The sequence below is a fragment of the Alosa alosa genome, chromosome 13 (genome assembly GCF_017589495.1).
Source record: "Alosa alosa isolate M-15738 ecotype Scorff River chromosome 13, AALO_Geno_1.1, whole genome shotgun sequence".
Lineage (NCBI taxonomy): Eukaryota > Metazoa > Chordata > Actinopteri > Clupeiformes > Clupeidae > Alosa > Alosa alosa.
The window spans coordinates 31,740,332-31,884,510 of NC_063201.1; the positions used below are offsets into that span (position 1 = coordinate 31,740,332).

Here is a 144,179-nt window from a genome sequence, read left to right on the forward strand (position 1 = left end):
CACCAAAAACCCAGGAACCAATGACAACCACTTATCCAGCAGAGGGTGGGCTTTATAGGATGACAGACAGAGGAGTACAGTTAGCAGTGGTTTTGAACACTTCCAATGGCTCTCCTGATGCTGTAAAATGTGTTTTTCTTTTGAATTGAGTGAACAACTGCATTGTAAAATCTTTGTTTACTCTTGAAAGATGTGTAGCAAATCCACCTACTTCATTAAACCAGAAATGTGTCTGGTTTTCATCTTTCTTTCATTCTGTTTACATTATAACTTAGTGCAGTCTCAGCAGGCTAACTATGTTTCAACTTATATTTCTTTTGAAATGTTGAGAAATGCTAGCCTGGCTAGCGCCACCACTTCTCAATGAGACGTGGTCTGGAAACCAAACATTCATTTTCTCGTATTTGAAAAAAATGCCCAGATCCGTTTATTGGGTGCCACGGATGTCTATTAAATGCATCTGTGCATAGCTCATCATCGTCTTGCTTTCCCACCTGTTCTGTGATTGGTTCCCTATCTCAGGCGAAAATTTGCTCCATGGTCTCCAGGCTGCCTTAGCAGCATGAATCAAATCGCGCGCAAGGCAGCATGGGAACACCCAGGCTAGAGAAATGCACTCAATATGGATATTCTATATAATATATGACTGACAGAAAAATATAAAAAAAAATGCTTTTACATGGCTTAGGATACGTCGAGTGCTGTCTACCGCCACATTAAAATCAATGCAAAATAGAAAACTGGATTTCTGAATAGCTTACTGAGGTGTCATGGCGACATGGCTGTAGATCCTCACTTGAGATCCTGAGAGTTGGAATGGTTCTGAAATGGCATAAACATCTTTAAAACATCAAGATTTAGGTTGCTTACTGTAATGAAAAAGATGATGTTTATGGTTGCTACTGTAATGCATGCCCTTTTTGTACTTTTTATCCTTATTCCCTCTTCTGCATAGGGAAGCCTAATCTAAGACTAAGAGCACATCTCAAGGTTATTCTTGCAAAAATATGAAATGGCCAATGACCTGTTTCAAATATCACTTCTTCACTTAATTCAGAAAGCAGATTGAAATCTGATTTAGTTCTAATTCATCTAAATCCTGATTTAGGTTGGTAATGTACAGTTTTCATGTTCATGTTATCATAGGTCTCTTGTAAAATTAATATTTCCAGTCCTTGATTATGATCACCTAATTCACATTCAACTGTTGTGAAATTCTTTACAGTCACACAGCTGTGATCGCATAACATCAGTGAAAACTGTGTGGTTTATGGCAACCACTGAACAATAAGATTTGCTTTGAAGACAAACACAAGCTTTGCAGAAGAAAGTTATCGATAAATTGTTGCAATTTTTGTTGCTGTGTGTTAATGCAGTAACCTTCTAAATAAACAATATTTTTCTTAGGGTTTTTGATTCTTGCCACACCACACAAAATCACAGAATAATATAATTATAAATGTAAAAAAATATTAAAGGTTGTATCAGCGATGGCCTCCCTCCCATACAATTGAAACTCTCCTGAACGCGCATCTCGTTGGCAACACGTGTTGATAGCAATTGTTTTTGTGTGCAGATCCCAGAGCCTAGGCTGCCTACAGAGACACGTTTTTTTGACGGCCTGCTTATGGGGCGGGCGGCTAGCGGGTCGTTAGGAAAGATTAGATGAATGTGATAATTTATGGTTGGACCCTTTTTGGGCCTGCAATCGCTGATACAACCTTTAAAATATTAAAATTAATATATAAAACCCTGTTCAGACTCTAACATGATATGGTTATGGTTATGGGATTTGGCTGATGCTTTTGCCCAAAGCTACATACAAATAACAACAACACAATAGTTAAATTTAACATTAAACAATTTAAAAAGTTGACAAGACTACATTAAGGAGAATAGCAATAATAAACAACAATGTCAATTCAATCAAAAGCCTATTGAAAATAAACAAATACTATAATATACAAACCATAACGCATAAGAAACGCTTAATAAACTAAGTGCATGTTGAACAGATATGCCTTTAGACCCCTCTTGAAAGACCCAAAACTATCACAGGAACGGAGAGCACTGGGCAACTCATTTCACCAACATGGAACCACTGAAGAAAAGAGTCTTTGACCTAGCGTTTATGGCTGGTTGACACAGCAGACTGATCAGAAAGCTGTAGTGGGCGGTTGGGGATGTACATCTTCATTAATTGATCATTACATCTTCATTAATTGATCATTAATTTAGATAGCAGGGAGCAGATCCAGTGTCCTATAGGCCAAAGTGAGAGAATGTAATTCTGGCCACTATAGGGAGCCAGTGGAGAGTAACTAGGAGAGAAGTTACATGTGTCCTCTTTGGCTGATTGAAGACCAGGTGGGCTTGCAGCATTCTGAATCAGTTGCAATGATCTTACTACACAAGCAGGTCAGCTAACAGTGAATTACAATAGTCCAGCTTGGAGATAACCATGGCCTGTACAAGAAGTTGTGTGGGAAACATATGTATTGTATGTTAACATACTTCTTATTGGAGCAACGTTTTCTTGTTGGTCTGTCATTGATTTGAAGATGTCACAAAAAGTTCTTACCTAAAAAAAACTAGTTAAGAGGGTGGGAATGAATTTTATTTTAGTGTAATGTAAAACAGAAGGCAAAGGAGACATACAAAAAGAATAACATGAAGTTTTCATACTGCCTATGACACCTCGTCAAAGAAAGATGAATAGCAGGATATGGTAACTTCACTTGGATTGTCCACTCACGTTACAGATGGTTTTTAAGAAGTTCAATCTTTGAAATTGTTGTTTAACAATTACTGAACACCACCTTAACCCTAAACCACCTAAACCCTTAACTCTATCCTTAGCCATAAATTGTTGTTAACAGTCAACATATGGATAATATGAGCCTGTGTAGATAGTCTATAGGAGACCATCAAAATAAAGTATGACCAAGGAGACTAATACAGAAATGTTGAAATGTATAATATGCAGACTTAAAACATACTCTGTACATATGACATCATGGTCAGCTGGAGGAAGGATGACATTGCGGTGCATTTACATCATTGTGATGAGTGGACAAACTGAACAAATTGCCTACTTTTCCCCTCTCTTGTGTGAAAACTCCTCCTTTAGGTTGTGGGGTAGAAGGATTCTCACAACAGTTTGGACAGGACACATAATCAGTATGGTTTCACCTGTCAACCTAAGGAGAACATCATCTAAGCAAAAATCGCATGATTTTTAAAAATGACTACTGCAGGTACAGATGAAAATATGTACTACTTTTACATTGAGACATTAAGACATGTTACATGATAATCATTGTTCAAGTTATTACAAACACTTGTGTTTATAAGAACTGAAAGAGACAGGCAGAAATACCATACGTTACATATTCTAAAGCTGCCATGTATCTCTCATCTTTAAATGATGACACATTTATTCACAGGACAGATTTCAAACAAAGAAAGTCGCCTTGAAGGAACAAGTTATTAACATTGTTTTCACAGTATGTACATAACATCAAAATGTTGTTTAAATTCCATTAGCTCACGGAAAAGAGAAGTCCAGGGTGGGGGTGAACATACAGGGGCCATGTTTTCTAGCTGCACCCGCTCTCTACAGAGGCCTTAGTTGATGGCTCGGATGACCAACCTCCCTTTCACTTGTGGCTGATAGGTAGAGACTTGTCTGGTGGAATCTCCTCATCAATGTCGGTAGGCTCTTGTTTGACGTTGATGACTTCATGGATTGGGGCAGGGTTAGGGTTGCCACGAGAGTCTGTTAGTTGTGGATCTGTGGAGCTGTGGAGGTGTGTGCCGTTTGAGGTGCTGTGTTTTCGGATGACACCACCAGAGGGCGATCTCTCCTGTGGCATGGACTGCTCCCTTGGCTGCTCATCCTCTGACTCTACCAACTGATTGCAGGGTTGTCTTGACTGCTCAATGGATTGAGACAGCAGCTGCATTAAACAGAGGATGAAGAGACAGGACATGAAAAATGAAAGCAACAATATAACCATGGTATTTGTTGTGTGGTATAAAGAAACAATATATTTCACAGTATAACAACAGTATATACAACAGTATATTTTAAGGGTGGAGATTATGCCAACTGCGAACAGATGTGTTTCTGATTATATTAAGCAGTTGGTCTGAATGAGGTAGGACCCTATTTTCATTGGGAGTTATCTTAGGTGTAGTGTCAATGTTGTTAGGACAGTGTTAATGTAAAGATCAGTCAGCAAAAGACGGATTTTGCAGACCGTAAAGGAGATTTGTCTTGGTGGTGAGGTACCATACAATACACAATGACCATACAACAGATATCATTTCCTCAGGTTGACCTCAATTCAAGAGCTTTTTATAACTGACCCTGAACATTAATGATGGATTTTAACAGACTTGTGAGACTGTGTCTTAAGTGAGACCGATTATCCTGGATTATCAAACTGTTATAGCCTACATTCTCAGAAGCCTTTTTCCACACTCCTAGCCAACAGGTGTCAAGGTAAAGGAATCAGCTGTCTGCAGTTGCATGTAGACAATTACCAGCTCATTCAAATACCCCCCCGACACACACACACATACACACACACATATGAGAGGCCGTCTAGGCCTTAATTCATACTTGGTCTTACACACACTATCATAATCTTGCACATACACCACTATACTCATGCACACTCACTATTATAGTCATTTTACATGTATGTATGAGAGGGTATAGTCGTGTATGTGAGAGAGTATAGTAGTGTATGTGAAGGAGTATAGTAGTAAATGTGAGAGTATAGTAGTGGATGTGAGAGAGTAAAGAGTATAGTAGTGTATGTGAGAGAGTATAGTAGTGTATGTGAGAGAGTTTAGTAGTATATGTGAGAGAATATAGTAGTGTATGTGAGAGACTATAGTAGTGTATGTGAGACTATAGTAGTGTATGTGAGAGAGTATAGTCGTATATGTGAGAGACTATAGTAGTGTATGTGAGAGAGTATAGTAGTGTATATGAGAGAGTTTGATAGTGTATGTGAGAGATTAGTGTATATGAGAGAGAGTTTAGAAGTGTATGCGAGAGAGTATACTAGTGTATGCAAGAGAGTATAGTAGTGTATGCAGAGAGTTTAGTAGTGTATGCGAGAGAGTTTAGTAGTGTATGTGAGAAGGTATAGTAGTGAATGCAAGAGAGTATAGTAGTGAGAGAGTATAGTGGTGTATGTGAGAGAGTATAGTGGTGTGTGTGAGAGAGTTTGCATGAAACGGAAGGAGTTTGATTTCACAGTTCCTGATTGGTTTGTCAATGTCACTTCGCTCTAGCTAGCCAATTAAAATCAAGGAAGGGGCGGGACCTACACTGTCAACAATGTTCGTGTAGACCTAGCTTTCTTTTACTGTGTCTATGAGACCTAGAGCTAGTGGTCGAGGAAAAAATCAGCCAAGTCCTATGTGGCTACTGCAAACCGAATGCAAATTAGGCTACAAAGACATGAGGGGTGCCTATTCTATTGTAATTGATAGGCTACGAGCTGCTTTTGTCTGGCAAAGTCATATTTTAGTGAACTGAGTCCTGAAAAATTGCTGCGGGACCTAGCATTTACACTGTCAACACAGTTCGTATAACGTTAGTGGTGGAGGAAAAAATCAGCCAAGTCATATAATGTGATTAAATATTAAACTACTACTGCAAACCGAATGCAAATTACAAAGACACAAGGGGTGACATATTCTATTAGCCTGGCTAGCGCCACCACTTCTCAATGAGACGTGGTCTGGGAAGCAAACGTTCATTTTCTCGTATTTGAAAAAAATGCCCAGATCCGTTTATTGGGTGCCACGGATGTCTATCAAATGCGTCTGTGCATAGCTCATCATCGTCTTGCTTTCCCACCTGTTCTGTGATTGGTTCCCTATCTCAGGCTTAAAATTTGCTCCATGGTCTCCAGGCTGCCTTAGCAGCGTGAATCAAATCAGCATAAGGCAGCATGGGAACACCAATACAGGCTAATATTCTATTGTAATTTTAGTGAACTGAGTCCTGAAAGATTGCCATTTCAGTTAGCTAGTTAGTTAGCATGCTGCTGGTAGATAGTTTGGTAACATAGCAACAATAAACACTTGACCCGAAGCACTCTAAAAGGGGCGCTGTCTGGAGCTCTGTTCTAGCATCTTTGGCTGTCAGTGCAAAAATAGCCATGTGGACACAGGCTCACGAGTCACTGGCAACAGCAGACAAGGTTACCAAAACGTCTGCCAGCCAAACTGTAATGCATGTCCTTTTTGGAATGTTGCTGGAATGCTAGCTAACTAGCTAACTGCAAAGACAGTAATCTTTCAAATCTCAGTTCACTAAAATATGACTTCACCAGACAAAAGGAGCTGGTAGCCTAGGCTATTACAATAGAATAGGCACCGCTTATGTCTTTGTAGCCTAATTTGCATTCGGTTTGCAGTAGTAGTTTAATGTTTAGTCACATAGGACTTGGCTGATTTTTTCCTCGACCACTAGTCTACACGAACATTGTTGACAGTGTAGGTCCCGCCTCTTCCTTGATTTTAATTGGCTAGCTAGAGAGAAGTGACATTGACAAACCAATCAGGAACTGAGAAATCAAACTCCTTCCGTTTCATGCAAACTCTCTCACACACACCACTACACTCTCTCACATATACTACTATACTCTCTCGCATACACCACTATACTCTCTCACATTCACTACTATACTCTCTTGCATTCACTACTATACCTTCTCGCATACACTACTATACTCTCTTGCATACACTAGTATACTCTCTCGCATACACTTCTAAACTCTCTCTCACATACACTACTATACTCTCTCACATACACTACCAAACTCTCTCACATACACTACTATACTCTCTCACATACACTACTATAGTCTCTCACATATACGACTATACTCTCTCACATACAGTCTCTCACATACACTACTATAGTCTCTCACATTCACTACTATATTCTCTCACATATACTACTAAACTCTCTCACATACACTACTATACTCTCTCTCACATACACTACTATACTCTCTCACATACACTACCAAACTCTCTCACATACACTACTATACTCTCTCACATACACTACTATAGTCTCTCACATACACGACTATACCCTCTCATACATACATGTAAAATGACTATAATAGTGAGTGTGCATGAGTATAGTGGTGTATGTGCAAGATTATGATAGTGTGTGTAAGACCAAGTATGAATTAAGGTCTAGACGGCCCCTCATCACACACACACACACACACACACACAATCCACCCTAATGTATATTTCTAGGAATGTGAGTAAGTCTTTTACAAAAAGCTTTCACAACAAATGGTGAATTCCAAATGAGATAGGGTTATGCTCATCCTGAAGCAGCTGGTCAATGCACACTAGCAACGTACCTTGCTGAAGGAGACCTGCTGTTGGTAATTTTTCTGTTTGTCCAGAAAGTGCTGCTGTTGAATCACAAGCTGGGCCAACGTGCTTTGGGGCAGTGGTGCAGACTGTGTGCGCTTGAGGGGACGATGGCGGGGCAGCTTGGACCGTCCACTACACAGAGATCGCTCCTTTGTGGCAAGAGGCGACAGGGACTGTGGAGACACAGGGGACTGACCTGTGCACAAAAAATGACAGAAAAGATATTAGACGCATATGAGGATGACATACAGAAAGAAGAAAAAAGCGTAGATGAAACAGCGGAAGTATAATGACAAATATATATTTATTTATTTTTTTAAACGGCATGACGGCACACACCTGAGGAGATGATCCTCTGCTGGCGGATCTGCTCTTTCTGCAGGAGGTGCTGAAGGAGAGCTTGTTGACTGCTGCTTGCTTTGCTCTCCTGGCTGAGAGGCAGAGGTACAGGGCCCAGCAGCTGGGTGGGCAGACCGTGCCGAACCACGGCCCCACCACCACCTGGGGCAGCCTGCTTGAGAGAAATGCAACTTAAAGGTTAGGCAAAGATTAATTGTAAAAAGCTACAAAAACACCTGACACCTGAAAATAATCCCTAGAAGACATCCCAAAACCATAATTTTACCCTGTAAACATCACTGAACCCCAGCTATTCTGAGACTAAGAGCTCTCGAGCAGCTGAATCAAAAGAGAGATGTGCACTTACGCTAATTGGAGAAGAGGATGCTGCCAGGCCCAGAGTGATGTTGGGAAGTGAAGGAGATGTGTACAGACTCAGCACAGACACAGGTCCGTCAGGCCCCACTAACCTCGGCTGGGAGGGCCAACGCTAAGAGACAAGAGACCAAGAGGAGAGAAACCTTCAAAGTTCTGCTAGATGCAAACACAACAAAAGTGGGGTTTTTCGGTGAGATGGGATAGATCATGAATAAAAGCTTCCACCAAACTGATATGAAAACTGATGTAACCCAACCATTATGGATGAGATTAGGCCAACGTTATGTACTCCCATTGACTTAGACGGGGGTCAAACTGTTCCTTCTTCCACCTTACGTAAGACAACTTCCTGCTTTTCAAAATGAATGTAAGTGAATTATGTTGTTACACAGGTTTCACCTCCTGCAATTTCTGCCCTTTGATGTAAATGAGTTTTGCTCAAAGGCAATAGGAAATAGGAAATACAACATTTTAAAATAATATCAGCCTTTTTCAAATGAATGAAATTGCAACTAAGTTCAACTATACGAGATTTGTTCGTCTCTCCAGGTGCATCTTGACAGTAAGTTGGCCGGAATTACTGTTCAGTAAATCTTTAACAAACATACACAGCCACACTTCAGTTCTCTTAAACATGCCAAAAGGTAAGATGTAAAAGGGCATAGCCCTTTCAGAACAGCCATGTTGATCACCTGGGAGTACAGGGTAGTTGCCTAATGTCATATAATTCAAGGATGACTTATTGTCAGTCGATTTTATTAAATCTCACAGTAGTAGTGAAGTTAGTCTGGGGAAGCAGGTTAGCATGGAGTGTTCTGGCAGTTACTACCACTGAATTATGACAGAGGAGGACAGTCCGAACAAAGAGAAGAGATAGCTAGAAGTTTAAGGCAATAATAGTGCAACAGTGTTATTGCAAAGCATTTTTTTCTCAGAATACATGCATTCCTGAGATACTGCCACTACTTTTCACATGTGGTCAAAAACAAATATAAAAATTGCAACAGCAGTGCACTGTGAAAACATTCCATGATATGGCAATGGAGATAGACCACTGTAAACTTCTAGGAGGAATGGTGTGACAGAGAATACATTCTTACCTCAGTACGCGTGGTGGTTGGGAGTGATGAAGGCCCATTTTCAGCTCCTATTGCACTGGAAGCCCCCTTGGGTGAGCTGGGACCAGATTCAGAAGAATTTATCTCTGTTGACTCTGTAAATCATAGATAGCAACAAGACGAGTCAGGTGACTGTAGACCCTTGCACCTATTGGTCAGTGAAGAAAGTAAAAAAAGCATGGAAAGCAGATTGGCTCAAAACGTTTTCGGTAACACTTTATAATAACTACACACAATTCATCATTTATTAAGCCTTTGTTACTTAGTTAATGGTTTGTTCATCATTAGTAATTTCTTGTTCATACATAATTTATCATCAGTAAAGCATTTGTTCACACAATTATAAATGGTTTGTTCATAGTATTAAGCCTATCCCAAAAATATGTTTGTAAGTACATGATTTATACTTAATAAGTAATAAAACAACCACTTATAATGAAATCATTTTCTTATTATAAACCAGTTGTATCATCCATCAATGTGGCCTTGCCCTTTAATTTCATTGACATGTGTAAGTCGCTTTGGGTGAAATGTTGGCTAAATGAATAAATGCAAGTGTAAACTTTATAACTCATTTGTAAATGTGTTGCAAGGCATACAACGTCCTCACTTTAGATGAGCTCACAAAATATCATTGACTAACCACTTGTAACTCCTAAGTTAATTATTAATTATAGTATTAGGAAGTGGTTTATAAAATATGTATCCTCACCCTAACTAATCATAAGTACATGTGTATGTAACAACTGTTAAATAATGGAAATATTACTTAATCAAAACCATATTATTGCATCATTTATTAAGTATTAACAATAATGTATAAACATATTTTAGATATAGGCTTTTTTACTTTGAACAAACTATTTATAGGTGTGTGAAAAAATGCTTTACTGATGATAAATTAGAAATGACTAATGATGAACAAACCATTAACTAATAAGTAACAAAGGCTTAATAAATGATGAATTGTGTGTAGTTATTATAAAGTGTTACCAAGTTTTCTTCAACTTTCGTGGTAACCAACCACAATTTTACGTCTTAACATGTTGAACATCTTAAAGATTAAAGATTTAACAAATAGAAATCCTGCAACCGGATTCTGATCTGGGTAATCATGTAGAAGGAGCGACATGATTGACCCTCAACCCTGCATGAACATTTGAAGGAAACTGGAGACTAGTACTATGTTTATGTTTACTAGTTTATGTTTTGTTAGCAGACACACACACACACACACACACACACACACAGGGAGTTGAAGATAAAAATCAGCCTATACTGCCTTAATGCTGAGTCATGAGCCAGCAGTGTTCACAGAGCTATAAAGCGAGAGGTTAGGGATGTCCATCAATTGCCAGGCGATGCAAGCCATACCTAGGAGCTCCAGGGCTCTCTTCTTAAATGGAGCTGTAATGGTTCCTTCATTCCTCTTCAGCAAGGGGCTACTCCTCCTCTCAACAACCTTCTGTTTCAGCCGAGAGCGTATCTTCAAGTTGGGCTCTGATGCTGTATAACAATATAACATAACAGTTGGTTAAAAGAGTGCAATTGTTTACACAGAAATCCCTGTAATTGTAATGACAGAGGCAAAAACTATGTGTTGTATAATAGCGTAAAGTAAAACTGAATAATTAAGTACATTTAAACACATCTTTGACACATTAAAAGACCTCTGTCAGCAGGCAGACACAGACTCATATCAACGACCATAAAAGGCCTGATCTCAGGATGGACCTCTGTAGGACCTCATAAGACACAAAAGCAGACAATGAGAAGAACTGGCCCAAAAACACTGAGAATGTCCTATGCTTAAGATATGAGTTGAACCGTAGTAGAGCCGTACTCTTAATGCCAACACACTGTTCAAGGCATACTGAGAGAGTTGTGATGAACAGTATCACAGGCAACGTTAAGCAGTGAAGATTAGACATACATGAACGTTAGACATACATGACATTAGACATTCATGACATTTCATCATATTTCCAATCGAGGGCGCTGTGGCGCAACAGGCTATAGCGCCCATACCATGTACGGGTCCAAGTGCCCACGGGGACCCAGGTTCGAGTCCGGCCTGTGGTCATGTCCCGATCCCACCCCATCTCTCTCTCCCATTCCATCCTGTCTATCTTCACTGTCCTATCCGAATAAAGGCAAAAATCCCCAAAAAAATCATATTTCCATTCTGCACACAGCGCTTCATCCATCTCCACATCAGTTACTCTTGGCGGTATATCTCACAAACGCTTCACTCATCCCATAGCAAACTATACATCAAAATAATCTGCAGACCTACCGGACTTTGGGCTGTAATTCTAATGTAATAGCAGCCAAAAATAACAAACTTGCTTTCCATATCATCAAAGAATCAAAACTTGATCATGGCATGCACAGATCAACTGTGGTTTTGAATAGACATCTCTACCAGCATGCTTCAGGTTACATGAATGCAAAACAATCATGGGACCAAGCGGCAACATTCTAATCTGAACAATGAAGCCAACCCGGAAGTTTGAAAAACTGCAATATATCAAAAATCTGCTAGGGGCAGGTCCCAAAAGCGTGCTAATGTCCATAGACCCCCATGTTAAAATGTTGTTTTCACAACGTAAATTCATGTTTTTACAGATTGGTCGGCGTGGTTAACTTGATTGACAGCTGACATCAAGCATACGGCTGCAGGACAGCTGACATTGACTGACAGCTGACAAAATACACTGTTCATTAAATAGGCCGCCATAGTGTACTTTGTGCAGCAAAGGCTCTCTGCAAGCATATTTCTCTTGTTTGGACTATTTTTGTCAACCTCATTCTGTTTTATGTGCAACTACAAGATATTTAGAAACAGACAGGACTGTAAACCACTGCTTCTGGCTTATTGATTATGTCTGCACATATACCTAATGAATAAACAAGGCAAAAGTTTGGGATTACATGACATGTTACCTGAGAGCAATATGTTAATGAGCATGGTCAGGAGAGTGAGAAAGCTCTATTGCACACACCTGTCTTACGCAGAGGGAAGTCATCTTTGCTGTCTTGAGAGAAGGGGAGGATGAACTTGGAGGGAGGTAAGGTGTCTCCAAGAGGAGGGGAGCTCTGATCCAGAGATGTATGATGAGACGCGCTGAAGACAAAAGTTACAGGTGAATACAAATGGAGTAAACATAATAATCACTGAGCTATCAATTGGAACTTTACAATAACACTTACATATACCACTGTTTCGGACTGAGGCCTAGTGAATTGTGGGATCCACTGGAGAGGGCATCCTTTGTAGTTTTGCTCAACAGAAACTCTTGGAGTTTTTGTTTCACCTGAGTGCTGGCAACTGCACCTGCTATAAAAAAAAAGCCATAAGAAGAGATTTTTATATTCGTTAATTTTAGCGGCACACACACACACACACACACACACACACACACACACACACATATGTATGCAAGCACGCTAAATCATTAAATTAAATAAATAATTGCTGGAATCACACATATTTCAAATCATGTTATTCTGAGCTTGGAATGATGAAACTGTTTTGTCCATTTGACTCATTTATAATTTGCCAGGATGCAATGCTATGGTGTATTTTAGAAGCAACATTAGAGATAATAGAGATCAGGGTTCAGGTTTGGAAAATGAGGGTAATGGATGAGATGGAAGTGAAATAAGGTGCAGACATAAGAGGTGAGGAGTATTACTAGGGTGACAGTTATGGAAGAATGATGTGTGTTGAGGCGAAGAGAGAGTTTGTTCTCACCCTCTCGGTTGCGCTCGCGGCTCCTCAGGGGGGCGCTCTGCAGCTCCTGCCGGAGGCCATCCTGCTCCTTATTGGGATTCTGCTCCTCCTGCTGCTTCTCTTTCTGGAGCAGTTCCTGCTTGTACTTCACAACCTGCAACTCCTGCTGGAGCTGACATAATCACAAACCAGTTTTGACCACTGTGCCTTCAATAAAAACAGAAGCTGCTGACATGAACCAGCACTTCACTTCTTTTGAACTGAGTTTGCTACCACGCTGCCAGAACTAATGGATTTGTGGTGGGGGACTAAGATGGGGGGACTAAGGTGTTCTAGCAGCCATACAAACACAGCATACATATACACATATATTGTAAAATTAAGAGACTGCTGCACATTTTTCTGATGTCATCCTACGGTTGCTGAGTGACATTCAAATGAGTTGACAGTCATATTCAAATTTGCAACGGTCTCTTAATTTTGAATATGACCTTCAACTCATTCAAATGTCACTTAGCGTCCAGGATGACATCAGAAAAATGTGCAGTGGGCTCTTAACTTTTTTCAGAGCTGTACATATACATATACATATACATATACATATACATATACATATACATATACATATACATATACATATTCCAAAAGACACAGCCTGCGGTAGGAACAGCGGGAGGCTGTAGATGTTAGTAGTGTAGAGTCATTTGCATTGGTTGTGTAGGTTTTAACTGGCTTTTGAGCAGACATTGTGATGGGAGTACCTTGAGATGCTCTTGGAGCTGTGCTTGGTGTTGACGCAGCAGGTTCTCATGCTGCTTTTGGAATTCGCTGATTAGCAGCTGCTTCTGATGCTGCTGCTGCTTCTGGATGAGCAGGAGCTCCTCTTGCAGCTGCCTCTCCCACACCGCAGGGTCTGATCCTGGGTCCAGCAACCTCACATCTGTGCGCAAGTCCAGTGGTGACACAGGGTCCACTGAAAGAACCATCTCTGGCTTTATGTTCACTGACACAGTGAATGAGAGAGAGAGAGAGAGAGAGAGAGAGAGATCAGCATAACACAAACAAATTTGTAAAGTGTCTGGAATGAAAGGCAGGCCTTAAAAACCCACCCCAGGTAAGCTCTGCTGCTTAAAGACCTGAGTGACACTAATAGGCCCCTAGTAAGACACAAATGTGTATGGGTACTTATCTGAATGTAGTCTGAGTGGTCTGACGGTAGTCTTAACATTAAATGTACCACTTTAGCTGTATGTGGATGTATTGTGCATACATGACCAGGGCACTGCTAAGAATGCTGACAGAACACTGGCAGTTTGGCCTCCCAGTGATATTTTTTGGATACACATTAAAAAGGTTTTTAAGGGCCATCGTAGTGATTAGGGTTTTTCAGATTTGGAATACTCTTTTTTCCTTCTTCAAGCCTTTGCATTTTATAGCCTACTTAGTGGTACTGTGGATATACTCGAGTATCCATTTGAGGAGATTGCATTTAGAAAAAGAAATCAGATTATATGTTCTAGATGCTATAATTATTCAGATTATGTTTCAATAATCTTTTATCATGACTGGCAATTGAATAAAGAAAAAAAAAACACACACACACACAAATAATGCTATGACATGTTAAGCAAGCCTTGCTTGATTGGCTGTGAAAGGTCATGCTCGGTCAGTGGCAAGGCTCGTAGGAACAAGATTAACAGACACAGCTCATCCCAGTCCTATATATCTTGCAAATATTGTGCCTTTTATTTTGCCCATTCATATGTGATTTGTTGGTGATTGAGATGTATAGAAAAATATGATAATAATGATAATAATATAGTTTGCATAATGTGTTGATTTGGTGTAAATCTGGTAGGTTATCTGCAGGTTTTTACTGTAATATGTCACGTTACAACATGCTGGTTGAACTGTGAGTTGCTTTTTGTTGTACAATTCTACTGGACCATGAGCTCTTTCATGATATGTACAATGCATTCTCTCTTTCTGTTCGCTTGATCTCACTGTCTCTGTGGTAGCTACACATTTTGGAAGACCAAATCAATTACAACTTAAGGCCAAAGAAATGGCAACCCTGACGTCAGTCCTGATGCTCTCTCTTATGCTGCTCTGTTGCACTCAGGATCCATAGGAAACGTCTGCATGCGGCAACAACATTTATAAATAGCAACATAAAAGCTAACAGACCAATCTAGGGCTATGACAACTCCCACATCCTATCTACCATCCCTCTCGCTGCTATAGCAACAGTGGGGACATCTTTCTGCACATACTATGCTGTGTTTTATGGCAGCTCCCTCCTATTCTGCAGGGGACATTTGATTTGGCCGTATGTATTGCTTCAGTCACACAGACCCCCCCACACACACACACACACACATACACACACAGAGAGAGAGAGGCTTGAAATACTGTACAGTCACTCTAATAATGTCCCCTCAATTCTACCACAGCAGTACATATTTAAATATATTCATCAGACAAGACTCTTCCTCTTCAAGGTAGACAATATTCAGACACAATATCTGTCCCTTGTAAAGCAGAGAATCTGTTTGTGCATCAAAGGCAAATAGCTAGTGTTCTCTCACTGTTCTGTGTGGCAGGTGGGCCATGTTCCCTCAGCACAGTCAAAGCTGGCCAATGAAACAGCCTGCTTCTCTAATGGCCCTAAATATAGCATCAAAACACCTGCTGGTTCACACTCTGTTCTCCTGTGATATCTCATTTATCTCCACTTTCCCCTTACATTTACCAACCACTACCCTTTTTAGACAGACATGCATTAATCTTCTGATCTAGGTGTGCGCCAAGCACAAGCGCCCTTAGTGCTACTCTCTCTGTGGAATCTCTTTGAACAACACATTTACTATGATGTAATTTCCTATATGTTCCCTTCCTTTTACATCCATAGATAAAACAGATGGACAGAACCACTCTGTAAAACTTAAAAAAAAAAAGTGAAGTCAATATGGGCCACTCCCTGCTGGGTGCGTTGCCTGCACAGCCTCAAGCTCAGTTGGTGACATGGAGAAACAGACTGAAACACAGTAACTCGTAGTCACACTTTGAAAAACTTACTGACATAAGAACGTGCAGAGTGCTTTGAGTTGACATGTATTTCAGAGATCCATATTATATTGGACTGTGCTAGAGTCAATGTTCATTAAGCACAAGAAGGCCTTTGCTTTCACAATGTTTTCTAACCATTCATCTCATGTCATGTTACTGAATAACAAAATATTAACTTTGAAATTTTATTTTCTGGCGGTGGCAGAACTCAGCTTCATATCAGCTGATGCCCAGACACCTAATCTGCAATGTAATCAGCACAGCTGTCACCACAGATGTCCGAAAACATGAGTATTACAAAGAGCAACTTCCATGGATTTATATGGCACCCTTAGATCACTACCTAGCTAGCTGGTACTAGCTTACCATCCAAAGTATGCCGATATACAGTTTACTGATCACATTTCTGGTTTTCTTCAATATCTTTAGTTTAGTACTGATATTCTTCATCATCAGTTGCCCACTACATCCCACAAAGGGAATAACTTAAACTGCTGTTAATGTCCCTACTATAAATGTGATCAGAAGCAAACATTTTAAACAAGCTTTTCCAAGGCAACATTCAACGACAACATTAAGCAGCTCTACTGGTTAGGCACCGCATTGTTAAAGGTAATATTTATTAAAAGTTATTTGGTATTTAAGTTATGAAAATTAACCTTCAAACTTGGGAGTATTCTGCCAGAGCTATCATACAGCAAACGTGATAGCCTGGAAAGGTTGTGTGATATGTTGGAGACAAAGAACATTTATTAAGGATAGTGAGAAACAAAAAGGAGCTAATTTATCACACAAAAGAAGAAACAATAATAATTTGTTCCCTATTTGGTCCCCCAATGGTCAGCTTGATATATCTACTGCAAACAAATGTAAGCTTATAAACCATTATGTGTCTATGTGTCTCAGGGAGGGCAAATACAGTTGAGATATAGACCATAAACTATGCAATATTTTTTTTTTAAATGTTAACCATCACTGTAAAAAAATGTGACTATCCAAATATTCACCATGTAAACATAGCCTATACTTTTGATGTCAAGTCCAGGATATTTGTTTAGTACATGGCAAGCTATGTGAAATATAATCTAGTAATTAAAGATAAAAAATAAAAGCAAGTAAAATATGCAAACATGTATAAAATACTGATACCAAAACACACACAATTGGCCCAAAGTCATGGAATTCTTGTCACTCAGTTTTTTCCCTCCAATAGTTAAAATAGTAGCATTTTCAGTTGAAGTAGTAGCACCAACTTAGCACCCTAATGCCATAACTTTAAAATAGCCAGACTATGAATAGCTGACCTACAGGATCGACAGTGAGTCTGAATTGTCAAAACACCAATGGACTTGTCTTCTAACCCAATTGGCTAAGACCAATAAACTTGTCTTTTAACCACATACACATACAGACTATTAGGAACACATGATCACTCATGCGCCTCTTTATTGCTGACTGTTTTGTTGCCATAGCCCATTGTAAGTCTCCCATGGTGTCCTGCAGTCTCCGACAAGTCTTTCCTATTTCCATGGGCTCTCCACACTCTGCCTACTGCCCTGTTTTATGTGCCCTAGTGCCTGAGAATAAGCAGGTGTAAGCTGAAGTAAGCTTTACGGAAGAGCAGTATCTCATTATGGCTCCATCTATCTAAATATAGCATTTTATTTTTGTAAACAGATCTACATCAACTATATAAATAAATATATTTTGTGTTGTTTAGCTTTTTGATACTGTATTTGTGACATACAACATACATCTAGATGAGATAGCCAACAGCAGACTATTAATTAATTTCTTTATTATAATGTATCATGTTCATGGTTTTATCTGACTGATCATCCTATTAAACAGCAAAAAGATTCTTGCAAAAGTATACATTGTGCATATTTTTTAAATAGAGTGAGTCTCACCCAGCATATCATTTCCAGACATGATGAAAAGGTCATGTATTGCAAAGCACAATTATCCTTCCAAGAGAGTAAAATGAGTTATTTAGAACATGAAAGAAAAAAAATACCCTACATTTTATACTGACAAAATATTTGTCTGCTGTTAAAACGTCTTTGAAACAAAAGTATTCAAGACAACAGCTCATGACTCCATGTATACAGTGAGGTAAGCACCATGTAGAAGTGAGGTAAACAACTCCTCATTAGCTGATCTGACAGCAAAAGTTCTTAAGTCATCATAACTATTAGAAAGAAAAGAATTCACACATAAAAAAGGAGTCTGACTTACAAACTACAACTACAGACCATTCTATTTGATCTACATCTGGATATAAAAATCAAACCAAGGATACACATATTAATCCATAATACTACCATTTGAAATGTCTGCAGGCTACAAAGACATTGATGTAAGAAAAGAGTGAGAGAGAAGCGAATATTTCCCTTGTAGTCACCTGAATCGTTGATGTTGTGCATGTTATGCTGTGAAGCAAGTTGCTGGTGCTGGTAAGTGTTGTCCGTGGAGAAACACGAGTTGCCCTCATAAATGGTCTGCAGCATACTTCCCTCTGCACAGTGTGTTCATCAGCTAGCGTTAGCGCTTCCTGCCACAGTCAGCCCACCCAGTGCCACAACCAACTTCCTCTCAAGAGATTCACTTTTCCTGCTGGCTCTCCTCAGGGAAGGTTGCTCTCAACACCGACAAACACACAAACACTGTGTGTTGCTTCCTCAATCCTCATGCAAAAAACCCTCCAGGAGGAAAATCTACTCTCCTCCACTTGCTTCCACGGCTTTCCTGATGTCTCACTTCCAATTGTACAGCAGATTGCTATGGGTTGTGAAAAGCACTGCTGTGAGCTGAGCGTGAAAGGCAGCTCCGTCAGATGGGCTGCTGTAGTCAGGCTAGAGCAGCAGAACTCAGCAGTGTGTCTTCACAGACTCAGTCATTTGCATGTGCATCAACAACAGCGTGCACCACAGGTGACAGAAATAGAACAATGGCTGGCCCAGCTAAAAATAGGTCAGGCATGGCGAGGGGATTGGAGCAGCATTTGATGGGTTTATAAATACCACACCAAACACAGCTGCCCATTTCAGCTACTGCCAGCAGCCATGTCTCCTGACTTGCATTCATACTGACTGAGGCTTACTCACTCAATACTTCTCTCTTTTCTCTCCCTATCTCTCTATTTTTTTGTTAATAAGTAAAGGTAACAGGCTCCTCTTCTCCCTCTCTCAACATATATATACATATATGTTTCCTTTAGTTTCTCCATGCACCCATGTGGAAGAGGTCTGTAAAAAATAGGAATCACACAACTGATGTACAATACTTGCACAAAAAATCCGACTAAGAGCTTGTATTTCATTCTAAAATTGGATAGTGCCATTCAAAATGCAAGGTCTTACATAAAACATCTATTTATTGAATGTTACTATATATAGGGCACATGATTATGCGTTAACACAGTTATTGCAAACACTATACAAAAATTCAAATATAGGAAAATTACTGATAGGAAAACCCCCTTTGGTTTGTTGAAACCCTTAAAAAATATCCTATTGCCAGGTGTCTCATGCGATTTGGATTTCTGCTACACAAAGTTACATAGTTTTACATTGCCCTTAAGTCTGTAGAGAACTCGGAGTTCAGCTATGTTGAGGCTGTGCCTTTAAATTTTTCATCTTCCTCCATAATGTGACCTGTCCCCCAGCCACAGGCATGCAGCCAGTCTATTTATAGTAGCTGAGCTCTAAGGCATGGTAGACAGAGAGGATGGTTAGGAGATGGGGGGAGGGGGGTTGGAGTGTGTTTGCTTTCAACAGTATAGCTACAGCTGGACAACTAATTAACTTTTCAATCAGTCTATTGCCACAAAGTAAAAAAAAATCCTGCATGTGTGTTTTTAATGCATAAGATAAATGAAACTTTAGCTGAAATTATGCACTGACAATAGGACGTATGAAGTGCATCTTGATCAGTCGTTTTTAACCATGAAATGTAAAATGCATTTATGTTCTTTCTTCTAACACTCATATGAATGAACAACTGCAAATTCATTGAAAAGACACAAGATTAACTAAATGGATTCAAATAGCATATAATCCTGGTTAATCATGATCAAGTCACAGATGTCTTTCCTGGAGAGGATTTGGAGCTCATTGCCTGAGGTGCTCAGTGCACATAGCCCAAATGTAAACTAACATGAAATGTAAACACACATGAAAATCCCATAAACGTGCTTCTAAAAGTTTAATAGAATGCTCATAAAACCTCATAAAATTCAAGAAGTATAGCAGACACGGTCTGTGTTAATTAGTGCTTTAAACTCTTTTAATTCTATAACATGTATCCAGACATGTTGCACTGCATTTACACATATCGAACAATTTAAAAATAAAATCATCAATTATTTGAAATGGATAATTTGTGAAAATGTCCAAACAATGAGTGGACAGTTGTGTGTCAATGTGAGTCAATATGATAGTTTGTGCAATACTATGCTGTCTCAGAATAGTTTTAGTTAAGAAAATCATTATGTAAGATTGATACAATAATAACAGCTGTATTCTTTGAGTAGTCTTTGAAGAGAGGCATAAATAAGGGTAATCTCAAGACAGTCAACCCATCCACAGACCAATTGTATTTGGTGGTGTGTGGAAACAATTTAGAGCAGACACGGTGCCCTACTGCTCTTCATCTCCAAATACACAGCTTTAGCTCCTTGTGAGCTGAGATTAACCTCATGTCTGATGCCTGATATTTATAACAGGCTCATTGACCAGGATGACAGGATCATGAGCAATGGAGAAATAGCTTTCAGAGACAATCTAGTAGGTTAAAGAAGAGGCAGGGCCATCATGGCTCATGCGTCACCAACATCCTCCAAGCTCTAGTCCTATTAAAGTGTTAAAGTGTGAACGTCAGAGTATTGGCTCCAGCTCATTAGTCATATCATTCATACTCCACATACAGTAAGTCCCGCTGGGCCACAGCCATACCTGCCATTCAACCCACATATATCAAGCAGTCACAGCAGTTTGGGATATTCCACAGCAAAATAAAGTGAAGGACTGGTGTTAAAGAATGTAGAACACATTCACTGTTGAAAGGTGAGATATTAGAGAGCAGCATTGATTGTTGGCTTGAAGACAGATTCCTGTCTGGACAGCTAGTGGGAACGACAGGTGTTTTATCTAACATAAACATAATCAACATAAATGGGAAGATGGTATCAAAAGTAATTGTTCATAAACCATGCCACAAAACTAAGTGTTGCTTTAACTCAGCATTTTACGATTAGGCTACACTTTATATTACAGAAGCCTTGTTACAGTGTATCTATACACCATGAAGTAAAGTATAAATACACTGTGTAACAAAGTATAATACCATGTACTTAGGTTTTGCATACATGATGGAATTTGTATTTTTTTCGTACTTAGATTCTTGGTACATATGTAATAAGAAAAATAAACTGCTATGTTATATGGGGTGAGGTTAGGGGTGAGGTTGGGGGTGATCTTCTAAAGGCTTTATTCAAATCTAAAGGGGAAATTAACATTTTAACATGTCACTTACACAAAACAACCACACTGGTATAATAGTTTTGTGTTACTACATGCAATTAAGCAAACCGGTTAGGTTGTTCATGGTAAGAATAGCTTTTCAACCCCCCATGGAAAAGGGGATTATAACTGGCTGCACCATCTCTTTGCCTGACCATGAACATGTTGGTCAAGGCGGCAGCAACTGAATGCAGAGGTCCTCTGTCCAAGTCTGGTGTCTGACAGTCCCTAATCAGAGCCTTTATGGATGACATCAGTGTCAAGAGGCTCTAGCTCGTACTGGTAACCAGTGTAAAGATAGTAAAACAGGTTTGGTTACATTTCTTAGTTTTAGTCAGTATTCTGGCAGCAGCATTCTAGTTGAAGACTTCTAGCAGCACAATCAGGAAGATCATGTAATTATTTAGTTTTTTCCAATACATTAATTGCGTGTGATTGTTCCAACACAACACTTCTAGTTGGCCACATTTCACTCTATATTACTGCACCATGAATTGATACAAAAGTTAAGGAATCTACATTGCGGCGGCGGCGACAGAGTTTAATGCTGTGCAGGTTGTATTGAAAACAATGGAATGTAATATAATGGCCTATGCATGGAGCGCTTTGGAGATGCGTGGAGATGTCTTTGTGTCCTGCCGTTGCTTGGCAACCATTCTGATAGACTAAATATATTTCTTGGTGGAAGAATGATTATGAATAAATAATTTGATATCTTGTTGCTGTGCCTTTAATCTTGTCAAAAACACGATGCGCCCTTGCTGTTCTAAAATCACTGGAACCTACGGTCTCTTGGGGCTTATTAGTTAATTGTATACCATGGCTTGGTTGGATTTCTTATTGTGACATGCTCTATCATAAACTTTATTAAGTCACCCAACGCCCTTAATATTCTTAAAAGCTACATTAAAAACTGTAAAAAAGCTATTTTACTGTCTGTCTTGCACAAAACGTTTTTGTTTCAAAATCATGTATGCCACAATGTTGAATTAGTTGGCCTAGTAACAATAGCAGGATAATTAGCAAAATAACATAATTCCAGGAAGTGCATACTGTAGGCCTTATTCCTAACACCTTAAAATATTTGAACCATCAATTCTAATGATGCAAAATTATCCTTTACAGAGACTATCATTCACAAAGCGGTGACCTGCTTTGTAGACGGGAGAAGTATGAAACAAAATGTGTCCACAAGGTGGTAGTATTAGGCTGTGTTCAAATGTAACTTTGTCAGTGCATTTTCTGATGTTTGCAGGTGTTGCTGCTACTGTTTATGTTTTGGTTTCGTTTTCCCCTCTCGTCGCTGATTGGCCTGCCATTTTTCTTGTTTGAGGGAAATGGCAGTGGTGTATTCTAGTTAGCTGTAGTGGGTATACTGTGATGTAGCAGTTACTTGTAGTAGGTATACTGTGAACCCCAAATGTTAAAGGCACACTATGCAAGATTTTCACCTTTACGAAGCCAATATGATGGTAAACAAACTTGTAATAGGCGAATTGTTCACCTATCATACATATATGTAGCTATACAGGATAAATGTAGTGAGTCTCTACCGAGAAAACCAGCCATGCAACTTCCAAGAGTGGCGCCCCACCAAATCTCGTGAGAATCGTGAAACATTACCTTGTCAATAGATATAGCTCTTTGGAGATGGTTTTTGCCTGTTGTTAATCCTTCACCTCCACAACAAAAACATTTGCATTGTGTACAGGGGTGCTAAGTTGCAAGAAGTTTGCTATTTACAATAGCAGAGTAACATATAAATACATTGTGACTCTAGAGGGAGCTCTACACTCGCCAAAAATACCTAAACCTGCATAGTATACCTTTAATATGTATCCTTGCTTGTTTTAGGTGCATAGTTCTGTGTATCACATGGACTACACCACTGAACGATTATGAACTATGGTGTTCCGAAATAGATCTCCCTGAAAGAAGATCTAGGTGGGCGGGGCCAGACTCATGCAGGAGATCATTGTAAACGGCTCTGAAAACTTTTTTTAATTCTCACATCATGTGGACATGCCTTACTTTTTCCAATGCCCAAGGCAGCATCAATATCTGTGATTACCCTGTCAATTAGTGCTCTAGATATGTCCAACATCAATGAGTGACTCTTGATCTTAGAAAGTAGTCGAATGACTAATATTGACCAGGGCCCAGTTCCCCGAAAGCATCTTAAGCCTAAGAGCGTCGTAAAGTCCCTCTTACAAACGTCTTAAGATTTCCCGACTGTTTCCCGAAACCATCGTAGCTTAAGAGCGTCGTGAAAACACTCGTAGATCTACGAGTTCTCCAGAGTACTTAGAGTCTTAACAGTACTTCTCACTGAGGTCACCAACAGGACATACAGAGGAATTACAACTTAGAATACATAATCCAACTTACGTTTCCATTCTTCATTGTGTTTAGCCTACCTGTGATGAATCAGATTTTAGCGTGCAAAATAGCCTACATTTAGTGGTCATAATAATGTGATGAAAAGCGGACAAAAATGCAATCAAGTTATGAAACGAGACGTTGCCAGAATAGTTTGACATTATCTTTGCTAAGTGAAGGCTATATTTTATTAGGCCTATGAGGGAAAAAGCAGAGAACGCAACATGTGGTTTAGTCTGTAGCCTACTGCATAAAAATCTAAGCCTACACATTTCCTCTCTTTCTAACTCGACTTCTTTCTTATCTTCAAACGTGTTCTTAAGTGAAATTATTGCATGGTGCAACAATCTAATCTTAAAATAATTACAATTATTTATGTCTCTGTGTGGTATATAACCTACTTTGAATGCTTACATGCAGATGTCAAAGTGTTTCTATTTTCGTATTGATGTGAATTAATGTGTAGATCCGAAGTTTAAATGGTAGGCCTATAGCTGTGACGCAGTCACCTGACATCACCGTCAAATCAGAGGATATTTCAGAACTATTAACGTGGACAGCTCCCTTAAGAGCATCTTAAGAGCAGTGCACGCGTTCACCTTCTGAGCATGTTAGGAAACAGTCGGAAAAACCAAACGAACGATCGTAAGATGAATCGTAGAAAACCCTCGTAAGAGCGTGTCTCCGCCGTTATCGGGAAACTGGGCCCAGGCTTGTGCAATCATCTGAGGTGGAATCCACTGGGTTCAGTGAAGGATAAAGAGAACCTATAACAAGGGGGCAGCCGTGGCCTACTGGTTAGCACTTCGGACCTGTAACCGGAGGGTTGCCGGTTCAAACCCCGACCAGTAGGCACGGCTGAAGTGCCCTTGAGCACTAACCCCTCACTGCTCCCCGAAAGCTGTTGTTGCAGGCAGCTCACTGCGCCGGGATTAGTGTGTGCTTCACCTCACTGTGTGTTCACTGTGTGCTGAGTGTGTTTCACTAATTCACGGATTGGGATAAATGCAGAGACCAAATTTCCCTCACAGGATCAAACGAGGAGGGCATTCGGCCCAACCCATCCAAGGTAAGCGCCATAGCACCAAGCGACGTGCAAGGCCTGCGGAGGTTTCTAGGCCTGCCCAGCCTATCAGACACAGTAAAGCCCCTCAACGACCCGCTGAAGAGTGACGTGGCATGGACCTGGGACATGCCCCAGGCCGAGGCCTTCAGCCAGGTAAAGCACAGCACCCACACTTACATTTTATGACATCAGCAAGCCTACAGTAGTCAGCGGACGCCAGCAGCTACAGGCTGGGAAGCGTACTGCAACAGCGGCACACTGATGGACTTAAACCATTGGTAGCATTCTGTTCAAGAACACTGACAGACTCTGAGACACTACATGCAAATAGAGAAAGAATGCTTAGCAGCCGTCTGGGCTTGCGAGAGATTTTTTCATTATTTGTACGGGCTAGAAAATTTCACGGTTCACACGGACCACAAGCCGTTAGTGCCCCTAATTCACAACAAAGATCTCGACACAGTCCCTCTGTGATGCCAACGTCTGCTCATGCACCTGACGAAATACAACCCCACTGCAGAATATGTGCCAGGTAAAACACTGACAGTAGCTGACACACTTTCTAGACAGTCATTGCCTGTAATGCAAAATGAAGTGTCAGAACTAACCTGTGATGTCTCAGTATTGGAAGATGCAGCCCACTCAGCATGGCCGGTGTCCCCGTCCAAGCTGGAAAGGATTAAGCATGACACAAACGCGGACTACGAGCTCCAGGTGGTGAAGAGTCTGGTGGCTTGTGGCTGGCCAAACCATGTGAGTAGCGTCCCCGTACAAGCTAAAGCTTACCACCAGTGGGGAAACAGCCTGTCGGTATCCAAAGAACCGGTGCTGGAGAACGCATTGTCATCCCGCACAGCATGAGACACGACATTCTCAACCGTCTGCACGACGGGCACCAGGGCATCACCAAGTGCAAGGAGAGAGCACGCATGAGCGTGTGGTGGCCAGGCCTGGAGAGAGATCCAGGACCTTGTGACGAAATGCCTGGACTGCCTGCAGGTCAGGCCAACACAGAGGAAAGAGCCTCTGATGACAACACAGCTACCATCCAGGCCATGGCAGCGGATTGCAGCAGACATCTGTGAGTACAAGAAACAGAACTATTTAATTGTCATTGACTATTTTTCCCATTATCTGGAGATCGCCCACTTACCTGACATGACCAGCCAGTCCAACTGTGCTCACCTGAAGATTATCTTTGCGCACTGGGGGTGTCCGGATGAGCTGTACACCGACAATGGAGGACAATTTGCAAGTATGGACTTTATGACTTACACACGTCACTTCCAGCCCTCATTATCAAAGTCAAAGTCAAAGTCAGCTTTATTGTCAATTTCTTCACATGTTCCAGACATACAAAGAGATCGAAATTACGTTTCTCACTATCCCACGGTGAAGACTAGACATATTTTACCAATTTTAGGTCCACAGACAAACATAACATTCAAGTAAACAAAAAGTAAGTAAATAAGTAAATAAGAGGGCACATATAATAATGAAAAAATAAGAGCAGCAAAATTTGGTTGAAATTGTGCATAGACAGTCAATAAAATACTACTGCAAAGTCAGGCCAATGAAAGGCTTGGGTAGTTCTGTTTGACTTAAGTAAGAAAGAAAGTGGCATAGTGGTGCAAGTTATGTAAGAGCAGCAGAAGTGTTGTGTTTTCAGGACAACAACAACAAGTGTGCAAGTGTTCAAGTGTGCAAGTGGAATAGTGCAGGCGGCCATTGTGGGTCCAATGTCCAGGATGTTATGTAGCTGAGGGTGGAGGGGGAGGGAGGGAGAGAGTTCAGCATCCTTACAGCTTGGTGTATGAAGCTGTTGGTGAGTCTGGTAGTGCGAGAGCGAGGCTTCTGTACCTCTTCCCAGAGGGCAGTAGATCAAACAGATTGTGGCGGGGTGACTTGCATCACTCACAATTTTGGTCGCCTTGCAGGTGAGGTGGGTGGTGTAAATGTCCTTCAGGGAGGGGAGTGAAGCACCAATGATCCTTCCAGCTGTGTTCACTATGCGCTGCAGGGCTTTCCTGTTGTATTCAGTGCAGCTTCCGCCCCACACAGCGATACAGCTGGAGAGGATGCTCTCAATGGTGCCTCGGTAGAATGTGGTCATGATGGCTGGTGGAGCACTTGCTTTCGCCTGAGTTTCCGCGAGGGAAGTACAGGCGGCTGAGCTCTCTTCGCCAGTGATGCAGTGTTGGTGGTCCAGGAGAGGTCTTCACTGATGTGCACCCCAGGAATTTGGTGCTGCTCGCTCTCTCCACCACAGCAGCACCGTCGATGGTCAGTGGCAGGTGTTGGGTGTGACCTCTCCGGAAGTCAACAACAATCTCTTTGGTCTTGCTGGACGTTCAGCAGGAGGTTGTTGTCCCTGCACCACGTGGTCAGATGGTCGACCTCCAACCTGTATTGAGTCTCGCCGCCCTTGGTGATGAGACCCACCAGAGTTGTGTTGTCAGCAAATTTCACTATGTGATTGTTGCTGTAGGTTGCAGTGCAGTCATCGTCAGCAGGGTGAAGAGCAGCGGACTGAGCACGCAGGCCTTGGGGGGCCTGTGCTCAGTGTGATGCTGCTTGAGGTATTGTTGCCAACACGTACTACTTGGGGCCTCTGACAGAGGAAGTCCAGTAGCCAGTTGCAGAGGTAGGTACTGAGTCCCAGTTTGTCAAGTTTGCAGATGAGTTGTTGTGGTATTATGGTGTTGAATGCAGAACTGAAGTCTATAAACAGCAATCTCACATATGAGTCTCTTTTTTCCAGGTGGGTGAGGGCTGGGTGGAGGGCAGAGCAGATTGCATCCTCTGTAGACCGCTTGGCTCGGTATGCAAACTGGAAGGGGTCCAGGGTGGGGGAGAATGGCTTTGATATGTGACATGACAAGCCGCTCAAAGCACTTCATGATGATGGGTGTCAGTGCCACAGGGCGGTAGTCATTGAAGCAGGATGGAGCAGTTTTCTTCGCACAGGTATGATGGTGGCAGCTTTGAAACATGATGGGACGATGGCTTGCTTCAGGGAAGTGTTAAAGATGTCTGTGAAGACATCCTTAAGCTCCCCACAGCAGTCCTTCAGCGCACGACCTGGGATGTTGTCTGGACCTGTTGCCTTACGGGTGTTGATAGCAGCAAGTGTCCTCTTCACGCTGTCGGCAGAGAGGCACAGGGGCTGCTCATGTAGAGGGGATGGGTCTTCTGTGGGCAGGTGCTGTTTTGTGCTTCAAAGCGAGCAAAGAAGCGGTTCAGGTTGTTGAGCAGAGGGATGTTGCTCTCACAGCTCTGTGGCGCTGGCTTGTAGTCCGTGAGGGCCTGAATGCCCTGCCATAGGCTTTGTGCGTTCCTGCTGTCTTTGAAGTGGGTGGTTATCTTGTGAGTGTATTCCTTTTTTGCTTCCTTGATGCCACGGGACAGGTTGGCTCTCGCTGTTTTCATGCCAGCTTCATCCCCAGCTCTGTAGGCTTTGTCTCTGGCCCTCAGCAGCCTGAGGACATCCCCTGTCAGCCATGGCTTCCAGTTAGCCCGAGTGATGATGTCTTTTGTGTGGGTCACATCATCGATGCACTTGGTGATGTAAGAGGTTACAGTGTCTGTATACTCCTCTATGTCTGTCCGGTTGTTGTAAGTGGCTGCCTGCTTAAACATTTCCCAGTCTGTTGTGTCAAAGCAGTCTTGAAGAGCATCGGAGGCTCCCTCAGGCCACACTTTTACCTGCTTACGAACCGGTTTGTTCGCTTTTACCCTTTGTCTGTATGCGGGCATTAGCATAACAGTGATATGGTCAATGATATCTTCAGTCCAACGGCGAGGCTGAGAGAGCCGTACAGACGGTCAAAAGGATCCTGCGGCAGGCTGACCCGTTTCTGGCTCTCATGAGACAGGGCCACACCCCTTCAAGCTACAGGTGCCAGCCCTGCGCAGCTTATGCTGGGTCGCCAGATTAAAGGGGTCATAGAATGCAAAACCGAGTTTACTTTGTCATTGATGAATAGTGATAGTTCAGTGGGTGAAATGGACATACAGAGAACTTCAAAACCCCACCGACACCTTCTTCCTATGCAAATCTCACAATTCGAAACTCCCGCCATAAAACGGGCGAATCCAAACGAAGCTGCAAGTTTATGCAAACTCGCAGGTGGTACCTTATTTGGCTCTGGCCTGTACATTTGTCACGCCTCAAAATTTACATACAGACCAGCCCACTGGTGCTCTGAGTCCAGGAACGTGAATGGAGAGCGAAGATGAGACAAACACTAGTTTAGCTGCCTGCTCGTTTACTTCCACAGGAATTATAAAGCAGACAGTTCTTCAAGGATATCGAAAATGAGCCACGGTCGTAAATGCAGTGTTCCAGGTTGAAACTTAGGCTACAAAGAAAGCTGAGACTTTCCATAGTCTTCCCAAGGATTCAAAAGTTCGAGGGGCATGGATAATGTTTTTCTACCAGAAGAAGATCACTGCAAAGTTCGACACTCCGTTATTAATTTGCAAAACATTTCACCGAAGGCAGTTTTCAAAACCTTGTACAGTTAAGCACGATTTGCTAAGCTGCTGTTACTGAAACGAGGGGCTGTTCCGACCGTAAGGTCATCATAACCGCATGCTGTAAGTATTATTTTGTCGCTAAGCAGTTATTAGCCATGCTAACGTGTATCTAGCAAGTAGAATGTGTGATTTAGTTCATTGGCAAGGCTATTTAATTTTCCTGTGTGTCATTCGGATAAAACATGTGTTGTCATGTTAACCTACATTTTACTATGCATGTTTGTCGAGATCTCTGACAGGTTATGTTCTCAGCAAGATACAGTAGCTAACTGAAGCTGAGTAACACGATAGTTTGGTTGCTAAGCTGTAATATAACCCATACCCATATAACACATAATGTTTTGACGTCAGAAGTGAAAACAACTTCACGCTTATCAATTCAAATGATATCTAGTCGATATGTTAAAAACCGTGTTGTCTAGATACAATGGATTTATTTGCACGTTCTTATTTTAGAACATTACAAGAACGGCAGCATGCCAAACAGATGCTCTAAGTGTGGCATCTTGCGTAGCTTAGAATATTAGCAAATGCTTTTGCTGTGAGTTAACAGCTTGGTGTGTGCATGCAAAAGTGACTTTCACTTGTGTTACAACATTTCTGTTGTTTGGTTTAGGTTTTATCTAGCAGCCATGCACTTCAATGACAATGCTGAGTCCCCACAACAGAAGACAGCCAAGGAGAAACTATGTACAGACTTGCCAAACAATTTGTAAGTTTAATAAAATATGTTTTTATTACAAACAACAAATCAAAATGTGCAACAGTATAGGCACTAAAAAGAACTTATCGATTCACACACAACAGGCTGTCTTGTGCTACTGGTGTCAAAATCATCATCAGTACTGTAAACAAAGCACAATGTTCAGGGCCATACAATTTGTTTATTGTACAGTATACAGCCTACAATGCACTGTATTACAGTATCCAATATAAGTCCTTTTTCTTGTCCTCTTCGAGATCATCAAAGACCCTCTTCCTTATTGGGATGCCGTCCAGTGGATTCCTGTGCCCCAGGACTTGTGTGCTCAGCTAGACAGACCTTCCATGGAGGATGCTGTTGCTGAACATGTGTCACACGGTTCAGTCGAAAAGGGGTCTGAATCCAACGTACTGCCCTGAAGTATCCAGAAGTTCCATCCATATGCGTAGCACCACACACAAGGGGATCATGACACGGACGTTTCTTCTAAGGAAACCCCAGCTCCTGCTCACAAAAGACCTGTAGGCCAAGTCACTTCATTGCCTGCAACGAGAACAGGGTGGAAAAGCAAATTTTTTTTTACTATTTATTTTTTAATATTTTACATCAGAGTATCACTGGACGATTGTTGAAAAAAAAAATAAAGTTTATCATTTTGTGGTGTTGATCAAACTGTGTTTTTGCAATTTGCTGAACCAATAATGAATGTGTATTGGTTAAAAATATTTTATTTATATACTGTAACTGCTAACACTTGTATCAGATTGTCCTCACCTTTCCATTCCTCTGATTCCCATCCATTCCCAGCCATGGTCAGCTCTGTAAATATTCATTGCCTTTTGCGAAGAATATAGAGGCACAACGGATTGAGGCCATGATGGTCATTCAGGTCAGCTCCTCAGGAACCTGGGTCATTCTTTTAATAACCTGTAAAAACAAACATAATTTCCCTGCTGTTATTTCGTAATTTTGAATGAGCAGGTAGCACAAAGTAGCAAATGTCTCCAGTTTTAGTTACCAGAGTTGTAAGATCACATATTAGGCTACTACAGGGAAAGAAGGTAATAATCTCAATCAGATGTCAGCAGGATAGTTACAAGATTACATTACACTGACTGTACCTACTGTATTTTAAGTAGCCTACTATGTAAATTGCCCCTTGGGGATAAATAAGTGTTTTTGAATTGACACAAATTGGCCTAGTAATATTTTCGTTGACCTTTCACTTCAGCCATAGGCTACAAACTGCACAGAGCTCCTGCCCAGCTAACTGGACGTCCCGTTGTAAGATCATACATTACTACATGGAAAGAACGTAAAAATCTCGATAATCAGATGACTTAATCAGCAGGATAGTAGTTACACGAGTACATTAGACCTACTGACACAAACGTAATATTTTCATTGACGCCAAGCAGTAGGCTACTTCCTTTCACTTCAGCAATAACGTTATAGCCTACGAACTGCACAGAGCTCCAGCCCAGCTAACAGGACGTCCTGTTGTAAGATCGCATATTACCACTACAATAATGTATGTAACTCCTAATCAGATGACCTATTCTATACCTATGACTCTGGGAAGAGGTACAGAAGCCTGCGCTCCCGCACTACCAGACTCACCAACAGCTTCATACACCAAGCTGTAAGGATGCTGAACTCTCTCCCTCCTCTCCCCCCTCAACCCTCAGCTACATAACATCCTGGACATTGGACCAAAAATGGCCGCCTGCACTACTCCACTTGCACACTTGCACACTTGTACACTTTACAACTTAGTGTTGTTGTCCTGAAAACACAACACTTCTGCTGCTCTTACATAACTTGCACCACTATGCCACTTTCTTTCTTACTTAGGTCAAACAGAACTACCCAAGCCTTTTATTGGCCTGACTTTGCACTAGTATTTTATTGACTGTCTATGCACAATTTCAACCAAATTTTGCTGCTCTTATTTTTTCATTATTATATGTGCCCTCTTATTTACTTATTTACTTACTTTTTTGTTTACTTGAATGTTATGTTTGTCTGTGGACCTAAAATTGGTAAAATATGTCTAGTCTTCACCGTGGGATAGTGAGAAACGTAATTTCGATCTCTTTGTATGTCTGGAACATGTGAAGAAATTGACAATAAAGCTGACTTTGACTTTGACTATTCACCAGGAGAATATACTTACTGACTAAAACGAGTACTTTCCTTGCAAGCAGCACTCCTTTCACTACAGCATAGCCTGAACTGCCCACGACGGGCTACAAACTTTTCAGCTAGTTTCTAACTGGACATCTTGACAAAAATTGCACAAGGGTACAAGTTGTAAAACATTTGTTTGTGTGCAAATGAATAACTTCTGTTGCTTACAATGCTAAAAACGAACCTAATACAATGTTTAGCTTAGTCTACGACACTAACGTCATGTATTACAGCTAGCTAACTGGGCTACGTGTGGTGGCAAACTCAAGTAAATGACAAAACTTACCACTCTGAAGTAGTCATTTCCAATCTATGGGCGACTGGTTGCTCCTCTATTTCCGATTCTTCCTCTGATTCAGGCTCAAATATGCTGTTCAACACCTATGTCTCCATAGTATTTCCACCTTGGCTGTTTCAGTGAGTGCTGTCGGCCATGTTTATGTCTTTGTCGGAGCTTAAACTGGTTGTAAACCAACCAATCAGCACGCAGGTCATCTAAATATTCATGAGCATACCATAAAAGGAAGAAAACCTCTCGTTTCATTCTAGGGCTTTTAACCAGGCTTGCATTAGGGCGCATAGAACAGCACATATGCCATTTTCAGCCCAACCAATCTTACACACCCTATTCAGAGACCTTAAGGACCAGCACAAAATACCCTATATCATCATTCTATCACCCCTTTAAGACAACGGTGCCCACACTCGACACGGTCCTGTCTCCCAAGTGGCCGGACTTCCAAACGGTCAGACAGGCGACGCCAGAGCAAAGGAAGGCTACAGGCGAGCTTACAACAGGCGTCATGGCGCCCGAGCGCTTCCACCTCTCAACCCAGGGGCAAGTGTAACGGATGCCAGCTAGCTAGCCAGCAGCTATCCGTTACATATACACAGTTTTAACCCAGCTTTGCAGTTACAGCTGATAACATCTAACAAATCAAGAGGAGCAACAGAACAGGACAGAATCAAGGGTGGGCAAGTTCCTCTCCTTTCTTCATACCTGTCTTCTAACTCCCTCCAAACGCGGTTATATCCACAGCCGGTGGATCAGGACGGTCCAAAGCAGCACCTGTAGATGGGCACGTTTTCCATGGAGGAGCAAGACCTCACCGCCAGGGATGAATTACTGCACGGGCCTACTGGGCCAGGCCCAGGGGCTCAAGGGGTCAGGGGACCCTGAAGCCCAAGCCTTTGCATGAAATCATTGCCTCAATATCAACACATCAGGATGTAGGCTATGAATCTGATTGAATTTAGTATTGGCCATCCCCAAAATGCACCAGAATACAGGAAATCACATCAAACAAATTAATACATTTCTGAGGAAGGACCCCCAAACCTTCCACATATGTGACAATTAATGGGGAGCCCTTAATACATCTGGGCCCAGGGGCCCGAAAGTTCATAATCCGTCCATGCTCACCGCTAGGTGGAGGCCCAAGCAAAAAGATCCGAAGAGAACTCTTGTAAGGGGTACTGAAAAGCTTACAGAGGCCTTCAGACTTTGAGCCCCTGCCCCCGCCGGACAGCTTTAGGCTGGAGTTGGTGGTGGCCCTGGCTGCGTAGCAGAGCAGAGGTGGAGCGGCAAGGAGGTGGTGCCTTGAGGACGGACGGTTGGCGGAGCCTGTTCGAGTCGGCCTGTTCGCCGGTGCTCTTTAGAAAATAAAGGGGGAAAAAAAGTTTGTTGTGTGAAATCCGATGGCACGAGCCAGAGAGAAGGCTTAGGCCTTGGCGCGATCGTGGCGGTGTGGAGCGGCCGGAACAGCGGAGGACAGCTCTGCGACAAGGCAGCAGAGGAGGGACGCCAACGTCGGTAGCTGTAGCCTGATTGCACAGCGTGGTCCGGCTGTGATGGAACTGGAGTCTGCTGCCCCGACTGGCGAGACGACGGAGTGGAGCATCGGAGGTGCAGTGCCAGTTACGGTGCTCAGCGCCGGGGAGTCTGTGGCAGTGGAGGCTAGGCCCCGGCAGGTGTTGGAGGAACGTTGCGGTGGTGCACACTGCGAAAGTGCGACCTGAGGGTGTTCTCTAAAGGGAGCTGGGGACGAGAGGCGACAGACCAGGTGACCGCTAGCACGCCCCGCATTGGGCCGCTGGTGGTTGTGGTTCCCCAGGGTGAGTAGGGCTCTTGCGGTGTGTGCACCCCACCTGCTGTGTGGCAGTGCCAGAGACTAATTGCTGGACTGAATGTGGGAACGCCCGCGCCGAGGATGGCAATGGCTTGCTGGGGGAGCTGTGCAACGCCAGCGTGCTGGACTGTGCTTGAGATTCCCACGATGTTTCGCGCTGGGGATTCTGGGAGAACTGAATGATCATCTCAATACCAATGTTTCCCAAAAGGCTTGTCCCAAGGAGACCAGTATTACCTGAAACACACATGAGGAAACTGAACAGTCCAATCAGTAGACTAGGATAAGCTAGCCAACTATGCTACTTTGTTTACAATATTTCCAGGCTTCAACCAGACAGCTGAATGTGGTAGAGTTGTAATAGAAATAATAGGCCTAAGCGATAGGCTAATCTGCGCTGTGCTGTCATAAATATCAGACATTCAGTATTCTCTCTTTTTATATCAGGATATAAAATAATACAGATATATTACATTGTAATCCTCTGGTATTCCAAGGTAGGCTATTGAAATGTCTAGCCCCTCCAAAAAGAAAAAATCGAGGTTAGTATCAAACCGTGGGTCAAAAAAAAAAAATGCATTGTCAATTGTTAGGTTGGTGTATCGTTACAGCCCTACTGTATATCGCTACAGCCCTATCCTCCAAAAATCTGTCTAAATTGTACCAAAAAAACTCAGCAAAATCAGCTTAATAACAGTAAAATGTGACCAAGTTTAAATAGTGATTTTGAATCTTGAAAATGTCAGATATGGACTCAGCATCTCCAGTAACCCCTAAAAACATACTAACATTGTCCATTTTGGCCAAGCAGCTCTTATAATATGATCAATATAGGCTATTATGCTAATTAGCTCAATTACACAAATTGCCCAACATATGCAAATTAGCATCCGGCAGTTTCTGCATGCTGGGAACCCATACTATATATTTCCATATACTTATGATTCATCTTAGTTAACTATAGAGCATCACAGTCCCGCCCCTCCGAGAGAGAGCTAAATTTCCTATTCATTTGTCCCATTGACGTTTGGAAAAATCCGTATCTAAAGAGTTTTACAGCATGTCTTAGGCTAACCAGCTATGGCATAACTCATAAGCATACAACATATCATTTCGAAAGTGAAAAAAAGCGAGAGAAAATCCAAAAAAAAAAGGTACAAGACTGTGTACATATTTTCATTTCCGAGCGAAGGAACTACTCATCCCATAAACCACCGCGCCTCACTGAATAATATAGGCAAAATCGGCGCAATTTGTTTTGCCATTTAAACCATTTCCAACCGGCGACAGCACACGAACCCTTTCCTCCAAACAGTGATTTTTATATAGTGAATGTGCAGTTAATAGCAGTTATTTCAGGAGTAATCGTGTAAATAATAGTGTTTTGATATTGAATTTTATATTTATCATCGTGTATTTTATATTGTGTGTGTGTGAAAGCGGTTAATATTAACGTTCGCAACATGGTGCAGTGCTTCGTAACGTTACCTGACATCCTATGCTGTCATCACTGCTCAGTCAGGCTGATGCATGGACTGGTGCATGGTCTGCGCTTGGACCACCATATTCAGTTTATTAAAGCAACACCAAAGAGTTTTTTATACCTTAAAATAATCTTTCCAAAATCGTTTCAGTGGTTCATCAACTCGTAACAGGGTGAACGGCAATTCTGCATTCGCTTCGCGGCCCTCTATCGGCTATAACCGCACTATGTAAGTTTGCCAGATCGGGTAGCGGATCTGTAGTTCGATGGAATGAGACATAAGAAACTACAAATTTGACTTGCATCTGATGTCGCAATACATTGTACTTTTATAAGTCATGCAAAATATTCTACCTTGTCTGTGGACATCGTTATTTGCAAAGCCTGTGCTGGATAAACAAATAGCACGCGTGCGACAGAGGGAAAATTCTTTGGTGTTGCTTTAATAGTATTCCTAGGTTAATGATTGATATGAATCATACAGTATGAAGGCTACAGTAGCCTAGCTAAAGTTCACTAGCACTGCTAGCAGCATTGACGTTACCAACCTCTCTGCTTAACTCACCACAACTTTGTAGGTCTGATGCATGGACTGGTGCATGGTCTGCTCTTGGACCACCATATTCAGTTTATTAATTTGCCGTGAATTACACAAAATGTTCATTAAATGTATTAAGAAGTATTCCTAGGTTAATGATTGATATGAATCATACAGTATGAAGGCTACAGTAGCCTATCTAATGTTAACTAGCACTGCTAGCAGCATTAACGTTACCAACCTCCCTGCTTAACTCACCACAACTTTGTAGGTCTTGTCCCTCATGCTGGCCCTTACAAAACCCACAAACTGACTCTCGGACACACAACAGTCAATAATGTGACCCGATTTAAAGTGGCTTTCACCCCTTTGGACACTCACTAAAACATAAAATATTTCATACCTGTGTTGCAGCAATGTTAGCTGCATTATGTAATGACATTGTCACTCCCCGATGTGAGTCGCTACCCGATGTGAGTCACGCATGCTCAGATTGATAGGTTTTACGGCATAACGCCAAGGGATCCGACTGAAATCCATAAAATAATTCACTTTTCTGTTTAAAAAACATTTTAGCTATCTAAGATTGTTTAATTGCTAACGTTAGCAAACGCCATTCAAGTGACAGCCTTTGTTGTGCTTGATTGCTTACTTAGCCTAGCAGCTACTTGCTTACTTGCCAGCAGTGAACAAACTTCATTATGTAGGTAAATTTTTATTGATATTACAGAAGTCTCTCGCTAGCAGGCTACTTCAGCCTCTAATCTAGAACTGACATTAGAGATCATGCCGTGAAAATGTGATGCCTTACGCTAAATAATACAGTAGGCTAATGTCATTATTCTGTGGCTAACACCACTGGTAGTCGCAAAGTAGCAAAGTGACGCATGCGCGACTCACATCGGGGAGTGACAAGCGGATTGAGAGGCGCAAACATTCAACAATTTCAGTGTTCGATTATTGCAAGGGGAGGGGGAAATCCCCCTTTATGCAGACCACAGTAAATCCTCGCTGCACTAATGTCAATGGAGATTTGTGGAATTTTACCAATAAATTGGTCATTATGTCTTTCTGGATTTGTTGAGGGTTTTTTGGAAAATTTTGTCATAATCTGTAAGTGTTTGGGATCAGTTCAAGCCTAAAAGTGTAATTTTTTAGCGTTCGGATTTGTAATAAAATAACTTAATATCAGACCATGCTGCTGCCATTTACTGTCTGGTTGTTAGCATGCTAGCTAGCCTCTTAGCTAAGGTAACATTTTAAACGTAACATTACTGACATTAGTTAAAGTGGATAGTTTATACTCAAGTGAATTTGCAACAGTATATTAAGTTTAAGGGAAGTCCTTCCTCCTTTCCTCTACTAGTCACTTGTTAGCGCATAGCTGTCCTATTACCATAGCTACTCCCATCCACTTGTATAGCATTTTAAGCTAGCGTTAACTAGCTAGCTAGCTCGGTTCACATGACTAATTAAATTATTCATATCATGTCCTAAAGAATGATTCATTGGTATCATACACGATTATATACAATAATACTGTGAACACAATTATGTTATTTGTTCTTATTGCTTATTAAGAGAGAAAGTTTATTTAGTGACGTAGGGTGACACTCCCACTTATGCAGACCGGAACTGTCTCGTTTTTGTGGGTAATGAAGTACTTTTCCAAGAGATCGCGAATAAAAGGCATTTATCTCAAAACAAGGTTAGTGCCCCATGAACTCTTGGAGTCTATATGAGCATATACAATCGCTTAGTACAGCCGTAGCTGGTTTTAAGTCTACCACGTGCAGTTAAGTTTTTATGGCTTATACCGCAATTGTCAATGGAGAAATTGCATTGAATTTTTACTTCCGGCATGGGCTGTGGGCGGGACTGTGCAGCTCTATGGAACAAAGTGGCACTAGTTCCGGACTCCTAAAAGGGCGTGGTCAGTGACGACGTTGAAGCCGTTAAGCCATGAATTCGTGCCCGCGGAAAAAAAAAGACAAGTGGTCAGTGACGACGTTAAAGTCCGTTGAAGCCATTGAAGCCAGCAGAGAACCATGTGTGTCCGCGAGAAAACGTGAGTTGATGAAGCAGTTGGTTGTCGAGGAAAGTAACAGTTTATATCACAAACTAATGTTGAAAATGATGTATGTGAAGGTTATACTTGTATCAGTTTTAGTTAGAAAATGTATAAGCGTATTACACAGCTAGTTCAACTGTTTCGCCATTAAAAATAGCATCTGGAGTAGCCTAGTATTAGATTAGCAAATCTTCGGTTAAATCTATCTGTGGTAAATTAGCTAGATATTAACGTTGAATAAGCATGGTTTAATCACGCAGATCCATATCATACGAGTGCAAGATCAAAGATACGGTTTAAAGAAAAGCGAAGATCCGCAAACCGGAGAGCTCCCATTAAAGTTTTTTTTTTCCCATTAGCACTAACTTAGTGGTCTAACGTTAACGTATAAAGAAAATAGATTATCATTAGGCTGTTGATTAATTTCACATTGTTGTTTAATGTTATTTTCCTTAATGTAATCCTACCATGCTATTATTATATTATTGATTGAATGGACAATATTGTTTATTATTGCTATTTTCCCTCATTTTCATTGTTTATTTCAATATGCTATTGACTGAATTAACATTGTTTATTATTACTATTGTCCTTATTATAGTCTGACCAACATCTCATTCTGTTCCCTGTTTAATTTAAGTATTTTATTGTTTTGTATGTATGTCGCTTTTGACAAAAGCATAACCATAACCACAAATATATGTTCATGTTCAATTTGATGCCAGCAACATGATTCAAAAGACAATTTAAAGAGATTTGCAGATTATTACATTCTATTTTCATTCACATTTTACACAATGTCCCGACTTGTTCTGTTTTGGGGTTGTATATTAGACCTTAATGTAAAACCACCTTACTTTCACTGCTTCCTTGATTGTTTCTGTTTCTATTTCTTCTAGGTGTTCTTCCACTCGGACATTCACTTCATCTGCCTCTTCATACTCATTTTGTTACAGATCCTGATGCTGTTACTATAGCTGGGAAGGAATATGTGACAGATCTGGAAGATGCCAGCAAGGGATGCTCACTCAACTGTGGCTGTGTGGTTGCCTGTATGTGCAACCATAAGTGCCACTGAGCTGGACTTTGCTGTACCACATTGTGCAAGTGTGAGGGAGGCTGTAATTAGAAAGTCTATGGTTTAAGAATGAATTGTTTTTGTTTTTTTGTGTTATTTGACTAAAATATAATATTGATCCTTAACATGGTGAAAAGCCTAATATACTCTAACTTTTCACTGTGGCATAGTTCTGAATTTGTGTTTATTTAAGGCCTCAACAATGGTCCTTTTGGTCACAACATGTGATTTTTGACACTATAGTGATAATGACCTGTCCAATCAACAAAGAAAGGCATACCTTGGAGGTAAAATATGGGTCTAGGGACCTGAGTATTTCAATGTGACTTTTTCAGATATTGACAGTTTATGAGCTAAATATGGCTATAATACTACATGGAAATGGACTTAAAATAAGCAGAACATATCAAAATTGGATCCCTTGTATCAAACAAAGTAGAGATTATACAACAATTTAAGACTAAAGGAAGCTGAGATATAACCTTTTTTCTTTTTGGCGGGGGCCATTTTGGATTTTATGGATAACTGCCACTAGGGGGGCCACCCAACTTGTATGCATGGATTTTTGAAAACCTTAGGCCTATACCTAACACCCTGCCAAAAATCAAAAACTTGTCCAGAAGTGCCCAATTTTCATGAATTGCATCCTAGCTACTAGACACTTCAACCTTTCGACACCTAAAAGATGAAGACGGCCTGCACTTCAGCTGCTGCTATTTTGTGCTGTCCAACTATACATATGGGCAATACCTACCAGTATTTTCAAATCTTTCCAAGACACGGCGTCTACCATGACTCGATGGAGGCGGGTTAGGGCAGTTAATCAGGGTTGGCACAGCATTGTCAGTTAGACGCTTTCTTTGTTGCTGCAAAATACATTATCATCAGAAAGAACATTTCCTTCATGATGTATTGTTATGGTTATTTAGGTGAACTGTGATGTAGTTGACAACCTGAAAATCAAATAAGACTGTACCATTTGGTAAATCATGTCCGGTTCAAAATGAATCTCGCAGACTCCATAACCGCCTTTTCTGAGAGTGGCTTGGGGCAGATGAATAGAGAGGGAAAGTAATCTCATCACCATCTAGTGGTTGCGTTCCTAGAGTTTAGCGGAGTGGATGGGATTTTTTTTTAGGAAAAATATATCTCGGTGCACATTGGGCTATGGTTTGTCAACAAAAACGTTGTCTAGAGTATGCACCAATAATTGACAAACAAACACTACCTACCCTGTTTTTCGTGCTAAACGTCACTGAAGCCTAGTTGATTGAAGGATGACATCTTACTAGCAACAGTGTCGATGTCTGAGACCTGGGCGATGTTTGAGCATCTTGCAATGTTAATAACAAGTGCACCTTCCTGTGTAGACTACAGTAAGGAGCCTAACTTGTGAAAGTTATGTGTGTTTTATGGGGAAATGTTTTGGATATCATACAAATGATGGTCATATGAAGGACAGATATACACACGAGGCATTTAATCAATGATATAGCAGCTTGGCTTTTTATGCAAGATTGCCTTTTATGTAGGTACATTGTAAAAAGCAATCTTACATAAAAAGCCAAGCTGGTATATCATTGATTAAACATTTCCCCATAAAACACACATAACTTTCACAAGTTAGGCTCCTTACTGTAGTATCGGGACGCTGCAGAGTGAAATCCACATTATATATGCCCTATAAAAGGTTAGTGTCAAAGTAACAAGTAAACAAGACAAGTAACAAGTAAATATATATATATGTGTGTGTGTACACCCGGAGCCACCAGGTCCTTGCTGCCAGGAGAGATGAGACCCAGCAGCTAGCTAGCAACATCATCTTCGTTTCCACAAGGTTGTTGGACTTCAAACATCAAACCCCAGTCTCTCAGTTGTCCTCTCAAAAACAGACTTCCTGGCTTGGGTTGTGTCAGAGACTCATGAAAAAACAAAAGGTACCGCGTCTTGTTTAACTCTGGTTTGTTAAAACCACTAGGTGTTTTGTACAGGTTACTGCTATGGAAATGCATACTAGAAACGACTGTGCTATTAGAGACGTTAAACAGTGGGCCTTCCTCTCTCCTGATGGCTTGAATTCATTTTCTTCTACGGTCCACATTGCGGGGGAAATTATTAAAGCTCAAATATGGTTGTTTTTATCTGCTGTTGGTACACAGAGGTACATAATACCGCCTTGTGCAAAGCATCTGCGCTATAGAGTGTCCCAGTGACTTCCGTTTTACTTCCGCTACAAGGGACCTATCTTTCAAAAAAATATGAACGGGAGTTAATGGAGAGATAACAATTATTTTTTTTGTGCCACGAATTTTACATATGATGTGTGTGAATTTAAAAGATAATTTTTCATGTCAAGAAAGTACTGTTGTTCGATAGACTTCAAAAGTTATGTTGGTTTTGTGCGAATCCGGCTCAGTGGACTACATCTCGCGTCTCGACGATGTGCACGTCACCAACGTAATTAACGATAAGATTAGCTGTTATGCTAGTTAACAGTTGCATCTTGCTGCCTGCAATATCACTTAACAGTATCTAATGTACAGTCTATGGACAAATACAACTTACCTGATGTGTTTAATCCTCTGACTCATGGTATTTTCATCGGCAAGGAAAGCCCAATTAAGACCTGTTGCTGGTATGCTTGTACAATCTGGTGTGGCTGTGAATGAGCTAACGTCACTAGCGCGACTGATGGGTTTGTAGTCGTGGGAATTACGATCTTTCACAATGTTGTAATTCAATAGTTACGAAACAAACTGCAAATGTCTTTACATGAAAAATTCTCTTTAAAATTGACAAACATCATATGGGTAATTCAAGGCACAAGTCAACCGGGACCAGAAAATAATTTCTTTTTCGCCATAGACTGGCGTTCAAATTTTTTTGAAAGATAGGTCCCATGGAGGCAAATGGAAGTGGCGTCACTGGGACACTCTATTGCCATTCACCGTGAATGGTGTTCCGCATGACCGGAAGTAGCGATCTGTCTTAACGTAGCAAAATGGAAGAGACACCATTTTTAGATGAGATAGGCTTGAAGCAAAGATTCTATAGTTAACTAAGATGAATCATAAGACGATTCACCAATGGAACGAAATCATAGACTGTATATATAGAACTGGACAGTGTGGTTGCATTCAGCAGTGTTCTATGGAATTGAAGCCGTCGAGGCGACGCCATCTTGGAAAATTTGCAACCAATTTGAAGTGCGCTAAAGGCAGAAGTTGAAGCATCGCGAGTGAAGAGGAGTCGTGGTCAGGCACGCCCACTCAGCGAGTTAAACACGCCCCTTGTCGATAGAAACCCGCCCCCTTGTCCTTTCCACAACACAGGTCGATAATGAGGTCGACTCGGCGCCGAAGGCTAGCTGGCTGGATGAATTTAGCGGCTGTGAGTTAGCTAAACAGCACAAACAACAGTCTTCGGTTTGTTCTTTGCTGGTAAGTGTTGTGTATCAATTGAAACATTTTTTTTGTCTATTGTTGTTCTTAAATACGTCTAAGAGAGCTTATTATGTTGATTACAGACTGTGAGAAATTAGTATGGTGAATACTAATCAGCTAACAACAGAAATACGGACAGCGAATTACATGCTAACGTTAGCAGCTACATTAACGTTACTGTAAACTGTAGGCTAAGTTAGTCATTGAGGTGAAGATTAGCAAACAGCTCCCGTAAGAGTTGATGCATGTTTAGTCGGTTTTATTAGTTTTTGCTGTTTTCAAATATCTCAATCTGAATGTATGCCATCTCAACATGGAGTAACCATTGACTGTACATGGAGATTACACAGTCAGTACAGTTTATGATGTGATAAAGCAACGTAAGTTAACGTTATATGAAGCATGGACCTCATCAACTTGTCATATTAATGTAACTACTAGCCAGTTTGCCAACGTTGCATTTTTTCTAACGTTAACAACAAAGACACCTCCGTTAGAGCTACATCTGTGACGGTAGGTCGGTAGTTGTAGACTGCATAAGTGAATGATCGATAAATGCAACGCCTGCATTAAAGGGGTGGTTCAGGATTTTGGACATAGGACCTCATTTCCAAGTAAGCAAGTGTGATATTTATCAGTGGAGACCGTTTTCAACACGTTTCATCCAGTCGTTCTAATTGCAGAGTTCGCAGGTGCTAGGCTAGCGCAAGTCAACGTTATGTGCTAGCCTGCCACTAAAAACAGTCTTACCCAAGGCAAATAAATTATAACGCCAGACTATCGATGTAAATGTCTGTATTGATAGTTTTATTTCTAACATTATTCTATCCTTGCATTTCAACGATCGCATTACATTTTGAGGGACTAGTGTCTTAGCAGCGGGCGAATTATACTTGCTCCAGTTAGTAGTACCGCGCCAAAAGTAAAACAGTAAAGCGCACTCCAATGGGGATACCTAGTAGTAGCCTTGGTAATATCAGTCCGCCGCTGAGATGCAAAATGACTACTACCAACTTCAGGGAACAAAGTATAAGTATTGCAACGCGATGCGAGGGTAGTTGTATTTCTTACACTATTCTATCAACACAGACATTTACATTGATTATCTGGAATTTGCCTCGAGTGTCCTTTGGAGTAGGTAAGACTGTTTTTAGTGGCATACCGTTGACTTGCGCTAGCCTAGCACCTGCGAACTCTGCAATTAGAACGACTGGATGAAACGTGTTGAAAACGGTCTCCACTGATAAATATCACACTTGCTTACTTGGAAATGAGGTCCTATGTCCAAAATCCTGAACCACCCCTTTAAACACTACGCCAAGAACCAGTCACAAATTCCCAGGGATATCGGTGAATATTAAGAAAGTAACACCTCAATTTGTCATCTAACGTCCATGATCAGTCATACTGATAAAGTTATTTTTCAAGCTGACGCAAGTTGATAATTCACATATTTAAATATAGAATTTAATATTAAAATCGCTTGTTTAAACGTGTAGTTAACATTAGGTAGGCAGTGACATTTATTGCACACATATATTTAATTAATTGGTATTACTAGTGGTGTTGAGTGCCTCATTATATGCTTTGTAATATTGTAAAATTGTCTGACTAACTTTATTGTAACTTTCCTTTTTGCAGATAAGGTATGGGTGATGGCTGAATGTACTGGAGGTGGCGGCAAGGAGGTCTCCATTAGTCTGCAAGGGAATGCCTACGTGAAGTGGTTTGGCTGGGGTGGTCTGAGGTGGCATGTCCTCCCCCTTTCTCTAAGTTCCCAGACATTCATCTCCCTGACACCACCCACTGTCACTGGATCAACCTGAAGCCCCTTATACATGGGACAGGGCACAGCACCACTACGAAACACATGACTTTCAATAACTTGCGTGGCACCAAGATAGGTCTGCCGCTGCTCTGAACCTTCTGTTAATAAGAATTCCGGTGTGAACCTTCTGTTAATTAAGAATTCCGGTGTGATATTGACCTAAAGTGTATTGAAACATGATACCGAGTGTGAACGTATGTCTCAGCCCATCTCGGCTTGTCCCCTGCACTCCAAAATCTGGCACTAGTTAGCCGATGCTACCAACAGCTTTTTTTCAATAGTGGTGCTTCGCATCGGGCCTAGCCATGCAAATAAATCACTGTTTTACACCCATTTACGAGGCTCAATGTATCTCCACACTTCATTGGTAGACTTCCGAGGGCCCTGACATTTAAAAAATCGAGACATTGAGAACTTTGAAAAAGCACTGGTAGTTTACTTACAAGGCGATTTATACAGACAGTATCTTCATCTAAGTTTAGCGTTTGCAGCCATCTTGAATTTAGTCACGATAAGTCGAAAGCAACGAGTAAGAATGAACAGGTATGATAAGGGATCAGATTCCAAAATAATTCAGTGGAAATGCATGGATTCCAGTTGCTGCTACTGGAAGAAAGCACCACTACTGAAAAAACTGTTGGTAGCATCGGGCTAACTAAGCCAGATTTTGGAGTGCAGGGGACAAGTCGAGATGGGCTATGAGACATGTATGCTCACACCGGTATCATGTTTCAATACACTTTAGGTCAATATCACACCGGAATTCTCCTTTAACTTAACATCATTCATACTTGAGGCTGTACACATCACTTTGTTTCTATTTTCTTTATTGATGCCACCCAAACTTAAACTTTCTGTATGCCCCTGAACTCACACAAATTGTAAATTGCAATGCGCCATTTAACCAGTGGTGTAGTCAAAGTCAGCTTTATTGTCAATTTCTTCACATGTTCCAGACATACAAAGAGATCGAAATTACGTTTCTCACTATCCCACGGTGAAGACAAGACATATTTTACCAATTTAAGTCCACAGACAAACATAACATTCAAGTAAACAAAAAAAGTAAGTAAATAAGAGGGCACATATAATAATGAAAAAATAAGAGCAGCAAAATTTGGTTGAAATTGTGCATAGACAGTCAATAAAATACTAGTGCAAAGTCAGGCCAATAAAAAGGCCTGGGTAGTTCTATTTGACCTAAGTAAGAAAGAAAGTGGCATAGTGGTGCAAGTTATGTAAGAGCAGCAGAAGTGTTGTGTTTTCAGGACAACAACAACAAGTTGTAAAGTGTGCAAGTGGAGAGGTGCAGTGCAGGCCCATTGTGGGTCCAATGTCCAGGATGTTATGTAGCTGAGGGGTGGAGGGGGAGAGGAGGGAGAGAGTTCAGCATCCTTACAGCTTGGTGTATGAAGCTGTTGGTGAGTCTGGTAGTCTTGGGGCGCTAGGCTTCTGTACCTCTTCCCAGAGGGCAGTAGATCAAACAGATTGTGAGCGGGTGACTTGCATCACTCACAATTTTGGTCGCCTCATGGGTGAGGTGGGTGGTGTAAATGTCCTTCAGGGAGGGGAGAAGCACCAATAATCCTTCCAGCTGTGTTCACTGTGCTGCAGGGCTTTCCTGTTGTATTCAGTGCAGCTTCCGCCCCACACAGCGATACAGCTGGAGAGGATGCTCTCAATGGTGCCTCGGTAGAATGTGGTCATGATGGCTGGTGGAGCACTTGCTCGCCTGAGTTTCCGCAGGAAGTACAGGCGCGCCTGAGCTCTCTTCGCCAGTGATGCAGTGTTGGTGGTCCAGGAGAGGTCTTCACTGATGTGCCCCCCAGGAATTTGGTGCTGCTCGCTCTCTCCACCACAGCACCGGCCGATGGTCAGTGGCAGGTGTTGGGTGTGACCTCTCCGAAGTCAACAACAATCTCTTTGGTCTTGCTGACGCTCAGCAGGAGGTTGTTGTCCCTGCACCACGTGGTCAGATGGTCGACCTCCAACCTGTATTGAGTCTCGCCGCCCTTGGTGATGAGACCCACCAGAGTTGTGTTGTCAGCAAATTTCACTATGTGATTGTTGCTGTAGGTTGCAGTGCAGTCATCGTCAGCAGGGTGAAGAGCAGCGGACTGAGCACGCAGTCCTTGGGGGCCCCTGTGCTCAGTGTGATGCTGCTTGAGGTATTGTTGCCAACACGTACTACTTGGGGCCTCTGACAGAGGAAGTCCAGTAGCCAGTTGCAGAGGTAGGTACTGAGTCCCAGTTTGTCAAGTTTGCAGATGAGTTGTTGTGGTATTATGGTGTTGAATGCAGAACTGAAGTCTATAAACAGCAATCTCACATATGAGTCTCTTTTTTCCAGGTGGGTGAGGGCTGGGTGGAGGGCAGAGCAGATTGCATCCTCTGTAGACCGCTTGGCTCGGAATGCAAACTGGAAGGGGTCCAGGGTGGGGGGGAGAATGGATTTGATATGTGACATGACAAGCCGCTCAAAGCACTTCATGATGATGGGTGTCAGTGCCACAGGGCGGTAGTCATTGAAGCAGGATGGAGCAGTTTTATTCGGCACAGGTATGATGGTAGTCAGCTGTAGTGGTGGGTATACTGTGAGCAATCCTTGCCTATTTTAAATGGGTATACTGAGATGGTGATGCTTTTTAAGTGGGTTTACTGTGTATCAGATAGACTATACCACTGCATTTAACTGCCTTGGTATTTAACAGTAGCCTACACACAGATGTAGAAGTTAGAAGAACATTAATATCAGAATAATTATTGGTTGATACTAAATCAATTTTGAATGTTTTTATTTATTTTGTTTGAAGTATCATTCAGAATGCCGCCTGGTCTTCAATCAGCCTAAGAGGACACATGTAACCCCTCTCCTAGTTACTCTCCGTTGGCTTCCTATAGTAGCCAGAATTAAATTTAAATCTCTCACTTTGGCCTATAGGACACCGACTGGATCTGCTTCTTGTTATTTTGATTCAACGATCAAGATGTACATCCCCAACCGCCCACTGCAGTCTTCTGTTGAGCGTCTGTTATGTCGACCAGTCTTAAACGCTAGGTCAAATTCAAGACTCTTTCCCTCAGTGGTTCCATGTTGGTGGAATGAGTTGCCCAGTGCTCTTCATTCCTGTAATAGTTTTTGCACTTAGTTCATTAAGCGCTTCTTAAGTGTTATGGTTTGTATAGTACTGTGTTATTTTCATTAGCCTGTTGATTAATTTGACATTGTTTTTTTATTGATATTCTCCTTAATGTAGTGTTACCATGTTATTGTTGGCATTGTTATTTATTATTGCCCCCCCCCCCCCTCATTTTTTTATTGTTTATTTCATTAGGCTATTGATACAAGGATACAAGGAAGTTTATTGTCACATGCATATAGTTACTGGAAGTAAGAAATGCAGTAAAATTTTGTCTGGTGTCAGCCTATTTGTGCAAAGTGGGGGGGGGGGTAAAAAGTGCAGTAGAAGAGGGGTTTAGTAGATTAAGTGGCAAGGGCTGCAAAAGAAAGGTGGGGAGGATTGGAATTGGGGGGGCACCAACAAGGAGCACCCAAGATCCCTGTTAAATGTAAGTATTATATTGTTGTATATGGCTTTGGACAAAAGTGTAACCTAGCCATCATAATGTGGTATTTTCTTCTGCACTTGAAGCAAAAAATAAAAATATGTTTCTTTAAATGTAGTACCACTTTAAACACATGACTCACTGAACAGCAAAGTAGCTTCCTGATTATGTGTACAATGTCTACAGAGTATCCTGATGTAGTAGGTCTATGTTCTCATATTTTTACAGCTGACATGAAGGCTGCAATATTACATTTTTGATTTATAATGGAGCACCCTCTCTGGTGAAAGACTAGTACTAGCAACCCTGTGGTAGAGTCATACGATTACAGACATATTGAGAGAGCCTATGATGAGTTCTCACATTTTCAATTTAGACATATTGAAATGGGGTACGTCTACGGGAGGATTTACACATCACTGGCAAGTTAGACCTGATCAAATCATACCAATGCAAAATGTTTCTCCAGCAGTGCAATCACCGGTAAGGTAACAACGATACCTTAACTCAGCATTTTCAGATACCGCTGTTATGAGCATACTAAGCAAATTGTCCATTTGTAACTTTGAATCCCTCCTCACGTTAAGCTATGGTCCAATATGTGTTCACTAAAAAACAAGTAACGTTATTTGTCTGGCTTATTAATAAATGGTCATACCAGAAAATGTAGACGGGCTCTGGTCATACCGAGGTTGTCGACCTAGCAGGCTAGGTGACGTTTATTGCCATTCGTGCAGAACTAAGCAAGAGTTAACGTTAATGAAACTTAACATCGCCTTCTCCCAGTGACTTAAGTGTATTCAAATGAAGTTGCAACGGTGGTGGCGGCAATCACTGGTTACATTAAACCATTTGAAACAAGTAGGACTGTAAATGATCGTGACTATGGCTAACGCACTTTCGGATCAATATAGCCCTTTTTTTACTTTACCTATCAACTGGCTAATGCTAGCATGATTTAGCATGCTATAAGCTAATATACTTAGCATCTACGAAAGAACAGCACATTTTTTCACTAAGAATCTGTCACAACTTACAACGATGTCTCTTACAAACAATCACACATGACTATCAATATGTATTTAATCAGACTGTGATAAGATATAGCCTAATGATAATAACAGCAACACGTATTTAGGTTAGATTATGTGTCGATATCAGGTGTCGTTAAAATAAGGTAGCGACAAAGCGTCGAGTCTGCTGCCAGCCAGCTGTCAATCATAGGTGTAAACACGCCCTTTTAGATTTGTTAAAATAACATTTAAAAAAAAACAATTTCAGCGAAAAAGAAAAAATAGTGTGTATTGAAGCATCTTGAAAACTATTTTTTCGAATAAAAAGTTGTAGATGCAAAAATAGTTTTAGGTGAGAAAAGTGACACGGAAAGTTGGCTACTTGCCCATTGAAATACATTGAGATGGGCGGAGTTACGCTTTGTACTGCAACCAGCCACCATGGGGCTCTGGACTAGCGCTCGCAGAAGGCACACTGTCCAGTTCTATATATACAGTCTATGAACGAAATGGCACTAGTTCCGGACTCCTAATTAGGCGTGTCTCTGAATAAGCAATAATAACATATACATATAATTTTGTATACTATTTTACAGTCATTGTTTGTGTGTGATGCCAATGAAACACTCTTTCGGACACGGAATGAATAATTTCATTTTGCCCCGTTAACCGAGCTAGCTAGCTAGCTAACGTTAGCAGAGTAAACGGAAAGTGAATGGGAATGTTAAGCTAAGAACTTTGGTTAAACTTATATATTGTTGCTAACAAACCTGAAGTAACATATGTTCAGCAACTTTGTGGTAGTCTGCTAGTTCTAGCAAAAAATATGTTTGGTTAGTTTATCAACCATCTCTGAGTTTAGAGCCTCTGAGAACAGGTGGCTGTGCACCAGAACTTTGAGGAGACAGTGACAGATCACGAACAAAGCTATTTTTGTCTTTATTTGTTTCGTTGGAAAATACAATTTCAATGTCGGAATGTTAGGGAGACACGTGGCTTTCTAGAAAATGGGTTCAAAACTTACATCGCTGAATGTAGGGCTAAGGGATTGGTCATATTCCGTGAAAATGTTCATTTCTCCCATAGGAATACATAGACACTGGACCTCCCGCTAGACTCCTAAATGGGCGTGACAGCTTCGAACCCCACGTCACAACGTGCCAGAATTTACCCTCTTATGAATCGTCTCGCTTTATCAACCGTCTCTGCTTGAAGTGTCTTGGCCATTTCACTCCAGAACAATAGATGGCGGTGTCCACTTTAGTGCCCAACAACAATAAATTCCAAGAGCAAATTCAAAGCTACTGAAAATAATACTGGCATCAACTTCCAACTTGTTTGCAGTCATTGTAACATTTATGTGTCACAGACACACAATAAACGCATCCAGTATAATCCAGTCGGAATTATATAGGGCGGAGGAGGAAAACCGCGACGCAAGCAATTCAGATTGCCACAGAAGTATAGCCTACCATCAGGATTTCTAATACTTAAATTAACGTAAGATTAGCAACGTTAACGTTAGCATGCTAGCAGTTAGTGCCATTATAGCATCTGTAACGTTACTGTTGTTGACGTTATCTAGAAATCGTTTAGCTTCTACCACAAGTCAATAAATGTATAACATGTATACATTTTGCTGTCCACGTAGCCAGCATTTCGGGACTGCTCAACGTAACGTTAAGTTAAAGTTTGGTAATGTTAGCTGATAGCGAGCTAACAACCTTAGAACCTGTAGCAGAAGTGCAATATTAACGTTATTTGATATGTTTCTCTGATATCCAGGGTTCAATAACGTTAACTTTGCTTTGAAGTTAACGTTAGATATGGGGGCAAGTTGCTATCAACTCGACCACAGTGCAATGTAGTAATAACGTACTGATAGCTATAATGTCTTATTGTATTCCTACCTGTGTTAAATGTTCTTATTATACTGGGAATCATATGCTTAACGTTAAAGTTAGCTGCTACATTTCGAAGGCTTTCCGAGCAGCGGAGGGGCTCTGGCATTGATTCAGAGATGCTGAAGGTGAAAATCAAGACCGAGAAACCAGGTGGGTACTACGTCAATCGAAGTTGTTTGTAGTCTGTTTAGGTTAGGTGATTAATGTTGTAATGTTAGTGCAGGTGGAATTGTTTACGTGGTATTAAGAAGTGGTTGTGGTATTGTTTACGTTATTGAATAAGTGGTATTGAGAAGACACTTTATTCTCACAGATATCGAAGGAACTGGTGCCCGAGGTCGCTTGGATGCTGTGCTTCAGGGACTGGTGGAGAAAAGTGATAATAATGACAGGTTAGTCTTTGGATGTTTGCATTTTGTTAACGTCACATGTCTTTGTGGTGAACACCATGGTAAACTTTATTAAGCCATATTATAGGCTCTTAGTCTGGAATAGAGAGAGAGTGTAGTGCATCAAAATAAGCCTCAAGACTCACTGAAAAAAAGCTGGGAAGGAGTTGTCTGAGGCTGCTGAAAAGGCAAGCCAATGGTTATGGTTCAGGCGTGCACAGACTACTTGGGTCATGTGATGACCCGAATTGACTGAGAGATGAGTGAAATCTTGTCTCTGATTCTGGAGTGGTACTTGTTGATGTCTCTATTTGTAATGTGTCCAAACCCATCATGAGTGTGTGGAGAGGGGTGGGTCCTGGATCAGACATGACTGTTGAGCCTTTTGGAGATGTCATGCGCCTAATTTAACAAAACATGGATGAAGTAAGGTGCCAGCTTGATAATCCCAGTGAAATGCTCACAAAGGCTGCTCTGTTGGTAATGTGTTTTTTTTCTCTCCTTTTTTGTGTTTTCTTTTTTAAAAATTATTATTAATATTTTTGGAGAGGTAATCAGCTATTGGTAGCGCTAGTTGCGCTAGTGCCTTGAAGTAGAGCCTTAATGGATTTTGGGTACAACATGCAGCGTGTTTGCAACGGCCGCCAAACAATTGTGGATAGTTGTTACATCTTGCATCCTTTTGTGTCCTGTTAGATAGGCTCTCTCACTTTGGCTCATAGGACACTGACTGGATCTGCTCCCTGCTATCTTAATTCAATGACCAAGCTGTACATCCCCAACCGCCCACTGCGGTCCTCAGTGGTTGAAATGAGTTGCCCAGTGCAACATTTGAGGTCGGGAAGATCGGTCTGGACTTATTCCGTTGTGGTACCCTCGAAATCCAGAGTTCTCGCGAGAGCACAATGGAATTGTCTCTGCAAGACACTCTGGCAATGAGCAATGATGCATGTTACTTTTACCCCTTGCATCCCGGGGAACCAATCAAAACGGCGGATCTAATATAGGCGAGCCAGAGGCGAGCTAAACTGATGACGACAGCGCTGCAACGTTGGAGGTCAGTAAACATTGGTCGTAGTGTTATCCAATTGCATCGAAGTCCGGAATCATTCAGAGTAAACATTGGTCTAGTGTTATCTAATTGCGTGCAGTGAGATTTTCAAATGCATGCTTGGTGCCGCCCCTCGAGTTGGGCCATAACATTGTTCGTGGCCAGATTAATTGTTTGTGGCCAGACCCTTAATCTTTCTAGATTCTTTCTACCAAGGTCTGGATTTTCCAGGCTACCGTTGTGGAGCAACTATCCCCGAACCAGAGCGGTTCGGATCAGAAGAACTCCTGAACGATTTTGTTCAAAGCTGAAAATGCAACTGTGTTTGACAGAGGACAGATGTAGGTTGTTAGTGACAAAATATTAGCTTTCAGTATGGTACGATGTCTTTGTAAATGACGTTTAATTACAAAGTGTTTTTAATTCATCCCAGTTCTCCCTAACAAAAACGCTGTTGCTAAAAGGTAGATATTTAGATTTCGCCATCGCGTCTGTTGTAGAAGATTTTGACTAATTTTAAAAAACAACCAGAAAACAATGTTAAGGCATTTGTGGAGTAGAAGGATGGTTCGGGTGTAGTAGGACAAAATATGTGGAGCTGCATAATCCCATGCACATATTAGCCACATGCAATCCATTGTTCTTTGAAAAGGTTACACATATTTACTATGACAACTCATGAACTTCTGTTCATGGTGCCTTGTGGCAAGAATAGGTCATTTGATCTCATGAACCAACTTTTTTATTTATTTTTGGGTAGCACTTTATTTTACGGGGTCCTTGTTCTAGTGTATCTACATAATGAAGTACAGTGTAACAACCTATGTAACAATATGTATTATCACGTACTTATGTTGCCCATACTTAATGTACTTTTGAGTACCTAAAGATCATTAGTACACATGTAATAAGAAGTGCTTGTTACAAAACTTTGCCAAAGTGGCTATGGGATGAAGTTTGGGACTCTTGACACCCTAAAATTAAAGCGTAACTCATAATTAGACAGGAACTGAATTATCCTTTAGGTCTAGTACAAAGACAGGATTTATTTGAAAGCAACGCAATGTAGTTTTTGTCTTATAAAAATAATAATAATTGAAAATAATTGTTTCAAACTAATTTACAAGAAGGAGAATGGAGTTTCTGACATTGCTGGTCCGTGGCTGGAATGCCTGGTATTGTATTATGAAACGTTGTCATGGGTAAGAGCATGACCCTTTTCTTCAGGTTTTAGACTAATTGGATACCCCCTTAGCACTAAATGGATACCCAGTCTGTTGAAAATGGCTGAAATGGGTAATTTCTACACCCATCAATGTAACTGACTTTAGTCAGCAGAAGATGGCTGGACAAAGGAGAAGCAGATGATGTTCAAAGATGCATCAGGAATTGTGCATCATGATGAAATCAAAGCATAATGGAAGTGAGAATTTACACCTTTACTTGTAGGTTGTTGGCTTATTATCTTTGGCCCAAAAGTCCTTAATACTACTGTGTAGTGTGCATGAAAGTGTGTTAATATTGTGTCACGTCTACATGATTCAGTCTGTTTTTTTTTTTAGAGATCAGAATGAAGATGACCCAGGAAAAGCAACAACAGACTCTTTGAGCAAGTATGTTTTTTTGTTTTATTTTACAAATCAATTTTATACTCAAGATAGATAGATAGACATGTATTGATCCTTTTGGAAATTCATCTTGCACCATACAGCTCATGAGATAGACAGACAACAGACTACAACAGGACCACTAAACCCTCCCACAACACCACACAACAATACACACCAAGTATCTCTATGGTATAAAATACTAAAGTGCAGTATCAATAGTACCCATAGGCTATCAATAGTAAGGTGCAATATCATCAGTGACATTTTAATATTATACCCAAAGTGCAGTGTTATCACACAGAAAGGATAGAGTTATTTTCCCTTATTCGGCAGTTTGGTGCTGGTAGGAAAAAATGATTTGCAAGCCCAGTTGATTTGGAAGGACAGCACCCTATACCTTCTGCCTGATGGCAGCACCTCATACTCCTGGAATTGGGGATGTAACCTGTTACCGCAAAGTGCTTGTCCTTTCCTCGCCATCCTGTATTCGCAGATCATGGTCTTTTTATTTACTATTCACTATTTACTTTCCAGCTTTGGTTAGCTGTAGAAACCACATTCCATCCACATTCTGCACTCAGCTAAAATGGTTATGTTATGTTCTACAGGGACCTTTCACCATCTTCTGTTGGAAAAAGGTAAGATCTGCCAGTGTTTTTTTTTTTTTTTTTTTTTTCAACTAAAATGTATTGATGTGTAATATTATGTAGATATGACTGGACCTTTGACCCCAGTACATAGCTCAGCTCATGGTGAGTAAATATGCCAGGTTTGATAGATGTGCTTTCAACCTGCTTGGGAGGTATCATGCAAACTCTGGCGTAACTATTACAGCTGATTGATTTTTTGAATGGAATCTCAACCTAAGTGTAAAATCAAACAATAGCCCCAAGAGGCTGTAAGTTACAGTGATTTTAGAACAGTTAACACCGTGTCCTAACTGTATGCAAGTTTTGCTCAAAGCCTGGAAGTAATCAAGCTGGTTTTGTTGCTGACAATCACTGACGTCTCATGCAGTTAGGACATGTGTCAGGGCTGTTCTAATATCAACATTAATCATGGCCTCACTGAGCTTTCTGATTTTATGAAATAGTTATGACAAATCTGACAAGGTTTCATTAAAAACACAGAGCAACAAAAAATTAGTTCAGATAATGATGCAGCAACATACAGTTTTTGTTTACAGTTGTAATTCTTATGTAGTGTGATCAGTGGTGTGTGATTGCTTAAGCAATATGACACGAGTGGGAGTGGGGTTGGTAAAGGATATCCCCACAGCTGTAATTCGGCCATAGGTACAAGGCTGAAGGCGATTACAGCTGTGAGGATATCCTTTACCAACCCCAGGACCACAAGTGTCATTGCTTTTATACAACAGTTCCATTACCAACTACTTGTGTTTTCTATTGTTTATTTTGATTTTTGTTTGTTCATTCTCCACCCACAAAAATAGTTTTAATCTTTAGCCTGGTTGTTTACCGTTGCCAAGCAACGTGACACCGCTTGAGAGACGCATGTTGCTTGAAAGTGAACTCTAAAACGGCAGTATTTCTGCATTAACAATAAGTTTAGGGTTTGTGCCCTTATATTTTGTAAAAGTTGAAACAAGCACTATTAAATTTAAAAACTCAGGTTTTGCAACTAAAAAATAAGTCTGAGCTCATTTACGACCTATCTGCCTGCCACCTACTTTGTGTTTTTCTCACTCCAAAGTGATGTTATGAAATCGCTGCTTTCGCTATGAATAAATGTAATGTTCATGTTGATTAAATCAATGCAATATGCGGAGTGATTACTAGCAGTAAAATGTCTTCAGTGGGGTTGTGCTGGTATACCCCCACTTGTGATGACTCATGAAATGCCTCTCATCCAATCAGAAATGAATAGTTTGACCGAATCTAACTGTTGTATAAAGACAATTTCACAACTGCCTTAAACACAGTTATGCCATTATATTCAAGGACAGAACTATCTGTTTTATAAAAACGGATACAGGGGTACAGGGTGGAAGATGAAAGAAATATGTTAAGCCGAGTAAACACTGCATTTTTTCTTTCTCAGAAGAAAACTTGGTAAATCCCACTAGGCCTACACGTTTCAATCAGTCATGATTGCTGTGCTCAGACTGCAAGACAGCCAACAAAAATGTCTAACATTCCGGAAATCCAATCGAATTGGCCCAGAGCTGGAACGTTGATTGTTATGTCTTTATATATTTTGTCAGGTCCTACTGAATCATAGCTAAAATTGGGCCAAAACCACAGTGTCTGATGGGCTTTAGAGACAAGTCAAGGTTGCTCTATTTGGAACACAGAGGAAACACTTTGTGAGGCCCAGAACAAATAAATAAATGCTGGAGGAGTAACTGTTACTTGAAACATCTCTCAAGCATGGAGATGATGGTTGGTGTAATTTCTGAAGAGTAAAAGTAATCTTATAGGAATTCTATTTTACCATTCCTTCCATCCATGTCACCCTGCAGACAGCACAATTTTACTTTTTATTTTAACTGAATATATCTATATATGAGTATGATGGGTTAACTTTTTTGCTATTTCACATAAAGACGGATACTTAAACGTTATACTATTTTTTAGCCATATTGCCCATCCCTACCATCTAAGCCTATGGAGACACTTCCTTTGTCTCGTGTTACAGACCATCAGCACGCTTTCCCCAGCACAGGAGAAAGAAACGCAAAGAGATGGATGACAGCATTGCTGAGAGTAATCAGCACAAACAAAGTAAGTCAATCTTGTTTTGGGGTTTTGGCAGCCAGTTAAAGTCCCTTTAAAGGAGAACAACGGCCGATTTTAACCCGGAGCTCAGTTGATTATGTTCACAGAATACTGTTCAGTATATAAAAAATCGGTGCAGTCGGGATACATTTATCTTGTCATCTTCGGTCCTCCATATTCCATTCAGTAGCATGCAGCTGCAGCTCTTATTTGGAGTTTTTAGGTTGTTACAGACAATTATATTAATATATAAACATTGCATTGCTGAATTATTGTTATTTTGGACATAAACTTCACGTTTGGTCTCTGTGGAACAGAAGGAAACAGGTAGGCTGACAGCCTAGGCTACAAACACTGAATTTATACTGTTCCTTCACAATTGTTAGGTTGAACACGCACAGTGCTGTTATGTCAGGACCCTGCTCATGTTGCATAGCACTTGTCATGACATTTTGAGCCTGTTAAGACACAAAGGCACAGTTTAATATATGCCCTCATAGCACAGCTTGTAGGCACTTTGGCTAACTGGTGTCAGACAGCACCGATTTTTTTCAAGTTTTTTCCGACCGACGGTATTCTGTGAGCATGATCAACTGAGCTCCGTGTTAGAATTGGCGTTAGAGTTCAACTTTAGTGACTTAAGTTAGGGAAAGTTAGGCATTTTTTTCACCAATCTGAAACATTTTTTTTTTTACTATGTGTTCCTATAGGTGTCAAGTAACACCTCCCAATTTATCCACGGCCATTTTTTTTTTTACCAATATTAGCTTTTGAGATGGATCTAACCAGGGTATTTTAGGGGTGCTGAATCTATCCCAGCCATTAGTTGTGAGTAAAAAGTACTCCAAGTCCATAAAAACAAGTGGTTGTATTGAACAATTACAACAAAACGTCCTTAATCAGTTTAAAATTGAACAAACCTCATCCAACTCCCCTGCACTCCCTCACTCCTTTTATCATCTGGCTGGTTGATGTTCTGGCAAGAGTTATCATGACAGTTCCCACAAGCAGAAATACACTTTATCTGCACAGTTGCAGCTGACAAATTTCAGAAGGTAGTCTGGTGCAATGGGATCTGGTGTAGGGACTGGTGCATAACTATGTTCTCCTTGTTTCTATCCACACTCAAGGACATCTAGTGATGGACTTTGTAGCAGTAGCCAATCTCAGATATGCGTGCAGAGAGTGCTGTGCTGCAGCTCCTGTAGTTGGAGGTAGTTTCTAAGGCTTGATACTAGTTATGTTGTCCTCATGAGTTTTACATTTTGTTTCTCACTGTCCACCCTCCACGTTGGACAATCGTTTCTCTCTCTCTCTCATACACACACACATCTATGCACATTGACTCCCTCACAAACACATTCACAACCACACACACATCTATGCACATTGACTCTCTCACAAACACATTCACAACCACACACACACATCTATGCACATTGACTCTCTCACAAACACCATGTTGAGACAAAACTATCTGTAATTATAGTACCAGTGTGTTACACGTAAACAAAACTTCACAAGCGGAGATCTGGGGCCTGTTGCACAAAAGCAGAATGAAGACATCCGGGATAAGTTACTGAGCTGCGCTCAATGAATCCAAAACAAGAGCGTACAGGCTTAATTGGTTGCACAACAAGCAAGCCAGGATGAGCAGACACGGATTCATCAAGCCAGGTGAAACCTATCCTGATAAGTGCTTGGCCACGGCTCCCTCAAATAGACCCGCCACCGATCACAGATTCACCATGGCAACTAGAGCGGCTTTATTGCTTCTTCTACGGTGTGAAGTAGGTAGATAGCCTTCTCACAACGGCAACAAACAGCAACACCTTTGTTAAGGAGAATATTGCAACTAGTTCCGCGACCACCACGCGTGAAATGGTTAGGCACTCCCGTGACGTCACATTGTCGCATGACAGGTCGGGAATGGCGAGTATGTAAAAGTTAATTAATGATCACAAACGTTTAAATAATGACAGTGGGTCTAGGTATATGTGATAACAATGTGTTGTGGGCAGTGGAATAACTATTGGTTTCCGTTTGTGCTGACTGAGATAAGGGATGAGATTAAATAGATCCTGGAACTTAGCCTGGTCTGAAGCAGGCTAGCTCCACAGAATAAATCGCCATGGTAATTTATACCGTAACATATCCTGCTGCCCCCTATCCCGCTTTTGTGCAACTGGATCATGGATAAATTGAGCCAGGATAACCAAGATATCCCAGCTTAATCCCTTATCCTAGTTTTGTGCAATAGGCCCCTGTTCTTTTCTGGCTTTCTTTGTGTGTGGGTATGTGAGAGAGAGAAAGAGTTCAATGCGGAGGGTGGACGGTGGACGGTGAGCAACAAAATGTGAAACTCATGAGGAGAAAACTGAGTTAATATTTCTGTAAATATTTTATGTTTTCATGGGACAACACTGAAGAAAGGACACTTTGCTACAGTGTGACCACAGGACATGGTTCCAGTTATCCATGTCCTTAGTCTGTTTGTCTTCAGCAAACGGTTTGCAGGCTTTCTTGTGCATCATCTTTAGAAGAGGCTTCCATCTGGGACGACAGCCATGCAGACCAATTTGATGCGGCGTGCGGTCTGAGCACTGACAGGCTGACCCCCCACCCCTTTAACCTCTGCAGCAATGCTGGCAGCACTCATATGTCTATTTTCCAAAGACAACATCTGGATATGACGCTGAGCATGTGCACTCAACTTCGTTGGTCGACCATGGCGAGGCCTGTTCTGAGTGGAACCGGTCCTGTTAAACCGCTGTGTGGTCTATGGCCACCATGCTGCAGCTCACTTTCAGGGTGTTAGCAATCTTCTTATAGCCTAGTCATCTTTATGTAGAGCAACAAATATTTTTTTTTTTTTAGAACCTCAGAGTTCTTTGCCATGAGGTGCCATGTTAAATTTCCAGTGACCAGTATGAGAGAGTGATAACACCAAATTTAACACACCTGCTCCTGAGACCTTGTAACACTAACAATTCACATGACACCGGGGAGGGAAAATGGCTGATTGGGCCCAATTTGGACATTCACTTTCACTTCCAGAGTGCATGTTGTGTTATTTTGAGGGGACAATGTACACTGTTATACAAGCTGTAAACTGACTACTCTACATTGTAGCAAAGTGTCATCTCTTCAGTGTTGTCCCATGAAAATATCATAAAATATTTACAAAGTGAGGGGGGTACTCAGTTTTGTGAAATACTATAACTAGTATCAAGCCTGAGAAACTGCCTCCGACTACAGGAGTTGCAGCACAGTACTCTTTGCAGGCATATCTCCAGACAAGAAATTGGCTACTGCTACAAAGTCCATCACTGGATGTCCTTGAGTATGGATAGAAACAAGAACAGATCCCAGATTACCCTCTGAAGTTTGTCAGCTGCAACTGTGCAGGGGACTGTGACACAGTCAGGTGCTGCTGTAAAAAGCAAGGAGTCAAGTGTATTTCTGCTTGTTGGAATTCAAGTCAAGTCACTTTTATTTATATAGCACATTTAAAAACAACAGGAATTGACCCAAAGTGCTTTACATGGCAATGAGAGGTTAGGGAACAGTTGAAACATAAAAAGTGGCCCAGGGATACACAGGTCTGACTTAAAAAAAAATGTATAAAAAAGTAAAGGAAAATAATATTACATTAGTAGAATTAAGAAGTAGTACATTAAGAAGAAAATAATAGTAATAATAAGGTCAGTAGAATAGATAAAGTTAAAAAAATATAATATAAAAATAAGAACATAAAATAAATAGTAAAACAGGTAAAAACAATAGTAAATAGTAAAACAGGTAAAATAGAACCGTCATGGTAACCCTTGCCAGAACATCAACCAGCCAGATAATAACAGGAGTGAGGGAGTGCAGGGGAGTTGGATGAGGTTTGTTCAATTTTAAACGGATTAAGGAAGTTTTGTTTTGTAATTGTATTGCTGGGATAGATTTAGCACCTCTAAAAAAAACTAGTTAGACATCTCAAAAGCTAATATTGGTTTTCATTATTTTTGCCCAGACCCTCTTGATTGGCCATGCAGGTGTTTCCCCAAGGATTTGGCCGTGGATAAATTGGGAGGTGTTACTAGACACCTATAGGAACACAGTACCACAAAAAAGCTATTGCTAAGAATTTTTTTTTTTGCAGATTGGCGAAAAAAATGCCTAACTCTCCCGAATTACTTACCCAAATCGTCACTGGTGTCTAGTCACTGTCACTTTATCTGTTCAACAATATACAGTGTTGCCAGATTGGGCGGAAACCACTCAACCCAATCACGTTCAAAAACCCGGCCTCTTCTGCAAAAAAAACGGCCAACAGCGATTTTGTCACAGAAAAACCATTTAACCCAAATTTTATCTGCTTGCCTAAAGCTTTTACCCCCCCTGCCTGACGTAGTCAAAAGAAGCCCAATTGTGGCAACACTGGATATACATTTCTCACTGGAGTACTTAACTATTTTCAAACGGAGTGTACTATATTTCTTATTGCCATGCAAAAGCTAAAGGGATAGAAAACAAACTTGTCACCATTGAAATCTTTTTAAAGATGCATACATCATCAAGCTGTTCGACCGCAGCGTAGACCTGGCACAGTTCAGCACCAGCACTCCTCTTTACCCCATCTGCCGGGCCTGGATGCGGAATAATCCTACAGTACGCGATCAGTCTTCTTCCCTCAGTCCCCCTCAAAGCATGTCTGATGAAGAGGTAAGTTCATACCTCCTTTTGTCTTCCTGCTGTGTGTCTTGTTATAATAATAATAATAATAATAATAATAATAATGTTATTGAGAAACAAGACAGGTGTTTGTGTAGTTTTATTTAGTCTGTAGTAGGAGAAACTGTGTAGAGTTGTAATTTGTTTTTCTTGTTGCTCAAATTCAGCTGAAGTGTCCCCCTTCATTTGAATATACAGTGCTGGCCAAAGGTATTGGCACCCATGCTAAAGTTGACTGAAAAGAGGAATATAAAATCATCTTTTGGAAATTGATCTTAATGCCTTAAGTGAAAAATGAGGAAATATCTAACCTTTAAGGACACCAATTTTCTTAGTGAATGAATAATGTATCATAAATAAATAAATGTTCTTCCTTAAAAATACAGGGGTCATAAGTATTGGCACCCCCCCCCATGTTAAATTCCCATAGAGACAGGCAGATTTGTATTTTTAAAGGCCAGTTATTTCATGGATCCAGAATACTGTGCATCCTGATAAAGTTACCTTGGCCTTTGGAATTAAAATAGCCCCACATCATCACATACCCTTCACCATACGTAGAGATTGGCATGGGTGTTATTTCAGTTAGCCTATTAGCTGGTTTGATTTGCATTGAGCTCAATGAGCATCAAACCAGCTAATAAGTTGACAGTTGCAAGACTAGGCGAGTACCGTTTTAGCGTGTCGGTTTAAAGAGGTAAAGTAAAATTCACGGCACCAGCCATGCTTTCTCCTGAATTAAATATTGCTTTATAAAGACGTTTTCTGTACGTTATAGTTATTACACTCTAAAGTCTACAGGTTTCAAAATGCCAGTGAAATAATACAAACCAAGTGTGTCACATTGTAGCAAACTTTGCTAGTCTAGCCAACTGTACTGTATCTACTGGCTTGCTAGTAACCGGCAAGCTACGTTTGCTAAGTACAACCGACTGCTATGCGTGTTAGAACTAGAAATGCAGTTTTGTGATCATTACATATTGTCTGAGTTTCATCAGAATGTTAGATAGGACCAGTGAAATTATATAAGTTACAACTGTCCCCGTGTTACCCACATATCTCTACATCAGTGTTTCTCAAAGTGTGGTCCGAGACCAGGGGCCCATTGCACAAAACTAGGATAAGTGATTAAGCCGGGATATCTTGGTTATCCTGGCTCAATTTATCCGTGATCCGGTTGCACAAAAGTGGGATAGAGGGCAGCAGGATATGTTATGGTATAAGTCACCATGGCGATTTATTCTGTGGAGCTAGCCTGCTCCAGACCAGGCTAAGTTCCAGGATCTATTTAATCTCATTCATCCCTTATCTCAGTCAGCAGTCACCACAAACGGAAACCAATAGTTATTCCACTGCCCACAACACATTGTTATCACATATACCTAGACCCACTGTCATTATTTAAACGTTTGTAATCATTAATTAACTTTTACGTACTCGCCATTCCCGACCTGTCATGCGACAATGTGACGTCACGGGAGCACCGTAACCATTTTGCGCGTGGTGGTCGCGACACTAGTTGCAATATTCTCCTAAACAGAGGTGTTGCTGTTTGTTGCTGTTGTGAAAAGGCTATCGCTACCTACTTTACACCGTAGAAGAAGCAATGAAGCCGCTCTAGTTGCCATGGTGAATCAGTGAATCTGTGATCGGTGGTGGGGTCTATTTGAGGGAGCCGTGGCGCCACTTATCAGGATAGGTTTCACCTGGCTTGATGAATCTGTGTCTGCTCATCCTGGCTTGGTCTTTGTGCAACCAATTAAGCCTGTACGCTCTTGTTTTGGATTCATTGAGCGCAGCTCAGTAACTTATCCCGGATATCTTAATGCTGCTTTTGTGCAACGGGCCCCAGACGTGGTAAAATATAATATAGCCTTCTCTGATTGTTTAACACTCTGTAAAGCACCATGAGACATATGCAATGTTTTGCCGCTCTATAAGTGATATCTAATTTAATTTAGTTTAATTTAATTACAGTTGTTTGCAACATTGAACCAAATTGTATGTAAATCCAAACAGTTCTGTAACACTGCATATGTAAACTATGCCAGTTTAAATTATATGAATCCTCTGACAAAATAAGCAAGGTGGAATGACAATAAGTAAGGTGGTTCATTGAGTAGGCCTATTGTGTAATATACTGTTGAAGTAGGTCTACTTTCTTTTTTAGCTAGGTATTCCGTGAGTTTTTTTTAGTGGTTAAGTGGTCCTTGGTCTGAAAAAGTTTGAGAAACACTGCTCTACATTGTTTGCTGAAGTAGCTAGCCAAGCGTTGACCATTGAAATGAATGGGGGCGGTACTGCCTCACTCTTCAGATCTATAATACCTCCTTGGTTATAATGCCCTGCTCAAGTGAGTTGAGATATACAATCTGTACATTATAAAACTGTACTGGTTCAGTACCATTTCAGCTTTAGTAAGCCCTGAACTACTGAGGGATAGTACCTGACTCCAATCCAAATAGTACTCTTTTGAATTTTGTAGGTGGTTGACATGATAAATGGTAAAAGTCAGACTGTATACAGACTTCCACCACCCACTACATGTCCCGTCAACTCTTCAGGGGACCCTGTTAATCTGAGGATACCGCCTATTGTAAAGGCCAGTCCCACAGAGGTAAGAACCAGTATGCTGACAATTATGTTTCCTCTTTTTAAATTTTAATGATTACATTTGATTTATACAGGGTTCAAAATCAATATTTTTAATCAAATTTATTTGGTATGGGTCATTTCTTCTATTTACAGGGTACAGATGCAGCCGCCAATGCTACTCCGCTAATATATAACCATATGGCTCGATGGAAGAAAATCAGACAAAAGTAAGTTCATGACTAGTGCTGTCTGTTGCATAAAAGACAACTTGTGACATTAGTTCCAGTGGTGCAAAGGCTTTTCAATTTATGATGAAGTGAAAAGTCCCAAACAAACAAGTCTTAACTTATTTAGGCAAAAACACTTTAAAATGTCCATACATTTATTGGATAACTGGGATATACGGTAATTAAGAGTCTTTAACATCTCCTAATATGTAAAAATACTGGACTCCATTTATATTTGGAACCAGCCAGCATCTGCCTTATTTTCCTGATGTTACTTCCTTAAACTAAAACATTGCAATTGCTATATATTTTTTCAGGTGGAAGGAGTCCTCTAACAAAAACCAGCTGAGATATGCCGAGAGCATTAAGATTTTGAAGGACATGTATGATCGCTAACATCATCTATCCGGATGGCGGAGGATGGACAGTAAAACAGGATGGACTGATAACTTCGGAAGAAAACATACCTGTATCTATTTAGTTACTTTTGCTTTTATAAAACATCTGTATCAGCCACCACCTTTGCCTAGTGTTCATGGCGATGCTTTTCATCCCATGCGATGCATTCAATTGCTTGATTAAAACCAAAGATTCTAGAGCACTGTAGAATCTTTGATTAAAACAGACATTAATTTAAATGTAAATTGTGTAAGTATGTCCTATAATTTGAAATGGCATGCATTTCAAGTGTCAGTTAAAAATCTAGATTTATATCCCTGTTTTGCAATATAGTGATTACATTTTAATTTAAAGGTTTACGTATATTAAATCCATTTCTAAATTTGACTATTGGAGTTTAAGTTGAATTTTGAATCAGTCCAAAACAATTCCATGTAAAATCTAGTTCAGATTCAACTATTGTCGATTGAGCTCAAGAGCCATTCAAATTATGCCACTCCTCTCCAGACAGATTTAGCTAGAATTTTTTATGAATTGGCCTGGGGCCGAAGCTGGTACTGGCTTTTGTTTGCTCACTCTTTCTGACAAGAGAAGTTTTGCAGACCACTTTTTCAATTAGATGAAATACAAAATACTTCACTCACGACCCACCATACAATTGTCCTGAAAAGGGAAATTTATTTAAGACTCCAATAACTCCTACTCTGTTTTATATTTTTTAATTTACATGTAAATCAGGTTTCTCGGCCAAGTATACTTGTGTATACAAGGAATTTGGTCTCTGCATTTATCCCATCCGTGAATTAGTGAACACACAGTGAGGTAACTCACTAACCCGGGGAGCTCCCCGAGCAGCCTTACTACAGCGGCGCTCGGGGAGCAGTGAGGGGTTAGGTGCCTTGCTCAAGGGCACTTCTGCCGTTCCTACTGGTCGGGGATCGAACCGGCAACCCTCCGGTTAAAAGCCCAAAGCCGTAGTAGGCCACGACTGCCTGTTAGAAATTACGTGCAACATTCTAAAACGGATAGTTCCTGTCCTTGATTATGATTAGCAGAATTGCGTTCGACGCCACTGTAAAAACCCAATGGAACCCTTCATATTGACTGCATTTCATTCTATTTTACTTCTTGGCAGAATAATGATTATCTATGAATCAATCATTAAATTTCTTGTTGCTGTCCCTTCATTTTCTGAAATCTTGCCAGGTATATGTAGTAACCATTTAAGAAAAGCTGTTAGCCCCGCAAGGTCATAGGTTCCAGTAATTTTAGAACAACTATGAGGGGTTTTAGGCAATCTGCTTCGTGTCATGGCTAAAAGTGTCCCATAACTGTTCTAAAATCACTGGAGCCTACGGCCTCTTAGGCTTATTGCTTAAATTTACGTGGGAACAGATCTCGTTTGTAACCCTGGGACTACTTCTACACAAACAAATCACATAAATACTACTACTAATATCTACAAAATATTTACAAATGTTCAACGTTCATAATTTATTTACAATATATTAAAATCATACAGGAATGTGTGCAAGATTCTGAGATTTCAGAGGGGCTGCTTCTCATGCCATGCTTTAAGCAACATGTCCATGTCACTATAAGAAAAATATTAGATTATAAGATGATTGTACATAAACACATTAAAAAAAAAGTGTGTGCACAGATTAAGACAATGAAGTAACTTGTGACAATCAGTTTAATTGGTTCTTACCATATGCGCTGCTTCACCCAGCCTCTCTGTTCTCGCAGCACCAGCAGCAAGGGATCATCCTCAAACTCCAGCTCATCTGAATCTACCAGAATTCATATATTAATCATGAGATGATGCACAACAATGATCATCACAAGAAGTAGCAACTTAGGTGCTGTCAACTTTTGGGTGTGAAATTTGGCCTGTTGTCACAGTGCTTCCTTTTTGTCATCACCCCACCAGAAAATACTGGTTCAGATTCTTAACCAGACAGACTAGCAGTGCCAGGCAAACCTTCCAGCATAAAGGCACGATCAGACAGCACACTGTTTTTGCAGTGAAAGGAGTTTTGTCAGCAAACGTTTTGCACATTTTTGCAGAGACCCCGAGCGCCTTGAATTCCTTTCATTCTCAGTGGAAAATGCAATATTTTAAGAACCTTTTTGGTATTAAAATATGTAATTGATTTCACTCAGTTAATGTATACAATCTTTAGTTTGTTAGTTATTACAAGCAAAAGCACAGTTAAGAGAAGTATAGTTGCGTCAGTGAAAAAAGCATGATGCGCCTCGTGTTTACACTCTGCAAACTGCCCCCTGTCTGATCAAGCCCTAGGACCAACATATTACATGGTTGAGTTTCCTGCTATACCCAAAGCAGACACTCCTCACTGCCTGCTAGAACTAAAAGGAACTTTAATTTCTTATGTTTTAAAAGAAAGAATGATAATTCAGTATTTTCACAGAAATGGCTGTTACAAAACTCTGTCCAACACCTTTTTCTATGCAAGTAAAGGTCAAAGTCAAACCCTCCGTGCAAAGCATGAAACGTTTATACTCAGGTCAAGGTGGATGGCACAGGCCATGAGACAGCCCTAAACCTAAAAACTGTATTATATAAAGTCAAACTCACAGCTCACCTTCTGATTCTATAAGAAGCTTATTAATGATCTCTGAAGGTCTCTGAAGTCTATGAGGAGTGGTTAAGGGTTGTGGTGGAAATGATTGAGTGTCTTCAAAAGAGTCAGTGCTTGACATTCTGGTAGTGTCTGCTGATCCAAAATCGGGAAAAAGAACTTCAGACACCACCTGTGGAGGCAGAAGAAAAGGAATGCAGGAAACAGGAGTGACCCTATTCTCGGTGTTAAATATGGGATCGACCGATATATCGGGCCGATATTTGCGTTTTTTACGTGTATCGGCTATCCGTATGCATGCGTTAGCGGTAGCTGTTACAAACACTAGTCAATCATATGATTAAGTAATGCCGACGTTGTTCCGAGATATTTGTGGGAGTTTTATTCAGCGACCACCTTGCTGAGTTTTTGACGCGTGTGGTGTGTGCGTCTCCCTCCCCCTCTCCCTTCGAGCGGGGCGGAGTTGCCATATCGCAGTGATATCAGAGCTTTAATAATGAGACGTGTAGTTGAATATTAATTCGTGTTAACGTTCATCATGTACCAGACATACCGTGTATGCCTTACTTGTTTAGAGCCGTTTGCTAACGTTACTGTATCATTATCAATCTAGTTCAATGGTGGTTTGTCAGCTACCAAACAGAAGTTTGTGTGTGCGTCTGGTCTGTCTCACTCAGTGGGACACGCACATCACAGCGATATGAGAGTGCTGCGCTACCTGAAGGAGAGATACGTTTTTATACCTTTTGACATTGTTGCCGTTTAGAACAGAAACATCTGACACCACATTATTTTCCTCTGCTGATTTATGTTCTGTGGTTGACAAATCTGGCAGCTTTTTTTAGAAAAATAGACATAGAAAAATTGAAACTATGCAGTCTAAAATGACAAATCAAGCACTTTATTGCAATAGCTACTTTTCAGGCTTATTGTATTCTTAAATTATTTAAATGTGTTGACAAAGGACATTTTGTGATGACTTGAATTATGTCTTATAATATGTCGGCAAGCAATGCATCATCAAGGCTGTGTTGTAAGATGTTGATGAAAGCATTTTGCACAGTTAACTATATCCAGTAACCTGACTCTCGCCAGATGAATTTCGTTCCGCCTAGCTTCACTCACATCCATCTGGGACCTCTTCCATTGAGAGTGATTTCTGCACCCGATTTTATGGTACAGCCCATCAGGACGCAGGGCGGGAGTTTCATAGATGTGACATAGCGTAGAAGCGACTGTGAGACTTATCAGCGTCACGGGTTGGCCTCGATGTGAGTGGTTGAAGTAGCACGTCAATAGATGACGGACAAGTGGCTTATTCAATCATATGCAAGCATTTTTGATTAGGCCCAGCCTTCTGAAGCAACACTCCAATGGATTGGTCCCAGATGGATGAGTGGAGCTAGGCGGAATGAAATTTATCTGGCAAAGTCAGGTTACATATCCAGTGCACCCATCCATAAGTTCAATAAATGTTCCTTTTTTAAATTGAGACTTATAACATTTGTTATCATCCTTTGTGTAATTATGTGTCATTTGTATGATGTAAATTGAGGGAGCAAAATAAAAGCAGTATCAGCTTCAAATATCGGCTCAAGAAAATCAGCAGCCTGTATCGGTCATCGGCTAAGGCTGATGGAAAAAAAAATCGGTATTGGTACTAAAAAAATCCATATCGGTCGATCCCTAGTGTTAACAGCTAACTGAAACATTGTCCAAACACCTACTGCAAAATAATTGTTGATTAACACTGGAGGACTAAATAGAACAATGTCATGCCTATGACTGATTCATGAAAATTAGATATGTACCACAACTATATTTCAGACCTGTAGGGAACACTGTATGCATTGCAGCATCATGTAAATGGGGAAAGACATAGGGAAACCAAGTAGCTGGATCATACTGACCATTCCAAGAGTGCTTTGTAGAGGAGAGGGGGATAAAGCCGAAGCTTCTCGTCTTCTTGCCTTGTGGGAGTCCTTCCGCTTGAGCCTCTTGCCATCTTGGTCTCCTCTGAGTGCAGGGTCAGACTGGTCCATATGTCTGCCAAATCTACAACACAACACATACAGTGTGGTTAGAATTTAGTAATAAGCAAAGGAAGGAATTCATTTTTATAGCACATTCATACAGAGGCTTGTTGTATTTGTTTAATGAAAAAAATATTCTGTACATTTTCTTTCAAAACCTACCTACCTAGAACATTTTTCTCTACTGGAGGAAGTTATTTTCTTTCTTGTCTCAGCCTCTGTTCCTACCCGCTGTGACATGACACCTTTTCCTCCTTTCCCACTCTTCTTAGAAATAAGACAGTGTCCCTCTTTGTTTTCAGGGAGGTACCGATGAAGAGATGAATGCGATTTGTTGCGCTGGTGGTCAGGTGTATTTTTGAAGTTAAGCTGATCTGTTGACAATGGTGTGCATGTGGCAGTGGCAGTATCAGTGGAACTCTTCCTCAGATGCTGCTTACTCTCCTTGGGTAGTAACATGGGAGAGCTCTGGAGAGGACATGGCAGGATGTCATTGATGTGGGATGTACGTGGAGAGATGTGGTGCTTAGGCTGGAACTGAGACAGACTGGGGTGTGGAAAAGTAAAAGGAGGAGGGGGTTCCTGAGTACATATATCAGATGAAGCTTGTGCCATAGTGCCAATGACCGTACTTGAATGGTCTCTTGTAAGCAAGTTATTTTGAGTCTGGAAAAGAAAACGCAAAGCATTTTACTCAGTCTATTGGTAATCCCAAACCTTGTGTTTCTTTCAACTAAATCATTGGTTCCTTTACTTGCAACCACCATGTGGTAAACTGAGAGATGTCAGAGTAGTGAAGTCAGAGCATAGTTGAGGAAGGCATAAGTTAGATAAATGACAACCTCTCTTTAATTAATGTTAAAGAATGACAAATCTAAGCAGGTATTATTGGATTCCCCTACCTGCTGTAACAGGCTGCAGAGCGAGCCGTAAGGGACTGGCAGCTGGAGATCAGACTGAGGCTGACGGCCACACTGCTCCATCCTCCTTCTGAGACGCCACTGGTACAGGATATCATCCTCTGGCTTCATACCCGAAGCCAAATAGCCCACTGCTAACGTTTGAGTGGGTGTGAGGTATTTGGAGAAGTTTGAGTTTATGGCTGGGAGACAAGTGGGTGTACGAGGGTAACCCAGGATTACATGAAAAGATTGAGAGAAAACGAGATTCTGTAAAAAATAACTTGTTCATAAAACCACAATGTAACTCACAAACCACAAGTCATGAGCACACTGCGCCCTATTTTTGCAGATTTTGCAAAAAATAAAAATGAATCACACAAGATACTTTTTCTTTGGAACCAGATGTTTTGGCATTGTACTTTTTAAGATATTGCTTTACTAGACCTGTCGTCATCAGTCAACAAAGAACTCAACAGATAAAGACCTCTCACTTGTATTTGTCTACACCAGTTCCCTGTCATTCTCTGACTTTCAGAAACACACCAAAACTTACCATGGTCTGAGCGGTGTAAGCTGTTCTCCAGTGGTTTACCCATGTTCTCCAAAGACAAGTCGTCAGAGCAGCCCAGTCCCTCAGGGCTGACCAGGGGTGAATCATTACTGAGGGAATGTGTGCTGATGAGAGAAACCAAAATGTTAGTCCAAACCATTTTCTTACATCTATGCTAGCATTCAATCAAAGTTGCAGTAATGTTTGGTGGAGAATTATTTCATACTTCACATCCAGCAACCTGCTGACTTTATCCTGCATCTTGAAATTCTCAGGCTCAGCTGAATGAGAAGAATTGTATGGGACACAAAAGTCTGTATGTGGCAACAAAAATACACAAGTGATGGTATATTAAATTTGTATAGCCATAAAGCAGACAAAGCAGAGACTTTAATATTGGCCTTTTCAATGACGATCTTTTCTTTGTTACTTCATGTTTTTTTTTTTACACTGCCTGTCATTTTTGCAATACAAATACTGTCTACATACATGCAATGCAAATAATGCCAAAATGCATCATCCACACGGTCTGTACAAAGTTGTGCACATTCTGCAAGTGCATAAGACTTCAACAACAGATAAAACATATACAGTGCTTTGGGGACATCCAACCACACAACAAAAACTGTATACTGCATGTATGCATGCCAGCCAGTGTCTGTTTGCACTGACATAATTTCATAGGTGGTGCAAGGGATCTCCAACCCTTTTTCCTCTGAGACCTTGACCTTAGATTTATGAACATGTTCTTTGAACCTCTTGCTCTTGGCGAGCTACTCAGAAACAGGTGGGGAGCTGGTAGGTCACAAGCTACCTGTTGTAGGCCCCTGTCCTAGGGTGGTGTGCCTCCCTCTTGGCCTTATTCGCCTAGTGGTAGTAGTAGTGGGAAGGAAAATGTATTCTAACAAACAAACAAAAATCAGCTTTGATCTGACAATGTTGTTCAGAACTTAGTCAAGACCACTGTAAATTTAAGCATCTAGGGTTACTTTAGGGTTAACTAAAACTTTTTGAGTTAACAACTAACACTACACTTTAGCTGCATTTAGACTAACAAGGCTTGATGCAGTTAAGTAAAAAAAAAAATCTCGGGCAAAACACGCCACACGTCCATATGACACTGACACTGTTTCTGGAAGTCCAGACAAGGTGGTTCAACTATCTTCTTGTGGGTAAGGGACTTCAGAGTAGGTGGATGTCGGAAGGCAACTGCAAGTTCCACAGTTGCTCCATCAACATGAAATTGGTCATGATGTCGGGCGCATAATCAGTTGGGTTTGATGACCATCAGAGAGCAGCAAGTTAAGTTATCAAAAAGTTACGTAGTCATAACGTTAGTGGCGACAATGAAACAACATGTACATGTTACAAACAATGTAACGTTTATAGGCTATTAGGCTAACTCGAAATCGATGTGGTTAATATGAACTTTGACAAAGTACTCTGCTAATAACTTCAAGTTACGCTAATAACTAACGTCATACAAACATAAAACAGTATCTCTATACGACGCTACCTGAACGTTACCGTTCGTGAATCTACTCGACTTCGATGGTTAGCAATTGAACATATCATAAAACTGTGACTTATGACTGTTAGTCGCACATTCTTACCTTGTCTCGGCAGTCAGCAAGTAGCCTTGTGATGTTTTAACGTTACCTAGGAGGATACTAACGCTCCAAGAAGTTAATAAAAAAATGAGCCTGGTTATTTTTGGCTTCATTCGATAGGCTGTGCTTATGCATGTGACCAAAGACACGTGACTGCTTTCGGAGGAAACTTCTGGAGGAAACGTTTCAAAATGTGCTTTCGTGGGTTGTTTAGCATTGTTGTGCTGTGGACGTTCTGCGTTACACACTTCAATTTCAATTTTCAATCCAATTTAATTGTAGGCCTACTTATAGAGCGCCAAAACATTACACGTGTCTCATGGCGCTTTACAGAGTGTTAGACAATCAGAGAAAAGAAAAGAACGCCCATGGGTAACAGGTGTGTAAGTCTCTGCTTCAATGAAATGATGGCCACGTCTGACAGTATCAATCACTTGCGTTTATTGACTTGGGCTCCAGTAGCCGTAGTACAACAGGAGATTCACGAGAGGACTGATGAGCGAAAGCCCCCCTTCCCGCCGTTATGTTTATATGTGAACCTGTCTTTTCAACGCGCATGCGTACATACATGACATCTTCCCCTTTTTGAGACAAAGACACAATTTAGAAAAGTTGTCAATAACTAGGGCAATACTGAAATTGTGGAAATGTCAAACCCTGTGGCTATTGCATTATCTGCACATTGATGTTGCCTGGTCTCTTGAATGTAGAAGCATGTTGAACAATGCATTTCATTCTTGAAACATACATGTCGTTCTGTAATAAAGCATGTGGAAATATGTTGAACATTACATTACATTCCTTTTTTTATTTATTTAAATTTTTTTTTCCATCAACACCAGTCATTTAACATTATAACTTAGGTTATGGGGTGGACTACCCAGTAACCTTCATAGCTGCCGGAGATTATTCTGCTCCCAGTTGGCAAGCTATGTGTGACCTACAACAAAGTCTTTGAGTCTTTTAGGTGGGAGGATGACTCTACCCCTACTTGTCGTCCGGGGCGAGGCGTGTCCTGCGGGCTCTGTAGAAAGTCTCTCTTTGGAGTGAGTCTCGGGCTGTAGGATGCACGCTTGCCTGCGTGTTCTCTGCCTCTCCTGGTTGCTGCTCGCTCACATAACTAAGGACTTTGGTTGGACTACTGTTTGCACCTACACCATGACACTCACTCCCTTTATAGGCTAGTGACAAATGGTCAGAAAGGGCTTTAGTTTTTGAGATACCCCTACCGGAGGTAGAACTAAACCCAACAATGTTTTTCCTCATCTCTAAGGTCTCCCATATATGAAATGGATTCTTGGCTAAAAATATTTTACTGCTAAGATTGTTAAATTAACAGATATTGTTATACACCCCAAAACCAAAAAAGGACTAAAATATAGCCTAACTTGTCATACTATATGTACATATGTGGTATTGTTGGATTCAGTACAACCCCACCTTTCCAACAAGCAATCATATGTGTTTCTATGATAATCCCTGGTAAAGCAGCTAAAGTAAATGAAAACATTCTGCATAGATATTCATTTTTTGCATGTCCGCTTATTTTAGGTGTATGTTTACATGTCTCTATTCATTCCATACATCAAGATATTCACATCCAGTCTTTTTCAGTAGGTAAAGCCACTTCCTGACTATATACATGCCAAGTTTCAAAGTTCTCAGAGCTTGTGATTGATCTGCACTAGTTTATATGCCATAACTCCCATACGGACAGGCTATATTTTAGTCCTTTTTTGGTTTTGGGGTGAATAACAATATCTGTTAATTTAGTTCTACCTCCGGTAGGGGTATCTCAAAAATGTGGGGCCATTGTCACTAGCCTATTAGCACCTCACCAGTCCCGGCCCTGTCACTACAAGCGTCTTATGCTTGATCACCCTCAAGCACATTGGACTTTCTTAATTTAACTTATATAGTGTATTTCGTTTTGTTAGTTTTCTTATCTTTCTTTTCTTCTACTGTCTTTATTGTACAGTGGAGTTTAGTTATATGTTTATACTTATACTTATGTTTACCATTTCTGCTGAAGTGCATGTTGTGTGTTATGTCTGTATGCTACTATGACCCTTGAATTTCCCATTGAGGATCAATAAAGTATCTATCTATCTAATGTTAGCAGCATTATAATGACATTCTAATGTCTGAAAGGCTAATGATTAGCCTATCGGCTACCTGAAAAGTTAAGTGTTCAAACTAGCATTTACAGTGTTCTATTTGATGGTGTATTGGCCCTGACTAAGTTCGTGTGATATATAAACCACAATCCTTGATGATACAAGTACCAATGTTCGTCTAGAAAGTTTTTGTTCACATTAAGATTTTCGCCATAGGCAGTAAAAGACTCCGCCATCTTTGTCAATAATTTTCACTGATAAAGTTTCAAACTATGATCATAACAGCCTTTCCACCCATCAGAGGCATCACTGTGGGATTGTTCAGGATTGTGGGTAATGAAGTACTTATCCAAGACATCGCGATTAAAAGACATTTATTTCAAAACAAGGTTAGTGCCCCTTGAATTTTCGCCCTCTATATGACCGACCATATACAATCGCTTAGTACAGCCGTAGCTGGTTTTGAGTCTACCATGTGCAGTTAAGTTTTTATGGCTTATACCCGAATTGTGGAGAAATTGCATTGAATTCTTACTTCCGGAAACTCCTGTGGGCGGGACTGTGATGCTCTATTAAGGTTTTGCACCTCCGTTCTAATGTCACCGTTTGTTTACAACTAGAGTGGTAGGCAAGAATGGTAGGCAAGGCACTGCAGAGTGGTAGGCAAGCCTACAACAGTCGGGTTGCATAGGCTACACATAGGGTAGAGTGGGGGAAAACGCCCCTTGGGGTAAAACGCCCCCTCCTATATTTCACAAACTAATCACTAGATGAAGTAAAATGTTGTTGTTTTTATTTCTATGCACTATGTTGACAATGGTAATGTACAAGTACCCACCATAAAATGGATGCATGCTCTGTATTTCAAGAAAACAAAAGAAAAATTGATTTTTAGGCAAGTGTTCTAATTTTCAGCAGTCACTAAAACAAAGTTGGATATTGCCAATATATTGATCAAATATAGTAGCTTGTAATCAATTTATTGATTATATGTTATTGCTCCTCAATAGATTTTGTTTACTTTAGTTGTTTACTTTTGGTTTTGCTATTAATGTATGAGGGGCATTGCTTTGACAGGGTGGGGGCATTTTACCCCACCCTTGGGGGGCGTTTTACCCCACCGCTGGGGCAAAACGCCCCTTTTGCACAATTTTTGTTGTTGGTAAAATACTAATTAACTGTTAACTCTGGACAATTTTCATATTTGGTTTATAATTCATGACATTGTCACTCAAAACTAGGATAGCAATTCTACAAAGCTTTTTGTTTCACAGTAATATCACATATTCCTTAAGGGGGGCGTTTTCCCCCACTCTACCCTACAAATAGCTTAAAAATTGAAATTGTAATATCAAATATTGACTAGGATGCCGACCACTTGTGTAGGCCCTAACAGTTGGTTTTACAATAAGAAGCAAAAAGGCGACGAACGACAGCCTACCTATCCTCATGGTTGTGGAGGATGATCGTTAGCAGCTGTGAAGTCTTTTATTCTCCAGATGGCCTAGAGCTAGTGGTGTAGCCTAGGCTACTGTCTACGAAGACGTAGGCTAAAATACAACTATCTACAGTCATCCAAAAATGAATTGCAAGAGATAGGCTATGAAGGGAAAAAGTGCAGCATTTTAAACATGGCAAGAATATTTTGTCTCGTGAAATTCGTGCTTGTGGACATCAATCACCTATCTCCTGTCCTTCTATTTCAAGTTATCATGAGTGTCATTTTGATTATATAATCACAACAAATGCTAATAAATGAAAACAGAATAGGCTTATGTGCTATAGCCTACAGGTCAGTTAGGCTAACTCCCGTATGTAAAACTTAACTGATTTGAACCTATGAATTGTTTAGTGATCACACAACAACTTAACACAGCAACCTCAAACACCACTGTTGAACCTACTGCTTCAGTCATGTAAGAATAGCAGTTTATGAATTATCTTTACCCGTTTAATCAAGTCCACATGACCAAAATAACAGCATATTTAAAGCATAACAGCCTAATATAGCAATGGATAACTAATAAAAAAAGTCTCATACAATTAACTATCACTCACATTCTGAGTTTTTCTGGGTGGTTATATATCCATGCAGATCGTCTTCGAATAAGCCATCGCTGTTATGTTATAATATGTTACAGGATTCATGACTTTAACGCCATTAATGTTACATGATGCTGACTGACGCTGGCTATAACTGTAGGATACCGTCTAACGTCTACATGCCTACCAAAACCTGTCGCTGTTCAGTTGAAGTTGAATGATCAAATATTGTTTGATTTTGTGTCAACTTTCAGAGGGAAGATGTTCCTTTCTCTATCGTCTTCGTGTAAACCGAGTTTTGAACAGAGAAAAAAAGCAGGTTCTCCCAGAGCCATATAAAGGTAGAGTTGCGACAACTCCACTGACGCTAATGTTCCATTTTTTTCCCAACAATGGCAGCTAATGGAAGCCTCAAATAGTTCCCGGAAGTTAACAGTTAATAATAGCAGCAGTGCAGTTACATTTCAGACTCAGATGTAGGCTACATTCCTTTGCCTCATCCGAATAATATAATAACAGTAATAGTAGTAAAGTAATAGTAGGCTATCAATAGCCTAATTATAATAATAAACAATTGATGTATCGACTATGACTTTTCTGCTGCTCAGTCTTTATCAGTTCCTCATCAAATAAATTAAAAGAGGCTAAAAGCCCAATAAATGTGCCACACTAATAGCCCAATATAAGATAACCATATCCCATTTCAATTAGGCAGCACTACACCACCACGAACAAGCTGTCATTAAGTGTTTGCGTTTAGTAGGCCTACAACTTTTATGACATGACGTTTCTTTGGCATTTAACTAAGACAGGCCCCTCTTCTGTCTGACTCACCTCATGTTACCCCTGTATGCATTATAGACTGGCTTCTGACAGAAATGATGTTTTGTGGCAACATGTAGAAACACTAGGCCTACTACAGCCTTTAATTGGTGAATGGAGGTGCAAATTACTTTCTTTGGTTATTGTCCGCGATTCACATTAGGCTATCACGTATTGTAAACGTCGCCACATTTGATCACGTTTTGCCTGCATGCATGCGCGATTGAGTGCGCATCTAAATAATATATGCAAGATGCAACAATCATTTCTAAGAGGGCTATACACGGTAATTTCTGGCATTACTACTAGCATATGAATGCATTAAACACGTGAAAGAAATTACACAGGCTTGCACAAATCCATCATTTAAAATGAAACGTTTCACTTTCGCTATCATTGCGAGAATAGGCTACAATATGGAAAATGTTCCCTTTCAGTCTGATCGGCTCCAAACATGTATGGGATTTCCTTAGCCTGTGCTACACCTTTCCAAGAAGTTTTGTGAAAATTGTTCCGGTAGCTTTTGCGATATTGTTGACAGCCCTACCTCACCACAGTAGCTTGCAGTAAATGGAAGCTTTTGATAGCGCACGCACTAACATAGATAGGCTTAATATCAGAATTTGTAATGGATTTCTACAGATTTATGATGTTATGACTCAATTTGCAACCCTGTTACAAAAACATTTTTATTAAAACAAGGATAAATAATGGTAAGTAATTTTGCTATCACACAAAAAATTACATCAATAGTCCTTAGAACAGCTTATATGATTATATGCACAATGTATCTGAGCATATTTGAGAATAGATACTGGAATTATAAAGAAAAACTGTATGTCACTGTTCAAATGGAAGATAATTAAGCCTTTGATAGTTAGTCTAATTAACATATATAATATATATTAACAATCTTACCTGAAATCATATGACTATTCAGTGTAAAATGATTTACTGAAAAATATTTTAAAAATTTACTTTTTTCATGCTATTTTGTATTTGTAACAGGGTTGCGTAACTACATGTACACAGCAAATAAAACATATGAGGTGGAAAAAGTACCGTTGATGCCTTAGCTTGACAAATCATATAATTTAGTAGTTTATGACCTATATTTCTTAAATATTCAACATAAAATGTTAAAATAGAAAATAATTATTTAAGAAGTGTAAATGCCAAAATGTCCTCTAATTCTGGAATGTCCCCTAAACTTCCAGTGAGTCTATTTGAAATTTTCACCACACATTATTAACACACATATAAAAAATCCAAACATAAGAGTTATGTGTAATAAAGTGGAATGACACAGGAAAAAAGTATTGAACGTGCCTACTGAAATTTCTTCAATACTTTGTGGAAAAGCCTTTGTATGTAATGACAGCTTCAAGACATTTCCTGTATGACAAAACTTATTAGTCGCAGTATCAGGTGTGATTTTGGCCCATTGTTCTAAACAGATTCCATGGGTCCCTCTTGTGAATCCTGCTACACACTGGGAGCATGAACATGGCTGCCTTAGCTGCTGGCTGCAGCAACTCGAGCTTGGACCAAAGTCCTTTTAGGCAAGTACCTCCACTCGGCGGCCATATTGCAACGCTTTTTGGGCACTTATCGGGCATCTATTTCGGCAGAAATGTGTGTGCGTTAGGCTTCACGACACCAATTTTGCTCCAGCGGTGAGATCACAACAGATGATTGGCACGATGTCTTCACAGCACACCACATGATTGGCTCAATGTATTCACAACACGCCACATGATTGGCTCAATGTATTCACATGTTGACGTTTTGCCGCGGAAGGGTATGTGTAGACAACTGCGTTACAAACTAACCCCATGCATTACTATGGAGGATTTTTTGAGTGCTGTATCTCCTCATTAGAAAGTCTCTGGTAAAACTGGTTGTTCTGGTACCCCCAAAAAAAAAAAAAAAAGTAACTAAGTAACTTTTACTTAAAGTATATTTTAAATGAACTAGCCTACTTTTTACTTTTACTTGAGTAGCCTACATTTTCAGATCGGTATTTTAACTTGTACTTTAGTAATATTTCATCAAAGTATTGGTAGCCTACTTTTACTTGAGTACAATATTTTCATACTTTTTCCACCTCTGACATTACCTACGATCAGGGTTGGGTCAGATTACTTTGAAATGTAATCCATTACTGACTACAAATTACATGGCAATTTTTGTAATCAGTAACGTAATCAGTTGGATTACCAAAAACATGTAACGTAATCTGATTACTTTAGGATTACTTTTAGATTACTTTAATAAATATGCCCATTAAGTAAAAGACACCACCACAGAATTGATGAAAGATGCACAACTCAGCTTAACCTTTATAAGGGCACACCTGGACAAAGAATTTAGCTTTCGCTGGATTTTTTTGACCCAGGGACATGGCCTGAGATTGGCATAAAAAGGGAAGCATTGAACCCAAATGACACCATGTCCATTTCAATTGTGGGAGTGAGAAAATTATTATTTTGGGATGTTTTTCAACCAGGGGGACCTGGTGACTTTCTCAAAGTAAACGTTAACACTAAAACAAGAGGCTAGGAGGAAAAGATCAGGCAGTGTGCCGAGAGACCTGCCCCAATAGTATGTAAGTTAGTAAGTAAGTACAGTATATCTTTTGATTGTGTGAGCGACATTTGGTCTCTGCATTTATCCCTTATCCGTGAATTATTGAAGTCGAACCAGCAAGCCCAAAGGCCGAAGCCCTAACCAGTAGGCCATGGCTGCCCCAAAAGGTAGCATTTGAACAATAAACCACACAATGATCCAAAACATACAGCCAAACAAGGCAAGAAATGGTTAACAGAGAACAATATCAACATTTTAGAGCGGACCTCAATCCGTCAAAAAAGTGAGCACAAGGCCAAAGTGATGGCAAATAATCGTTCCTGCCTCAAAACCCAGATTGCTGCTAAAAAGGTGCAGTCTACAATCATTGTGGAGACATGAAGTGGCTTAGTGGGTATTATATTAACCATTTTGAGAGCTGTGGTGGTAAATAAAGATGTTTCCAGTGATTGTTTAAAAAGGGTATGAATAATTTTGAACACGCAATTTTTAATAAAAATGTTAAAAAAGATAAAAAAACATTTTTTTTGATTCCATGTTTTTACCACATTGTCTTGCAACCTTTTGGTATATGCAAGTGTCATTTTAATTAAGAACAAACATATTGGTCAAGAGAAAATCAATATTTGCCAGGGGTATGAATAATTTTGTTCTTAACTATATCTTAAAAAGTCTAAAAAGTGAATATCCGAATGAACTGCTTGTCAAATTAAAAGATAGCTAGGCTTTCCTAAAAAAGTTGCATTATTTGCATGATAAAATGTAATCAGGTAATCCCCAACCATGTAGCTGTAATCTGATTACCCATTTTTTTTATTGTAATCTGGGCTGATTATAGTTACTTGATTTTTGTAATCTGTTTACGTAATCCAGATTACATGTAATCCGTTACTACCCAACCCTGCCTACGATTACACTCAGTAGGATAACTATATCACAGCTGGTGCTGCGCAGCGCCAATAGCTTATGACTTGGTGAACTGAACAGTGTTTTTCCCAGTGTTTTTTTTTTATGCATTCTAGCTACTGTCAGTGACGCGAGAGAACTAGTCAGAAGTTATTAGGGAAGTGCGGTGTAAGTTTAAATTAATTCGTGCGTAGTGCCGGTGTCATTCATTTATTTTACATGTCTTACAACATAAATACATGCATTCACAGTCTATTGAAGTCAGATATGAGCATACAAAGACGCTTAGAACTCATGGTAGCACAGTAATGTGAATCGCGGACTATCCTACAACCAAAGAAAGTAAGGAGATTATTTGTAGGCCTACTGCATTAGCCAAATAAAGGACGGGACTGCACCCTTCACAAACCGTAAAAATGAAGTTTATTAGTTTTACAGTTGACAGTTCACCATCAGTCCACACAAACAATTCTGGTTTCCTTGCACTAGCCATTTTCGTTGTAGCCTATCCTGTCTGTTTGTAAGCCTACAGCGCGCAAGCTTTGGTCAATTTCTGTAAAGAAACAGTGCCACCTATAGGCCTGGGATATGAAGTCGTGTTGAGATGGATCCGTTTGGACGCAAATATTCTTGATACGATTCCAGGGAAGACGGAGGAAAAAAGATCGGGTTGGTACGTGTGGACTAGGCCTTAAGATGCATGATCATGGTCTGAGCATGTTCAGGAAACACAGAAAACCAAACATTGTTTCTAAGGTAAATGGTAGAGAACCTTGGTAAGTACAGTACATGTGTCCATTGTTGCATTCATATGTCCATGTTTTGCAAACACATTGGCAATCTGGTTCCCCCGAATGTCTGACTTCCGGTCAAAAGTTTGGGGTCACTTAGAAATTTCTATTCCACTCCAATATAGACTATCAGTTGCATTGGGGTTTTTTTTTAAGCAGGGCAGCATTTTTCAGATTACATTATATGCTACATAATTACAAAAGGGTTCTCGAAGAAATAAATGTCTGACATTATCAGCAACCATTCATCCATGTTCCAAAGGCACATTCTGTTTACTAATCTGATATCATTTTAAAAGGCTAACTGAGAAGACATTGGATTACCCTTTTGCAATTATGGAAGCACATAGCTAGTAAGCGCATAATGTAATCTGAAAACTGCTGCCCTAAAAAAATGCAACTGACCTCAGCTGGTATTTTTGTTTTTAATGGAGTGGAATGGAAATTTCTAAGTGATCCCAAACTTTTGACCGGTAGTGAACACAAACTATAATACTTTTTGGATTTTCTCATATAGTTGGTCATAAGTAGGCTACAGTCAATAGGTGTACGAGCTAGTCACAGGTATTAATGGATTTATAGAAAAAATCATCCAGCATTCAGTGACTTCACTTATGTCAACCCCACTCCAGAATTAATAAGGCTACATTGTTGTTTGGGACAGATTAGGCCTAGGCTACATTAGGGTAATTGTAAGGATAGTTCTACAAACACAAACTCTCTGAGACACTTCAGAGCAGACCTAAGGGCATGTCTGTTGAAAGCAGGCATTCAGGGAGCACAGAGAATCCGCTTTAAAACCGAGGCAGAAAACATTGCTGAGACTGTCACATGACATGAGCGTGCAGTCGAAGAAGCCAGGACTAACGAAGTGGAAAGAGCTAGTTTTGTGAGGACTTCAAATGCTTTTTTATAATGTAGAGAGCATGCATGTCAGCTAACTTTACCAGAATTCAAGGGCGTTAGTCCTTTATATCCAGCAATCTCATTCCCATTTTTAGCTACAACAATTTACTTAATTTATGTAAAAGCTAGCCAAGGAACTTATTTGTTTTATTATTGTGCCGACCATTTTGGTAATTGCGTACTTAATGCCAGTAGGCTAATTGCGTAGCCTATTCGATGACTATTTGCTGCTGTGTTGAAGTAATTAACACTACTTTCAGGGATAAAACGGTAGTGTTATCGATGAATGACCCTGGTCACAATCAGAGAAGGCGTCTACGACAATGTGCCTCCGTCATCTTACCTGTGCCATCACTTCAATCCATACCACTACCTGGTATAATGGATCCAGATGGCCGTGTTGATGAATCTAGGCTGCGGAAGTACATTTTTAAAAACGGTAAGAAAAAATGGTTTTATAATAGTATTGTTTCAGTTGTATAGAGATCACATCGACTCATTTAAGTTGCCCAAGTTTTTCACTCACTCAGGCCTTGTTACAGGCATAGTCTATCCAGTAGGAGAAGTCATTTTTAGCCAAGTCAAATAAAGTCGTGGTAATTTGTTGGGCCAGTTGCATTCAGATTAATATTTTCTCGGGTGTAGGCCTATGCTTGAGGCGCAAGTGGCCAATCCTTACAGTAGCCTATTCCTATCTATATGTCTTTAAATAACATCAACATAGCGCTGCCTCCTAGGCCTATCTCCAAATATTATTTTTTTTATTATTATTTGATGACGCAGTATTGGATTCTTTTGTAAAAATCAATGTGTTTTTCAATTTCCTGAAAATGAAATGGATTTAAATGGATTTAAACCTATTGGGTTTCTACCTGACAGCAGCGATAGTCAACATTACTATCAATAGTCTACATGTTTCAGAAATGATATTAACTAAAAGAAATGTTGAGGATTATAGGCCTACTTACTGTTTTGCTTATGTAAATGCCACACATACCTAAGTTTGCACAACAATGTGTAATCTAAGCCACACTCATCATCATACAGTATTTACTACAGGTTCACAACATTTCCACATGCAAGACAGGACCTGCTTCACCGTTCACACCCAATCGAAGTACAGCACCATCCACAAACCCTGGCTCACTGAATGCTTGCTCACACAATACACATCTTGTAAAAATCATCATCCACACAGCCCATACACACCATCATAAAGCACCTTTTTGTGAATTCTGAAGTGAGTTGGATTTCAAGTATTTGTCAATTTTCTCTTATGTTTCTGACATCCAAGCCCCTTCCTTAAAAAAACATAATTGAAAGGAGGAAGGGATGCAAGGCGGATGAAGGAATCTACGAAGATCATGCATGAAAAATGAGATGTGTTTGTCTAGTGTAGTTGGTCTAGATTTATGTCTACTTATAGCATAGATCAAAATATAGAGTTTATAGACTCCTAATACACGCTTTGAATATGTGACTTATAGTGACCGAATAATAACAATAAGACAATTATTATGGATCCATACATCAATAACTTAAGATTAAGACCAACTAGACATGAAACTAAAAATCACTTATTCAGCAAGAATAAGAAGTTGTTTAATAAATACCTAATAAATGGGTTATGATGCTTAATAGGCTATAGACCTTATTTAGCACTAATACATACAAGTAGACTATTACTTGTGTATTAATGTGTTCCCTAAAACTGGTTGTCAAAGTTGGCTCCTCAATCCAGCCAAGTTGTGGTTTATCATTTTAAAAACTCATATAGGCTATGACAACCTATTTCACCTAGCATGGAAGTGTGGTGGATTTCTATGACTTAAAGGATGCATGTATGGTTTTTGTAAACTTTGATATTACTGCAATTATTATGAGACTTCAAGGCCTGTACACATCTTAAGCAGATCAGGCCAGGTGTCAAAGAGTGGGGTGAATGAGTGCCCAGTGACACTGGGCCTAGACGGTCAAGAGCGAGAGGATGAGGTAATGGCTCTGTTACACCCAACTGGAAAAAAAAACAGAATCAGACAGTTTTGCATATAATTTTTATGCATGATATGACAAGGGGTCCCACCAATATCCGTAACCTTGGTGGATGCTGATAGGCCAACAGGTGTCTTTCGAGGGAGGCGAGAGGGCCCAACTTCAAGGTTAAGAAGTATAAAAGATAGGCCGCAGCCATTTTGATTTCAGATCTCATCGGGGGCCGCCATCTGATGACATCTCACCTCACCCTATTGCTTGACACCTTGTCTGAACATTGTTTAGGCTGGATTATCACTGCAATACGGTGAATACAGATTCAACAGTCTTCAGAGATCTCCTGTCTGTATTGTCTCCTTCAGACGCCTTGTCCCAGAGTGCTAATTGGTAATAGTTAAGTGATAAATTGCTAGTTGGATTTTGGAAGTGGACCAGTTTTTCCACGACAGAAGCCAGCCCAAATTTAACCCCACCCATAAAATTTGAGGTCGGGAAATTCGGTCTGGGGTGCGTTTTACAAAATCATAGTTGCTAACCTGTCAGCAGATAGTTGGTTGGCAATGGGAAATTGCATTGCAACCAACAAAGTTGCGAACTTAGTTAACAACTATGGATTTGGGAAACGCGCCCTTGGATTTGTTCCATTGAGAACAAAACAGGTGTCCTTCATGTCGGTTGTTGGCGCAGGGGATTCATCATGCATACCGGGATCCCCTGACAAATACGCGACTTACCCTGCCACAATGCAACCCGTTTTATGACTAGGCTTTTGTCAATGTGGCTTACGCACAGATCATTTTGGTTGAACAGGTTAATTTAGGGTTATCTAAGAACAGAGGTTGCAAAAGTTGTCTTAAGCATTGGTTTCATTATGATGAGCTGCAGAATTTCACAGCCAAATGCTAGGTTATTAACACATAAACATATATTTCACATTGAAATATGAATCAGAACACAAGTAAAGCATTTCTATCAGGGCTCTACAGTGCGCCCATTTCACTCGCACATGCGAGTAAAAATGATGCCGTGCGAGTGCAAAAAAATATTTAGGCGCACTGGTGCGAATGACTTCTAACCATGTCAATGTTTGTCTACAAAATACACCGCAACATCGAGAAACATTACTGGTGCAAACCATAGAATCACGTCGCGAATGCAGCATAAAAACTACACCTCCCATCAACGTTAGCAGTTTCGCGTTGTGACTCGCTAGTAGTCGCTTCTATCAAGTCCAAGAGCGCGCAGAAAAAGCGGAAAGTTAGACTAGCCAGCCAAGATGCAAAGATGGAAGAAATTAGTTCTTCTATCCACCGAATTCATTGGATATAGGAGGAACAGGATGAGATTCTGAGAATGCAGTGAGAGAAGGAAAGGTAACCTAACATGCCTTTTAGCCCAGTTGACGTATTGGCTGCAATATGCAAAATAGCTGTAGCGAACCGGCACAAAAGTAGCCTCCCGTAATACTCCCATTTTATTCAAAGGTAGAACGCTACTGACAACTCCAGGCTTCCACGCATGCTTGTTTGTTTACACCGAATACAAGCTGAAGTGCAAAACGAAAGTAGGCCTAACGTTTGCCTACTGCCCCTATCAATGCAGATATTTCAAATAAAAACTAAAAGTATAAAACAGATATCCTTGATTAGCCTATGTTGGGTTTTGTGGAAGAGAAAATGGACTGTTTTAGTAGTAGTATTAGGCAGTATGCAGTCAGATAGGTCACCATGGGCATATTTGGTTTAGCTATAGATGGATTCACAAATAAATAAATTAGCCTACATTTGGCAGGATACTTGATATACAGGCTAAATGCAAATATGGCAATGTATTATATTATTTTACATTAAAAAAATGTAGGAAAATAGAACAGACTGAAAATAAAGTAGGCACTGATCTTTAAAATCCTGTTTCCTGTAGCCTAAATGTTGTCAGTCATTCTTAATAATCGCAATTGGTGCACTGGCATGTTTAACTGTTAGCTGCAGTATAATGTTAGATTATGTGTAAGTTAAGTACAGAACTGACTGTGCGCCTACATTTTTGTGTGTGCTCCTAAATTTTTTTAACTTGTTAGTGTAGAGCCCTGCTATGGAATAATAGAGTACATAAAAAGGAGAGGCACTATAAGCTATTCTAAATTATATAATATTGGAAAGAGATAAAGGAAAAGAAGGGAAAGAAAAAGAAATGTTTGTGTCACGCTGCATGATCTTGTGAGGTGCCTTGGCTGATGAAGGTCTGAGACCGAAACGGTGTGTTCTATATTCTAAAAATATTTGCATGTTAATGGACAGTGTGCGGTATCTCTTCTAAAAACCACAGATGCCTTGGCCTTGCAATCTTTTTCCATACCCCGTGGTTTCACATGGCTGTCCTTGCGTAGGTGCACACTGACTGGAACCGCTCCATGGCTAGCACTTTGCGCAAATGATAATGACAATGTACCAAAAATATTTCTGTGGAAATGCATGAATTCAAGCTGCTTCCAGTAGCAGCACCTGGAATCCATGCATTTCCACAGAATTATTTTTGGAATCTGATCCCTTATCATACCTGTTCATTCGTACTCGTCGCTCGACTTATCGTGACTAAATTCAAGATGGCGGTGAATGGTAAACTTCCTTATGGTACTGTCTGTATAAATCGTCTTGTAAATAAACTACCAGTACTTTTTCAAAGTTCTCAATGTCTCATTTTAAATGTCAAGGCCCTCAGAAGTCTACCAATGAAGTATGGAGTACTTTGAGCCTCATAAATGGTGTAAAACAGTGATTTATTTGCATGGCTAGGCAGATGCCCGATAGCCTGGGTGTTCCCATGCTGCCTAGATGCCCGAGGCAACCCCATCAAAAAACTGTTGGTAGCATCGGCTAACTAGCGCCAGATTTCTGAGTGCAGGGGACAAGCCGAGATGAGCTATGAGACATACGTTCACGTTTGTGCCTTTTGTTTAACTACAGGTGGTGTGTTGCCCCGAGAGCGGGCACAAGTATGGCAGTTTTTATTCGGCATGTACCCCAGCAACTCCACAGCTCGGGAGCGTCCTCTGATTCAGGAGCAAATGGTTGCTCGCTATCAGGTCATGAAGAAAAAATGGCAACATGTTTTTCCAGGTGCTGTGTGCTTGCAGCTCAATGGTACAGATGGTACACACAGCTTATTTCTTACTCCAGTGATCGTATCATTTTGCCATTGCACATCCCAATTGAACTTTTTTGTGCAGACAAAGGAGTGTATGTTATTAAATTTTTGTTTCTTTATTACTTATTGGTCTCTCAGATGGAAACATAGATATGAAGCTTTAAAATGTGAAATGTGTATATATCACTCCTATATGTTTGTTTATATTATCCTCATTCGATTCTTTGACAAATAGCTGAGTTGGTAGCTGCAGTGAAGTTTTTTCACCAACGGCAGATACAAATTCAAAATGAGGCTTCTCAGCTGCCTGAAGAAGTGCGTGAGAGGATGTCATTTTTAGAGCTTCAAGCTCAGGTAAAAAAAGAATATGGTATATAACATTACTTGTAGTATGTTGATAGTAATGTTTCTTCATGTTGAAGGTGTATGAATTCTGCTCTTTCCAATTTCTGTAAAATGCAGGTATTATTGCAACGTGTTACCTTTAATGTGGCAGAACTACAGGAAGCCATCCGAATCATCGATAAGGACGTTCCTAGAACTGACAGAGACCTTACCTATTACCTGTAAGTAGGGCAAAACTAGAAATTGGGGGCTTTTCAGGCAGAGTCACGCAGTTAGTAAACATCACTCCACAATGCTGAGCATGTCTGTCTCCTGTGTTCGATAATGTGGATTTGAATTCAGTACAGGACTTTAACAATTACTGTAAACTGGGCTTTTTTACAGAAAGGTATCTTGTCAGTTAATTTTGATAGAGGCTATTCAATTTCTATTCAGGCCCAAGTACTTGGCTTGAAGGCCTTGTATTGTGATTTTCTGTACATATTTCTGGATTTCACCTTAGATTACTCTCCACCTCCACCCCAACAATGTTCATCAACAATTTAAAAACATCATAAATACAAGTGCTATTTGGCACACAGTACTTCTCATCAAGATTTGCATTGAGCAGCGATAATTTATAATCAGTTTATAATAGGTGCTTTCTTGTCATTTCATTATTGTGTGCATATATGCCTATTTACGTTGCAATTATTCTTGCTGCCTCCCCTGAATATTTTGTATGTATTCAATCAATGAGGAACTTCTCTCAACAGAGCCATAAAGGTGCACAGGCTTCTTTGATTGCATTAGAGAGCTATTTTGATAGGTTGACCATATTCCTTTGAGGTCACGGGTTGTTTTTGCTTTCAGGGATGAAGGCCTGGGAAATCTCCTTGTGTTGCGAGATATTCTCATCACATATGCTGCTTTTCATCCAGGTACTGGATCTCTGTTGACTAAATACAGCTGTGCTCATAAGTGTAAATACCCTGTACATACACATGCTGAACTTGACTAAAATTGATCTTAATGCCTTAATTTAAAAAATGAGGAAAAATCCAACCTCTAAGGACACCAGTTTTCTTTGTGAATAAATAATGTATCGTAAATAAATAAATGTCCTTAAAATACAGGGGGCATAAGTATACTTACCCCTATGTTAAATTCCCATAGAGGCACATTTACACATTTCACATATTTTGTCTGTGGTCGACTGACCTGTTCAATGACACAAAAGTGTAATGATGAAGTGCTTTAAATCATTAAAGTGTACAGCTATGGGATATTCACAATCATTATGCCTTTGCGTTCACCAATGTGTTGTTTTAACTGCCTTGTAGTTTTGCATACATTTACTAGCCCACATGGACAACTTAGCGTGTAAACGACATGTGTGGAGTCGCAAGTGATGACACTTTTAATTGGAAATTATTTATTATTGTGAGGTTGGTGAAAAGTGCTCGCTTTGTGGATTATTGTACTGTGTAATGCCACAACAGTAGTTGCCATTTGGTAATGGGCATAGGAGTCTCTGCGATGATGCTGGTCTGCTAGGCTTATATCACGCAAAATCTGCATGGACCAGTATGTCTCTCAAATTTCTTTCACATTTACTAAAAGAGGCATGCATTTACAATAAGAGGCATGTCTTTCATAATTGGTACGAGTTCAGGATCTGATTATGATCTGATTCAGCACTATCTAAAAATAAACTTTCTCTCCTGCTTAGGTAGATCTCAGTGGTTACGTAATAATTTGGTTGTTCCTAAATCATTTTATCACTGAAAATTATTATGTTCAATGTATTAATTGAATTTCTTTGTGATTGTGTGTGCTCCAGACGTGAGCTATGCCCAGGGTATGAATGACCTATGTAGCCGGTTCCTTGTGGTGTTGGACTCTGAAGTGGAAACCTTCTGGAGCTTCTCGTGCTACATGGAGAATTTTTCGAAAGACTTTCATGCTGACGGTCTACACCGTAAGATTGGTGTGTCTCATCTTACACTGCAGTGTCATCAGTTATTAATACCAACTATATATTCAGAAAGTATTCAGATTCTTCAGATTGTTTTACATTTTGTTATATTGCAGCATGTGGTTATAGGCTATTTTTTCATCATGTGATGCCCCTCAGAACTGGAAGCAGCCTTGTTAAAAGAATTGGATCCTCTACTCCATGCTCATCTTGTCACAGACAACATGGACCGATTCACCTTTTGTCATAGGTATTGTCTCTCTTCTCTTTCTCAACTTTAAGTCTTCAATCAAATGGATATGGGAAAGCTTTTTATTGGATTTCAGGGGCACCATGTTGCAGCTGATTGATTGTTTGTCTAGATTGTTTGATAGAAGAAATTCCGAGGCACCAGTTAGACCAGGGTGTGGCTCATTTTAAGTTTCAGTTAAGATGTGTCAACAGTCAAGATGTGCAAGTGTTGACCATTACATAGGAAGAGACTATTCAATATTTATTAATAGTTGATATTAACACAGGAAGAAATAAATATCAATACATTATATATATGTGTATATATATATATATATATATATATATATATATATATATATATGTATATATATATATATATATATATATATACAATACAATTACTCACAACTTACTTGTCTTTTTGTTATTGTGTCTTGTTTGTGGAGCGCTTTGGGTTGCACATAAAACTGACTTGACTAGACTTGACAAGTGTTCTCTCCCTCTCCTGTAGATGGTTGTTGCTGGGCTTTCAGCGGGAATTTGAGCATTGTGAGGCACTCCGTCTTTTTGAGGTCCTGCGATGTGATTACCTTGAGCTCATTTCCCAACAGGTGGAGCAGGCTCGTTATCAAGAACGGCTTGTCCAAAATCAGACCACAGGTAAGACTCTAAATTTGATCTAAGACGGGCTCTGACAATACACTGATAGCGACAGAGAATGTCTAATAAGTAGACAGGCTCTGATAGCGCTTACTTTCACTTCCTAGTCCCGCAACTCTTTGTTTCCACAATGAACATGAGCCCCTCAGCAATGGCTAGTTTATTCCCTGTTTGGGATGGGAAAGTGTTGATTTGAGTGGGGGAAGCTATTGCCTCAATATAAAGTGTCTGTATTGCAGTGTAATTATTATTTAATTATAAATATGTTATTATTGTCAAATATGAAATATATGTTGAATTATGCTCCATGTATGTTGGTGATCTATATGCAATGTGTGATAAAGCATTGTATAGAAAAGTTACTAGTTACAGTATATTGGTATCTACCAACTAGAGGATGGTTTTATTTAAAGCGAGGGATTTTTGCCCTCAGGGTGGGAGTCTGGAGTGTATCAGCTTGCTGAGAGGTTATATACGGAGAATTGTTGGATTTGAGAATTTTGCTAGTATTTTGAAAAACCTGTTGGTTATTTTATTTTTTTTGGGAAGTCTTTTTTTTTTGGCAGTGTGCCGGATTACGTATTTTATAGCACTGTAAATCTGCACTTTTCACCACAATCCACGTTTGCTGTTTGCTGTGTCTTCACCCCATTACCACCCAACTTCAGTGTGTCCTTGTCATCACCATCCTGTGTGGATGTGGGCTGGAAGTTACATTTTTCACAAAGACATTAATCACAAGTTTGACGCACATTTCTACCTGTTAAAAATGTACCATTTTTTCACATGTTAATACTCTTCTCAGCATAGACAGGATATGCTTGCTCTCTACAAGCAGAACTGCTGCAGCGGATGGTGGTGGCTATGACTGATTTATTATTGTTAAATGGCTATTTTATTTCTGTAGAAGACAACCCAGGCGTGGAGCCACAAGTCATCAACACAGAATACACATTTGAACTCTTCATCTGTGCTACCATCATACTGGACAACAGGGACATATTACTGAACTGCAGAAATGATGTGCAGCTCATCCAGTTTACCAACAGGTATGCAGTTGATTGTGCTTGTGTGTGGTTGTGTTTTAACATGTATTATACTATGTTACACTGAAGTTAACTTACTCATTATTTACTTATTATTATTCGGCTCTTCATAATGCTGCAGAATGCTCCATTTACTTGAATGGGCCTTCCCAATGTTTGGAGGTCTGATATTTATTGATAACAGACCAATTGCTAAGTATAACAGATCGCTGTCAAGGAAAATGGGTGTGCTTCTTATTGATGTCTTTCATATCACTCCCCAAGTAGTCCGGTCACTCCTTGCAATGGAACTTCATTCAAAAGTGAAAGCAGACGGTTGATCAGCTGTATTCTAAAGAACTATTTGTTTCTCAGCAAAAGCCACAATGAAACGGTAACAAATAAATTAGTCATATCATGTGGAGTTTATTTTTCCGTTTTGGCAAGTAGCCTGTTGACAGCTCCCCTTAAGTATGGAAGCATATGTGTAGCTTAATTCAAATGAGAATGCAATATGCAATTCAAAAAGACATTACATTATGCAATTGCCAATTCATTATGCAATTTAATATTGCAATTTGCAATAATTTCCAACAAATTGTATTTTAATCTGCAAAGTGACAATGCAATCCTAAAATCAATTTGGTTAAAAAATGGAATAAACATGGATTGGATTGCATTCCATTTTGCCATGGTACTTCAGTCTCAAAATTCAAATGGAAATTCGTTTTGCATTTCAATTTTCAATATTCAGTTTCATCATTTAACTGTCAATTCGTTTTGCAATTTAATATTCAAAGTGCAATGTAGGATTGCATTTTGAAAACATATTTGGCAAAACTGACAATGCCAGCCTGAAAACATTTTGGATTATTTTGGGCAAAATGTTTTGCCATCGTTTTGAGGCATTTTATTCAAATGGAAAAGAAATAGCGCCCCCCGTGATTGCATTGCACTTTGCCACGCTCTTTGTGTTGCAAAATTCAAATGGCAATTTGATCTGCCAAACGCACTGCAATCTGTCAAGTCACTTGTCAAGGCGGGAACTAGGCTATGTCACTTCCATGTTTACGTCTTACCCAAAAAAAAGCTCACCGAAAAAGAAGGGTTCACTGGCCTGTTCTTCTTCTTCAGTGAGTTTTTTTTAGCAGTTTGCAAACGGAGTGAATTATGAAAAAGAAAACTAAAGGTATCTTAGTCAGTTTTAGTCAAAACATTTTAGTCTATTTTTTTATAACAAACTAGATGTACCGCATAGCGGTACAAAATATGACCGCCGCTCAGTCCTGTACATCCGTTCCGCGAAAATAAATCACACTTCAATTTGTCTCCATATTTTACTCCATCCCCCACTCTTGAAACTTTTGTGTATGCTTGTTTGGCATGCCTGAGTGTATGTGTGCTTGCTGCACAGAAAGTACCCTACTGGTGCTGAAAAGGTGAATAGATTGTAGAATAGCCAAAGAAGATGTAGAATTGTTATAAAACCTTTAAAATCTCTAAACAATCACAAGTAGGGCAGTTCATCACAGTTCATCCATTGCAACTGGATTGATGAAAGGTCACTTACACCTGTAGGCTACATTGTATTTGGGAAAAGCAAAAGGTATCAGCATAATGTTATTTATTTATTTATTTTTTTATGTATTTATAAACAAAAAACATCTCTGTCAGTTCCATGCCGTTTTCAACAGCTATCAAAAACAAAGGTCATTTTTGGATGGATGGATTTTTTGTGAATGTTTCTTCTTCTACATAAGATTTTAGTCATCTTTAGTTCATGTAATACTTTATTGTCAATGCACAAATTAAGTAACAGTAGTCTGAAACGTTATTGTTAATGCACAAATTAAGTAACAGTAGCCTAGTCTGAAACGAAATGCTGTTTTACATCTAACCAGTGGTGCAAATAACTGACATGTCCAAATGGGCCTTGATGAAATGCGCCCGCTAGACTGTTCATACACATTTTAACGGGCCAAAGTTGAAGAGCTTTTGTCCGTTATTGTTAGTGCAAATATAGGCTGATTCATGTCCCCTTGCATTGTTTAACTGAGGTCCATGGCTAGTCTGGCTTTCATCAGACCAAGCTCAATCTTTTAAGAAATCAAAAAATAAATAGCGGGCAGATCAGGCTGGGTTCACCCAGCCTAGTCCATAGGCACCGATATTGTTTAATTTTCGATTGAGATATACACGCTCTGGCTATTCTAAATGCAAAATGCATCAGGGAGTTATGACAAAACGGTAACTAACAAACTAGATCCTAATAGAAAGTTGTTAGCTTCCCTAAGCTACAGGTAGGATTATAAGGTAGGCCTATTGACAACATAAATTGTCAATAGGCTATGCTGGCGACACAAATAAAATCTCCTTTGGAAACCAATGGCTTACGCCTTACAGTATCAAGCGGACTTAAACTGACATATCGTGGCGAAAAGTTGTAATAACATTCACGCAGCTCCATGAGTCAAGGAAAGCGCGAATGAAGTAGCCACTTCTAAATGGGACCCACTACACAGTAGCTTAAGGTGTTTTGCTAAAGCAGCCATAATGAAATGAAGGTGTCATTGTTTGGATACTTCACACACACACGTGCTTTTTAATTTCACAGACTACAACTACCAAGCTGTAATCAAAGCACATCGATTCCCCTCTCACACCCCTGCACGCGACTTAAAACAAAATAAACAGGCGTCTCAGTCTCACGCATGTATAGGCAAAACTGTATCAGACCGGTGTAACGTTGGTAAATCTTCCATTGCACAGAATGATTTTGTAGCACGTGCAATAAATGACAGTCGAAAGATACAAACAGTGCTGCTATACATTTGCTTGGTATAACCGCATTTATAGTTTTCTACAAATGCAATAAATCAAATGCCTCCATCACTCAACCAACGCTAACGATAACATTACCTAGGTCCTTATTGATATTACAAGATTAACGTACCTGCAGTAAAAACCAAGCATGTCCGATAAACATCCTCAGATTTATTTCGGCTTCAAGAAGAAATGGGAATTACACTTCATGTGAACATCGTCCTATCCTTATTAGATGTTCGCTGCGGTAAATTACAGTCCTTGTATGAAGCGTCCATTGTTTTTTCCAACCCACTTTTAACTTCCAACAAAATTACGTCTCACTGCAACGATGCGCCATCTAGTGGACAAACGACTACTTCTCGCCAATACTGAAAATGCAGCCATGATGATGATGATGAATATTTATTTTGGCTTTCTTTTAATCCTACTGATTTTCATTTTTTACCGGGGGGGCAAATCACAAATGAGTGATTATGAGCCAGGTTGATGTGGGCCCTTGAGACCAACATACCATAAAAGATTCACAGAGAACTGTGTCTGCCCTACCCTCCTTTCGGGGGGTCCAGTCCAGCGGGGGGGCTGCAGATGAAAACGAAAAATGACGGTTCCATGCTATCCATGTGGGGATACATGCTCACCAAGTTTTGTGTACCCGGTCTTTCAGTGTCCCGGGAATCCTTGTTGGTGTACGTCACTAAATGTACACATAAATTATTTTATTGTAAGGCCCCCCATGAACGAAAGTACACAAAACTTGGCATGCATTCAGAGGGTGTCATAATGATCCTACACTTTTAATTTCGTGCAGTTTTGACCTTGTCAGCCAGAGATATTGAGATGAAAACACCTAATTTTTTTGCTTTTTAATTTTTTAACTAGGTGGCGCTATACATGAAATAAGTGGTAATGGGATGGGTTGACATGCCCCTTAAGACCAACATACAAAAAAAAAAGGTGGACCTCCTAGGCCCTACGGTTCTCGAGATATTCACAGAAAACTGTCTCCGCCACCTACAGGCCAGTTGGTGTATAGTAACATAAATTAATTTATTGTGTGGCCCCCATGAACGGAATTCCACAAAACTTGGCGTGCATACAGAGGGTGTCATAATGATCCTACACTTCCAATTTCGTGCAGTTTTGACTATGTTAGGTCACAGATACCTTCAATTACACCACCTCATTTTTACTTTTTTTTGTGTTTAACTAGGTGGCGCTATACATGAAATGAGTGGTTATGGAATGGGTTGACATGGCCCCTTGAGATCAACAACATAAAAAAAAAATGGTCCTCCTAAACCCTACGGTTTTCGAGATATTCACAGAAAACTGTGTCTGCCCTACCCTCCTTTCGGGGTCCAATTCAGCTGGGGCTACAGATCAACACGAAAAACGATGGTTCCATGCTATCCATGTGGGGTTACATGTCCACCAAGTTTCGTGTACCCCGGTCTTTCAGTGTCCTGGGAATCATTGACGGAAATTTGGGCATGCGAAAAAGAAAAAAAAAAAAAAAAAAATTAAAATTTCACACATCTTAATTTTCCAACAATATTGCGTGTCCACAGGGCTACTCTGTTATAATTACTCATTCTGAAAAACAGAATTGGGTATTGTTCTAGCAATATAAATGGCATAGAAATGCATGGTATTTCCATAACTGTGAGATATGCGCTTCACAATGATGGCAATGAGTTTTTCACAGACATTAACCAAGACAGCCCAGCAGCAATCTATCTAACATAACACCTATTTGAAGTAGGCTACCATTCATTTGTTGTCAAATACTGAAGTTGTGGGAAGTGTACATAGCTTAAACTTTTTGTTTCTTTCGTCCCCTGTTTAATTTGTTTCATGAAAATTTGTTTCATGAAACCCCATGTTCGACTTCTGCTCCAATAACTCCTGAACAGTTTTGTTCAGAGCTGAATATGCGACTGTATTTGACAGAGGACAGATGTAGGTTGCTAGTGACAAATATTAGCTGTCAGTGTTGTACGATATCCCCCGTGCCTGTGTAACCTGCGTTTTGTTGAACCTGCACGATTCAGCCCTGCACACGCCCAGACTCGAACCCGCGAACAGCAGAACCTTGGATCGGGAGGCGAGCGCGCTAACAATTGAGCCAATAGCCCAGGCTACTGGCTCACATGCCAGCAGCACTCTTGAGGCGTCGGGGAGTGAGGTTTATCAACGTTCCACAAGCACAGCTAAGCTAGCTGGCATCCGTTACACTCACCCCCCTAAACCTCACTCCCGATCCGGGTCACGGCACCAATGTAACCTGCGTTGTGTTGAACCTGCGCGATTCATCCCTGCACACGCCCGGACTCGAACCCGCGAACAGCAGAACCTCGGATCGGGAGGCGAGCGCGCTAACAATTGAGCCAATAGCATGCCAGCAGCACTCTTGAGGCGTCGGGGAGTGAGGTTTACCAACGTTCCACAAGCACAGCTAAGCTAGCTGGCATCCGTTACACTTGTTTCATTCGTTTCATGTGTTAGGACTTGCAGGCAAGGACCCAAATGCAGACCAGAAACTTTCGTGGTTCAGTTTTATTGTTGCAGCCAGACAGCAACAGAGCAAAGCACAAGAGATACAGTCCAAACACGAAAAGTTCCAAAAAGGGCAAAGCACAAAAGATACAGGCGGAGTATCCAAAACACAGGCAAAAACACAAAAGTTCAGGCAAAAACAGGCAGAGTATCTAAAAACAGAAAATCACAAAAGATCCAGGCAGAATATCCACAGAAGACAAGAAATACAACTTTGACAGACACAGCGTTATCCTCACCAAAATCAGTTACAACCAGACAAAGAACAGAAAATAAACTGAACTTTAAATACTAGGTGGTCTAGACAGAGACAAATCATTGGGTGAGAACAAACAAGGGACAGGAGAAATCAATACAGATAATAAGCAGACTGATGAACAGCACAGGTGTGGGCAGAAAGTGGCGGTAAAAAACAGGGAGTGGCAAGTTGGAGGTGGGATTCAGGCCACAACAAAGACACATGGCATCAAAACATAAGATGTCAGACAATACACAAACAGTCCAGCAGGACGGCCAGAGTCCCTCAGTACTGACAATACCCCCCCGCTTACAGACGCCTCTAGGCGTCCCCTTGGGTGAAATAGGGTGTTGGTGAAGGAAGTCCGTAATGAGAGTCTGGTCAAAAATGTGCCGAGCCAGGACCCAGCATCTCTCTTCGGGACCATAGCCCTCCCAGTCCATTGGAGTCCCCGGTATACAGTTGTTTTGCAGAAGGTGATTTAGAGTAGTATAAATTAAATATAAATATTTGCAGTGCATTAGCAGTTACCTTATAAGAGCAGAACGAATATGGCTATGTAATATGAACAATGTATGAACAACATGTACAGATATGTGCAATGTAGTGGCAGTACTATTATAGAAGTAGTAAGAACAATGATATATGCAGTGTATTGTGTGACAGAATATGTTACAGAAAAATGGAATAATTCTTGAATTTCCCCTTGAGGATCAATAAAGTATCTATCTATCTATCTATCTATCTAATAAATATTGATATTTAGTATGAACCATATAGACAGATATGTACAGTATGTACAGCTATGTGCAGTGTGGTAACAGTACCATTGTAGTACAGAAACAGTAACATATAATAGTATTAAGAATAAGTGTATGTGCAGGATGAAGAGCAGTAGAATATGGCTATGTAATGTCTAAGTCTAAGTGTAATTGTAGGATGTACATTTGTAAATGAATAGACACTATGGGTGGGATAGGGTAGTGCAGTTGTGGGGGGGGGGGGGGGGGGGGGGGGACCTGTCCGCGTTGCCATGGTGTTGGACACCTCAACAGGCACAGGCAAGGAGGCATCAGGCAGGAGCTGGGGTGATGGGGGCTAGTTCGGGATGTCACCTCAACATGTCCGCACCCTGTCAAGCATGGTCATGGACACCTCAACAGGCACAGGCAGCGGGGGGGGTGATGGGGGCTAGTTTGTTGGATGTCACCGGGATGCAGAGCTAGAGTTCAGTAGGGTGACAGCCACAGGAAAGAAGCTTCCTCTGAACCTGCTAGTTCGGATGCGGAGAGACCTGTAACGCCTCCGGAGGGGAGTGGGGAGAACAGTCTGTGGTTGGGGTGAGAACAGTCTTTGATGATGCTGCGTGCCCTGGATGGCATCGATGGAGGGGAGTGAGGAACCGGTGATGCATTGGGCAGTTTACACCACCTTTTGCAGTGCTTTCCGGTTGTGGGCAGAGTAGTTGCCTTACCAAAATGTGACACAGTTGGTGAGGATGCTCTCGATGGTGCAGCGGTAGAAGTTCACCAGGATCTGAGGAGACAGAAAGAAGAGATGCTGGTGAGCCTTTGATCAGGGTAGAGGTGTTGATGGTCCAGGAGAGGTCCTCAGAGATGTGGACACCCAGAAACTTGAAGCTGGTGACATGATCCACCTCAGTCCCGTTGATGAGAATGGGTGTGTGTGTGCTAGCTTTAGACTTCCTGAAGTCCACAATGAGCTCTTTGGTCTTCTTGGTGTTGAGAGCCAGGTTGTTATCAGTGCACCACGATGTTAGGTGCTGGACCTCCTCCCTGTAGGCCATCTCATCGTTTTTGCTGATGAGACCAATCACCGTAGTGTCATCTGCAAACTTGACAATGGTGTTAGAACCAGGTGTGCAGTCGTGGGTGAAGGAGTAAAGGAGAGGGCTCAGCACACATCCCTGTGGTGCGCCGGTGTTCAGGGTGATGGTTGATTATGTGTGATTATCTAACTTAACAGACTGAGGTCTGTTGGTTAGGAAGTCCAGAATCCAGTTACAGAGAGAGGTATTGATGCCCAGTTCACTGAGTTTCGTGACCAGTTTGGAGGTGATGATGGTGTTGAATGCTGAACTAAAGTCAATGAACAGGATTCTCACATAGGTGTTGCTATTGTCAAGGTAGGACAGGGCAGAGGAAAGTGCCTTAGAGATGGCATCCTTTGTGCTCCTGTTCTGACGGTAGGCGAATTGGAAGGGGTCCAGTGAGGGTGGTAAGCAGGTCTTGAGATGGCCCAGGACCAGGCTCTCAAAGCACTTCATGATGATGGGGGTGAGTGCAACTGGATGGAAGTCATTAAGGCTTGTTGCAGTGGAGTGTTTTGGCACCGGCACGATGGAGGTGGTTTTAAAGCACACAGGGACAACTGCCTGGGCTAGTGACAGGTTAAATATGTCAGTCCAAACCTCAGTCAGCTGCACTGCACAGGCCCTGAGTCCGGGGATACCATCAGGACCAGCAGCCTTATGTGCATTAGTCCTGCTCAGTGCTGCACACACATCAGTGGTGGAGAGTGTGAGGGGCTGGTGATCTGCAGCGACCACAGCCTTGATGGCCACCTCCTTGTTGTCCCTATCAAAGCGGCCATAGAAGTGGTTCAGCTCATCAGGCAGGGAGATGTCGTGACAGGGGGGGTGGAGTTAGTAGTTTTGTAATCTGTGATGTCCTGGATGCCACATGCGTCGGGGGTCAGAGTTGTTCTTGAAATTATCCTCAATCTTTAGCTTGTGGTTGTGCTTGGCCTTTTTGATACCCCTTTTCAGATTAGCCCTGGATAAGCTATATGCTTGAGCATCATCAGATCTGATTGTGATGTCTCGTGCCTTCAGCAGGAGTCTGACCTCACTGTTCATCCATGGCTTCTGATTAGGGAAAGTCGTAATCCGTTTGAGGGTGGTGACACTGTTGATGTCGGAGTTGATACAGTCCAAAACGGCAGAGGCGTATGAATCAATGTCCGTGTGGAAATCATGGGTGGCCTGAGTTTCGAACACTCTCCAGTCAGTATTTTCAAAACACTGCTGAAGTGCCGAGTCTGCTCCCTCTGACCACACTCTGACTCTGACTGTTCTTACTGTTGGTTTCACACGTTTGATGAGTGCTGAATACTTGGGCAGTAGAAACAATGATAGATGATCTGAGTGTCCTAGGTGGGGGAGCGGAGCGGCTTTGTAGGCATCAGCTATGTTTGTGTAGACATGGTCTAAAATATGATCTCCTCTTGTGGGGCATGATACATTTAGATGAAATTTGGGCAGTGCAGTTTTTAAATTGAGTGGTTAAAGTCACCCACGACAATGAAGGCTGCCACGGGATGCAGAGTTTGTTGTTTACTGATAGCAGAATGCAGTTCTTTCATGGCAAGCTTAGCATTAGCATCCGATGGTATATAAGCTGCTTGTTGATGTAAACTGTCTTGGGCAGATAGAAAGGTTTACATTTAACCATGAGATACTCTAGGTTAGCTGAGCAGTGACTCTTGGTGATGGTGGTGTCCGTGCATCACGTTTGGTTAACATAAATGCACAAACCCCCACCTCTGGTCGGTGTGGCCGAGTTTATAGGTCTCAGTGATTTAGCAATCCCTGGGATTCCGCTCATATAGATGTCAGGATTGCAGGAACCGATGTCTAAAAGTTCCTGTCGGTTGTGCGATATGTACGCTAAACTGTTTTTACCGAAAATAAAGCCCAGAGAGGCCGTAGGTTACACTGATTCTACAACAGCTAAGGGGCGTTGTTAAAACCCCCCTTAGCTGTTGTAGAATCAGTGTAACCTACGGACTCGAGTGGCTTATTGCTTTTCTAAAACTGTTACTACCTGGCACAGTTTCATAAAGTAAAGGTACAACAACTAGAAATATAATGAGTTATTCCTAGATAATCATTCTTCCGCAATCATTCTTTCTGAAATGCGGTCAAGGTGTATGTTTATGCTGGATTTTACAGCAGCATTGAACGTGATTCAACCAATCACGATGAAGGACTGGAACTATCAGTTTTAGAAAAACAATGTGGCTAATTTCCCAGGATGTGTGTGTGTGTGTGTGTGGGGGATTGGGTGTGTGTGCAGGGAGTGTACAGTGGGCATCGCTTTCAAATGGCCACTTCAGTCACGCATTACGAGGCGTGAAGCTGCGTGAAGCTTTAGTACCACTTTCAGCCACTGTGTGTCGCTCTGCTACTGTACATCGCTCTGTCAGTAGCCTCACTGCCGCCCCTTCTGAAAAAGAAGGAGGCTATAGCCTTTAAACAAGAGAGGAATCCCAGCCTACGAATTCAATAACAAAATAAATTATGCATAATTAAACATTACCTCGATTAAGGCTACTTGGGTATGGCTTAAGGCTTGACTACACGGTGGTAGCGAAAATCGAAATCTGCTATTGATAGCCTACCGGTGCCGCTCCACAAAACGAAAAAATATCTTAATTTGCTGTCTACGTTATTGTCAGTGTTGGGGGTAATGCAACTACGCAAATCAAAACAGTGTCTTGTGTGATAATTGAGACAGTAGAGAAATAATTGTTCAGAATTAATCTGTAGCTTCTGCAAAACAATGTTGTACCTGTATTTGTGTGTTTGTGTGTGTGTGTGTGTGTGTAGAGGGGACCCTGCACCCTGACTGCTATTACACAGTGTTGCTTGATGAGTGTTTGTTTTTGTGCATGTGTGTATGTGTGTGTAGGCTACGTGTGTGTGGTCTCTTCCCAGCTGACTGAGGAGCAGCGAAGAGGGATGTGTGTGCCAGCAAAGAGCCACTGAAAAGGTGGCAGAGAGAGAGGTTCTGTGCAGGAGTAGCCTGCTCACACAGCCTGATAGTTGTAGGTGCAGAATAGTAGGTGCAGAATATTCTGGACAATGTTTGAGTGTTCACATAGGCTATATAACAATCCACCGTGTTCAATAACGTGAATCTCACAATGTCTTAAATCGAGCTTAAAATAGAATTTGATTGAGTCGTGTAAACGAGCCATAGCCTATTCTTGCCTCTCGATTAGTTTAGTTTCATTATCTTGAAATAACGTGATAATTTCATGTAATAACATGATAAATATCTTGTAAAAATGTGTAAATATCATATCTTGAAATAACATGAAATTTTCACGTTATAACATGAAAATATCATTATCTTAATGATATTAAATAATAATGTGATAATTTCATGTAATAATGTGATAAATATCTTGTTAAAACATGAAAAAGATATTGTTATAACAAGAAACTTTTCACATAATTACGTGATACTGAGCCTTTTTATTTAATTTAGTGTGGCAGCAATACGCTTCCGTGAACGGTAAAGGTCAACAAATTGATTTAAAAAGACATAATTTATGTTATTTTCTCGTTTTGGCTTTGCATCGGGTTCGCATTAGGATTTTCCGATAATGAATCTTGTGATGCTGATATTGAATTTTCATTTCTCTGTGTGTACAGTAAGCTGTGCTTAAAGTTAGCTGTGACAGATTAGCCTAATGTTACTGGTTGTCATAGTTTTAACCACAAAGCCCGTCTACCTTAGGCCTATTAAATTGTTTAGTTAACACCTTGTCATTACGCGTTTGTCCAGCTGTTCACCTCCGTGAACCTTGCGCCCCATGTCATCTAAAACATATTTCAGGATGCCATCTCACCATGAGAAAACATAACGTTATGGTGACTGTGCTAAGAGATCAAAGCTTTGGCATGCTTAGTAAACATTAGTCTTGCACATAATATTGAGCTGAATATTTAGTGGAAATAGCCTCCTGTAGCATTGCGCTGATAGATAAAAAGGGTGGCATGCACCCGGACCCCCTAGTATTTAGCCCAAAAATATTTCCTTTAAGGCCCCTTTCTATTGCCTCATATTGGATTTGCCTATTGAATTTTATGAAGTGTAGGTGATGTAAATGCATACGGTAGCCAACACTATAGTACACTATAGTACTCGAACCATATACCCTGGGGGGGGTTTATTCGTGCTACGTATATTTTCCTGCTTTTTTTACCTTCGCCAATCCCATCCCTGAGGCCTATTTGCATTTGTTACTGAATGTTGCCCTGAATGCACCTTCATCCCACAGCTGATCAGGGGGTCGTTTCTAGAAAAGTTAGCAACGACGTTGCTCAACCACCATGGTACGACGCAACATGCGACCAAACAACGACATTGTTACACCTTTTTCCAGAAAGCATCGTACCTGTGTCGCAATTCGCTACCTCCGACGTTCGAACACTGTAGTTCCAACAACATTGTTGATGATACAGCGAAACATATCATTGGTGGAAACAGTGGCAACGTGTAATACCCCACCCCCTAGAAATTCTCTGCCAAGGCCTATGTTGACATTATTCTAATTTAAATCGAGTGATTAATGCTGGCATTGTCATCTGCAAAAACCTAAACCTATTTACCTAACCTAAACATTTTACTGAAGTCGACCAATATGTGTCATTATTTGTGTTAAATATCTATGTTGGAAAAAATATATAGCCTGGACGAATGGGTATCTCATATGTTATTAATTGTCTCGTGGCTTAACGGCAGCGTGTCAGTGCACTACGCACTCGGCCGGAGTTCGCATCCTATCTCTTCTTTTCACCTCTGAGTAAGAGTAGGCCTACGAGACACAACAATAGGTTTTGACCATACATATTTATGTATATAGTTACTCTACATCGAGAGACCATAGGTACAAGACATCAGTCAAAAACAATTGAATCTACGTGTCACACTAGTTTACCTGCAGGTAGCGAGAAGCAAATCTCACATCATAAGAAAATCGAACCTACAACGCTGAGATAACAAGTCACCTGCTTTAGCCACTACACCATTTACCACTGTGCTGATTTTAAGAGTCTGTGATGATTATAATACTAGCTTATCAAAAAGCAAGGCAATACTCGAATTAACATAAATAGCAAGAATGAGCCAAGTAGGGGAGTCAGTCTTAATCAAAATAAAGCTACAGGATAGATCAATCATTGAGTCACGAGATAAACATCCACTTCGTAATTTTTGGTAAGGCAGTTGTGATTTTTGGTTAGGCGCTCCGGACACCAACAGGAACTACCAAGGAACGACACAAGTGCGACTGCCTAGGGGCAATAGTTCAAACCACCAAACTTTGCGTCCTTGTTTGCGATTGAGAGTTCAAACTACCCTTTCTAGAAACACCAAATCCAAGAGCGATGGAGCGAACTACCATGGTTGCGACGCAAGTTAGCAAGCGACGCTTTCTAGAAACGAGCCCCAGAACTTTTCTCTTGTTTGTCACAACTCACATTCTAGTGGATAGAAATGTGCATATCTGCATTTTCTTTAGCCAACTTTCCATGGATATGCATAGAATATATATATATATATATATTAGAGATGCACTGATATTGAATTTTAGGGCCGATAACGATAACCGATATTTACTGGTTTGTTGTGGCCGATACCGATACGATAACCGATAATATTACTCTTGAAAAAAAATTGTGAAAAGTGATTTGGGGAAAGCATTTAATAAGCATAATTTTATTGCAATAATTTCACCTACCACCAAATGATGGACAGAACTCATAATAGTCCTCAATAGTACGGCAGTCAACAACATAACAGTAGCCTAGCCCTACAGTATGTGTGGCTCCTTTAAGTGAACCTGACATCAGTGAATTGCGAGTGAGTGGCTAGAGAGTTTGAATCGTTTTCATTTAGGACTAAACGCTCATAAACGGCTCAGCTTGGAATAAGCTACAGTATAGCGGCCAAATCAGAGTTTGTGAGGGAAACTTAGGTTTAGTTTCAACTGCGGGTAACTGAATAAAGCTGTAACTCCTCAGACTGTATCTTATGTCCGTCTACTCTGTTGGGCACAACCTGCTGCAGCAGAAATGAAAGGAGTTAGCCCCGAAGGTTTTAATAACTTATTGACCTGTCTGGAATTGAAGCACGAATGGTTATGCAAATATAAAACACAACTTAGAACTAGGCCTACTTGTACTCGCGGATCATTCACGAGAGGATTTTGAGATGCACAGATTCCCAAATGAACGCATATCCACAGATTTTGTTAGAGTGGTGAAATACATTCACACCGCTGACATTATATTGAGGAAAAAGTATAGCCAACCAAGCTCAAGTAGCTCAGTGTAGCCAGACGGACCTTACGTAGGCCTAAATTAGGACTTAAAAAAATATCGGCGCAAATTATCGGCCAGAATTCTGTTATCGGACCGATAATAATATTTTCCTTTTTTCACTTATCGGCTAATAATATATCGGCCGCCGATATATCATGCATCCCTAATATATATATATATATATAATATGCAAATAGAAACCCAGCTGTTGAGGGGGGCCAGCTTTTGTACTGCATTGAGGTACCAAATAATAAAATTTATTGGACTGGGATCAGTAAATATTCAGCAACCTGTTTATGTGACAACCCCTATTTTCTCAGTTTGCAGGGGACTCTTGACCTAAACAGCACACTCAAGAAGGCTGAAGAGCATTTCTTCAACTACTGCAAGCGTTCAGCCTGGGACTATCTCAACACCCGCTATCATAGTCACAGAAGTAAAGAAGAACATTTCCTTAACCAGCTTCGGAGCCTCTTCTTGTGAATTTAAAGGTAAAATGGAAAGTCTTGGGGATTTGGCTGTTGTAAATGGACTGTCTACCACATCACTATTACACCATCATTCTCAACTGCCTCTCCAACCACTCTTATGTCCTGGTTCCACCCATACCTCTCCTACCGGATATAGTTTGTCACCATCATCACCTCCAGTTCCACTCTGGCCTTAGGCAGTAATGCCATGGCACAAGGCTCTGTGCTTGGACCCATCCTTGGACCTCATCTACATGCTCCACCGATTAGATCATCCACTTTTGAATGCGATGCTGATGACACACAGCTTTATCTCTCCACTCCAGTCATCCCCCTGGCAGTCTCTTGTCACTTACTTATATGAAATAAAACTCTGGATGTCATCTCATTTCCTCAAACTCAACTGAGCTCATGGTTGTCTCCAAGGCGTTGTTCAGAAAGGTTTGAGATCTGCTGCTGATTGTTGATGGCTGCTCTATATGTCCATCTTTTTAAGTCTTAAATCTGGGTGTTACCCAATATCCAGGACTTCACCCTTTCCTTCAAGTCACATATAACATCTGTCCACAAAACACCATAACCAAGAAAACAGAAACACCCTTCAAGCCGTGAGCCTCTCTGCCACATATCTGGACTCAAATCAGACCTAAAACCCACCTGTTCACCTCAGCATATAGTAGCAAAGCTACCTTTACTTACGCTGCAATCTTTGCTATGTAATTAGGAAGGGTCCTTGGGTTTCATGAAGGGCACAATAAAATTCATGTTATTAATATTATTGTTATTGAAGCAACTAGAAATATATGCAGCATGACAAATACAGTTGCCAAAACTGTCCCCCTTAAACATTAAAAAATATCTTTAAAACGTGGTGGCCCTGGACTTTTTTTATCATTCTGAATTTTGGGGGTGCTTCTCACTCTGCCTTTGGTATTTGAGATTAAAGCACAAAATGAAACACTTATTTACACCATGAAGTTTATCTGAAAAGTGAATTACAAGGTGTTTAGACAGATAGACACTGTTCATGTAGTTCTCTGATATGCTAATGCAAGTCTCCATTAAATTGACTTGCATTAAGAGCTACAGTAAATTGCTGCATCTGAATTAATCGTTAATGTTAATGTTGTGAGAGATACACAGTTAGGCTACTGTCTCCTTTATTGGTTCATAATTAAGCAATAAGCCCTGAGAGGCCGTAGGTTAGGCCTTACACTGATTTTAGAACAGCTAACAGCTATATTTTTGCAAGATTTCATAAAATAAAGGCACAGCAACGAGAAACGATTTATTCATAGATAATCATCTTTCGGTCAAAAATTAACTGTTTTAGAATGTAATATATTTTATTTATTATCATTGTTAATCCACTCTTCGTTTTGTTGTGTATAACTATGTGGTAGTTTGTTTGAATGGGTGGAGTTGGTGTAATGTGATATTGTTTGTTTTTCACTGCTGGTGAACCAATATTGTCACTGTAGCTTAATTTGCTCTTTCTGTTTCAGAATAAGGCTTTTAGGATACACTGGACATCATACTGTAGGTGAGCTGAATGAATGAAATATCTGCAGGTTTGTCCTGATAGTGCAGCGATAGGACTTGGAACACTAGTGCAATATTGTACATTATGTACAGTATTTTATATATTATTTTATATACTTTAACAACCTGGGAATGCATGGTTTGAAGCATAGCCTATAGTTTAAGTGCATTTAGGCCACGCAGAATAAGTGATCAGACAACAGGCGCCCGATTCAAATAGGTTGTTAGAGCCTGGATTTTGTAAAATTGGAAATGGGCTTGAATGGGCTCTTGGCCAGACGGACCTGCAGAGCAAATCTCAAATATGCTGGAAGTTCGTTTTCCCAGGCTACTTAAAATGTTTACTTCCCATTACAGTGTCACAAGGTGGCATATTTCCCGACATTAGCCTACCTTATCAATGAGGCTACACTGTTAAATAAGCAAAACCCTGTTATAATCACCCCGTTTGGATATTGAAGCTTACCGACTGTGCACCTTCAGTTTTAACTTGATGTGAAGTCATCATCCAGACTTCATAGCCTTCGTTCAAATTTGTCCATTTCTTTCAAAATTGACCGAAGTCATCCATACACTTGCTTGCACAGAAGCCTGCACTGTATTGTTATGCGGCAATTATGTTTATATTCTCCTGTCTCTGATTCGTTTCTAATGGTGGCTGGTATTGTTATGCCAGTCTCTACTATATTCAGAACAGCAGGTGCCAGTCTATAGCTTTGTTGCATAGAGATAAATTGGTATTATGAGAAGCAGCTGCCATTCAAACTTTCTTTCTCAACAGTGAGTCAATTCTTTGTTAGGCTATGTGATGACACACTATTTTACTGTAGGCCGTTTGCTATTCAGTTCACCTGGCACCATATTATTACATTTTCAGCAACATTTCGCAGCCGTGGCCTACTGGTTAGCGCTTCGGACTTGTAACCAGAGGGTTGCCGGTTCGAACCCCGACCAGTAGGAACGGCTGAAGTGCCCTTGAGCAAGGCACCTAACCCCTCACTGCTCCCCGAGCGCCGCTGTAGCAGGCAGCTTACTGCGTCGGGATTAGTGTGTGCTTCACCTCACTGTGTGCTGAGTGTGTTTCACTAATTCATGGAATGGGATGAATGCAGAGACTAAATTTCCCTCACGGATCAAAAGAGTATATATACTTATACTTATACTTTTGGGTCCCGACCCACCAGTTAAGAAACACTGTATGTTACAGTTGATTCCACTGTCGCAAAGTTTGCTTCTTGTCAGTTCAATCATCGATATGGTATGCTGTATATATTTATACATACACCCGCATTTTGTACTAACAGCCATAATATCTAATAACCTAACAAGTTAACAATATTACATATTGCGCTCAAGCAGTTTATTACATAATGCGGCAGATTATTACAAAATGTGGCAGTTATTACATAATGACGTGAACATTTATTACATTTTGTCGATTTATTATATTTACATAATGCAGTGTTATTACATAATGAGTTGTTACACGCCATGTGCACGATAGGGCCCTATGACTCCTATGAGAATTTCCAATTATGTACAATGAATTCAACAATTAAAATGGATTGCGCTTGTAAACTACAGCATACATGCCCATTTAAATACCGGTATGCCATTATTTGCACCCTCATTCTATGCACTGGAGAGTAGTGAGTGCTAATTTCAAACACAGGCCTAGAAGTTTCTCCACAGGTATCATGTGACAGCCACTGGAAACTCTCTGCATGAGTATATACAGCCAAGAACATCAGAGCTCTGTCTTTCGGTCCAGCTCTTGTGGAGGAAGAAGGAAGCAGGAGTTTCTCAGACCTTTGTGTCTGTGAGGCTGGAAAGGACACTATTCATATCACTCTGTGAATTGTGACTGAGACAGGTAAAATCCCCTATTAAAATCTTGATATCTTGTATTGTGCAGAATTGTTTTTCTGTTGTGTTGTGAGGTAGTTTTAAGCTTAAATGAAACTTAACTGAAAAACATAAACTTATTTATGAATACTTGTTTTGCTGCATAAAAAATAGCCTTTTGCTGATACAAAATCCATATGGTTATGCTATTTCTTATCTTTTTAAGTAGTGTATGCTACCCTGTGTGGCCGCATTTGATCCAGAAATGTTTCCCAACCAAGCCATGAAAGATGGCCAAGTTTGTAAGAATTATTAAAGAAACCTGGTTAACAGTAATTGAATAAGCTCACAGTAAATCAAAGCGTGTGGTGATTGACATTATCCAGCTGTCGGAAAGTGTTCATGGAACAGTGTTCTTCAATAAATATATCCCACAGAGAGTTAGAGGAGTGAGGTGCTTCTGAGATTTTGGCTGCTAGCCAGTGGTGTCTGTTTTTAGTGTCACACAACCCTCTCCCTGGCATGTGGTCAGTCAGCTCCTTCTGAAAGCTTAGAAGCTCAGAGTTCACGTTCTCATATATTCAGTTATAGTAGGCATGTGATGTAAAGACTAATCCTTGTTTTTTTTTTTTTTTTTTTTTTTAAAAACATCATTGTGTTAAACATTGTGGACCCTATTTTAACGATCTGAAATGCAAGTATCAAACGCAAAACGCAAGTAGCTTTGTGGGCAGATCTCGGGCACTGTTGTTATTATACCAGCGGGATAAATGACTCTTGCGCCCGACACAAATCTTAAATGGGTTGGTCTGAAGTAGCTACATTACTCATAGGTGTGGTTTGGGCGTAACATGCAATAAACCAATCAGAGGGTCTTCTCACATTCCCTTTAAAAGCAGGCGCGCTTGTTCCATGGTGGATTGCTATTACAGGCGCACGCCAGGAGCGCTTCACAGCCGAGGAGACCGATGTTCTCGTCAGGGCCATGAAAGACAGAGAAGTGCCATTGTATGGGGATGGGAGAAACCCACCCAAATTAGCTTCGGTTAAACAGGCGTGGGAGGTACAGTAATTGCCACAAATGTTTCCATGACTGGCATTTTTCTTTTTGACAAAATGTAAATAAAGAAATGTCACGAAGACATACTTTCCGATGTTTTGGGCTCACTCTCACTGAATCACAGGGTATTGAATGCATGGTGATATTTTTGCAATGTAGTCTAACATTAGACCAAGATTACTTTGCTTCACTATACCTCACTATAGACGATGCAGCTCTTCTGCCAGATAAGCTCTCCTCTCCCGTGCTGCTGCTGGGGCATTTGGGTTAAATGCCATCGGCACATGCAGTTCAACATCACGTCTCCTTAAGTCCTCTAATATTTCCTCATTTATGTCATCAACACATCCATGATTCAAGGAAATGTTGTGTAAAACACAACATGCCACAAAGAATGGTGCGACTTTTTGCGGACTGTACTGTAAAGTGCCCCCTGACCTATCCAACATCTGAAGCGCATCTTCAGAATGTTCATTCAATTACACTGCGTGTTTGTGTGTGTTTTCGATTAAATAGCATTGACAGGAGATGGCAGATGTCTGTCACAACCTGTCGGGTCAGGGGTAGCTTAAGCCCTCATTCCTCCTCACTGAGGGAGAGATAAGTCTGTCTGGGCCGGCAGACCCTCTCATCCCGCGTCTAATTCTCTGTCCCAAGACGTACTCCATCTCACTGTGCAATAAAAAAATTATGAGAAGGGCAATTGAACCGCGTTGTGCACACGGCACATTATTGCCAAGCATGCACCCTTAAAATAGCATCTGAATAACGCGTCACTGACTTAAGACTAGGTTTTTCCTGGTCTGTTGCGGAATTGTTTTCTGAAACTGCAAAATACACCCCTGCTCTTTTCACTGAACCGCACCGGGGAGCACAAGTTAATTCCCTAATTTACCGACGTGCGTCTGTGGAGGGAAAATTCCGCTGTGCGTCCAATGCAAAATAGGAATGATACAAGCGCCAGTGTATAAAGTCAATTGCGCCTGAGTGCAAGATAGGGCCCTGTATGTCTAGTAACCCGGTGAGAGAATGGATTTACTATCATTGAGATGAATCAGTTTGTTTATCCACTGTTCTTTATGTATAATAGCTCAACCTACTTGCAGGAACATACTGTACGCTTGATGTTCACACTTATTACACTACAAAGAGCAGTAAGTACATCACTACAAAGAGTAGGGAAATCTATAGGACTAATCTATCAAAGGACTATTGGCTCCCAACTCCCCTCCATCCTTATAACACATATCATAAACGCTGTACGAACAAAGCCAAATCCATTGTCAAGGATGCCACCCACCCACGCCATTGTCTTTTCAGTCTATATCGGCTATACTGTATATATATATATATATATATATATATATATATATATAGCCTCTGGAAAGAAGCTGTGCCTGAGCCTGCTATACTTATATAGAATGTCTATTTATACACTACTTATTCCTATTATCTAATCTAATTTAATAATTTAATTAACCCACTTATGCTTCTGTTTCTGCTGTTTAATTTTTTGTTTCACCAAAACTGTTATAAATCATGGTCCAACAGGGATGAAAATGAGAAAATAACTCACCACAAAAACACTGACTGAGGTGACTTATTGTTTCAGATACAGGATGTCTAAAGGTCCAGCTGTTGGTATTGACCTTGGTACCACCTACTCCTGTGTGGGTATCTTCCAACATGGCAAGGTGGAGATCATTGCTAATGACCAGGGCAACAGGACTACCCCTAGCTATGTTGCTTTCACTGACTCAGAGAGGCTGATTGGGGATGCTGCAAAGAACCAGGTGGCCATGAACCCAACTAACACCGTGTTTGGTGAGAGGAAAGAGACTTGAAACAACTGCTACTTCATATATACTGTTGGCTGTTAACAGCTATTAGATATACATTTTCAAACAAATATCGTATTATAGTTTGTGCTTTATTCAGTATTGTGTTTTTTAAATCTTAGGTTGCCAAAGGTCATATGCAGTTAAAGTAGAATGTACCACAGATAAATGATTAAAATAATATTGTACTAGTTGTACTGATTTACTACAAATATACTGATTTACTGTAGCTTTGTTAGCTGTCATAATTCGATTATTTGACAATCAGTCGTAGAGTGATTTTTATATACTACTTGAAAAACCGTAGTGATCTCCAATCTTTGTGTAACTGTAATATGATTGTGTAATTGCAATTGCCCTTTCCCATTGCACAGATGCTAAACGTCTGATAGGCCGCAAATTTGATGACGCAGTTGTACAGTCAGACATGAAGCATTGGCCATTCAAAGTGGTGAGTGATGGAGGCAAGCCTAAAGTGGAAGTGGAATACAAGGGTGAGGTGAAGACATTCTACCCTGAAGAAGTGTCCTCCATGGTCCTCACAAAGATGAAAGAGATTTCTGAGGCCTACCTTGGCAAGGTAAGAAAAGGAATCATAACAAAAGAACATCAAAACAAAATGTGGGTGACTGTGCGTGAAAATATAAATGTACAGCCTCGAGAAGCCAGTGACAGACATCTTGTTTTCCTCAGCCAATGACCAATGCAGTCATCACCGTGCCTGCTTACTTCAATGACTCCCAGAGGCAAGCCACAAAGGATGCAGGGACCATTTCAGGGCTTAACATCCTGCGCATTATCAATGAACCAACTGCTGCTGCAATAGCCTATGGTTTAGACAAAAAGGTACTCTCTTTATATACAGGAGTCCGTAATATCTTGTTCAGGCCCTATAGTAATAAAAAACTTGTGTTTCCACGTTTGTCCTTTTCTGATTCAGGTTGGAGGGGAGCGGAATGTTCTGATCTTCGATCTAGGTGGAGGTACCTTTGATGTTTCCATACTTACTATTGAAGATGGCATTTTTGAGGTTAAGTCAACTGCTGGTGACACACATCTTGGTGGTGAGGACTTTGATAATCGTATGGTAAACCACTTTATTGGTGAGTTTAAGAGAAAATTCAAGAAGGATATCACCAATAACAAGAGGGCTGTTCGACGTTTGCGCACTGCCTGTGAGAGGGCCAAACGTACCTTATCCTCCAGCACCCAGGCTAGCATTGAGATCGACTCATTGTATGAGGGTGCTGACTTCTACACCTCAATCACAAGGGCCCGTTTTGAGGAGCTCAATGCTGACCTCTTCCGTGGCACACTAGAGCCAGTGGAAAAATCCCTGCGTGATGCCAAGATGGACAAAGCCCAGATTCATGACATTGTTCTTGTTGGTGGATCCACACGAATTCCAAAGATTCAGAAGCTCCTGCAGGACTTCTTCAATGGTCGTGACCTCAACAAGAGCATCAATCCAGATGAGGCTGTGGCCTATGGAGCTGGTTAGTGGTTTCTACATGTACACTGGAACAAATATTTACATAAATGTTTTAAATACATTTTGTCCTCTTTAACCTTGAGGTTTAATGTTTTCCTATTTACAGCTGTCCAGGCAGCCATTTTAGCGGGCGATAAGTCTGAAAATGTGCAAGACCTCTTACTTTTGGATGTGACCCCTCTCTCTCTGGGCATTGAGACAGCTGGTGGTGTCATGACAGTGCTCATAAAGAGGAACACTACCATCCCTACTAAACAAACTCAAACCTTTACAACATATTCTGACAACCAGCCAGGAGTGCTGATTCAGGTATATCCCTGCCTGGTATCAGTGAATGTTAAAATGTCTAATAAGAATTGTAAAAATGTGAAGCCTTGGAGTTGGAGTGTTATGCTTTTGAATGAAACATTTTGAGCATTGGTCAATATCTGTTGTTGATGGATTATTTCAGTGAGATGCATCAGATAAAAAAATGTGATTATTGATTGTTTGTTAATTATTTAATTAATGGTGGTCTGAGGTCAGCTGCCAGTAGGTGATAAAATGGCAAGCCACTGTACATAATTTAAGGTACTGTATTTGATCTGTGGTTGGAATTTTAATTCCATATCTCTGGCTGATTTATCCATTTGGTGCTCATAATGATTAATATTAGGTTAAGGCTAAATCTACTGTTGTGACACTGCAAACTAAACAGAATGGAAGCAAATATGTGGTCCAGTACACCATTTATTGAAAAATTTCCTTCAGTGTACCTTTTGTTGCTGTGCCAAAAAGCACACAAAAACAATGAGGGCTTGTTTGTTGTGTCTGTTGTGTGTGAGGAAACATAGAAGACTTCTCAATCTGGGAATTATTTTAGAATATTGGGGTGTGGTAGGGAATGGATTTGTCGTATCGTGCCGTACTAGTAGGCAATATTAAAGAGAAGGAAAATCAGTAGTAGTCATTAGTAGTGTAAGTAGTGAACAGATGGAAGAATATGATCTCTCTCTCTCTCTATTTCTTTCTTAGGTGTATGAAGGTGAAAGAGCTATGACAAAGGATAATAATATCCTGGGGAAATTTGAGCTCACTGGCATCCCCCCTGCTCCAAGAGGTGTTCCACAAATTGAGGTGACATTTGACATTGATGCCAATGGTATACTCAATGTGTCTGCTGTTGACAAGAGCACTGGCAAGGAGAATAAGATTACCATAACTAATGACAAAGGTATGGCTCAATGCATAATCCTAAACCATGCTTAATCTATTCATAGATGCATTTTTTTCTTTCTATTTATTGAAAGGATGGATATAAATCCAGATAATGTAGATTTTTAAGTAATATATAATATGTTAAATGCATTGAATGGACCCAGTGACCTTAGTATGTTATTGGTATATTACTATATGACTGTGTCTTCAGAAAGACTAACATGCAATTTGGCAGTTGCTATAATAAATTAAACTTTTCCTTCATAATGCTACTGATAAACACTTAAATGGATTATTTATTTTGTTTACCCAAGGTCGTCTGAGCAAGGAAGACATTGAGCGTATGGTACAGGAGGCTGACAAGTATAAAGCAGAAGATGATGCACAGAAAGAAAAGGTCACAGCAAAAAACACACTGGAGTCTCTTGCTTTCAATATGAAGAGCACTGTAGAGGATGAGAAGTTGCAGGATAAAATCAGTCCCGAGGACAAGAAGACCATTGTGGACAAGTGCAATGAGGTCATCTCTTGGCTGGACCGGAATCAGGTAATCACACAACATTGTATAAGTGATATAAGTGATCACTGAAAAAAAGCTACCATTATCCAGCACGATCATCCTCTGAGTGTATCTAGATGGTTAATAATTGCATGACAAATGCATGTTTTCAAGATGCTATCCACATTACAAAGGCTGTGTGAAGGACACTATCACCAAATAAGCAATCACAAAATTGAATATGTTGCATCCTGGATTATATAAGGGTTTATGAAGTCATCTCAGACTTATTGGAACTACAACTTCTTAAAACTACAAAACTACAAACAAACAATTCCCTACTCACTCTACCTGTGAATGAATCCCTCCAAACACGGAGGCATGACCCATCCAAAATGCAAGTGTTGAGACCATGACAACCATGAGAAAAATAAATCCACAGGAGACTAAACTTTTACCCCGGGCATGTATAAGGCTCCGCTCTGCGCATGCTCCATAAAATCTCTCCCCGGGCTTTTAGCGTAACAGAAAAGCGGCGTCATCTGTCTTCAGATAACACTTTCACCACAAGGGATAACGTGCATGTAATTTCTAAAACAAGTCATGGGTACAGCACGTACAAAATGTACAGGTCTGTAAACTTGTCCAATTCACCACTCAACATGGTACCAATTCGTCGCCAGCTAAATTGTTTGTCAATTGTTTTGGTCTCTGACATAATAGGTCAACCGGAAAAGCTAACTACTAATAAGCTGAAAGGGACATAGTAGCAGAGTTGGACATACTCCGGTCAATAAATCGATTCCCCTCCTGTGCCGGTATACTAGGACAAAGACAGTAGTGAAAATGAAATGGCCTTGTGAAGCTATAACCATAGCTCAACTTAACTGTACATGTAAACATACTTTTGGATTGCTGTAGAGAGGACTTTGAACGAGTGTTTGTTCCATACTGCCAGCTCCCCCTGTATTTCCCTCGTGTTGTTTCTAACTTTTTCACCATTCTTCCTGTCTACCACTCTGCTCTACTTTGCTTTTCTGTCTCTCTAACAGACAGCCGAGAAGGATGAGTATGAACACCAACAGAAGGAGCTTGAAAAAGTCTGCAACCCCATTATCACTAAGCTCTATCAGGGTGCTGGCGGCATGCCTGGGGGTATGCCTGGGGGTATGCCAGGAGGATTTCCAGGAGGTGCAGGTGGTAGCCCTTCATCAGGTCCAACCATTGAAGAGGTTGACTAATATCAGTAATGTCCCAAACCACTCTGGACATTTTTGCTTTTATTTTTCCGTTGCCAGATGTAACTGCAAATTAAACTACTTCAACCAGCATTAATGGATCTGTCACTCAAACCACTGTGCAATGTTGTCATTGAAAACCTTTGTGCATGTGAACACTCAAAGTTATTAAAGTATTTAAATTAAAAAGTATCTATTTAAAAGTTATTTAGCCTTGTTAACACCAGACCTATTCTCAGAATTGGTCTGGACATCATTGGTTCACCTCCACTTTCCAGCAGTGAAAGTAAACTCAAGTGGTACATTACACTCTTACCAATCCTATTTCAAAGAAAATACACGTCCGTGTCATTAAAAACTGACACTGACAACAGCCATTGGCACTTCCAACCATCCTCCTCCCTCAATCATTGTACAAAGAGGTTGTGATTGGTTCCTGGGTTTTTGGTAATTTGGGAATGGGAGGATTGTGGGAGTAAATTCAAATGTGTTCACAGATTTGTCTGGGTTCACCCCACCTACATATTAATATGACTCATACTAACATCTTTAAAACCCACTGCATTTCTGTTAAGCTTTATTGATATGTTTGAACCCACTGCATTTCTGTCTTGAGGTAAAAACAAGGATTAAAGTTCTCCGTCGTAGGACGGATTTCCGTCAATTTGATTTTAGAAATGTCATATTTGAGATCGATGCAGATCCGATGAGAAAAAAAATAGGGGGGGACTATCACCTTTGCTTTTCCTTTTTTAAGGCAACTACAAATATTAGGTAAATGTTTAAAGACCTAATAGTGTTCTTGAGAACTTTCTGTGTCTCAATCAGTGACCGCTCAAGAAGATAGCCTACTAGTGGGGTTGTTTAAGGCTCAGTCATTTCAAATTTGTGTTAAAGTTTGGTTTTCACTTCCAAGTTGAAGTTTAGGGTCTATAGAACAATTTGAGTCCGAGTGTCAAACACACAGATAAAAAATGGCCACTGGGGGGCGCCGCAAAATATATAAACTGCTACAACTTTTCATTAGATTATCCAATTTTAACATATGAGGTATGTATGGATTCAGAATTAAAAGGAGAAACTGGTGTGCTAAGAATTTGGTTAACAGATTAAAAACACACTTTATAATAAACACACTTTTAGCCCATGGACAGCAAAATTGTGCTTTTTTTTTTAGATAAAGGGTGGAAATGCCCTCAAAGTTGCAATGAAACATCATTTTTAACTAAATTCTTTGATGCAACAGTTGCTTTTCTGGACCAGTGAGTGACATTTGGGTAATTTTCTGCGGCACACCTGATGATCTCTCACGGTACATTAGTGTGCCCCGGCACTGTCCTAATCCCTAGCATTGCCACAAACAAACATTAGGCCTATGATATCCCATGAATGATAGATAGATAGATAGATAGATAGATATACTTTATTGATCCCTAGGGGAAATTCAAGAAATGAAATTTTTCATGTAGTCCAGGCAAAGTAAGGTCTGACCCAAAACTTATTGCAACAGAATTTATTTTCACATTTCTATATTTAATTTGGTTAATTTAAACACCATAGTAAAAGTCCATGAAAATCCAGTTGGTGGAAATATGTTAAAATGAGGGTTGTTTTATGCATCTTTCAGTAAATACTGACAAAAATTGCATTAGAATGTTGTAGAATAAGCATTCTAGAATATTGCATTGTTGAGGAACATTCTTTTATTTTCAAAGAGTTAGTACATTTCTCATGCTTATTTCAGACTGTTTTGTTGCAAAATTGGTGTCTATTTTTACATGTTGGCCCTTTGAATCAATGGAAATGGTTGTTGACGGGGATTGACTGATAGACTGTCTGTCCAATCAGAGGGGCCTGTATGATGCCTCTTTACTTTGTACAATTTTAGCTAAAACAGTAGACAGTATGTTTATGTAAGTCAATGAAGATAAATTGTAAAGGTTGAAGATGGGGTTGAATGGGGGTTTCTGGGCTATAGGGCCAGATACAGTAATAGCGGTATTAAACCGATGATGTATCATCTTGAGGGTCACCAAGTCCCCAAAAAATCTTCAAAAGTGACCTCACTGCTAATAGCTTATTTAGAGGGCATGCAGGTAAAAGCCTGTCCAGCCATTTAACTACTAATGTAAATGGCAGGAGTTACTGAATGGTACAGTGACTTTGTCTGGAAGTGTGGTCTATTGTCAGATGAAATGAAAATTGAGCTCTTTGACTAGAAACTTTAGATGTGTTTGGTGTACATAGAAGAATGGCTATACTGAAAAGAACCCCATGCCTAATGAGAATTATGGTGGAGGGGCTGTGCTATTGTGGGGCTGTTTTTATTCACAAAGGCCTTGAGAACCTAATTAAGGTGCATGGTGTCATGAACACCAAGAAAAACCTGAACATTTTCAAAGGAAATCTGCCAATCTCTGCCAAGACACTATAAATTGGTCATGATTGGATCATTCATCAGGTCAATGAACCAAAGCAAATGTCCAGATCAAAACAAATATTGTTTGCTGAACACAAAATCATGCTCCAGACATTGCCATCTCAGTCCCCTGATCTAAACTCCATAGGAAAACAGTGGGGTGAGTCAAAGAGGAGTGTGGACCTAGGAATCTGGACGATCTGGGGAGATTTTGTAAAGACGAACGGTCTTAAATCCCTTGCTTTGTATTCTCCAACTTTATGGGGTTTTATTGGCAAAGGGAGGCTTAAGAAGTTATTACAAGCAGGGGTGCCAATAATTGTGAGCAATGTGTTTTTGTTACAAATATTTATTTCTTTATGAGATTTTCCTTTTTCTCCAAATAAATTTGCTTCCCTTCAAGGTTGGATTTTTCCTAATTTCTTTCATTGTGAGATTACAATAAATCACCAACAGATTGTTTTTTAACCGAGGTGCCAACAATTCTGGAGGGTACTGTATATAATTGCTATAATTATTGCTATAATTTAAACTATATTTTCTGATTCAAAGCTAAACAACTGAACAACAGCTGAACTACAGCTATAAAACTGACTAAAAGCTAGATTCATGTCAATTCAGGTTGGTTTTTACAAAGTTAAATTGTGTTTTGTTTTATAAATCATGATATTGAATTATGCAGTGCAAGATGCCTCAAAGACAGTAGACAAATGCAGAAAGAAAGCTACAAAAGGCAGTGGATCTCTCTCTCTCACACACACACACACACACCACACATACAAACAAATAGATAAAGATTTCACCTGGTGGGGTAAATGATATATATATACTATAGTATGATGTAGTTTGTTGTAAGATTCCATGTTGAATTTTGTTTCAATATGGGTCGCTATAATTTAACGGATTGAACTGTAAATTATGCTGACATATGTTTAAAAATCTTGTTTCATGTACCCCTTTTTCAATTTGAGCCCCTGGCCCTCCAAAGGTCTCTGCACGGCACTGATATAGAGAGCTAGGCAATGCCCATGATGATGACTGAGCTGTGTAATGGGTCTGTTGCCTACTTTAGGCTATCATGACTACCTAAAACCGTCTTTATTCAGAAACTGTGTCATTGGTCATTGATTTATGTACTCAAAAATAGCCCTCTAGCCTTTTTCACAAGCCTGTATTACGCAATGGGTTCCTCAAAATTCCACACACATTATTATTGATTTACTTTCTTCCAGATATAAAGTTCTTTTGTGTTTTTGTTGTGAATAAAATGATGGCTTGATTGAAAAAAAAGTTGGTACTCATGATCCTAAATTCATAAACTCAAAGTTGCAAGTTGGGTGCTTAATATCACATCGGCTTTATGCAGCCATATTTGTGTATGGGTATCCTAGGTATCTTTGTGCTTCAGGGATATTCTGAACAACGATCTTAAATCGATTTGAGTGATTACCCAGGCTTTATTTACAATAACTTTAAAAATTATGTTTCATTGGAACTTTGAGGGCATTTCCACCCTTTATCTAAAAAAAAAAAGCACAATTTTGCTGTCCATGGGCTAAAAGTGTGTTTATTATAAAGTGTGTTTTTAATCCGGTAACCAAATGCTTAGCTCACCAGTTTCTCCTTTTAATTCTGAATCCATACATACCTCATATGTTATTTGGTTAAACTAGTCAAAAGTTGTAGCAGTTTAAATATTTTGCAGCGCCCCCTAGAGGCTATTTTGTTATCTGTGTGTTTGACACCCGGACTCAAATTGTTATATAGACCCTTCACTTCAACTTAGAAGTGAAAACCAAACTTTAACACCAATTTGAAGTGACTGAGAAAAATTACACACACATACGACCCCACTATACATCAGCCATGAGTTTCACTTTGTTTTGTATCTACACGCTCGTCTCGGGCGTTTGCTTAAAAAAAGGACTATAACGGAGGAGGACTATAACGGTCTAAAAGTTGGATTATAGTGACACAATCGAGACAGCAGGTAGGCCAATCCGTTTAACTTTTTTGGATATGATATTGTGAGCTCTATGTGCGAATTCGGAGAAGAAGCGTAGGCTGTGTTCTTTCCGTGCATCAATGTAGACAATTACTATCGCAAACTCTTGTCAGGGGAGGTCATTCATTTTGGGTGTCACCTATGACTTGAACAGATGTGTCTGCCTGCTATGCCACCCGATGTAGGGTACTATTATTGTTACAGTTTTTAATCAATGCAACTAACATTATGTGTAAAGCGACGCAATATAAACCGTAGCCTATGCAATTTGTCATCCCGTCTGTTATGACATCAACACAACAATGTTTTTCACAATTTGCGACGGAAGGTTTTGACTGAGCGTGTTAACATAAAATAATAATAATAATATTGTCATCATCGCGAACTGTCGAGTAAGGGGATCAGTCGTGTTTGTGACGCACAGACAGCCTTGTAGACTATTTTGCTTAGGCCTCACTTTGAACGACAGTAGGTTTAGAGTGTATGTTGACAAAAAATAACCATACAATTAAAATAGTCAACTTAAAACTTTGCTATAAAATATTATTAATTTATAGCACAAAACCATAACCAGTAGGCCTACCAGAACCTCGCATATTAGCGCCATGTGTGTGTGTGCGCGTCTATTTGGCAAGGCCACTGTCATGGATGCTTTGTTGCTAAAGGAAGGCAAGTGTCAAAAGTAAAAAAAATAAATGGAGATGGGCGGCTGTTGGAAACGGGGGAGAACTAACAAGCCATGGTGTAAAGAAATTAAAGAGCCAGGGGTTTGCTTTTGCGCGGTTCGCTGCAAGAAAATTGTTTATGGATGCAATAGGAAAACGTTTTACCATGCCACCAATCAGAAGACCGCCATAAGGTTAACGTTCGTGCACTTCAGGACATCTTCCCTATACCTGGTGCAACTAGCCACCACGACAGAGGTAGGCTACGTTTATCTAAGGCTGACCGTTTTTACGTTTAGAAAGTAGGCTATGCATGTTCTTTCATAGCGCAACACGACCTGTCCCTCACCATATCGCAACGTCTTGTCAACCTTACAATCTGTTGCTGAAGACAAAAGTGCCCTCTCCAGATTGTCGTTATCAAATGCGCAGACCTCCTGCATGAGCACACACAGTACTGCTGCTCATTGGAACACTGAGTTGTCTGTAAAACTAAAAATTACCATGTTTTCATTAAATGCGGAAGAGGCAACAAATGGAAATATGAACAATATCTAGAATGTTCTGATTCGTTACTTTGATGAGGAAATTGGAAGTCTTGCAAACTTGATTTTATAGATTTTACTTGGTGTTGAATTGCATATTAACAAGAAAAAAATTTCCCCTTTAAACACTTCTGGCCTGAAGTAATTAAATAAGAGTGTAAGTTAAAGCCTTTCTACAATATTGCTGCAGTAGAAAAGAACAGCAATGGCTAATCAGCAATGGTACTAAAATATATTTTTGTTCATCAGGAAAACTCAATCTCAATCAAGAACACTCAATTCGCCTTATTCACATGGCGGCCATTGGCGGCTAAAACGAGGCTACAGGGTACACAAACCATAGGATTGTTATGTTCTATGCATTCACCTGTAGGTGGCATTAATTATATAGTAAGTGTACCCTGTAGCTTCGTTTTGGTTTAAACAATGGCCGCCATGTGAATAAGGCGAATACTCCCTTTACTTTGCTGTTTGCATCTTTTTGTACATTAAAAACCAATAGGTCGTGACCGCAAAAGGGGTGCCATCTCTATAGGTAGATATGAACAACGTATGACTTATGGCCTGAAAAAAGTTCAGTCAAACGATTTTTTTTTTCACTTTAATCCCTGGGTAAAAAATGTGATGAAACGTACATGCTACTGTAGGCTTAGTCACAGTAAAAAAAAATTGTGATTCAATGATATTGCAACCATGTACACTTTTGTCAACAAAATAATACAAAGAACTGTGTGCTTGGCACAGTGCCCAACACTGAACGGAAGGTCCATATGCTTTAAAGAGCTTCTTTGTAATTCTGCAGTCTAGAATCATGCACAATTGCCTTTATTATGCAGTACACTTTACAACTACAAAGTACAAGAAAGCCCTAAGCTGATGAAGGCTAGCTAATTTTTAATAGTTAGTTAATAGTTAACACCCACCCTTGCACACCTATTTTCCCCTTGGTTCGGATGCCAGGGAACCAGTCACTAATTTTAATAAATTACCTTTTATTTTTATCAAAATTTGCACAGATTAAGTTTAAAACTACAATAAAACACGTTTAAACAGTCCATTAAAAGTCCAATCAGACCACGTTGTATAGTTCGTAGATGCAGTAGGGCAACAGTCCGGATGATGGAATGCGGCCAAAGGCGCAAAGACGCAGCTTTTTTTGTTGCTCTCCCAAATAAACCAGAAGTAAGCTGCGTCGAGTGGGCGAGATGACTGAGGAATAGAGAGGCAGACAATCAGCGATCAGAGCACACAAAAGACCAGAATATGCTTCCCACACGCTACACGGATGTGGCCCAAAGGCTCACGTTCCTTAGGTTTATACTTAGGGAGCGTTGAACTGTATTCAATCGTTCCATCCAGACCTGGGCTCACTCGCGATCGGCCCCGAAGTGGAAGGGGGAATCCAGCTGCAGCTGAAGGGTAGAGAAGCAGGCAACGAGGCGATCAGAAGCACCACCATCAGCTCGGGATAAGCACACACGTATACACACACATACAGGTATTCTCACGTTCCTTTAGAAGGAGGATAGCGAGCGTTGTATCCGATTCAGTCAGGCTGTACCCCCGGCGGCTCGTTCGTCTCTGGATCGGCCAGTCGGCGTAAATTCCTCCTCCGTTCTGCAGACGTGGTACCCGGGGCTGCAAACGATGCTTCCACGCCGAACTCCCTTACCCTCATATCATCAGTCTTAAATAGTCTATTCAATTAGTCCAGGGAGGTAGGGTCTGAGACAGGCAATGCAGTTCAGCTGAGACTGAAGGGATTCTCACATAGGATAGGCTAGATCATTGTAGTGGGCGTCAGGACAATAGGGCAATCAATTACTTCAAGTGCACATAGTAATCACACAAGTGAATGGCATCAAGCACAAAATCCACTCCCACAAGCAAATACAGACTACTGGTGTCCTATCAAGCACACAATATTGTCAACACAGCAATCGTGAAACACAACTTAAGCACCCCTTATGTCACTCCCAGCCCCCCTTTCAATAAACTACCCCGATCCCAAAGACAATGGCCCGACATACGCATTAATTCATTTATTGTATGGCCCCTATGAATGGAATTCCACGAAACTTGCATTCAGAGGGTGTCACACAATGATTGTGCAGTTCTGAGCATGTCAGCCAAAGATACCTGCGATTACAAAGCCTCATTTTTGCTTTTGCTTTTGCTTTTTGCTAACTAGGTGGCGCTATACCGCAAATGTGTGGTTATGGGATGTGTTGTGATGGCCCCTTTAGACCAACATGCAACATGATCATCCTAGGCCCTATGGTTCTCAAGATATTCACAGAAAACTGTGTCCGCCCTACCATCCTTTTGGGGGGCCCGGTGCAGTGGTTGCGCAACAGATCAAAACTCAATCAAAATCAATGCTTTTTTCATCCTTTTTGGGCTACATGCCCACCAAGTTTTGTGAAGTCCAGTCTCTCCTGTGTCCTGGGAATCGTTGACACAAAATTACTGGGGAAAAGAAAAACAATCCGAAGAAAAATAACTCTGACTAAACCTATATGACCGCCATTTCACTAGCGCAGGGGTCATACTTAGAACTAAGAGAAAACACATAAAAAAGTAAAAATAAAATTAGTAAAATGAATGTATTGATAGGGAACAGAAGACAGAATAGAGGTTTGATAGATCGGTTTGTTAAGCCTGAATTATCTGCAGCTGAATGTTAACAAGACATAAGAGCTGGTAGTGGACTCCCAGAGGAAATAGCTCAGTTTTACCCCTATCACAATCAACAGGGTAGATGTGACAGAGCAGTATAAGGGGAGGAGGAAAAGGTGTACCCCAATTAATAGTCCCGACTACGCCACCCCAGGAGAACCACTGTAATTACCCCCCAGGGAAATACCAAGGTAACCTCAGAATAGAATAGCCACACAGGTTCAAATGCACAATGCTGCACTCACATGGGTTAAGGAAAATACAAAAATATATTTATTGAATATTGGTATATGACACATAGTTAAAATATCTGTACGTGTGAACTTGAAGCATACCTGAGCTGGCAGAACAACACCTCTCATCCCCTGATCAACCTGAGACACAGAAGGTCCTACCAATGGCTTCAAATGGCTGATGACTGATATAACTTATTATGACCGCTCCACAGCGAAGCATGTAACCCCACAAGGAAGACACGGAACCATTGTTTTTTCGTTCTGAAAAGAGGGTAGGGCGGACACAGTTTTCTGTGAATATCTCGAGAACCACAGGGCCAAGGATAACTACATTTTTTGGTATGTTGGCATCCAGGGGCCATGTCAACCCATCCCATATCCACTCATTTGATGTATAGTGCCACCTACAGTAGTTAAAAATTAAAAATCAAAAACGAGACATTGTAATCACAGGTACAGTATCTTTGGCTGACAGGTTCAAAACTGCACGACATTTGAATTGTAGGATCATTATGACACCCTCTGAATGCATGCTAAGTTTCGTGGATTTCCGTTCATGGGGGACCATGCAATAATTGAATATATGTGTACATTTAGTGTCTGTACACTACGCATGCACACACACACATAAACGCACACACACATACACACACACAAGCACAGACATACACACATAAACACACACACACACACACACACAGAGGTACGCACACACTCACACATCCCTCAATATCACCAGGGTCTCTACACATAAACTCGAGCATTGAGAACATTGTTTGTGTACACAGAGTTTATTAAAAGGAAAGGTTTTGGAAAACTCACTTCTTCACTGGCAAGCGGAAAAACCAAGTGAGTTGTTCAAAACCTAATAATAAATGAGCGCCTAATCTCACTGAGCTAATCCAATTCTCCGAGATGGACAAATCAGTTTTCAACTAATTACGTAAGCAGCACCCTGGCAACATTTTATCTGGCACAATCTGCTTACATTGCCCTTATCGTATAACTCCTTGTCCTAGCGACTAGGCCATTTGTTTTCAAAACTCGAATCCCCTGACATTCGAAAATTAGGAACATTTCTTGACTTGATAAATAAGCTAATTTTTGCAAACTCACTTCATTATTTCTGATTGTGTATATTTCATGGTATATTCTAAAATATCCACCATTACAAATATTCTTATTTGAATAAAAATGATAATATTGACTGGCGTTTTGAAAGATACAATCTTGCGAAAGGCTCTGTATTGGAGTGGTAAACTTATCCCCTATCGTGCACTCAAGCGCAATTGACTTTATATACTGGCGTTTGTGTCTTTCCTATTTTGCATTCAGCGCATATTGGAATTTTCCCTCCACAGGCACACGTTGGTAAATTAGGAAATGTAATTGCGCCAACGGGGGCAGTTCAGCGAAAAAAGGAGGCGTGTTTAGTGTAATTGTGTAATTTGTAATGTTTTGCATTGATGTGCACTGGTGCGCGTTCATGGATGATAGAAGGATGGTGCGTTGTGCACCCGCCAAAATGACTGGACCAGGTTTCTCTTGGTCAGTGGTGTAATGCGTTTTAGGTAGTGTACAATGGCGATTTTTAGACAATGTGCTAGGCCACTCGCTAGGTTGTTAATTACCACACCCCTGGGCACATTGTTTAAAAAATAGACGTGCAAAATAAGAAAATAAACTTTGCGCCTGGTGGAAAACGAGTTTTACGCCATGCGCCAGGGTGCAAAATAGAAGCCAGGGCCCCTAAAGTCAGTGGCGCAAATTCAGATGCTATTTTAAGGGCGCATGCATGGCCACAGGCGCCAGGAATTAATGCTATGCACACCGATCTACAGACACACCCGTTCACACACGGAAACATTCAAAGCCTTGAGAAGATTTGTCCGTTTCCCGGTTTTGTTTCCCCACCCCTGCTCTAGAGTTAAGCAAGCCTAAGCTGGAGGCATTAAAGTGAATTCAGAACAGCTAAAGGACATTGTTAGCTGTTCTAAAAGTATGTTTGTGTTTCTTAGCTGACAGTTTTGTCCAAAGGGAATTTGGATAAAATGGGTGTAAGGGGACTTCTTTTGACTTGTGTTTGTGAGTACACAACCCAAAAATAACATCAGGCTTGTGCTACACTGTTGCAGGATGCAAGAAACTAAAGCTATGAATACGATGAACCTAAGTATCGATTCCGGTCTGTGGTTACAGAAACCGGGGTCGTTAATTCCATTTCACCCCACGCCACCCTTGGGTTAGTTCCACTGACATTTTAGGCTAATATCATAGCAGTAGGTTCTAAAAACCACACCACTGCAGAACACCATGCCTTACAATGATGAGTTCCAGTCAACCATGTTCAAATAGGTCTACATTATATGCATTGTTCTTGCTAGTTTCTTCTACCATTTATTCCTTTAGTGTTTAGGGTACGTCTATGTTTTAGTACTGTTTTGCACGGCATACTTTATGCATAGGCTATCTGTATAACAGAACTGGACCCACCATCATGACCTTTTTTTTCACAAAATCTTTGTCCAATCTTGAACATTCTTCTGAAATATAAGGCAAAACCATGCCCTTCTAAAATTGTAGTTGCCTACTGGTCTAATTAATTATGGCAGAACATGTTTAACTGATAAATACTTAGGTTTCAATCAACTTGCAATCAAATTACTCCCTCATTGTCACAGGGGCACCTGCCATGAAAAGTTTACTACACAATACATGCCTATCTTACATACATCATAACAAACGTATACACAATGAAAAATATACCACTTTTATGGGCCACTCCACTTGGCATTGTGACTAAATGTTTTAGTGGCTTATAATGGCGTATACCGCTACCTCTCATATGCTCAAATATGTTACCTGTAGGCCTACAGAAAAACCTCCACATCTATGTACAACCACTGGTAAAAGTCTTGTAACCCCTTTAGAAATGTTGGTTTCTAAGCAAAATACACACTTTTTGAGAAAACAAACAAACCAGGACCATTTTAATAGCTCAACACAACTAAAACAAACAATTGGTTTCCCCAAATTCAACACAAAATATCACCAAAACGCTGCGGGAAGTGAATACTGTCAAACTGACACGGTCAAAAGTCTTGTCACCCTTCACAAAAAGTGTATTGCACGATAAAAGCACACTTTTCATCGTTAAAATCCAGTGCTAAGGTTATGGGTAGACGTCAGAATATTGTCACGTCCCACTGTCTAGGGGTGTTGTGGGACATAGACAAATAATAGGAGACGGCCAATAATGAAAGTATAATTCAACAATATTTATTTACAAAAAATTATAAGCCTAAGAAAAATACGGACGAACGAAAAATAAGGCTGCCCAAATGAAAGGCCTCCAAAAGTAGGCCCAGGTAATCCCCAGCCTTCTCCTTGACTCTCACTCGGGGACCAGGCAGGAGCGACAGCGACGGCCAAGAAACAGAGCGCGTGGCTTGCGCAGCGGAGCAGAGCGGTGTAGCGTGGCGTTGTAGCGGCCAACCCAAATTCCAAGAACGCCCCCAAAACCAAGAGACCTCCCGATTAACGTCAGCCAGCACCTTTTATAGTGCCGGCCCAGCAATTAAGCCCCCTGCTGGACAGTCTGAAATTAACAAAACACAAGACACAGAGAGAAACAAGCAGACACAAAAAATAAACACACACAGGGACGTAACAATATCAGTCAATTTCTAATGGACAATAGACTTGGTGCAACATGGTGCACCTTTCAGGGTATTTTTCATTCTTCCTCATCCAAACATACAACTGTTCTATAAGCATGAACAAAACAGAATACTGAACCAAAATCATATAAATGAGTGACAATAGGTTCGGCAGTTAATTCTATGGAGCAACGGAACAAAACTTTTTGGGCCTCCTGACCAGTGGTTATGTCTGGAGGATGAAGAATGAAAAAATACCCTGAAAGGTGCACCATGTTTAAAGTGAAGCATGTCCATGGCCAGGTAATGCTCTAGGCCTATTTTGCTTCCTCTGGCACTGATAATCAGCTGATATAATGGGTAAAGTGAGTAAACTTGAGTCTATCGTCCATTAGACTGATATTTCTCAGGAATGCTACAGCTGACGTCTACCCATAACCTTAGCACTGGATTTTAACAATGAAAAGTGTGCTTTTATCAGTACAAAATACACTTTTTGTGTAGGGTGACAAGACTTTTGACCGTGTCAGTTTGACAGTATTCACTTCCCGCAGCATTTTGGTGATTGAAACCAATTGTTTGTTTCAGTTGTGTTCAGCTATTAAAATGGTCCTGGTTAGTTTGTTTTCTCAGAAAAACTCAAAAGTGTATGTATTTCACTTAAAAACCAAAATTTCTAAAGGGGTGACAAGACTTTTATCAGTGACTGTATAGTCTACCCTCGCCTGAAATGTTGTTTGGATTTATTGTTATGGATTGCTAACTAGACACATTGTGAAATTGTTGTTTATTTTAGTGGCTACAGTAACAATTCTGTTTTTTTTTAAGTAGATGTTTGAAAGGGGAAGTTTTGAAAGAACCAGTGTCTGCACTGAATACAGTTTGGGAGAGCACCATACCCCTCTCTTTCTCTTTCTCTCTCTCTCTCTCTCTCTCTCTCTTAGAATAATGACATTATTGTGATTTCTGTCTCTGTTATCTGACATTCTGTTTTACTTACATTAGACCAAACTGACAAAATATTAAAGGGACTATTGACATATGGTCACTTTAGGTCACAGGTATTAGGTCACCGGTGGTTTCTAAATTCATACCCTCACATACTTCACCTTTACCAGTACTTTCCTTTCCAATGACTGCTAAGACACACAGATACACACACACACAGAAAGAGAGAGAGAGACCACAAGAGAGAGAAGCAGTGCAGAAAGTCCAGTCCTAATGAACCACTTTCATACATGAATGGGGAAAACCCTAAATGACACTCTCGCATCTCTCTATAGAGAAGCCAAAGCTGTCTTCCACACACATTACACTACAATACACATTAAGGTAGGTGCCTGTGGCAAATTAACATATTCTTAATTGTAATTATTTTATTTATTTTATTTGTAATAATACTATGTATTCTTTATGATCATTTAGTACATTTAGTTTAAGCACATTTAAGCTGATAGAGAGAGATTCAGAGTTATTTTTGCAGCTTCACAATGGTATAATGTAGGCCTCTTCAAAAGAGTAATGTAAACAACAAGTATAATATATTATGTTATAGGCTTTCTCTCGGTCTCTGATACCTGATATTTTGCTAGGTAGAATTTAATCTGTTTTGTGTTTTTATTGAAGTAAATTGTCAGATACACCAGATGTTTTGGGTATGTGTGGTTTACAATTGAAACCAGAAGCTGGAGTAGAGGATGGATATTCATCAAATGTTTGACCAATCAGATTTATGACTACTACAATATGTGCATTTGTTTTTGTTTGTCATAAGATGGCTAATCAAAGCCCGTGGAGATTTCTGGCTCTTGTCATTTGGTGTGGAATCCTTACTATTACCATGGTGATCCTGGCAGGTTTCATCATTAACATGAATCAGAAGGTTTCCACCAGTCTTCCAGTCCTCACACAAGTAATAGCATACTTACTGTATTAAATAATTTAATCACAAACCTAAACCGTGGATTTAAACACTCATATTATTCATAACTAACCATAATTAGGGCAGCCATGGCCCACTGGTTAGCACTCGAACCGGAGGGTTGCCGGTTCGAGCCCTGACCAGTGGGCCGCGGCTGAAGTGCCCTTGAGCAAGGCACTTAACCCCTCACTGCTCCCCGAGCGCCGCCGTTGTAGCAGGCAGCTCACTGCGCCGGGATTAGTGTGTGCTTCACCTCACTGTGTGTTCACTGTGTGCTGTTTGTGTTTCACTAATTCACCGATTGGGTTAAATGCAGAGACCAAATTTCCCTCACGGGATCAAAAAAGTATATATACTATACTACTATACTATACTATAACAGTGGATATAAACACTCATGTCATTCCATGCATTGAACTCATTTGATTTCATGTTCTCCACTTGACATTCGGTGTATAGCCAAATCAAAACCACTTCGAATTTCTGAATATCTTTCATATTTAAGAACAACATGAAATATCTGTGTTTAAAGGTGCCATGTGTAAGAATTGAGGTAAAAATATAAAAAAAATGAGCTACACACATCAAAAGAATGAGAAGAAATAAGGGCGATGATGTCATTAAAAAAAATGACAAGGTATAGTGCTGCAGAGATATCAACCTAAATTAGCATGCTAAATTACTAGCCACAGCCCGACAGGTGTCATAATACCAGTTTCCGCCATGGGAGGCAGTATGCGGGCAACATAACCGCCAGCCAAACTGCAATACACATGTCTCGGTTGTTACTCTAGGGTAGACCAACTCACTTTCTGGAGGTATACTGCCCCAATCTTTTATGGAATGTGGAGTATGAATTGATTTTTGGCGGACATTACACATGGCACCTTTAAGAACAGTTCATGTAGTCATACATCACATTTGAAAATACAGGCTATTTATTGCTGGGGTAAATCTAACCAATCAAACCAGTGATGAAAAGTCTGTCAAGCAAAATGTTCAGCAAGATGCCATGGGCATTGCTCTCTAGTAAATGAGGAAATTAATACATCGTAGCGCTACTGACTGTCTTATTTGTTTCTTGTAGGCTGCTGACAGGATCATCGAAGACCCAATCCCATTTGGTATGTTTGTGTGTTTGATTTGATTTCTTGCAAATAATGAATAACGACAGATTTGCATCAAAAAGTATGTTGTATACAATATCAAGCCAGAAGCACCATCAATTCATTTATAATAGGTCAGGGTCATACACAATTCTTTGGAAAATCATTTAGCTCACTGTGGAGTCTAGACAGACAGGTTTTTAACCTCTAATAGTCTTTCCAAAAGTGCATGTATATCACACCACAATGTGCTGATGTTGAAAGAGAAAGTAAAACTAATATCTATTTTCTTTCCCAGATCCGCCTGTGACTTCAGCATACATGACATACACTTACATCCATATGATCATGGGTATGTGCTTTCACTTCTCTATCCAGTTTCATGTCACTGAATATATCAGGGCATGGCATTATCACACATCTAGTCATGATTCAGTTCATGTTTATGTAAACAATGAAAAAAACCTAAACTATCAAAGCATTACGTTATTAGCTATGTGTGCTCTAAGATGACATTGGGATATGACATAGATCCATAGAAATGGAAAGACTGAATTTAAACAGAAGATTCATCCAAATGCCATTTAGACAGTGTAGAACATTTGCATAATATGTCATGTCATTGTCAGTAGTCTGAGTTATAAGAAATGCCTAGTGTGGTTGGAATGCAGAGACGTCACCCTCATGTTCACCTGTAAAGCTTGCTGATAAGAGTTTGTCAGTAAAACTACAACTAATCCTATGTCAAGCCCATCAGTCGTCTTTCAACAGACAGCTATTTACAGAAGGTCTTTAGTAGTCTGCAACACACAAAATATGATGACAAGTATACAAACAGATGTGGTAAAGGTTCTACTTAGAATCTTTGCCTCAAAAGAACATTAAAATGTTCTGCCCTTATAAATATTTTTTTAAATTATATTAGAGAGATTGTTCCAAAGGGTTGTACAAGGAAGTCCAGGGGGCTTTGGGGAAATCCTGTAAAGGTGTTTTCCTCTCCTAGTTACGCATTCCGATTATTTCTAACTCATAAAGACATTCATTCTTATTTTTGACCTTTAAATGAAATGAAAGTTACAAGAAATCTCTTAATAGGTTCCTAAAACCCTCCCTCCAAAGTGGCTCAGGCAGCATGTTGCAACATAATTGTTACAAATGTCTATTGGGTGACAATAAGGGTGGATATTAACATTTTGAGCATTGGGTATCTTAAAATTTACCAGTATGTTACATAAGAATATATATATTTCTAAAAACCTCATGAAACTGGTATGGATCCCTCATTACAATATAGCGACGTAAAAAAATAAACTTCGATAGCACACATGAGATCTTTGATTGATATAATCATGCTTGAAAATCAAAGTACCGATCTGTTACAGCAGAGATGAGATGCAAGATCATATTGTGAATGATTGGGCTTGCCAACGTTTTGTGACATCAAAATACCATGTCCAGGGGGAAGGGTGCAAGCCAAGAATGGTATTTACGACAGTAAAATGTGTAAAATACAAATTCTCTGCAACAGTAAGGGGAGCAAAAAAAAAAAAAAAAAAAAAATGCATTGGACACCTGGAAAATTTCAGACTCACATTGTACAATGAAGCATGGCTACCACTAAGCAGTGGGAGGAAAGTATAGGTTATAGAAAGATATAGTCAGTGAAGCAGGGGGGATTTTTCTCTGGGGGGATCTAACTACTCTGTAATCTTGTAGCACAAATCTACTGTTTTACATGTTCATTCAATGTGGACTTGAAGACTGAAGTCGACACATCAAATGTAACACTCCACAACCATTTTCACAGCTGATCTCAAAACATTTCTCTCTATTGTCTTTGAAGGTGATAATTTGACATGGAAGTCTTCTAACTCAATGAACACATCACTGAAGCTTGAGGATAACTCGGTGACAATTAAGTTGACGGGCTTGTACCTGTTCTATGGCCAGGTCACCTTCACGGATGAAGAGGGTACAGTCAATCTGTTTTTAGATCGGACAACTTATACAGCTCAGAGAGGAATCAGTAAAGCTGTGAAGCCCCGTGGCAATGGTCATAGCTGTGTAACCATAACTGGTGTACATCAATTCAAACTTGGTGACAAAGTGAAACTGAATGTAAAATCACCTTTCATGGAGGATGCTGATAAAACATACTGGGGGCTTTACTTGCTATATCAAATTAACTGAGTAAATTATCTGTTCTGTTTTCTTGAATTCTTTTCCAACAACATTTTGTGTTAAAATGCTAGTGAAGCCTCCTCATTATTTTAGATATGCATGGATATATACTAAAAACACATGTTTTATGGCAAGGACATACCATGAAAATTGAACTCAGAAATGCAGAAATGACAATGTGCTGTAATAAACCTAAGTGCAATATAATATAATAGGACCACATATTTTATATTGAATCTTTATTTATATATATATATATATATATATATATATATTTCATGTACAAATTTATGATGTTGAAATAAATTAAAAAAAAAATATTTCTGATGTATTTGAATTATCTGATCAAATATCATGCGTGGTTGAGTGATGTGATGATGATAATGATAAGGATGATGACTGTCGTAGTGGACTAATAGAAGGACAACAAACTTAATAGGAATATACAAATTTGAAGAACATTGCACTATTTCAAAATATGTCCATGTACATAATACAAAAGTTTTAAGGTCAGAGTTGTTGTTTTGACCATGATTAACTCTTGCCCACATTCCTTACATGGTGAAAAACAGGTAAAGAAAGACCTTCATCAGGTCCTGATCATAGATCTTTTAGTCATCACACTGTGTAGGAAGGTAATCAAATTGCTCCCAGTCAATAGAAAAACACCAGGCCTTGAGGCTTGAGTGTGTCTTTATGGGACAGAGGAATCCATTATTAGTGGTAAATATCATGGGAAAATAGGATTCATCTGAAATTACCCCCAATATTATCAAGCGGTATATACAGTGTATACAGTCTCAAAAAAGTAGAATATCGTGGAAGAGTTTTTTTTCTCCAGAATTCAAGTAAATCTTTGATATATTCTAGAATCATTATACATAAAGTGAAATATTTGAAGCCATTTTTTGTTTTCATTTTGATGATTACGGCTGGTCTACTTCATCGCCTACCCTATGTGAACTCTAAAATTCACTGTCAAAAATTACTTCTTGTTTTAACTTGAATAAGTGAGTAACCTGGTTGCCTTCAAATTGTTGATGTTGATTGAACATCGTATGGGAAGTTTTAATGAGTTGCATGAAATAAAGATAGCATAGCAAAGATAGCAAAGAAACAGTTTAATGAACTAAGGCTTCTTTGTCAACACAAAATATGTTTTAGTGAATGTGATTTAAGATTAATTTAACTTGAGTTTTTCCCCCAGAATGCCACAGCCCCAGTTAACATAGGCTATTCTTAAACTTAATAGCAGCCCCCTCACATTCCTTCTTATTTTGGTTTTAAAACGCACAACAGTGCATTCGATTAGGCTACAATTTAAATGGACAGTTTAAACGCTATTTCCCCCTCGTTTTCCATCTGATTTATTCACTCTGATATTATTCATTTCACATTCTTGACAACATCACAACACCAATACACAAAAAAAAACAAGCACATGTTTAACTCCAGAGGAAAAGATTCAACTTTCCAAATAAAGAAACCTCCACCAATAAGTCCGGGAGCCAAATGCCAGAATCATGGTGAACCTTGTTTTGTTGGTTAAAGTTTTTTTTTTTGTTGTCTTTGTTGTTTCTTGTTGCCTAGGGGTTACTCCATAAGAATAGGGTGGGTGCCCAATGATATCCCTTGGGCAATTCCCTATATTCAGCTCTAAAGTTGACCTAAGTAGCGATTTGTCCATACAAATACTAATTTCATTACCCTTTTGGAAGGACAGCGTAAAATGTAAACCCATTTTTCCTTTTTCTTGCAGTAGTTTGCCATATTGTGACCAACGTAAGTGTTAGATACGACTTTTCTCTTTTACGATCCTCTCTGGACATGTCTGAAGTTGGAAAAAATTAATAGAAAAGTCAACTGAGAGAGCCAAAATGGTCAACATGGGTTGTAAACCCAATTTCTTTGCGTGGCCAATTTGATGTCACCCTATAGACAAGTTAAAAGCATTATATCTGTCTTTTCTGTTTAATCATCCCCTTAGAACATTGAAAGTTAAAAAAATAAATAAAAAGTAACTAACTTCAGGAGCTTGAATTGTCAGGTGTGTCAAGTCAAGACTAAAATGATACAGATAAGATACTGAGGGAGAACATGAGCACATGGACCCCATATGATGACCTTTGACCCCATGACCTTGAGTACCTAATAGCTGATGTTCATTCTCACTACAGGACAGTATTAAAACCACTTAATGGATTTGACAGGAGGATGTATGTCAGGGATAACATCCGCCGAGGTCTGCAGAAGTAATGGAGGAGACGGACGCAAAGACCTCCCTGATGCAGAAAGAGTTTCCTCCACCAAAATAAAGGTCCAACATTAGATCTGATAAGGTAGCATTTTAAATTGCCGATTTTTTATTTATTTTTAACCACAAGCTGTGCGACCCACCCAGAACGGTTCCGCAACCCACAGCCGTGGCCTACTGGTTAGCACTTCGGACCTGTAACCGGAGGGTGGCTGGTTCGAACCCCGATCAGTAGACACGGCCGAAGTGCCCTTGAGCAAGGCACCTAACCCCTCACTGCTCCCCGAGCGCCGCTGTTGATGTAGGCAGCTCACTGCGCCGGGATTAGTGTGTGCTTCACCTCACTGTGTGTACACTGTGTGCTTTGTGTGTTTCACTAATTCACAGACTGGGATAAATGCAGAGACCAAATTTCCCTCACGGGATCAAAAGAGTATATATACTTATACTTATACTTTTGGGTTCCGACCCACTAGTTAAGAAACACTGTATGTTACAGTTGATTCCACTGTTGCAAAGTTTGCTTCTTGTCAGTTCAATCATCGATATGGGATGCTGTTTACATTTTTTTTTACCAGATCTACTTCATAGGAGCCCCTCTGCCAGCCAATCAGAAAATAGTATTTCTTGTCTCTTGGGGATACCTTTTCAATAATATGCCTTGTAGTTTCTTTTTAAAAAGTTGGTATACCATGATTATTGTGTGGATATTTTGTATTTTCAAATTACTAATTACTTGTATTTTAATTAAATACATTTTTCACATCAGTATTTTGTATTTTATTTTGTTACATTTTATGAGCCAGTATTTGTAGTTTGTAACAAAATAGTTTTTGATGTATTTGTGCCCACTTCTGCTGATTATACCTCCCATAATCACGTCCCAGTAGTGCAGTACCAGACTCAAAGTCTGAATAAAATTGAGTCTGGCTACGTCAGGCTAAACCAATAACCAACTTACAGGGGGACTGGAACAGTCCAAGTGATTGTGTGTGTGTGTGTGTGTGTGTGTGTCTGCATGTGTGTGTTCCAGTTTATAGTATTTAGAGTATTTGTGTGTGAGAGAGAGGTTGTCAGTGGCTCAGTATCACTATCTACAGGTCGAATAGTTAAAAGACAAAACCCAAGGGCGTGCTTATAAATTTTTAATAGGTCCCCCGTAGATGGAATTTCACCAAAGCGCCCAGATGCTGTCTGGGTGATCATACACATCAAATTTGGTGCAATTCAGAACATCTCAGCAGAAGATTGTGGCGATTAATGCACCATGTTTTTGCATTTTCATTTTTTACTGGTGGGTGCTACACCACAAATGAGTGGGTGGGCTAGGTTGATATGGTCCCATTCAAGTTTATTTGGCCTACCCAGCTTTATACGGGACATCTGTCTCAAATGACTGAAGTCTTTTGGTTTAGCCAAAAGGAATGGCTGAGACAGAATGTTTATTGTAAGCAGACATGTTTCCACCTACAATGACAAATGATGTATTTCATTAATTGTCCCCCAAACCCACACACACACACACTTGTATCGGCTCGGAAGGCCATATATGGATCTTCCTGCTGGACACTGACAATAGGGATATGCCCCGGAAGGCCATATTTGGACTTGACTGCCACTGTTGCTCCCCCCGATCTGAAGAACCTTTTGTTTTATGTGTATTCTAATTTCGCTATATATCTGGCTATGAGTGCTCTGGTTCTGTTGGTTACTGCTTTTTGCTTTGGCTCCTTTGTGACATTTTATGCTGAACCCTGTCTATTGTGAAAGTTCTTGTGCTGCTGTAACATTCACTTTTAGCCAACTCTGTTGGCCAGAATAAAGAAACATACTTTGTCAGCCAGCTTCAAGATTCTTCCCTGCTCTATAGGTAAATTGATTGGATTAACATTGGATTTTAAATCAACACATGGTGTCTTCATCTGGATTTATACAAAAGACACCCAACATACAAGCTTATTCAATTCCAATCAAGTTGCATGTGGTCTGGAGTCCCGGAAATTGTTGTGTTGCTTGTTGTGTCTGAAAAAAAAAAACCTTTACAACTCCTATATGACCTCCACTAGCACTGTGGCGGTTAAAATTAGAAAGTGAATGTTACATAACTGAACTCATCTCTATTTCTGTACTTTCACACTCATGTCATGTCTAAAATGAAAAAGGGCAATGTAACTTTGACAGGTTTCTACTGTGTTTTTTGAGGAAAGGGGATTTCCTTTTGTTGAAAAGTAACTGAAATGATAACCATGATTATTCATTTGTCATGGACTTGTCATCTGGACTTTCCCCAACCTGCAAAGAGGTAGAGAGGTGGGTGCATGAACTTCCTGTTTTTGCAGTCAGCTTCTCGAACACGTTTCACATTTGTGTTTAATGATTGCAATATGAATTACATGACTCAAAATGAAAGATGTTGCATGAGAACACAGCATGATATAGAATGTATACCATCTGCATACCATCAAAATAAATCTAGGATGTTATAAAAGCTAACTACAAATAAATAGGCCTACCTTAAAAATATTTAGGCTACAAAAACGTAAAAACTACAGTACATAATAGTACATAATACTTTCATAGTACGGTCAAAGGCTCATCTCAGGTAAATTATACACAGTTAGCTGTCAGACATAACCAAATAGCCTACACTAGCCTACCCTATATGCATCTTTGGTCTTCTTATGATTGTGGGATGCATAACTTCGCATTTGATCGTTGTTGTCGTTTTATCCTTACAAATAGACACCTATGCACACAAAAGTGAAATGTCATTTCCCTACATTTTTTACAACAGCTCTATGTAAAAATCCATGAATCCTTGAATCCTTACTCAGTCAATTTTCCCTGAATACACAGTGATCGATGATTATTTAGATTCAGATAAAGTCCCTGGCAAACTAGAACAATTGACTTTCCTCAATGTACCTATAGAATAAAACGGATTGGATAGTAGATAGGTGGATTGCATAGTATTCCTTTGTAGATGTCCTGATTTTGCTTTTTGAATGATCCTCCAGGGGAAATAAAGTAGAAAAAAACTAGAATGGCACTCAGCATAATAAATAATAATAATAATAATAATAAAGCTTTATTTGTATAGCACCTTTCATACACAGAATGCAGCTCAAAGTGCTTTACATTTGAAGCATGTAACACAATAATAGTCAGTCAGTCATTATCAATCACTTTTCTTTGCTGTTTATGTTATACTCAGCAACATATCAAAAATATAGAAAATGACGTCATAAGACTGGCAGTCTTAACCCTCTTACCCCCCACAAGCACGCCATATGGCAACTGTGGCAAGGAAAAACTCCCATATTCAGCATGGTGTATACCTCCACCAAGTGCCTCAGATCTGTTACAGAGCCTCTGCCAATGAGGTTAGGATTTCACCATTGTTTGCTGTGAGGTTGTTTGGTTTGTTAGCAGAGTCAGGCAATGGGCCAAGAATGTTGGTGGTGCTGATCCACCTCGTGGGACACCTAAATGAAGACCACTGGTGTCATAACCTAAAAGATGTTTAATATGCAAATTGATTTCCCTGTGTGTATTCTGACAGAGTGGTTTGTTTATTATTAAACAAAACAATCCTTGTCAGTTCCATGCAGTTTTCAACAGCTATCAAGAAGAGAGGTCATGTCATGGATTTTTGTGAATGTTTCTTCTTCTACATATGCATAAGTTTAGTCATCTAGTTCAAATGATATTCAGCTTTATTGTCAATGCACAAATTAAATACCAGTAGTCTAAAACAAGATGCCGTTTTACCCAGTGGTGCAAATAACTGACATGTCCAAAAGGGCCTTCATGAAATGCGTTGCGAGACTGTCCATGGTAGGCGCCCGATAGAAATATTGTTTAATTTTGCGATTGAGATATCCACGCACTGGCTAACCCCCCCCGTGTTCAGCCCCGGTTTCAGAGCTATTCTAAATGCAAAAATGCAGAGGGAGTTATGACAAAACCGTGACTGTTAACAAACTATAAGCTATATAAGGTAGGCCCTATGCTAGGCCTTTTACACAACACAAATTGTTACTAGGCTATGCTGGCGACCCAAATAAAATCTCCTGTAGCAGGTAGACCTTCTCTGCCTGCTATTTCCCCATAGCACCTGGAAGTGCTAATGAAGGGGGCGGGGCATAGGCTTTTGATCAATCTGGCACCAGTGGAGTGCTACTTAAGAGGGGCAGCAGCCAGTAGCAATGTAGACTCCACTGGTGTAGCTCCTGTCTGCTACTGTCAGGTATGCTGTCTCCCCATAAACATTTGTGGTTTTATGTTATGTATATTGTGGTGTGTTCTTTGTTTAATCTTCTGTGTTCTGTTCTTTTAGGCAGCACAGTCATGCTGATGGGGAACATGGGTTGTGCTGCTGTCTTGTCTTGTCTTGGTTTTGCTTTGGTTATTTTATGTTTGGTTTTTGTGTTGCCTGTCTTGTCCTTCTGTTTAACTTTTATGTTTAGTAGGGAGGTGGCTCTGAGGGGGGCTACTCTGAGCATACGTGTGGTGTGGTTTTGTGTATTGCTTATCGCTTTGCAGTGTGCCTTTGCTGTGTAATAGGTGAGCTTTTCTTAATGCTTGCATGTAAAACATTTGTGTGGACGTCCATAGTTGCCACCCTCAGATCTCCACTTCCCAACTTTTGTGTATTAATAAATCTTTTGCTTTGCTGGAATTCATGTCTCCCTTGTTTGAACCTACGAGCTGTGTCTGTTTAGAAGATTCCCTGATGCACTAGGCCTCAGGGTGGCGTAGTCAGGCTACTGTGATTGGCCCCTTGGCCCTTCCTATGTACCACCCTGTTACACTCCTTTGGAACCAATGGCTTACACCTTACAGTATTAAGCTGCCACCTCTTGGCGAAAAGTTAATAGTTTTGCATTTCAGTAGTAATACATTTCACGTAGCTGTTAGAAGTGGACACTTCTAAATTGAACCCAACCCACTGTACAGTAGCTCAAGGTCTGTGGCTAAAGCAGCCATAATGAAAGCGTTATCATTGTTTGGATACTTCACACACACACACACGTGTTTTTTTTTTTTTTTAATCGCATAGACTACAACTACCAAGCAGGAATCAAAGCACATCGACTCCCCTCTCACACCCTAAACACGCACTTCGAACAAACAAAAAGCGCTTAAGTGCACAAAAACTGCAGTGAGTTGGGAGAGAGAAAGCAAGAACACATAGGCTACTACTGGCCAAATCCTCTCCAATTGTTAGAATTGGACTCTGGGCGTTTGGGAACAGCTGAGGGAGGAGGCTACTTGAAACTGAGTTTCGGTCGGTGTGAGCGAGCGGACTTTCAGTTGACAGTGATTAACACCCTTTTGAACAATCTAAGCTGTGCGAACGTCAGAGGGCGGTCTACGCTGATGCATCATTAGTGAGACAGGAGGACAGCTGCATGCAATTCCTAGCAGAAGAAAAATAGTGGCGGCTGCTGAAGCGGCAGCCCTCGTTTCAGCCAGCATCGTTTAAGACCGACACGGTCAAAGACAAGCAAGTTTACCTGTGCAAGTTCACCGAGCACAGGCACCGACAAAGGCAAAATGTGCCGTTCCTCCATATCTTATCACCGGCCATTGCAGAAAACGGCATCATGCCAAAAGGGGCAGAAATGTCCTTAACCTCCAGGAACTTAAACGGTCCTCACCAACAGAAACCTCCTTCTCCATGGGCTTGTGGAACTGTCAATCCGCAGTCAACAAAACCGACTTCATAGCTGGCTATGCCAACCACCTTTCATTGGAACTCCTTGCTCTCACTGAGACTTGGATCAAACCAGAGAACACTGCCACCCCGGCTGCACTCTCCACTAACCTTACACTATCCCACACCCCTCGCCTATCTGGACGAGGAGGCGGGACGGGCCTGCTGATCTCCAACAAATGGAAATTCACCCCGCTACTGCCTTCAAACAAATATGTCTCATTCGAATTCCATGCCATCACAGTGATCGCCCCAGCAAAACTCTACGTGCTGGTCATCTACCGCCCTCCAGGCCAACTAGGCGACTTTATTGACGAACTTGACACTCTGCTATCCTCCATCCCTGAGCATGACTGTCCGCTTCTTGTTCTCGGTGATATGAACATCCACTTAGATGCCCCAGGCTCAGCGGACTTTTTGGCCCTGGTCCACTCCTTTGACCTCGAACTGGTTCAAAGCCCACCGACTCACAAAGCTGGCAAAGAGCTTGACTTGATCTTCACTCGGAACTGCAGCACAGACACCCTCATGGTGACGCCTCTCCATCTTTCTGACCACTTCTTCATCCAGTTCAACGTCAGCCTGTCAGAACAGCCTCCGGCTCCTCAGCCGATGGTCACATTCCGCCGCAACATCCGGAACCTGTCTCCAACGCACTTCTCCTCTGTGGTTGCCTCCGGTCTACCTCCACTCAACACCTTCTCCTCTCTGGAGGTTAATGAAGCCACCGACTTCGCTCTGCTCCACACTGACCTGTGTGTCTAGACGAAGCTGTGCCCTCTTACCACAAGGCCAGCTCGATCCAAACATTCTCATCCATGGCTAAATGATACCCTCCGATCGCAGCGCACCAAACTCAGAGCCGCGGAGAGGAAATGGCACAAATCCAAACTAGCTGACGACCTCAAAAACTACCAGACACTCCTGACCTCCTTCTCAGCCAGCATCACTGCTGCTGCTAAGACTGCTTTCTACCATGACAAAATCAACAGCGCTACAGACACTCGAAAACTTTTCTCAACCTTCAAATCGCTACTCAACCCTCAGCTGCCTCCTCCTCCATCCAGCCTTACTGCAGATACCCTCGCCTCATTTTTTTTAAAACAAAGTGGCGGCAATCAGCAGTCAATTCTCTACATGCCCACTCAACGATCTGACTCAGATACCGCACTCCTACAACCTCTAGGGACTGCTGGAACATCTTTTTCAGCATTCACGCCTCTCTCGAGAGTGAAGTGTCCAGACTCCTGACATGCAGCCGTCCTACCACATGCTCGCTGGACCCTATACCTCACGAGCCTACTTCAGTCCATCAGCCCGACCATCGCTCCAGCTATCACACATGTGATCAATGCCTCGCTAACCTCTGGC

The 144,179-nt window shown here is 40.4% G+C and overlaps 5 protein-coding genes across 16 annotated transcripts; 3 read left to right on the plus strand and 2 right to left on the minus strand.

Annotated features, from left to right (window-relative positions):
• Positions 1–2,595: 2,595 nt before the first annotated feature.
• On the minus strand, positions 2,596–18,966 carry hdac9b (histone deacetylase 9b). 2 transcript variants are annotated; one of them, XM_048261823.1, is made up of 11 exons: positions 18,473–18,966; positions 13,761–14,002; positions 13,021–13,171; positions 12,477–12,603; positions 12,269–12,390; positions 10,638–10,769; positions 9,246–9,358; positions 8,135–8,257; positions 7,768–7,939; positions 7,413–7,624; positions 2,596–3,959 (listed from the first exon to the last, which is right to left on the minus strand). In XM_048261823.1, exons 1-11 carry the CDS (start codon positions 18,576–18,578, stop codon positions 3,660–3,662), a joined length of 1,800 nt encoding a protein of 599 aa, XP_048117780.1. In that variant the 5' UTR covers positions 18,579–18,966; the 3' UTR covers positions 2,596–3,659. The 2 variants fall into 2 exon arrangements, with proteins under 2 accessions (XP_048117780.1, XP_048117779.1); XM_048261822.1 differs by having other exon boundaries at positions 7,768–7,942.
• Positions 18,967–50,867: 31,901 nt separating this feature from the next.
• Positions 50,868–66,439, plus strand: lin37 (lin-37 DREAM MuvB core complex component). 5 transcript variants are annotated; one of them, XM_048260402.1, is made up of 10 exons: positions 50,868–51,117; positions 51,578–51,671; positions 51,835–51,913; positions 54,524–54,574; positions 55,180–55,209; positions 57,230–57,315; positions 61,862–62,022; positions 64,517–64,648; positions 64,780–64,853; positions 65,171–66,439. In XM_048260402.1, exons 2-10 carry the CDS (start codon positions 51,638–51,640, stop codon positions 65,247–65,249), a joined length of 726 nt encoding a protein of 241 aa, XP_048116359.1. In that variant the 5' UTR covers positions 50,868–51,117; positions 51,578–51,637; the 3' UTR covers positions 65,250–66,439. The 5 variants fall into 5 exon arrangements, with proteins under 5 accessions (XP_048116359.1, XP_048116360.1, XP_048116361.1 ...); XM_048260403.1 differs by having other exon boundaries at positions 51,582–51,671; XM_048260404.1 differs by having other exon boundaries at positions 50,868–51,078; positions 51,598–51,671.
• A 292-nt stretch (positions 66,440–66,731) lies between these two features.
• proser3 (proline and serine rich 3) lies at positions 66,732–72,285 on the minus strand. Its single transcript, XM_048260398.1, has 9 exons — positions 72,158–72,285; positions 71,570–71,624; positions 71,347–71,468; positions 70,794–70,993; positions 70,058–70,557; positions 69,769–69,913; positions 67,862–68,030; positions 66,964–67,045; positions 66,732–66,847 (listed from the first exon to the last, which is right to left on the minus strand). Exons 2-9 carry the CDS (start codon positions 71,602–71,604, stop codon positions 66,799–66,801), a joined length of 1,302 nt encoding a protein of 433 aa, XP_048116355.1. The 5' UTR covers positions 71,605–71,624; positions 72,158–72,285; the 3' UTR covers positions 66,732–66,798.
• Positions 72,286–82,117: 9,832 nt separating this feature from the next.
• On the plus strand, positions 82,118–108,276 carry si:dkey-238d18.4 (TBC1 domain family member 15). 7 transcript variants are annotated; one of them, XM_048261425.1, is made up of 11 exons: positions 82,118–82,186; positions 83,388–83,566; positions 88,083–88,201; positions 88,499–88,617; positions 88,726–88,829; positions 89,461–89,528; positions 90,431–90,577; positions 90,725–90,815; positions 91,311–91,459; positions 92,367–92,508; positions 106,559–107,542. In XM_048261425.1, exons 3-11 carry the CDS (start codon positions 88,114–88,116, stop codon positions 106,719–106,721), a joined length of 1,071 nt encoding a protein of 356 aa, XP_048117382.1. In that variant the 5' UTR covers positions 82,118–82,186; positions 83,388–83,566; positions 88,083–88,113; the 3' UTR covers positions 106,722–107,542. The 7 variants fall into 7 exon arrangements, with proteins under 7 accessions (XP_048117382.1, XP_048117383.1, XP_048117379.1 ...); XM_048261426.1 differs by lacking the exon at positions 82,118–82,186 and having other exon boundaries at positions 83,190–83,566; XM_048261422.1 differs by lacking the exons at positions 82,118–82,186; positions 83,388–83,566 and adding an exon at positions 108,214–108,276 and having other exon boundaries at positions 88,081–88,268; positions 106,559–106,729.
• Positions 108,277–109,995: 1,719 nt separating this feature from the next.
• hsc70 (heat shock cognate 70) lies at positions 109,996–117,512 on the plus strand. The gene is made up of 9 exons (XM_048260264.1): positions 109,996–110,123; positions 112,768–112,979; positions 113,368–113,573; positions 113,687–113,839; positions 113,934–114,489; positions 114,592–114,794; positions 115,500–115,698; positions 115,997–116,229; positions 117,234–117,512. Exons 2-9 carry the CDS (start codon positions 112,775–112,777, stop codon positions 117,420–117,422), a joined length of 1,944 nt encoding a protein of 647 aa, XP_048116221.1. The 5' UTR covers positions 109,996–110,123; positions 112,768–112,774; the 3' UTR covers positions 117,423–117,512.
• The last annotated feature ends 26,667 nt before the right edge of the window (positions 117,513–144,179 follow it).

Excerpts from the sequence above, each read along its gene's own strand:
- hdac9b (XM_048261822.1), bottom strand. The coding sequence starts at position 18,578 with ATGCTGCAGACCATTTATGAGGGCAACTCGTGTTTCTCCACGGACAAC. Across the intron at positions 12,391-12,476 it reads AGTCCGAAACAGTGGTATAT|CGCGTCTCATCATACATCTC; the intron begins GTAAGTGTTATT and ends TTTTGTCTTCAG. Across the intron at positions 3,960-7,412 it reads AGCAGGTCTCCTTCAGCAAG|CTGCTGTCTCAATCCATTGA; the intron begins GTACGTTGCTAG and ends TGTTTAATGCAG.
- lin37 (XM_048260402.1), top strand. The coding sequence starts at position 51,638 with ATGCTGAAGGTGAAAATCAAGACCGAGAAACCAG. Across the intron at positions 54,575-55,179 it reads ACAACAGACTCTTTGAGCAA|GGACCTTTCACCATCTTCTG; the intron begins GTATGTTTTTTT and ends TATGTTCTACAG. Across the intron at positions 64,854-65,170 it reads TGGAAGAAAATCAGACAAAA|GTGGAAGGAGTCCTCTAACA; the intron begins GTAAGTTCATGA and ends ATATTTTTTCAG.
- proser3 (XM_048260398.1), bottom strand. The coding sequence starts at position 71,604 with ATGCAGGATAAAGTCAGCAGGTTGCTGGATGTGAA. Across the intron at positions 71,469-71,569 it reads AGCAGGTTGCTGGATGTGAA|CACACATTCCCTCAGTAATG; the intron begins GTATGAAATAAT and ends TTCTCTCATCAG. Across the intron at positions 66,848-66,963 it reads TGGGTGAAGCAGCGCATATG|TGACATGGACATGTTGCTTA; the intron begins GTAAGAACCAAT and ends TTTTTCTTATAG.
- si:dkey-238d18.4 (XM_048261422.1), top strand. The coding sequence starts at position 88,133 with ATGTACCCCAGCAACTCCACAGCTCGGGAGCGTCCTCTGATTCAGGAG. Across the intron at positions 88,618-88,725 it reads TTTTAGAGCTTCAAGCTCAG|GTATTATTGCAACGTGTTAC; the intron begins GTAAAAAAAGAA and ends TGTAAAATGCAG. Across the intron at positions 90,578-90,724 it reads CGGTCTACACCGTAAGATTG|AACTGGAAGCAGCCTTGTTA; the intron begins GTGTGTCTCATC and ends GATGCCCCTCAG.
- hsc70 (XM_048260264.1), top strand. The coding sequence starts at position 112,775 with ATGTCTAAAGGTCCAGCTGTTGGTATTGACCTTGGTACCACCTACTCC. Across the intron at positions 114,490-114,591 it reads GGCTGTGGCCTATGGAGCTG|CTGTCCAGGCAGCCATTTTA; the intron begins GTTAGTGGTTTC and ends TCCTATTTACAG. Across the intron at positions 114,795-115,499 it reads AGCCAGGAGTGCTGATTCAG|GTGTATGAAGGTGAAAGAGC; the intron begins GTATATCCCTGC and ends TTTCTTTCTTAG.